A 144,179-nucleotide genomic window follows, 5' to 3' on the forward strand; every position below is an offset into this window, starting at 1 on the left:
AACTAGTATCATAAAGAGTTTCAGATTAAAGGTGCTTGAATAAATAGGTGTAATATATTACTCCTGACATTTTTGCTTTTCCCCACAAAAAATTGTTTCCTTAAGCAAAGTAATACAAAAAAGATCACTGGCAACTGACTTTGTACCATTGGGACAACTCGACAGAGCATCAAATATAGTTGTATTGTGTGTTTTAGCATTACTTACAGTACATAAGGGGTCAAGAAGAAAGCATAACATTTTACCTTCCTTCATAAGTACTTCACAGTGGCCTTTCCCCACCTTTACATTCCTCCTTTGCAATCAGGGTTTTACAATTACTCTTTCCATTGTTAAATGCTATCCAATTGCTATGGGACAAACTCTGTCATTGTTGCTCATATGGGGATGAAATTCACCCTGTGCAGTGGGTCAGCATAAAGTGTATGCATCATTCTCACTTACATCCTCAAAATAGGTGGTACACATTTTATGTTTGCTGTCTGCCTGGGGCCATGAGTAACAGTGGCAGAATCTGGCTCTTTGTATTACTACATTTAAGAACAAGAGACACCTTAACTCAACCTAATTATACTAGCACCACCTAGTTGTGTTCAGAATCAGTCATTTCTAATAATGGTATACACATGTCTACTAGAAAAAACATCTTTCATTTTAGATCTGCATTAACCCTATGTAAGGTTAAGATTCTATCAGGGACAGGTCACAGGCAATAAATAAAAATTCACAGAAGCCAGTGATCTGTCCCTGACTTTTACTAAAAATACCCCGGGACAGGGGACAAATAGTCAGAGCTCTGCCAGGTGCTTGCAGCTGCTCCAGCCCCTCTGCTGCTCCTGTGACAGGGGCTGACCTCACCCCAACCGCTGCTCCAGCCGTGGGGTCGCTGCTCTGGCCTTGCCCCAGAAGTAGTCCTGGAGGTCCTGGAAAGTCATGGAACCCAAGACCTCCATGACAGAATTATATCTTTAACCATATGTCACATTTTGGAGTACAAGTCAGACCAATGATAGGTTGTGTCACTGCCTGTCCTGTACCCCTGGGTGCCTTAAATGCTTTGCTGCTGAGGCTCACAGCCCAGATACCAACAGCCAGCAGACAAGTATGCAGTTCCCTGAGCACGTGTGCTGTGCAGTCATGGTTCAGCACTCTGATCCCAGCAACCTGCCTACAACATAACCGCACCCTGGTCTCCATCAGCCTCAGTTACTACTTGCAGAATGATCAACACACCTGCAGTCCCAATTTCCCCCAAAATGATCTGCCCTGACATGTCCATCCCTTTTCTGGAACACAAAATTAAGGTTTGTTGCTCCTTTTGAGAGACAAAAAGCACAACTTATTACTTTAACCGGAGCTAATTGCGTCAATTCAAACATAAGCGCTGGGTTGGTTTAGATTAAAAGCAAAACTTGTTGATTTAATCAGAGAGGTTAAGTTAGTATAAGGGATAAAGTCAAAAGTGGTTACAAGCAAATAAAAGTAAAATACACATTCTAGCGGCTAAGACTAACAAGCTACAGCCTTGGTTCAAGGTGATTTCTTACCAATCTCTTTTTTTTTCCTGACTTAGTTAGGATCTTCCAGAGGAGCACAAGGTGCTTGTTTCCCTCCTCAACCTAAGTGAAAAGTTTTTGCCTAAGCAGGTTTCTCATATATATTTTCAGTTCCCAGAGATTCCAAACCCCTTCGTTGAGGGGTCCATCTTTCTCAAGCTGCAAGAACTCTGCTCCCTTGTATCTATCCTGTGACGGATGCCAAGATGGCTTCTTCTTATATCTTCCCAAGCTCAATATTTTGTCCCCAGACTCATGATGTTCTTCCCTTCCTGGGGGTTTCCCATCCCCCTTATGATATGTATGTAAATAAGACTTCCATTGTTTTTGGTCACACCTTGCCTTGCTTAATTTCATTATAGATAGCTCCCTTCCCTCCTGTCTGGGGAAAAAAAACTGTTTAGCTGTGTGTGGTCAAAGACTTTAAAGCATATATCATTAAATATCCATAATTTCTCATATATATCTCACTGTAAAATGTGTACATTAATACTATTAGTCACCAGTGTGTCATTAGCTTTCATAAAATACCTAACTCAATACATTTATAATATAGTAATATTGTATACAATCAGTTGATTCAGTCGCTTATCATTTGAGATTCAGACCCCCACAAGAGGCTTCCCCTCCACACTCACTAAGTTGATGGGTTTGTTTACCTTTTATGTAAATGTACCTTCACTGTGGCTGCCCAACAACTAGTCATACAAATACATTCCTTTGTCTAAGGCAGACTGTGCATATGTATTGCGTGCCAGACACATTAAGAGGATACCGTTAGCACATATTCATAACTTTGTAAAGATGCTGTATACAAAGTCACACAAAGATATTAATGATCAGTGAATTAGTTTTCCAGTGATCTTACATAACACCTTTTATATAAAGATTATGACTGTCAGATATAGTGAATATATCAGGCCCCACAGGAGTTGCTGACAGTAGTAAACCACCAAAGTGTTTCTGTGCCACACTATAATACAATTTAAAGATATAGCTGCCATAGAACTCAATTTGGAAACCATAATTTCTGTTAAACTTACGGTCCCCCTGCAGCTTTATATCAATGGCTTCAAAGTTTATGTAGCTTCCACTAAATTTTGTTACTTTCACCTGAAGTTTGCAAAGTAATGATACAGTTACTAAAATAAGCTCTTTACAAAACAAAGATAGTTCTAGATAGATGCTCTGCAGTGAAGGATAGAGACACTTTAGGGAATATTTTCCTTATTCTAATAAAGTTTCAGAAGAATGAGACTCCTTCTATGGTTCTTTACCATTGTGAAATGACTCTTTATTAAGATAGACTAGGAAGAGACTGTCTTCAAAGGCAGACCCTCCCAGGAGGTCCCTTCAATACTTTGTTCATTTAGAGCTGGTTGGAAAATGCCAATTATTCTTTCCACATGAACACTCAGAAAATAATTTTATTTTTCATTAAGATTTTCTGCAAAAAATGTGTTTCAGTTTTTCAATTCAGAACTGAAACCCCAAACATTTTTTCTTTTTTGAAAATTTTTGGTTAACATTTTGTTTTTGAAGTCTGAAAGTTAACCAATTTTTTGGGGTATTCATTGAAAAGCCAGAAGAGATTGTTAAAAATGAGTTGTTTTTCCCCATAAACATTTTCATTTTGACAAAAAGCCTTTTTTCAGTCAATTAAAAAATTTCAACTAGCTCTAGGAAGTATGTGGTGTCTACTTTGAAGCCTACACTTGGGCTGCCCATCAGTGTGCCTACTACTCTGTGCTCTCCAGCTTCCATCATAGTCCCTTGAATAACAGGCTGGGGAGCAAAATATGACAACAGGGAATAGGTTGCAAGGGAATAGACGATAGCAGTAGCAGCCTCTTTGCCAGATGCCCATACAGTGGTAAGGTTTGTCTACACAGGAAAGTGACACAAATATAAGGTAGGGTATGAATTTAAAATCACTATTTTTACTGGTACAAGTCACCTTCTGGTTTAGTTTGTTGTAAGGTAAGTTTAAAATGTCACTTATTCCAGACTTTTTTTTAAAAAAAGTGTCCTCACACGGGAGTTATATCAATGTAACTATAGCTGTTTAACCCTGCCAGTATAACTGGAAAAATCTCCTGCATAGAAAAGCTTTAAGTGGACAGAGAACCGCTACTCAGAAAGGAGGGTGAGAAGAGAGGCAGAATCACCAATAACTTGGAGGAGGAGTTCGGAGAAACAGGAAAGATGGAGAATCCAGAAACTTGGTGAGGGTAAGAAGAGGGGACATGGATGAGGACTGATATTTGGAGAGTGAATGGTGTGATGGGACCATTCAAGTATTGTAATATCACTTTGTGCTTACAGTGCCATCTGAATATTGTTATGGTCTCTGGTATTCTACTATTTTGTCATGTTTCAGCTAATTAGTTAATTATACAGCACTTTTAGAATGTAAAGCATTATGTAAGTTTCAACTAGCAATACTAGTGTGCTAACGTTTTACTACTCTATTTTTAAATTGAGTCTTAAAGTTCTTTTCTTTGGACATAGAATTTTAAATTGAATAACCACCAATGCCGTTTTAACTATAACAGATTTATTTTTTCTTCTATGAAAGATTTCAGCTTTTACACAGTTTGTAATAAAGCAACCATATTTTTGGTTTCCTGAAACCTTTTTAGAGATTTATCTTGCCATATTGGCAAATGATTTTGCTTACATTGGAATATACTTATTTACTTTTACCATTCACATTAAGAAGGCTATTTTTGCTGTGTACACAAAGTTTGTAGTTTTGATTATGCTTTCATTGAGCCTGCCAAAAACAAAATCTAAATTAAATTAGATTGCTTACATATCTAAATAAAAAATGGAAGCCTTGCCTACAGGGACAGAAATAATTGCAGACAATTCAGACTAACCCTTAAAAAAGCCCCAAGCTATTCAGTGTGCTAACATTCAAAGGTGCACTCAAATGACTCCAAGGGAGGTAGATGGATCTTTCAGATGAAGAAGGAGAGAGAGAGAGAGTACCATTCTTAAAAAGAAAAGGAGTACTTGTGGCACCTTAGAGACTAACCAATTTATTTGAGCATGAGCTTTCGTGAGCTACAGCTCACTTCATCGGATGCATACCACGCGGTATGCATCCGATGAAGTGAGCTGTAGCTCAAGAAAGCTCATGCTCAAATAAATTGGTTAGTCTCTAAGGTGCCACAAGTACTCCTTTTCTTTTTGCGAATACAGACTAACACGGCTGTTCCTCTGAAACCTACCATTCTTAAAGCACTGTTATCAAGCAGGAGTCTGGAATAGGAAGTTTGGGACCTAAATTTCTCTCATACCAGTGAAGATCAGTGAAGTCAATGGAATTACTTCACTGTAAAACCAGTATAATGAGAACAAGATCTCAAGAAGCAGAGGGCCAGGAAAAAGGGGAGAGAGGAGAATGGTTCCCTAGATAGCTACAGGTCCATCACATAGCAAGCTAAGAAGTCAGCATGTCTTATATATTTTAATATTATTCTTTGAGCCTTGAGAGTCCACCCAGGTCATATTTTTTCTAAACAGCTAGTTCTCCTCCTCATCCCTTTTGTTTTCCTAAAAAGAAAGCTGAGATTCACATAGTCACTTGACTCAAGAAGCAGGGGCTTAAGGAGAATACCAAATACCAGAAGATTTGCAGACAGATTGCAAGAGCTGGCAACACTTAACCTACAAACGGTCAGCACTGGAATTAGCTCCTGAAATTAGAGCAAGCTCCTGAACTGAACTAAATTTCTAACCTGGGGCAATCTTCTGATTATAAAAAGCTTCCAAGATGTACGGAAGTCTCAAATTGAAGAGAGTTCTTTTAAGGCTGGAGCTGGCCTCTGCCTCAGCTGAACTCCCAAACTGAAATGAGTGCTACCAGACTAGAGTAGCAGGTGCTCTAGTCCCGTAGCCCCACACCAGCCAGCCCTCTTCACTTGACTCAAAATAGAATCCCATCTCCAGCAGCAGACATTGCAGCCTCTCCTAGCTCCAAGATAACTTCACTAGTTTGTTCCCCAAATCTCTATCATTTCAAAACAAGGTCAACTCAAAAGAGGAAAATCGAGATCAACCCTGCGCACATTGCAGTCAGCTTCTACTTTCCAGTCTCTCCTTGGGACTCAGTAGAGAACCTTGATACAAATAACAGTCATACAGTTTAAGGCCAGGACGGACCACCAGATCATGTAGTTTGACCTCCTGTGTGTCACAAGCCACCACCTAGCACCCACATACTTAAACCCAACAACTGAAGTTAGTCTGCTGTGGGCTGTAATTCTTCGCTCTAAACCAGTGGTGGGCAACCTGTGGCCCGCGGGCCGCATGCAGCCCATCAGGGTAATCCGCTGGCGGGCCACAAGATAGTTCACATTGACCATCTTCAGGTATGGCTGCCTGCAGCCTGCTGCAGGTTGCCCACCACAGCTCTAAACTGTTCATGGGTGACAGGCAGACAATAGGAAGGACCGAGATGTAACAATGCTCTAACCCCCTTGCAATGGCAGGGAATTGATGATGAGAGATATACCCAGATAATCCTGGCAAGAAGCCTGCACTCCACCCTGAGGAGGAAGGCAAACCCCGCCCCCTCAATGTCACACCCATCTGATCCAGGGAAATTCCTTCCTGACCCCACATATGGGGATCAGTTAGATCTGATCATGTGAGCAAGAACCAGCCAGCCAAGCACCTGAGAGAGGAAATGCTCAGTACCGCTCCTGAGCGCCAGCCCAACCCATCCAGTGTCCCAGCTCCAGCCATGATGTCTCCATCTCTGATGCTTCAGAGGAAGGAGGCAAACAAACAAACAAACAACAGAAGACATTGGGGGCAGGAGGCAATTCCTCCCTGACCCCTGCAGTGTGTCTGGCTGAAGCATGAAATTTGAGGAATTTTAGACATGAACCAGAAGGGACTCTCAGGGCTGCCGAGCCCTGCCCACCACGTCATAAGCAACCCCATCATGCAATTCCACTCATAAATTTATTAATCTCTCTCAAAATATGTCACCCATTTAAGCCTTTCACAAATCTATCAGTCAGAGTAGCAAAACATGTCCAGATAATATCCATCTGCATTTTAAAAAGAAAGTGTATAAGGAAAACCATGAATTCATCACTATTTAAAAGTTCACTAGATTGAGAAAAGATGTGTGAGGATTGAGAACAGGCATCTCTCTTTTAAAACAGGATCAGGAAACAAGTCATGGGTTGATTCTACTCGCACTGATATCAATAGAATCATAGAATATCAGGGTTGGAAGGGACCCCTGAAGGTCATCTAGTCCAACCCCCTGCTCGAAGCAGGACCAATTCCCAGTTAAATCATCCCAGCCAGGGCTTTGTCAAGCCTGACCTTAAAAACCTCTAAGGAAGGAGATTCTACCACCTCCCTAGGTAACGCATTCCAGTGTTTCACCACCCTCTTAGTGAAAAAGTTTTTCCTAATATCCAATCTAAACCTCCCCCTCTGCAACTTGAGACCATTACTCCTCGTTCTGTCATCTGCTACCATTGAGAACAGTCTAGAGCCATCCTCTTTGGAACCCCCTTTCAGGTAGTTGAAAGCAACTATCAAATCCCCCCTCATTCTTCTCTTCTGCAGGCTAAACAATCCCAGCTCCCTCAACCTCTCCTCATAAGTCATGTGTTCTAGACCCCTAATCATTTTTGTTGCCCTTCGCTGGACTCTCTCCAATTTATCCACATCCTTCTTGTAGTGTGGGGCCCAAAACTGGACACAGTACTCCAGATGAGGCCTCACCAATGTCGAATAGAGGGGAACGATCACGTCCCTCGATCTGCTCGCTATGCCCCTATTTATACATCCCAAAATGCCATTGGCCTTCTTGGCAACAAGGGCACACTGCTGACTCATATCCAGCTTCTCATCCACTGTCACCCCTAGGTCCTTTTCCGCAGAACTGCTGCCTAGCCATTCGGTCCCTAGTCTGTAGCGGTGCATTGGATTCTTCCATCCTAAGTGCAGGACCCTGTACCTATCCTTATTGAACCTCATCAGATTTCTTTTGGCCCAATCCTCCAATTTGTCTAGGTCCTTCTGTATCCTATCCCTCCCCTCCAGCGTATCTACCACTCCTCCCAGTTTAGTATCATCCGCAAATTTGCTGAGAGTGCAATCCACACCATCCTCCAGATCATTTATGAAGATATTGAACAAAACCGGCCCCAGGACCGACCCTTGGGGCACTCCACTTGATACCGGCTGCCAACTAGACATGGAGCCATTGATCACTAAGACATGGAAATAGCAAAGCTCTCAGTTTGATCTGTACTTTCCTGTTGTGTTCCTCATAAATATTCACGTCAGAGCACTCTCCTAGCATCTGGCATGCTATTGGGCCAAGCAGAATACAATCAGGAACTCAGACATAAGTCCCTTATGTCTGTGAAAAGATAAAAACAGTTCCAATTAGCTTGTTACATACTGCTCTAAACAACTGGCCTTCTACGTCATCCATGATTTTTATGCTTTGTAGGTTAAATCTTGGCCTACTGATCAGAGCTAAAAAACCAGGCTCTATGCCAGGGGCACTGCAGGGACGAGCAAAAGGAACTCTTTCCCATAGGCAGAGAAAAGACAGCAGAATTGCTGCACTGTGCAGCTCTGATACTGCAGTAGTGCCTACAATTCCTGTCCCATATGCTGAAAATCCAATTCTCCCCCACTTCATTCCCAAATATCTCCACAGATGGAACTTTCAGAGAGCTGTACTCCACGGCATTCAGTGTCCCCACACATTTATGCAGAAATCATTCGTTTCACCAACAACAAAATTTTAAAAGTACTCACTGTCGTGAGGCCAAGAGTGGTTTACAGCTGAGAATGCCCAAGCTTGGGACAGACTGTCAGAAAATAGAGCAGACATCCCAAACTGGTGGAATGTTCTAGCATTAGATTTCACCAAGCCAGTAATAAAAGGGTACTCTTGGATCGCTATACTAATTTACCACAGAGTGCAGACAGTCCCCTTGACATTCCAGCCCCTGCTTACCACCCAGACAAACTGGACTTCTGTGGCATAAGGTTATTAAAACCAAAAACACCACACATTAGGTTCTTCCAGTCCCAAAAAATCAGTCACTCACCCCAGGTCACTGGATACTTCAGGATCTCACCAAAAATAACACTGCTAGCCAATCCTTAGTATCTACAAAGGTAAAGATTTCTTAAGAAAATGAGAGTTAAGAGATTGAAGCAAATGACATATATTACATTAGAAGTTGTAGTCCAGGTGATCACTCATATGTAGAGTTTCTTAGAGTCTTTTCTTAAATCCTTCAAGCATTTCCCAAAGTAAACTTTTGGGGATCTTACTCCAATGGCTGGAAACTCTCCCTGTTTAGAGTTCAGCAGATTAGAGTTTAAAAAAAGAATCCTTCCCAAAGCCCCTTTTATAGTTGAAGCAGGCTTGGTGAGTGTTGCTGGCACAACATGGGTTTTCCTCTGGGGAAGAATAGGTAATCCAGACAGTGTGTGAGCTTCCATTGTTAGACCAACGACCCTTGCTTTGAAGCTAACTACCTACTTCCCATGCATACACAAATAATTCATTTATACTGATTTACATTAGGCAATTGCTAGTCCTTCATTAAAACTGGTGTGGACAATACAGGAAAGATTCTTTAGTTTCATGCAGTGTATACTCATCTTTGATCTTAATGCTAATTGAGTACAGGATAGAGACAGACATCAACATACAAACAACATTTTCCTTGATTTCTTATCAACACAAGTGAATGGGTTTGTGTGTTAATTGTCAGCCCAATTAACATCTCTTTAATATCAACACACAGTAAATTATCCTGATTGGAATTGCAGTGCCTCTCCATATGCCTATAAGAGTCATATTCAGGTGAGTGGGCCTGTTAGTTTTAACCTGAACTGGTTTGCCAGCATCACATTTACACAATCTATTTAAAGAAAATCTCATTCACTGTTTGCATCCCCACACTGGGAATGAGACAAGACAATAAGTCCTGATTATTTTGCAACCACTATGCATGACCAGTAAGTGAACCATGGATACTGGGCACAAGAAGTCACATAAAAGGTCATTTGTAGATGACAGATTATGATGCCCAATGAAAGTTCCTGTAACCGAGTCCACTCATCACTTGGTGCCCCCTCATGACCAGGGACAGAATAGGACCTCCTATTGACAGTTACCATGTTGGTTTCTCTTTCAGGTAACTTGGTCCTCCAACCTTAAGGCCACCCCTTCCGAGGTCCTAAATGTCTAAACTGAAGTCCCAAACTGCCTTTAACAGAAACAAAAAGATTGTTTCTCTGGGCTCTTCCTCAAACTAATCCTCAGTTCAGTCTGCTGGGCTCAACTACCCTTGTATGGAGCCAGTAAGGGATCCCAGTCCCATCCTCAAGTCTGGGTTCAGCCCAGGGTCTTTCACTGCACAGCTAGGTCAGATCCTTTAACCACATATCAGTTTTCCCTGGGCCACTTCCTATCTTGCCATTTTATTTCTCCTCCAGGTCTCCCTAACGCTTCTCCAGTTAGTCAGAGTCTCTACCAGGCCTCCCTGCCTAGCAAACTTTCATCACTGTCTCCCTACATGGTCAGGGTGCCTGCCTGGAGAACTTGCCTCCTAGCTTGCTTGCTTGCCTCCCTCTCCCATTCCCATTCCTTCTACTGACTCAGGGCCCTGCAACTTCTTCCCTAGCTGGACACTGCCAACACTTCAATCTGGCTTCCTTTCTACAGGAGTCACTTGATTCCTCGCAGGAACGGCTTGACTTGTAATCACATTTGGCTTAGGCCCAGTCTCTCCACCCCAAGGGCAAGCCATCCTGTTACAGTTCCTTTAAAGAGATCTTGTCGTTATTTGTTCTCTTTTGGAATGTTGTATTTTTAGAAACCAAGGGCCAGACCCTCAGCTGGTCTAAATGAGCCAATCTCCATGCCTGTTTACGCCATCTGAAAATCTTGCGTCAGTTCTTCAGAAATTAATCAGTGTTTTTAAATTTAAACTAAAGCCGGGATCCCTTATTAGCATACAGACAATATGGAAGCAAATGTGCTGCATTAGAAAGGTATTTTTAAATACTTTATAGACCAATTCCACACTGTGTTCCTAGAAAAATGTCCTGTTTTTTTTCATACGTCTTTGATCCATGCCAAGGATACAATTCCCCAATCATTCCACCACAGTGTCTGTCTAGTGTAATTTGCTCCATCAAGTGCTATCCAATAAATAAAGCAAAGTAAAGGGAATTTTGTTTCATCAGTTCATTCATCATATTCCTGCCGCTTTCATTGTACCTAAAATGGTTGTTTACAGAGCCAGTTTAGAAAGGGTTCACTCTCTGTGGATTTTCACCTCCTATCTTGGTGCTCCAAAGACTCCCCACTTTTACTCTGTCTTTTACTCCCTAAAGCCATTGAGCCAAATCTGCAAATGATGTAAATTGGCATAAATAAAGCTAAGCAGGATTTTAATTGGAGAAAATAGTAGTGGAAGTCTCTGAGGCTCTGGCCACTTAAAACATCAAAATGAGATGTCACTTACAGCAGATAGTGAAGGTTTCCACGCTACATGTGCTCTGCTGGGCTTCACTGGGTTCTCCTTCAACAGGGTTCTGATTATCCAGCTGTGAAAACCCATATAAGGCACAGGCATGATCGGCACATACTTAAATCCCTTTGTGGTACATTTCAACGCCTAAATCCCTTTGTGGATCCCACCCCTAGCCTCTCTGTGCCATCTCTAAGATGGGGATGATAATGCTTCCCTACCTCATAGGTGATAAATACATTAAAGATTGTGAAGAGCTTTGAGATCTACTGATGAAGAAATAGGCATTCTGAGTCTGCTTGCAGCCTCCAGCAGAAAAGCATCAACCACTACTTCCAGGGAGGAAACTCTCAGGCCCCACACTGACCACCATGGCAGACTAATCTAATGTAGGGGAATGACCCTAAGATGTCCAACTGGGTTGTACAGGATTAGAATATCCTTATAAGATGTGGATGCCCCTCTGGGCAATATGGGATTGGATCCTCCTTCATGGAGTTCAAAGATCCTCTTGGCTTCATTCCTCCCCTCAGGCCTTTTGAGTCCATGGGGAAAAAATAAAAGGAGTACTTGTGGCACCTTAGAGACTAACAAATTTATCTGAGCATAAGCTTTTGTGAGCTACAGCTCACTTCAGCTGTAGCTCACGAAAGCTAATGCTCAAAATAAATTTGTTAGTCTCTAAGGTCCACAAGTACTCCTTTTCTTTTTGCGGATACAGACTAACACGGATGCTACTCTGAAACCTGGGGAAAAAATGATTGTCTTCTCCCAAATGCCATCCAGTTGTGGCACCAAGATGAGATGCCACTCGTGGTAGATAGTTCACATCTGTGATCTTCCCAGTCCTTTCTTATGTGCTTTGAAAACAGTGAAATGGTTAACAATACTGACATATTTGGGCACCTATGTTAATACCTATTGAGATGAATGGGCAATTCACCCCTCTCAGAGCTAAAATATATATGTGGTTTGTTAAACTTCGTTGTGCATGAAAATTTCCATTTTCTTTAGTTTTTCTACTCTGCTGTAGGTTCCCCTTTTTATCACACTTTTTCATACCTTATCATGGAACTGAAGAGTTTTCCCCCCTCTTTTTGATGTCATATGAATGTGACTGAGCCCTGCCATCCCTCTAGCCCTGCTGAGCTGAGTAGTAACTCTCAAGATTTTCTTTCACTTTGTAACTCCCACCTCTGACTAAGAGGAAGAGAGGCATTTATGCTCTTGCTGAGACTCAAAGCAGATGGGCTAGGTGGGAGGAGGGACAGTACTGCTATTTCAGAGTCATATCTGTCAGTCCACATGAGCTCTGAGAGTGACAGTAGGATAGCAACTTCAACTGTATAGGTACTCTGAGTAGCTCCCAGGTCAAACCCACAAGATATACTGCTTTACCACCTTAGTCCTGTTGTCAGCTGAATGATGCTATGTAGCCAGTAGATTTAGAGAAATTAAATTATTTCCTCTTCCTGGGTTTGCTGGGAGCACAAACTTGATTTCCCATCAGTAGATTATCTTCCCAGTTGTGTGGTGAATGCAAAATTCACAATAACTTACATACTGTAAAATCTCTCAACTTTTGTTGCTAGCAAGTAATCTGATTTACACTACTGAAACCTTCACAGCTGGGAGTTTATACATGTGGGGCATATCACGGGTTTTTGCTAACTAATGAGCTGATAGAAAAAATAGTGATCTGTGGCTTGTAAGCACAGCTTTTTTCATGAACACGGCTTGTAAAGGACAAACAAAGGGTACAGTGCTGAGTTTAGTGGACTAGTGGGCAATTAATTCATTTTTAATTCTTGAGAATTGAATAAAATAAAAATTACCTTGGCACCTTTATAGTTATCAAACTTATGAGGAGAACTATTTATGTCCTGCAGGCCGAAACAGATCCAGGTGACGGCCCTGTATGGAAAACCTCATGAAATAATTAAAAAACTATATTTATAAAGGTCTAAACAACCCTGGTAACAACTATGGAAAAACCCATACCTTGTTCCACCTTCAGTTTACTAGGGAATTTTGCCCATTCCTCTGCGTGAGCATTTGTACACATTGATCCACACTTTCATTGCCTCCAGACTGGGGTACTGTAACACTGTCCCTGGAGCTGAAAGAAGTCCAGCTGGTTCAGAATGCAGCTGGCTACTTCCACAGTGGCTTTAATTGCATGAGCTGGTACTGGGCAGTGTAGTTTTATATCAGTGGCAGCTCCCAAACATAGGGCTGCTCCTATGAGTATGTGTGCACAGCAACTAGACACCCATGGCTGGCCTGTGCCAGCCGACTCGGGCTGGTGGGGCTCAGGCTGTGGGGCTGTTTCATTGTTGTGTAGATTTCCAGACTCGGGCTGGAGCCCAGGCTCTAGGACTCGAGGGTCCAGAGCTTGGGCTCCAGCCTGAGCCTAGAAGTCTACAGAGCAATGAAACAGCCCTGCAGCCCGAACCCCACAAGCCTGAGTTGGTTGGTATGAGCCAGCTGCAGGTTTTTCTTTGCAGTGTACACATACCCTTACAGACACAAGCCAACCATAAAGGTCCTGACTTATTATTTACAAAAGTGTATGTGTTATTGCAGACTATGATTATCCCCAATAAATTTTATGAGCCATGTTTTCAAACCAGCCTTGACCCAACCTCCTAACATTGCGCGTAGAAAGGTTACATTTGCACACAGCAATTGAATAGACATCCAGTTAGCTGATTTTCCTGCATCAAATGGTGCCACAAGTACTTCTTTTCTTTTTGCGAATACAGAATAACACGGCTGTTACTCTGAAACCTGTCATTATGCAAGGCACTGCATTTAGCTGTATGGAGTGGAAATCTATCAACTGCATGAAAAAACTTGTACAGATATAGACAGACATCATCTTCCTCTCCAAATGCAAACAGATGGCAGGAGAGTGGGGTGGGGGGAGAGAAAAGCTTTTGTAGTGGTAAACACCCATTTTTTCATGGTTTGTGTGTATAAAAAGATCTTCTGTACTTTCCACAGTATGCATCCGATGAAGTGAGCTGTAGCTCACGAAAGCTTATGCTCAAATAAATTGGTTAGTCTCTAAGGTGCCACAAGTACTCCTTTTCTTTTTGCGGATATAGACTAACACGGCTGTTACTCTGAAACCTGACAATTTTCCTGGATCAGATTTGCATATGGAGATTGGTGCCTCTGACTGAAAGTTAAAATCACCTCAGAATAACATTCCAACATAACTAAAGTCCAACAATATCTTTCAATAAACTCATATCTGTCAACCCGGAAAACCACCCTTCTACTCCAACATTCAATTCCCACTTGATTCTCCTGTTTTCAAATACCTAGAAAACCTGCATATTGTAGCATGCCCTGAAGGTCATTAGATTTGGACTAGTAGCCAGCAACTTTTAACATAGTAATATTCATCTCTTTTATTACTTATTATTTGAATTACAGTAAAACCGGACAGTCTCTACGCAAAAGAATAAATGGCCACAAATCTGACATCAGGAATCATAACATTCAAAAACCGGTAGGAGAACACTTCAACCTCTCTGGCCACTCAGTAAAAGATTTAAGGGTGGCAATTTTGCAACAGAAAAGCTTCAAAAACAGACTCCAACGAGAAACTGCTGAGCTTGAATTAATAGGCAAACTAGATACCATTAACTTGGGTTTGAATAGAGACTGGGAGTGGCTGGGTCATTACACATATTGAATCTATTTCCCTAAAGTTAAGTATCCTCAGACCTCCTTGTCAACTGTCTAAATGGACCATCTTGATTATCACCACAAAAGTTTTTTTCTCCTGCTGATAATAGCTCACCTTAACTAATTAGCCGCTCACAGTTTGTAAGGCAACTTCCAAGTTATCTGTATGTATATATATTTCTTCTTACTATATGTTCCATTCTATGCATCTGATGAAGTGGGTTGTAGCCCACGAAAGCTTGTGCTCTAATAAATTTATTAGTCTCTAAGGTGCCACAAGTACTCCTATTCTAGTAACACGTAGGGGCCTCAATCATGGATCAAGGCCCCATTGTACTAGGTTCTGTACCAACACAGAACAACTGTTTTCAAATACATCATAGCATCCTTCTCAGTAGATAAGAGGCATTTTTCATAGTCTCAGAGCCCACAGTTAAATTAGCCTTCAGCATGTGTTCTTGCCCTTCTAATTAAAGGCCTGATCCCATGACAAGCACTAGGCATTAGGGATGATTAGTACACAGCGGGAGGTGCTCAGTACTTCACTGGAACATGCCTTATGTTTCTTACATGAGTCAAATTAGCAGTCAGGGTAAAACAGACTTTCTGGGCATCATAGATCTCAGTTTACAGAACTGGTTCTCAGTTGTAGCTTCACCATAGTGTTGATGAAATCTAATGCAAATCTGCAGCTGAATGCCTTCCAAGACAATAGGGTGGAGATTATGGTTTTCCTTCATTAGATCATGACAGCATATTTTGGGGGGGGGGGGCTGATTATGATCCTCATGAAAACTACAAATTAAAATTGAAGTTTTGCTAGTGCTAAATTAAGATGAAGATTTTAATAGTCCTTATTGTTTACTAGGTGTCAAATAGCATATCCTCAGATCTTATGCTCATCATACTCTAGGTATGATTTCATCATTCCTAGCACAGGTCTTTCCACATTGCTGAAACAACTGATTTGAAACTAATGGGAAATTGCCCCTAAACCATGTTCACGTTGTCCCGGGTCTCCTACATAGCTGCATCTGAAGCTTCCAATGACCAGTGCCAATTGATCTTCCATCAGTGTTTAGCCGTAATGCCAAACCTATGAAAATCATTGGCGGATAATCCGTAAACCACAGAATATATTTTACATACGATACTTGAACCCTGATGACAGGGCAAGGCTTTATCCTAACCCCACTGTCAAGTGACTGCTTTATAAAAAATGCAGAGTGATCTAATTTAGCCCATAATTCTTACTAGATGAATGAGAGGAGATCAGAGTATTTCACTAAGCCATTTCTTTAGCTGTGGGATCAATTATAGCTGTGCCAGGGTAGGAATATCACCTCCAGTGCAGCAAGCACTAAATCAACTCATACAATACAAATCTTTGTGCACTGAATTGTGCTAAATCCAAAAATCTGAGATTAAGTCCTTCTGCATAAAATGATTGCTCTGTTTCTGTGCTTAGAGCAGCCTGCTGTTCCTCAAAAAGGTTTTGGAGCTGTTTTGACACAATAATAGAAATGTTTTTTCAGAAGATATGATCTTTCAAAAGAAAACAAAAACTCAAAAACCCAGAAACAGATGGATTTTAACAGATAAACAAGGAATGAAGACTGAGGACTAAAGGGAGATTTATTTAGTGAATGCTTTTGATTTATCTTTGAGATGCTGTACAGTAGCAGCGATTCATGAAAAATCAGAAACAACTTGCTATTTACAGTGTTGTGAGGGGGAAGTAACCCTTAAGTAAATAATTAAACAACTGAAGTACTAGCTTTTCAAACTCTAGGTTAAATTTGAAAGGCTAGAAGTCTCTGCAGCAGTTTTTGTTTCTTTGCTAATGTTTGCAAAATATAATACCAAAACTTAAAATTAAGTAAGGGTTGTCTATACAATACAGTACTGCACGTCAGTGGGGTGTGGATTCTAATACACACCAATGTGTCAAACACCAACTGGCCCATGTAGACCCTGCTGGCATGCATGAGAAGTTCCCTTGTGCATATTAACATAGTTCTGCTTGAAATGGTACTATGGTGAAGTGCACTAGGGAACTTTTTGTGCACATCAGCAGGGTCTACATGGACCAGTTAGTGTGCGACACATTAGTGAGTATTAAAATTCATACCCCACTGATATGTACTATTGCACCATGTAGACAAGCCTAATATTGCTAAAAACCTTGCAGAATCTTTCAATCCTTTGCAAATGCTATATAATATATAGATGCAAGTTAATTTAATACAATTTGCATGAGTATTTAAGATATTTTCCCTGAAATCCATCTAATTCTGGACCCTTTTTGATTACATCGTTTCATAAACAAAGCCTGTAGTACAGTATAGTATAAATTCTTATGACATCTGTGGTGAAGTAGATAAGCCACTCACCGGCACAGAAGGAGTTTAAGTGAGCCTTTGGGCCCAGCTAGCCCTGCCCTGTCATATCTGCAGCCAATGCCAGGGCTGGAGGTGAGAGAAAAGGAAGAAGCCTGGCTCAGTTCAGGGCTGACTGGCAAAGAGGCAGGAGCTAGCTGCCTCCCTACCTCAGAGGAAGGATCACCAGGTCAGCGACCAGGAACCAAGCAGCATCTTCCTGATCAAAGGAGCCTGAGAAAGATGCCTAGGAGCACCCAGCCTAGGAGGAACTCAGGTGACTGAAGCTCAGAGAACTTGTGAGGTTCCAACACTGCCAAACTTATGGCTGCCCTGCCTGGAGGAACCTGAGACTGTAGCAGGATGCAGACAAGCCACCACAGGAACTTGAACTAAACAGGCCATGCCCAAACACCAACCAATAGGCTGCCTGGCCCTCCAAACCCCCATTACAACGTCATTTGTAGTGTTTCATGAATACCAGCTTTGTTAGGTATTGTCTAGAAACCAATCCACACATAATTATTATCCAGGGTTTTCTGCACCCAAAACAGTGGTAGCATAACTGTTTCTCTCCAGGTGGTTATAGGATTAAATCAATGAGGACACAGCTCCTCCGTCTGATAAATGATTGATACAAACTAGACAGTGGGGTGGGAGGAGGTATTGTTTCATGATTTCTGTGTGTATATAAAGTCTGCTGCAGTTTCCACGGTAAACATCTGATGAAGTGAGCTGTAGCTCACGAAAGCTCATGCTCAAATAAATTGGTTAGTCTCTAAGGTGCCACAAGTCCTCCTTTTCTTTTTGCGAAACTAGAGTGCCTTACCTAAAACTACTTCTGATTAGGTCTTAAGCACACAAGCTGGAGACATGTAGGTAGGAATAGCAGTCAGTAGGTTTCCGGTATAGGGTGGTGTTTATGTGACCATCGTTTATTAGCACTGTAGTGTCCAGGAAGTGGATCTCTTGTGTGGACTGGTCCAGGCTGAGGTTGATGGTGGGATGGAAATTGTTGAAATCATGGTGGAATTCCTCAAGGGCTTCTTTTCCATGGGTCCAGATGACGAAGATGTCATCAATATAGCGCAAGTAGAGTAGGGGCGTTAGGGGACGAGAGCTGAGGAAGCGTTGTTCTAAGTCAGCCATAAAAATGTTGGCATACTGTGGGGCCATGCGGGTACCCATAGCAGTGCCGCTGATCTGAAGGTACACATTGGCCCAAATGTAAAATAGTTAAACCTGGATTTGTGCAGGAAATAGCCCAACTTGATTGTCATGCACATTGTGTAAAGAGTTGTCACTTTGGATGGGCTATCACCAGCAGGAGAGTGAATTTGTGTGTGGGGGTGGAGGGTGAGAAAACCTGGATTTGTGTTGGAAATGGCCCACCTGATGATCACTTTAGATAAGCTATTACCAGCAGGACAGTGGGGTGGGAGGAGGTATTGTTTCATATTCTCTGTGTATATATAAAGCCTGCTGCAGTTTCCACGATATGCATCTGAGGAAGTGAGCTGTAGCTCACGAAAGCTTATGCTCTAATAAATTGGTTAGTCTCTAAGGTGCCACAAGTACTCCTTTTCTTTTTGAGAAAAAAGTCAGTTACCAAGCAAAATAAAACAAAACACGCAAATCTAAGCCTAATATATTTAAGAAACAGAATACAGGTAAATCTCACCTCAGAGATGTTCCAATAAGCTTCTTTCACAGATTAGATTCCTTCTTAGTCTGGGCCCAATCCTTTCCCCAGTACAGTTCTTGTTAGTTCCAGCTCAGGTGGTAACTAGGGGTTTTCTCATGACTGCAGCCCCTTTGGTCTGTTCCACCCCCTCTTATAGCTTTGGCACAAGGCAGGAATCTTTCGTCTCTCTGGGTCCCCGCCCCTCCTTCTAAATGGAAAAGCTCCAGGTTTAAGATGGATTCCAGTACCAGGTGACATGGTCACATGTCCTGTGAGACCCCAAGCCTCCATTCTTTCCATCCTGACTCACAGGAACACAGGAAGGCTTACAAGTAAACAGAGCCATTTACAACCAATTGTTCTAGTTAATGGGAGCCATCAAGATCCTAAGCCACCATTAATGGGCCACACTTGGCATAATTACAATAGGCCCTCAGAGTTAACTTAATATTTCTAGCTTCCGATACAAGAATGATATATTCATACAAATAAGATGACTACACTCAGTAGATTATAAGTTTTGTAATGACACCTTACAAGAAACCTTTTGCATAAAGCATATTCCAGTTACATTATATTCACATTCCAAGCATATTTTCATAAAGCATATGGAGTGCAATGTCACAGACTGTCCAAATATACCTTCCATTATAATGGTGCATTATTTCTCTGACCCAGCCTCCCATTCTGATTAGCAGAACTGCAAACATATAGCTGCATGGCCTTGCCTCTCAGGGCCTAAGATTATTCCTAGCTATGTGGTATTTGGTTTCCAGCTAGCAGTGGCTATACACACAAAAATGGCTGACTGCAGTAATATCAAGACCTGGGGTTACAGGCAGTAATATTAAATTGTGGGGTTACACTCCCCTCCTTGCAGATCACACATTTTAAATATTAAGATCTGCACACACGTACACAACCAGTTTGGCAGGTTGCTAGTGAGGCCTAGCGTGGGTTCAAGGTTCTCGACCAAGAAATAATCTTCTCACTGGCACTCTCAGTTTTCATTCTGCCTTGTTAGAGACCAGACCTCATGTAAATTCCCTTGTAACTGATAAATTCCTCCCACAACTGGTTGATCTTCCTCCAGATCCAACACGTCAGTGCCAGGAACAAAACAACCACCAATATCTGAAAGGCCAAAACTACCACAATTGGATGTAAAGCCAGATTAAAAATCCATTTTGCTGTGGGGGACCATCACAACATGTCTCCCACCATTTGTGTTCCAAATCTTTTTTACTCTCTCAATTACTTGTTTAATTTTATTCGTAGAGTGATGGACAGTGATCATGATTTTACATGCTTTCTGTTTAGCAGCATGTAAACAATTCCTTAAAAGGGAATGCTGAAGCAGTAACTGTAAAACAATTACATTTATTACAATGGGTACAGGCGTGAGATTTGAATACAATGTGTATTTCACTTTTAATCGGCTATATTTCAACTCAGGCACTTGAAATTTAAACTTGCATCCTTCAGTAGCTACAATATGGCAAAAACATTTGTGTTCATGTGGATTACGAGGTACATGATATACTTAATAGTGAGCACTGGGCGTCAGCTTTTAAGACATATGCAGTTATCACCCACATACACAATCACAAATGTATTTGCAAATGGATTAATGGCATAATGACATTTTCCCTCTATTATTTCTAAACACACATCCTGTGGCTGCAAGGTATTTTTGGTGCATTCATTTCCAAACCCAGGTTCTTCTAAGCAGGTAACTCCCAATTCTACTCTCTTCCACCCCTGAACCTCTTTTGTTACCCATACCCTGTGGTCTATGGGCTCCATCACCATTTGATTAACATAAAGGCCCAATGCTACAATGGGGGAAACCCCTTTATTTCTCCTTCTGACATTAACAAGTGATTTCTCCAGACTCTGGTAAAATTTACCATTTTCCATCAGGATTGCAAATCTCTTTCTGTCTGGGTGGAATTTTTCCAAATAATGCTCCTAATTTCCAACGGGAGTATCTCACTCCTACTATCTTGAATCAGATCCTTTACCACATCAGTAATTCACACCTGAATTTGCATGCATGCCAGAGCCAAGGAAACATTACTCTTGAGGGCACCAATAGCCTTCAAGAGGTAGAGGTGGTCCTTTTCTTGGGATTGCTCCTATTCCACCCCATCCTGTATGGAGCTCAGCTGATCTAACGATACCTTTAGGTGTTGCCACACTGCATTCATTTTATTCTCAACCACCTCCTCATTGATACTATTAAAAACTCCTATGCCTGTGCCAAATGTTCCCAATATGTCCCTTTTTGATTAGTCCTTGTGGGATCTGGGGGCATCATGAAGATTAATTCAATTTTTCTAACCCTCATATAACTTTTCAAAGTGGGTTTTTATTGCCAAGCTGTTTGCTAAGGTAAAATCTACAATAACCTTTTTCAGGGTGTGGGTTCGATTAATTACCAGTTGCTTCTTTACATTAGTTTGAACTACATATGCCTCAACCAAATTAATTACAGATGGTTCCAAAATCCACACTTCTATACCTTTCACTCCATGGGGTCTCTTTCTTTGTTTGAAAATAACAGAACGCCACTAGCCGTCACCTTCAGCCCCCAACTAAAACCTCTTCAACGCATTATCAAAATTCTACAACCTATCCTAAAGGACGACCCATCACTCTCACAAATCTTGGGAGACAGGCCACTCCTTGCCTGCAGACAGCCCCCCAGCCTGAAGCAAATACTCACCAGCAACCACACACCACACAACAGAACCACTAACCCAGGAACCTATCCTTGCAATAAAGCCCGTTGCCAACTGTGCCCACATATCTATTCAGGGGACACCATCATAGGGCCTAATCACATCAGCCACACTATCAGAGGCTCGTTCACCTGCACATCTACCAATGTGATATATGCCATCATGTGCCAGCAATGCCCCTCTGCCATGTACATTGGCCAAACTGGACAGTCTCTACGTAAAAGAATAAATGGACACAAATCAGATGTCAACAATTATAACATTCATAAACCAGTCGGAGAACACTTCAATATCTCTGGTCACTCGATTTCTGACCTCAAAGTGACTATCCTTCAATAAAAAAACTTCAAATCCAGACTCCAGCGAGAAACTGTTGAATTGGAATTCATTTGCAAATTTGATACAATTAACTTAGGCTTGAATAGAGACTGGGAGTGGTTGAGTCATTATACGAAGTGAAAAGAAAAGGAGTACTTGTGGCACCTTAGAGACTAACCAATTTATTAGAGCATAAGCATCTGAGGAAGTGAGCTGTAGCTCACGAAAGCTTATGCTCTAATAAATTGGTTAGTCTCTAAGGTGCCACAAGTACTCCTTTTCTTTTTGTGAATACAGACTAACACGGCTGTTACTCTGAAACCTGTCATTATACGAAGTGAAACTATTTCCCCTTGTTTATTCCCCCCCCCCACTGTTCCTCAGACATTCTTGTTAACTCCTGGCAATGTGCTGGAAATGGCCCACCTTGATTATCACTTCAAAAGGTTTTCTCTCCCCCCACCCCACTCTCCTGCTGGTAATAGCTCATCTTAAGTGATCACTCTCCTTACAATGTATATTTTTTCATGGTCTGTGTGTATATAAAATCTCCTCACTGTACTTTCCACTTTATGCATCCGATGAAGTGAGCTGTAGCTCATGAAAGCTTATGCTCAAATAAATTGGTTAGTCTATAAGATGCCACAAGTACTCCTTTTCTTTTTGTGACTACAGACTAACACGGCTGCTACTCTGAAACCTGTCATCTTGTACAAAGTATATCATGTAAGGTGCCAATGGAAAAGTTATGATTTGCTGAATATGATTATCCTATTTGTATGCATGTATCATATTTCATATCTGTATACCTGTATTTCAAATGCGTTTGCTCCTAGGTATCACCTACAAGGTAGTTTACATACAGTCTAGCCAGCACATTATGAACGGACTATTCAAGCTGATGGCCCATCAACTAACACATTGGGCCATGGAAGAAGTTTAGCCCCACCTAATGGACTTTCCTGTGGACATTTTAGCCAGAATATGGGTAATGGCCACTGCTATGATTCATCAAAGCATGCAAGGGCATGTGACCAGCTCATGTGACACTAAACTCCATCTTGTGCCTGTACTTTTCCACTAACTGTGCTGTGGGCTTTGTTTCAGCCAATTAAGTTTCCTCCATGTGGCAGAAGCTATAAAAGGCTTTGGAAACATCTCCATTTTTTCTCTTTCCTGATCTGATCTCTGGACCATGGACTTATACTCAGAGCTGTCCCATCCATAGGACAGTCCAGGGCAACAGCCCTGGGCCCTGTGTTTGGGGGGCCCCACGCTTCAGGGTGATGTGGGGTACAGGGCATCCTGGGGATTTAGTGGTGGGCCTGGCACCGGCAGCAGCAAGAGACCTGCCCCAGCCCGTCCTGCTCTGCTCCACTCCGCCGGCTCCCAGCATCGCTCGGGCAAGGGGGTGGAAGCCAGAAAGAGGCAGGGTGGGGGAAGGGGTGGAATGGGGGTGGGGAGGAGGCGGAGCATGGGCGAGAAGAGGCAGGGCAGAGGCTTGGGGGAAGGGGTGGAGAGGGGCAGGGCCTGGGGTGGAGGGAAGGGGTTGTCCCGGGCCCCTCACCCCCCTGGGGACAGCCCTGCTTATACTAATGAGAGCATTCTAATCAAGGACTGAGGATCTTCCAACCTTTTGGAAGCAACCAGAGACTTAACAAGCCAGCAGTTTATTTCATCACTTCTTCAAGCCTGATACAAAAACTTTGCAATTATTGTATGTGTTTGATTCCTTTGACCATTTTAATTCTCCTCTCTCTTTTCTCTTACAAATAAACCTTTAGATATTAGATTCTAAAGGATTGGCAACAGTGTGATTATTGGGTAAGATCTGAGTTATATATTGACCTGGGTATGTGGCTGGTCCTTTGGGACCAGAAGAACCCTTTAGTTGATGGAACTGGTTTTAAATAATCACTCATCATTGTCTAGTGTCTTTAGCCAATGTGGTGAGACAGAAGTTTACTTTTGTTACTGGTATGGTATATTTTATGGAAGAATAACCACCAGTTTTGGAGTATGTCTGCCCTATTTCTTAGCAGTTTTTCCTGAATCTGATAGTCTCAGTTGTGATCCACTGAGGCACGATGACACCTAGCAAAAACCATATGATCTGGGTAGCTTTCAATCCACTCCACTTACAAATCTGCTCCCGCCACTAGCCCCTTGTGTATACATGAGGATGGTGCTGTTGCCACCAAAGTGCCAGGGATTCTATAGCCGCCAGCATAGACCATTTACAACCCAAATCATAATACATTGCCAGTTCTCGCACACGTTCCCACACTAATATTTATTAAGTCCAGGCCTTTCAATTTTACTGAAGTGAGATCTTATCCCTCCAAGGGGCCTAAAAGAGTGATTTGTTTTTCTGGGATGTTGAGATCAGTCATGATGTTGAGGGTATTGTTCACTTTACATTCCACTATTATCCATGGGAAGTTTCCCCATGCCTCGAACAAAACAGGTTCCGGATTCACACCACCAAGGGAGCAGATCTGAAATCAAAACACCAGCAAAAGCAGCATACAGGAGTGGATCATCTCCAAAGTCTTCCAGCCATCCACACAGTTAACAATCTAAAACGCAAAGTGAAACAAACCTTTCCCCTCCTTATATAGCAGGAGGTATCACTAGACATTTAAGCTAAACTTACTAAATTTTATTCCGAGCCATTAGGGTCTGAGTTCCTGTTGGTCAGGGGAACACCCCTCCCGTCCCAGAGTCACTCCAAGATAATTTACTTGTTGGGAGCACAACTGGGCTTTCTTTGGGCTTACTTTAAATCCAATTTCCCGAATCTTTTGTAATACCCTGTCCAACACCTCCAGATTCTCTTCCCTGGTCTAAGGATATCATGCATATAAGAAATCACACCGTCTCTTTCTGGCAACCCATCCCATATCTTGACTACATGGGAATGACCAATAATAGATGCCTTGCTCCAGCCCATGGGGACCCTGGCCAAACAAATGCTTCTTTGAAAGGTGAATGCACACTTATAGTAGCTGTGCCAATGCAAGGTGATACCAAAAAACATTGGTCAAATCTCAACTTAAAAACTACAGGGACCCTCCAATGATGGAGCCCATCAACAGGCTTACCCAATTAAGGGTGTGGAAATCAATTACCAGCCTCCAAGTCCTGTTGTCACCTTTAAGGACCGGCCACAGGGCAGCATTATTGGGAATTGACTGTTCCACAGAAAGCCCTTGGCAAAAGCGCCCACAAATTGTTTCTTTCAGGCTGGCTTCAGCCTCTTTTGAATACCTATACTGCTTCTGGGGTGCGGGATTGGGGCTTGTAACTGGGATTTCTGCATCAATTTTATTCTAACAAATTCTATTTTATTCTTGGTCCACACCCCTGGTGTTTTCTCTGTAATTGCTAAAACTTCTGGAGGTCACTTGTCACTCCAGTTCTTCAGATGCCTTAAGGGCTGCTAGCTGGTAACTTGCTGAAATCTCCACTGGCTTCCAGGGTGTGCTAGGAAGCATTTTCCCCAGGACTTTGTTAGCAAAATGAACCAGCATTCTCAATTCCCTTAAACCATCAATTCCCAGGATCCCTTCTCCTCCCAAATCCCTTAAACCAAATTGCCCTTTTATTTTCCTTTGCCCCACCCAATTCAAAATCCCTGCTTCATTAAATCCCTGTAAGGTCTTAACTCCAGCCGGAGATTCAAACTGGGTTCTTATTCTAGGTACTCATCAAGGAATAAGTGGCAACTGTATCTAAGAACAAATTCTGAGTCTGAACACCCCTCCTTCAAATTCCACATAAACCATGAACCTTCTGTGTGCATCAGTGTTCAAATGTGCAACCATGGGAGAGCTAGGGGCATCCGACCTCCCTAAGGAGAGCTGGCAGGAGGCGCACTCAAGGTCTTCCCTTTGTGCTCAGCTAGCTTTAACAAACGTTCCGCGGTGGGCAGGCTATCCATCTTTTCCTTCAGCTCATATCTTAGGAGCTGTCTCCAAATTTCCACCTACCAGGGATGAGGGGCTCTCCCCTAACTTCTGCAGAGCCTGTCTCCCTTCTCTTTCCTTTCTGCCCTTTAGCTCTCATCTTCCTTTAGAGTCTTATCTGGGAAGGCTATTGGTTTAAACGGGGTTGCTTCTTGTGGAGACACACATCCCCTTATGTCCATAAAAATAAAAGGCAATCTTTGGGCCTGATTCTTCTTTTGTTAATTTACTACTTTTCTCAAAACTGTTTTCAAGGCCTTAATTAGGATCAGTAGCAGAGTTAACATTCCTATTGCTTGGCAACCATATCTTCAAAGACAGTAAAATACTTCTAGCTGTGGCATTAACCCTTAAGTTTTAAAACAAAAAACACAAAAGAAAAAAAGAAGGGGGGGGGTTGGGAGGGGGAATAAAAGGGGGCATGTGAAGAAAGAAGAAGTGGAAGAGGAGGGGGAAGAGGGAGTGGGGTGTGAAGAATGACTTAGGAAGCAAGGGAAACCTAAGCCAAAAAAAAGTACAGACAGCAACAACAAATCTAGAAGTGGAGTTCCCTTGGCCAAAGCATCTGGGAACCCATACTCCTGGCCCCTAACCTGGCTCTGAGAGGAGAGTGGGGGATGCTGAGACATCTGCCGAAGTGAGACCGGGGGTGCCAGCTATCCTCACCAGCCACCCCAAGGCTGTGCTCCAATTTAACAGGCCAACCGATTTCCCTGCAACTCTGACCTGGTCAGGAGAGAAGGGCCTGACCTCTACTCATTCTTCCCCACTTTGGTTAGACCCTTGGGGACCAATCTTCTCTACTGTGGTGTTTACTATGGAAGCTATCGGTGGGGGCTTTTGCAACTCTTCCAGCGTTTCAAGCAAGGGACCATATGGGGACTGCCCCAAAGGGCCCAAGCTGAAAGGGAAACTCACGGGGATTATCCCTCTCATAATCAAAATAAGAAGGATAAAAGTCGGGGTCCTTCTCTGACCCATCCCCCCTTCCCAGACTACAACTCCCTTGAATCATAGCCACTATTCCCTTCCGCTCTCTCAACCTGGCTCTGAGAGCACAACTTTGTCTCTTACATTCTCCATGATCTGACTGTGTCTTACCCTGGGAATCCTTCAGTAAGGCTGTAACAGTTCCTTCACTCTCTATTGTCTGCTGTTTCAAACCAAATACCACCTGTTCCAGCCTGTCACTCTCTCTGTTTGAGTCAGGTTTGTCACCTAGAGGGTGTCTGACTCTGCCTTCAAGCTGGATATCTTTTGCTCTTTCTCAATTTTATCTTTCTTTAACTCCTTTATTTTCTTTCTTGACCCTATCCTTCTCTGAGTCCTCCACTTTTGCCTTTAACTGGTCTCTCTCTTTATCTACTACCATTTTATTACAGAGCTGCAGAAATGCTCTGGGGCCAGTGAAGGCTCCAGGCTTACAAAGACCATTACCATGCTCCTTTACAAAATCAATCAGGCTGGTTCCCAAAACCATTTCTCTCTCTCTCTCTCTCGTTTCCTCACTCAACCGGACTACCAGCCTAAGCCTTGAGTCCCAGTAACAAAATGTATCCATAAATTGACTCAGGGACTACGTCACAAGAAATTACAGGTTTCTACCCTTCCCATAATCCTCCTGTCTTGGGCAGCAAACAAATAAATCAGTTTTATACCAATCGTCCACTCCTCTCCACCACTCCTGGCTGGCTTGGAGAAAACCCAGAGTTTTCTGAATTTGGTAATTTAGCTGTTTCTCTACAATCACTCTCAGGAATAAATCAAAGGGGACACAATCCCTCTGTCTGATAAATGATTGATACAAACCAGAGTGCTTTTACCTAAAATTATTTTTATTAGGTCTTAAGCACACACACACATATGCTGTAGCAATAGGTTTAGAACATTACGAACATTTATATTTACGCCAAGTCTGAATTGGGTTCAAGTGATCAGCAACCAGCCTTTTGGGACCTTCTGGGCCCCCCCTTGGGCATTCATGTGTCAGCTCCTTGCACAAAGAAAAGCTTTCCTGGACTACTCCAAAGTGTATCCTTTTGTTTAATCTTTTATAGATAACTTAAACAAAGCACATAACTCACAATGACTCCTATGGGGTCACCAATTCTCCTAGTTTCAGCAAACTACTTGTTATCTCTTATCAACAAAGAATTTCTGGTATTTCTAGTCATAACAACAATAAAACTTGTATGTCAGGGGTACTTAAAACCCTGACCAAAGTCAGGCCATGTGCTGGCATGATTATTTTAATTTTTCAAATGTATATAATGGGTTTGAAAAGACCTCTGTAGATTTATTGAGGAAACTGAAGTCCTTTCTACATCCATTAAATGAGTACAACTGCAATGCAAATTTTCCCATGTTGCTTTTGTCAATGCACCTCAACTCTGACCCATTCACAACACTTCTAAACATCCTTCAATATTTGGCCTCTTGGCTGATAAAGAGAAAGGTCATGAACAAGAGTAATAGAGTCAGTGTTGACTAGATATGGAATCTAGTAACTAAAGTGGGAATGTGACATAAGTCAAAGAAAAATATTGGAAGTAATAAGACTCATGCCTATCATGACTCTGACTTCTTTGTTTGTGTGTTCTTTCTCCTTCCACTCCTGACCCTTCAGATTTTTTGTGTCTGATCATATTGTACACTCTTGATACTCTCTCTTCCTATATGTTTGTACACTGCCTTGCCTGACAGGGTCCCATGTCTTATTGGGGCCTTTGGGCACTGCTACAATACATACATTAAATAATATTTACTAAATGACTGGAAGCTGAAGCTGGACACCTTCAGAATGGAAATAGGGTGCACATTTTCAACACTGAACAACTTACCAATGGGTATGATGGATTCTCCATCACTGGAAACATTTAGTTCAAGATTAGATATTATTCTAAAAGATATGCAGTAGTTCAAACAGGAATTAATTCAGGGAAGTCCAGTGGTCAATGTTATGCAAGTGGCCAATGTCAGACTAGATGATCAGAGTGGTTCTTCTGACCTTCTAATCTATGAATGAATATAAAATCTTAGTGCAAACAATAATGGTGGTATTTTGTGACATAGACACCAGTCTTTTAGCACCCAGACTAACACAACCAAATCATTAAACATAGACTATTGAATAGTTGGTGACAACTTTCAGATGCTCTCACTCTCAACCTGGGCCAGATTTAAACCAATCATCTAAGGTGAAATGTTGTTGACCATCACTGTTGCCTAGCAGCAGGAATATACTAATGCTAAGGTTGAATGTATGGCTTTATATTATATTCCCATTATATTCATTTGAAAAATTAAAATAATCATGCCAACACAGGGCCTGACTTTGGTGAGGTTTTTAAGTACCTTTGTAAGCATAATACATACATTGTAATATGGTCCCGAAGCACATAATCCCATGCTATTTCCCAGTTAATAGACTATATCACAGTATTTTAGAAAAATTGTAAAAGGTGCTTCTTGCACAGTAAACAGGCAATGAGATAAAGCTCTTCAGGCTCTTCATTCTCTGTATAGTTCCCTATATTTTCCTAAGTGCTATAGAAAGCCCTAAGATAGTTAGAAAGGACAGGAATATGACAGCACAATATTTCAGTCTAAGCTATTACATAATCTTGCAAAAGCAGTATTGTACTATATGCATAATCTTTATCATTTCTAAATATTGATATTTCTAAGTCTGTTCCTTTTTATGAATAGAGAAAATGCAGGAAGTAAATATCCTCTAGTGTGTTCCCATGAATCTGGGTTCTCTTATGTCTTTGCCAAATTCAAAACATACTTCAAAAGCGATAGCCTCCCAGAAGACATTGTGTGTAAGGACATGAGTATGTCTCAGCCATCTCAAGCTACACAGCATTCAAGTTTTTATGCATATGTATCAATAAAGCCAAATAAACTAGGCTTTTTCATGCTTTAAAATCAGCTGATATTCTCCACCCAAATGTGTATGATGTTTACCTATCTTGAAATTTAGCACTTTGCCAGTTCAAGAAATGACACACTTCTAGACAGTTATTCTTACCTGAGGGTATATGGGTTGCCTCCCTGGCTCAGCTACCCCATATACTGTACATAGAATTCACAGGCCAAATTGTCTCCTCTGCAGAAAGTACCCACCTAAAGGACTGGAAACTCCACCGGGCTCCCCAGCTTGCCGTTTTCCTTGGCAGCGTTCCCTGTGGGATAGTGGCATGTGCTAGCTGGTGGAGCAAACAGAGGGGTTTCCTTTTGTATATTTTCACATTTGATACTAGCAAAGATGTCATGGTTGGGCTTTTCCTGATTACTAATGATTGTCTGCGGTAATACCCCCCACACCCCGTCATCACATTCTGGGCACAGGGCCTTAGCTAGTGTAAACTGATGTAGTGCCGTTGACTTCAACTACTGATGAACTGGTCCAAGGTTTGTAACTGCCTGCAGACACCTTCCTTGTCAGCTCTTCCGGCTTAACTTACAGTTCATTTATAGCAGAATTTCACAACATAGGGGGGCTGGCCAGACCGACTCAGAGGATGGGTGGAGAAAGCTGTAGCAGCCCAGATCCACCAGGGTATGTGCTGCAAACATGCTGCCTCATCTACTGGAAAAGTTGCAGGCAGCTATGATGAGAGTTGTGTCGTAAAGATAGGTCATCCACTCACCTCCTTCCCTGCTCTCCTTAGTGGCCTGTCACAGAGTGGCTGGACCAGTTTGAACTGAACCCAACTCCAGGAAGGAGGGCTGGGGGCTTCAGTTTCAAGGAGAGAACTGTGGAATCAGTGGCCAGCTGGGCAGAGTTGGTGTGGAGTATTAATGTGTGTTAGAACTAAATAAATTGGATCCCAGAAGGGGAGTGTTTTAACTATCATTGGATTGTGATGGTGAATTACTAAGAAGCCCCCAGGAGAGAAGGGAAAAAGAGGCAGAGTTCTGCAGAGCCATCCGAGGCTGCAAGGGGAGCTTGGGAGGCAACTTCTCTGTTATAGAGCTACTCGTAAGGCTGGTTACAGGAGCCACTCACATGTACAGGATTGCAGCTCCCCCAAACCTCCCCCCCACCCCCGCAGCCCAAGCTTCTCCTTTCTGCTTCCTTGGTATTCAGCTCAGACTTGGGTGGCATCAGTGGTGCCCTGCCTCATGCAGCCTTCTGGTGAATGGGGAGGGGGATTAGAGAAAACAGAGAGGGGAGAGAAGAGTCAGCAAAATCACACAGAAGAGCAAAAAGTTGACCAGAAGGAAAGCAACAGAAAGAACAGATAGACAAAAAGGAGGGGGGACAGCAACTGTGGGGGTTGGAAGAATTTACCTCACAATCCATCCAAAGGAGGGGCTCTAACAAAAATCCCACCAACATTATTACAAATAACAACTTTTTCTAACTGTCAGTTCTTCAAACCAGAACCTCGAGTCTGAAAGTCAAGCTGAGTTCTTTGTGGCTGACTACATGCAAGCCAGAAAATACTCCATTTCATTCTTCCATAGCTGTACGGGTTCTGTAGGGTTTATGAGAATAAAAAAGTATGAAAACCTTAAGTTTCTAAGAACTATAAGCACATATTACCAGGAAATTTCTTGTTTGGGCCTCTTTGCATTAGTGAAATTCCATTAGTAAAAGATTAACCACATATAAAGGAAGTAGATGGGCTGAGTAAGGTGATGGCATTTTATACATAGTCAGTTTCCTGATACAGAATGTACTATAAAGAAGCCTAATCCCATATATCCTGATGGCGACTTTCAAACCAACTAGAGGAATTATCCTTACAACTTCCAGCATAATTGATGGGAGCTATGCACCTAACTCGCCTAGTCAGCTTTTAAAACCTCAACCTCTTTCTATAGCCATGTCCTACAAACCACTTGCAATGTTTTGGTCAGCAACAAAAGTAAACTTTATGTAGCTGGTATTTTTCTTCTTGAGCTAGGACAAACATATATTTTCTGTGGGGGAAAAAAAATAGAGATTGCCAATTTTACAGTTACTATGTAAATTAATTTTATTCAAAACTGATTAAAAAAACTAACAAGGCTTGCCTAACTACATGAGGTAGTACATGTAGCAAAACAAAGGACAGAAAATAATACTCTGAAATATGAAGAATACCAATAAGTTTACAAGTTAGAAAGAAATAATAAATTCATCAGCAGAAACAAAAATACCAAAAATAAAGTTCAACAGCTTTTCAGTCTTAAAGCACAATACACTTTTCATAGAAAGAAACATAGTATCACCATTATATTTTCTTCATATACCATAATATGGTAAAATTAATGCACACGGCTATTCACCATAAATGAATTAAAAGGAAATGGTGAAGCAATAAATGAGTTAATCTTCATTAGGCTCCATACCGCTATACGTCCTGGCCTGCAGGAGTATCCGCCAGGTTGTGAGAAGTAAGGGGGATTGGCCTTGTTACCATTTTCTTAACAGTGTAGAGATTGTGTTGACTGTTGATCCTCAAATCTATGTGTAGCACACAGATACCATGTACAGGTTAAGGCCTGAAACTTGCAATTACTTATGCATGTGAGGTTAACTTTATTCCCATGAGGAAGCCCACTAAACTCAATGAAACTAGTCACAGGCTTAAAGTAAAGCTTGTGTGAGTTTGCAGAATCGGGAACTTAATCCTTTCAGTTTATTCCTCCTCTCAGTGTGAAAATGATTTTTTATTGTCTGGTTATTTGAACTGACTGAGTTACCCACGTCCAATAACAGTATGTTTATCATCAAATTTAATTTGGAAAATTAAAAAAATGTAAATTGACCATTCTTAACAAAAAATGTTCCTTTAAAGGAACACATTTTAATGGTCATCTCCATTTCCAATTTTTTAAAAAATCTGATATTTGTCTAATAATTAGTGTAAAGTATAAAACACTCACCTCTTCTTTTAGGTTGGTTAATGCTAGAGTAAATCATAAAAAATGTTATACTATTGACTTACAGGCATGATTTATTGTGTCAATTTTTTAATGTAAATTGGATATAAAATCTCTGGTCTATCCATGGTGTCATTTTTAAGTTATTGTTAGTGGCATACATAAAGCACCGTACAATAATGTATTCAGATAAAAAATGTAGAACATTTATGAGATTTGAATTAACTGTATAGGAATAACTGCTAAGAAAATATAGCAATATTTAACACAGGATTCAAAAAATTGTTATATATCGTAGTTTTTCAAATGCATTTTCTCCCATGTTTAATTTTACAGATTTTTCTCCATTAAGATTTTCATGCAGCTGAAAGTCTTTTGGTGGAAAATAGTTGATATCTTCTGTACAATAATGTTACAGCTTTATACAAACTTCAGGAAGTATACTAAGTGATCTTTATTATCCTCTTCCAAGTGCTCTGGTTGCAGTTTATTTTGTTTTTTTACACTTTAGTAACTGGACTCAGACAACGGCAAATATTCTGAAAGCCTTGCCTCCTGGAGGATTCTGTAAACTGCAAAATAAAACAATCCCAGAGGTTATTTATAAGACTACAACACTCCAATGCACTCTTAGGAATTGGTGCAAGCCTTCTGAGTCCAAAACTCTCATTGACTGGGCTCTTAGGCTCTGAGCCTGCAAATTATTTTGTGCAGGAGGAATGCTGGTACCTGTGCCACTGATGCCGTGGCACATTCAGGCCATATTTCTCTATATGACATATTGCTAGTAGGTTTTAGAGAATCCTGAGTAAGGGCCTACCTCTGTTCTTCTTGAAGTCAATGGCAAAGTTGCTATATAACCCTGCCATTCATTTCAATGGGAGCAGGACTGGGTTAATTTATCAGAACAATAGAACTTTCTGCCAGAAATACAGTAATCTATACTAACAGTTCTACCACTGATGCGCTTTACTTCAAAAGAAATGCTTATTACCAAAACAAATAAAGTGAATACTAATATTTAGGGGAAAGCCTTGAATGTGTATGATTTCTCGTCAATTATTACAGAGCCTGAGGGTACAACTTATGGAATGAATGCTGTTTTGTAAACATTAGTGATAGCAGAACTGCTTAGTTTTGCTGGTCTTTCAGCCACACAGCTGAACAGTGTCATGGTTCTGTAGGACAAACTGCAGGTTCTGTAGGACAAACAGTCCCGAGGCAGATGGCACACTGGAGCCATCATCTTGGCTTCTTTCCATTTGAAACTAGCAGCTGTGCAACTGCTATACATGCTTTGAAATCTTAAGTTTTTAGTTTATAAATGCCTCTCTCTGGGGATATGGATTAGCAATGCAGGTTCTTCTATGCTGTTCAATACCTGCTGCGTCATTTACATGGACCACACAACTGATATCTATTTACTTAAATAAACTGTTAAAAGGCTGCAATGGGTTAATAGTGTCCAAATAGTACTTTTTCTGCACACATAAAATCCAGGCAACTAATCAGATACAAATCACAGTTAGGCTGGGGCAAAAATTTTCAGACATATTGTTTATTTACCATAAAAAGAAGTTTTGGTTGACCCAAAAATTGTCACTAATTTGACAAATTCACACAATAGTTTTGGACAAACTTATTTTTGTGGGAGACTTAGGTGCCATTCATAAAATTGGAAGGGAGGCAGTACCCACCTTAGAACCCAATGGTTAGAGCACTTAGCTGGGCTGTCGGAGACCTGAATTCAATCCTCCCGCTGTGAAGAAGGGATTTGAACTTGGGTCTCCTGCATTCCAAGTGAGTGGAGTAGCTGAGTGTTGTAATCCCTGGGCTATGGAAGAGTATTGTGGGGGAAAGGCTGTCTCAATCTCACCTAGTGAAGCTGATCCACTATGTATAAATAATTAGTGCTTGAAGCAGGGACATGAATTTGGGCCTCCCAATTGAGTACCCTTACCACCAAACTACACAATCATTCTTGCTTTTTCCTCTTTTCCACATGCATGTAATTCTTGTGTAAGGGATGATCTGGCACACAGTTTGCATCTCCAGAGTTCACAATTAGCTTCATGATTGTGAATGGGATGTACCAAGAATATTGTAAAGTCAAAATTTTGTTCTGCTAGAAACCGGAAAAATATTTCAGAACTTCAATTTAACGGGAAATATGCAGGCACCTGTCATCACAGAAGGTACTATATAATGGTAAGTGATTTTAAAAGACTCAGATACACATCTGTATGTCTTAGGAAATCATTTTATATGTTAATCTGTTGCCCATATCATTTGTAGACTACGCTCATTGATACAAAGATATGCAAAAAGTTAATGGTCATTCATATAATCCACCCTCAGTAAGAGGGTGCCATATAAACAGCAAGTACTGGACCATTCCAAACCCCTCTCAACTGAATGAATTACTAATCTAAAAAATGCAAAAGGAGGCAAAGGTAATTTTCTTTGCAAACATTGCATTATTTGCCACAGGATCAATAAACAAGAGAGTCGTTTTGATTTATAAGTGGCTTTTTAGGGTTATGATTTATGAGCTTAGAGGAGACAGGCATTTCTGGTACCGCAGCTTCTCCAGTCATTGTGACTCTTACACAACCCTGTAAGTCACCCATGTTATCCTATTTATTTAGCTTTCAAGCACACACACACACACCCCCTTAACCTCACCACACACAGAGACTTAGTGCAAGAATGTGAAAATGATGGCATGCATTACTAGGAGAAGGGAAAACAACAGTCTTTTAAACTGAGCTTTTTACCTTTCTGAAAAGATTCCATTTTGAAAGGAGGCGATGTACACCTTCCTTTTATCTACTGGCATAACATCAACATAGCCTCCTTGGTTGGGAACTACTCCAGCATGTACTGCTGCCCGGCAGATACTAGACACCTGAGAAAAGAGCAGAAGAGTTTTTGTTTGCATTAGTTCTATGATGTTTTTCATTAACTTTTAGATTTAAAAATAATAATAAAGAAGCATATCCATGGCTCTAGATACCTTATCATAATTAGTCATATAATAAATGCAATTAAATTAATCCTCAGCAGCACTGAAATACATTCTACAGGAACTCAGCTGGCTGGCCAGCAGGACACCAGCCCCCTCCATCAACTGGAAGCAAGCCCCATTAGTTTTGTCCAGAGAACAAGGTATCTTTTGCCGCATGTCTGGAAAATCACCAAATTCAGGATATTTACGACCAAGGTGTGCAAGGAGGGGAAAACAAGTTCCGAAGTCCTGGAGCCCTCACAGGGATGTCCTGTCAGCCTCCCCCTCACTTTTGTAATGAGGGGGATCCAGCTCAAGTGCCCCTGCTGACTGCAGCTGTGGCAACTTCGTCACTCAGATAGTCCGTCTTCAATAAGAATTAACGGTTGTGCCATAAAAAACAACAAGAGGTGGTCCCTCAGGTAGGCCAGTTCCAGGGCTTTGAAGTTCATAACCAATACCATAAACTCCACCCAGAGACCAATGGACAACAAGTCTCCCAGCAAGATTCCCCATTCAATAAATGCCAGCTTCAGTCTCCAAATGTTTTTAATGGGTAGTCCTATGTAGAGCATGTTGCAATACCGTTTGGCTTGAGTCTTCAGTTTTTACTCAGTTGTTGCAATCTTGTTTGCGGTTATTCCTATCTTGAGCTCCTAATTCCCCATACTGCTTTATAAAAGAACTTGCCCATAATATTAATCTGTAACTGGACCTGAACTGCATGTCCTCTTACTGCAAAGAAAGTTCTGACAATATATTCCTAAAGAACGTTGCATCATGTGGGGACCAAACCTGCAAACCTTACACAGGCAAAGTTCTTAGTGAAGTCAATGGGAATTCTGTCTCAGTAATATCTGCAAAACAGGGTTCTTAATGTGCTCTAATGAAACTGCCCAACTCTGATGATTTACATACATATTTATTTTAAATAAAGTGCATAGAAGAGTAACCCATTACTCAGAGAACTGGTAATCTCTCTGCTTAATTACTTAAAAATTTTAATAACGTAATGCTATTTTCAGCGAACTGCAGATATAGTAAAACTCCATCTATACTGCAGAAGATAAGCCCTTGTTTGTTTCAATGCCCAGCACTGTGCAATTTTCAATTCCAGGTACAGGGAATCCCCCTTTATAACCAAGCTGTTTTGTGAAGAAGAAAAAAAAAGTCTTCACTGTAAGAGGATTCCACAGAATCAACATTAAAAACGTAACCAGTATAAATATCAATATGGAAAGACCAGTTTAAACAAGGCCTGCGTTACCTTTCAGCTGGAACTGGAAAACATACATCTGTAACTGTCGTTATTTGGTAATCGAAATGCTACATAAAATACAGGAATTCAAAATAGCAATTATTTACCAACTCCTATTCCAACCATTGAAGTTGCCAGTTTCACTGTTATATAGTCAGTCCATGAATGTCACAAAATTTCTGAGAATATAACTTTGACAAAGTTTATCCAAAGGCCCTTTTAAGCTTTCCACCTCAGAATAATTGACTGGAGCTCTTAAACAAGCCAGAGGAGATAGAGTTCATACTATTCAGTACCTTTCTTTCCTTCCTCCTTTAACAGCCTTAGGATTTTGCTGTATTCCCAACCTGGCAGCCAGTGATCAAGAGACTAATTTAAATTATTTAGGGCTACTGCTGCTCCTAAATATTAATATTATGGTAGTGCCCAAAGGGCCCAGTTAGGATTGGGGTCCTATTGTGCTGGGTGTCATACAAACACAGAAGAGAGACAATCCTTGTACTGAAGGATTTACAGTCTACAGATACAAATGAAGGGTGGGGGACGTGAATGCAATGTACCACAATGAATATGATGCAAATGAGTACGGTGAAGAATTGGCCCGGGTAGTTACATGTATTTTAGGGGAGTTATTTGCTTGTTTGTTTTTAATTGCCATTAGAGGAAGTGAGGAAGGGAGTAGGAAAAAGAAAGAAGAGGAAGAGGAAAGGCCACAGCTTGTCACCTGTCTAAACATGACAAGCAGGCTGGATTTTGTAGGCATCATGGCAGAGGTGAATGCTCCAGAAGGATCTGAAAGAAGATAATGGCTGCTTGGATTTTATTAGTGTGTTTTTCCCTAAGCAAAAGGGACAGTGTGGGAGAAAGCTTGGAGGTGTTTAAGGGAGAAGCTGATGGGTGCATGGTAAAGGTTAGGAACATTGGCAGAGCTGACATCACAACAGGTTACTAAATCAGTAAAGTGGAATGGGGATATGATATTTGGGATGTTAAAAGTATAGACAAGAAGCTTATATTTATATAGTGGGAAGAGGAAGCCAGTGGGAGACTCAAAGGAGGGGTTTATGTGGTAAGAATAATGAGCCAAGAAGATGGTGACTTTAATTTTCCTGATATCTGCTGGGAGAGCAATACAGCGGTGCATAGACAATCCAGGAAGTTTTTGGAAAGCGTAGGGGACAATTTCCTGGCGCAAGTGCTAGAGGAGCCAACTGGGGGGGGGGGGTGCTTTTCTTGACCTGCTGCTCACAAACCGGGTAGAATTAGTGGGGGAAGCAAAAGTGGATGGGAATCTGGGAGGCAGTGACCATGAGTTGGTTGAGTTCAGGATCCTGACGCAGGGAAGAAAGGTAAGCAGCAGGATACGGACCCTGGACTTCAGGAAAGCAGACTTCGACTCCCTCAGGGAACGGATGGCCAGGATCCCCTGGGGGACTAACTTGAAGGGGAAAGGAGTCCAGGAGAGCTGGCTGTATTTCAAGGAATCCCTGTTGAGGTTACAGGGACAAACCATCCCAATGAGTCGAAAGAATAGTAAATATGGCAGGCGACCAGCTTGGCTTAATGGTGAAATCCTAGCGGATCTTAAACATAAAAAAGAAGCTTACAAGAAGTGGAAGGTTGGACATATGACCAGGGAAGAGTATAAAAATATTGCTCGGGCATGTAGGAATGATATCAGGAGGGCCAAATCGCACCTGGAGCTGCAGCTAGCAAGAGATGTTAAGAGTAACAAGAAGGATTTCTTCAGGTATGTTGGCAACAAGAAGAAAGCCAAGGAAAGTGTGGGCCCCTTACTGAATGAGGGAGGCAACCTAGTGACAGAGGATGTGGAAAAAGCTAATGTACTCAATGCTTTTTTTGCCTCTGTTTTCACTAACAAGGTCAGCTCCCAGACTGCTGCGCTGGGCATCACAAAATGGGGAAGAGATGGCCAGCCCTCTGTGGAGAAAGAGGTGGTTAGGGACTATTTAGAAAAGCTGGACGTGCACAAGTCCATGGGGCCGGATGAGTTGCATCCGAGAGTGCTCAAGGAATTGGCGGCTGTGATTGCAGAGCCATTGGCCATTATCTTTGAAAACTCGTGGCGAACGGGGGAAGTCCCAGATGACTGGAAAAAGGCTAATGTAGTGCCAATCTTTAAAAAAGGGAAGAAGGAGGATCCTGGGAACTACAGGCCAGTCAGCCTCACCTCAGTCCCTGGAAAAATCATGGAGCAGGTCCTCAAAGAATCAATCCTGAAGCACTTGCATGACAGGAAAGTGATAAGGAACAGCCAGCATGGATTCACCAAGGGAAGGTCATGCCTGACTAATCTAATCGCCTTTTATGATGAGATTACTGGTTCTGTGGATGAAGGGAAAGCAGTGGATGTATTGTTTCTTTACTTTAGCAAAGCTTTTGACACGGTCTCCCACAGTATTCTTGTCAGCAAGTTAAGGAAGTATGGGCTGGATGAATGCACTATAAAGGTGGGTAGAAAGCTGGCTAGATTGTCGGGCTCAACGGGTAGTGATCAATGGCTCCATGTCTAGTTGGCAGCCGGTATCAAGTGGAGTGCCCCAAGGGTCGGTCCTGGGGCCGGTTTTATTCAATATCTTCATAAATGATCTGGAGGATGGTGTGGATTGCACTCTCAGCAAATTTGCGGATGATACTAAACTGGGAGGAGTGGTAAATACGCTGGAGGGGAGGGATAGGATATAGAAGGACCTAGACAAATTGGAGGATTGGGCCAAAAGAAATCTGATGAGGTTCAATAAGGATAAGTGCAGGGTCCTGCACTTAGGATGGAAGAATCCAATGCACCGCTACAGACTAGGGACCGAATGGCTAGGCAGCAGTTCTGCGGAAAAGGACCTAGGGGTGACAGTGGATGAGAAGCTGGATATGAGTCAGCAGTGTGCCCTTGTTGCCAAGAAGGCCAATGGCATTTTGGGATGTGTAAGTAGGGGCATAGCGAGCAGATCGAGGGACGTGATCGTTCCCCTCTATTCGACATTGGTGAGGCCTCATTTGGAGTACTGTGTCCAGTTTTGGGCCCCACACTACAAGAAGGATGTGGATAAATTGGAGAGAGTCCAGCGAAGGGCAACAAAAATGATTAGGGGTCTGGAACACATGAGTTATGAGGAGAAGCTGAGGGAGCTGGGATTGTTTAGCCTGCAGAAGAGAAGAATGAGGGGGGATTTGATAGCTGCTTTCAACTACCTGAAAGAGGGTTCCAAAGAGGATGGCTCTAGACTGTTCTCAATGGTAGCAGATGACAGAATGAGGAGTAATGGTCTCAAGTTGCAGTGGGGGAGGTTTAGATTGGATATTAGGAAAAACTTTTTCACTAAGAGGGTGGTGAAACACTGGAATGCGTTACCTAGGGAGGTGGTAGAATCTCCTTCCTTAGAGGTTTTTAAGGTCAGGCTTGACAAAGCCCTGGCTGGGATGATTTAACTGGGAATTGGTCCTGCTTCAAGCAGGGGGTTGGACTAGATGACCTTCCGGGGTCCCTTCCAACCCTGATATTCTATGATTCTATGGTTTTTGAAACCAAGATGGCATTCTGAAAAAACATGAGGGATGCAAATATGCAGTAGTTAAGGCCAGAAAATACAAGGTTGCACTATTGAAGACATGAGATGAAGGCTTGGATGAGGAGATTTGTGACCCTGATGTCCCAGCCTGCTCTGTGGGCTGATGCAAGAGGTGAGGATATGGGACAAATGTATAGAGTTTTCTAAAGGAAGTGTCATTTAATTCTGGGTGTTAACTGGACCTTCATTCTTAGCCCTTAAATAATTTTTGTATTGAAGTAATTTATTTTAAATAGGGGGATGTTTCCTATTTTGAAGGGTCAGACCATCTAGCATCCTATCCAGCCTTTCTTGGGTAAACATTTTGGGTGAATTCCTGGCCATATTGAAGTCAATGGCAATATTCCCATTGATTTCAGAGCAGCCAGGATTTCACCCCCACAGGATTATCTTCTGTTTCTACATATTACTTAGCAAGTCATTTTATTAGCAGCCTTAAAGGCATACTCTCCCTGGAAGTCTCCATCAGTAGCTTTGAGCTGTTGCTTTAATTCAGATATTATCTCAGTCCCAAACATATATAAGGCAACATAATGCACTTTTAAGGTAACAAACATTTCACACAGCATTGCATGACCTTGCTTTATCAGTGTGCAGTGAACGCTCTGATATTCGTCAGTATTTAACAGGTCATAGAATCTGAATACCAAGCTGCTTAATCATTTTCCTTCTTTTGCTACTCAGCAAATTATCCAATAGCTACTATAGCATAGCATTACTGTGCAAAGGCATTTTAACCACAAGCCTCCCTTTCACAAATAGCATTTGTTCCCAATGTTATTCATAACAGATAGGATTGCTAATAGTTCTGTCTTTCTCTCAGTACTTTACCCTGTTCCACAGCAGAATGTTATGGACAATTATTCAAAGATATTAGGAAAAGGATTTCCATGTAGTTAATTGAAGCAAAAGCATTTATAAATATGAGCCAGATCCTGAGCTAGTGTAAATCGGCATAGCTCCGTTAACTTCTGTAGTCAATGGAGCTGGGCTGATTTACATCAGCTGAGGATCTGGCCCACTTTTTTACATTTGTGATTGACTCAAAAATATTACCACAGGATTCTCTATCATAAAAGATTGTTCTCAGGGCAGTGATGCCTGGTATGAAAATAGATGATGAAACAGGAATTTGCTAAGAGTTTATTTTGGAGAGAAGATACGTGGGATATAGCTAAGAACACACTGATTCATCACTGTCAATGGAATCATACCAGGAATGAACTGGGCCCATCAAATCTTTTATCAAAACAAATTCTAAGTGTGAAACAAGTGATAACTTGGCAACTTCAAAAGCCTCTCTTTATTCTGTAGGTGTATTTGGTGCTCGGAATCAGGGACTAATAGCAGTGGCAAAAGCCAGTCACTGTACAAGTAGGTGCTTCAAAAGCATCCCCAGAAAGCTTTGACAATTCACCTCAGTCATCATCTGATTCAGTTTCCTGCAAATCTTATACCTTTTGCAAACACCAAAGTAAACTTTGAAAACTGTTTTTTGAGGTGTAAATACTGTTAAAAAGTTCTGTGGCATAAGGCATAATATCGAAATGCCAGAAATAAGCATTAGATAATTGGAATAGGGGAAGCTGAAAGCGTGGACTTCCTGCTTTCATGAGTGGAAGACAGGAAGCTGTAGGGTGGTCTACCAATAGGACAAAAAATTGCCAGGTGGACAGTCTGCATCGCTGGGCCAACAGGGATCTGGTTGTGTGTGCAGGCCTCTAGTAGAGTGAGTAATTTGTACAGTCTGTTGTGAGAGTGGCATATACTATAGTTATTTATTATCTACATTATGAGAGTGCCTAGAGGTCCTATTTCAGAGTAACAGCCGTGTTAGTCTGTATTCGCAAAAAGAAAAGGAGTACTTGTGGCACCTTAGAGACTAACCAATTTATTTGAGCATGAGCTTTCGTGAGCTACAGCTCACTTCATCGGATGCATACCGTGGAAACTGCAGCAGACTTTATATACACACAGAGAATATGAAACAATACCTCCTCCCACCCCACTGTCCTGCTGGTAATAGCTGATCTAAAGTGATCATCAAGTTGGGCCATTTCCAGCACAAATCCAGGTTTTCTCACCCTCCACCCCCCCCACACACAAATTCACTCTCCTGCTGGTAATAGCCCATCCAAAGTGACAACTCTCTACACAATGTGCATGATAATCAAGTTGGGCCATTTCCTGCACAAATCCAGGTTCTCTCACCCCCTCACCCCCCTCCCAAAAACCACACACACAAACTCACTATCCTGCTGGTAATAGCTCAGCCAAAGTGACCACTCTCCCTACAATGTGCATGGTAATCAAGGTGGGCCATGTCCAGCACAAATCCAGGCTCTCTCACCCCCCCCCTTTTTTTTTCCAGGGACACACACACACACACACACACATTTAACTTCATTGTCCTAGCACTGTACGTACACAGAGTAAGAGTAACTACCTGCCTCAAAGCACTCACAATCTACTTTAAGATAAGACAAAACAAGAGGGTGCAAAAAACAAATGGAGGGTACAGGGGAAGGGAGGATGAGTAACAGTGACAGAAACACGCATGTGGTTACTTACACACTGTGCACAAGTACATGGTTCTGGGTTAATCTGTGGGAAAAGTTGACAAATAGACTGGTAGTGCTGACAGAGCAGAGGGTAATGTGATATCTAGCAATCTCATCAAGATTAGGGGCAGTCACTGTAACCTCAGAGCTTGGGACAAATGGTATGAGAAGAAAATAGCAAAAATGTTGTGGGGCGCCATGGAGGATTCAGCGTCGTCCCTGCTTAGATGCAGGGAGAACGGAAGCAGAACCAAAATTTTCTAAATCAATTTACGAATAAAACACTTTGGTCAGCCTGCTATGTAGCAGTATTTTCAACCTTCTAGCCTAGCTAGTGTAAAAAAAAAAAAAGTCTTAACTAGAGCTTCACAAATGCTACAAAAATATATTTCCTTTGCACAATGGATGCATTTTTTCCAAGCAACATGGCTTCAAATATTTCTGTATAACATGGATGAATGTTGAAAAAGTAAATTGTTTAAAAGCAAAACTCTTAGGAGACTAATTAGAGGCTATTTGGGACTATTTCTCAGCAAAGCGCACAGGATTTGGCCTTTTGAGATCAATGGGACTTCTTGCTTGAAGAAGGTAAGTAGAAATTAGTGTTTATCCTCTAACAAGATAGTCTGCTGTAACTCATCTTGACTCCAGGGCGCTGACTTCAGACTGCTACTGGGGAGCTGAAAGTAATTCCTTCCTCAAAAGGCACACATTTTTCCATTTCCCCTGTTGACATACAAACTAACAAACATGCACATGAGTAACTCAGTGAGATGTACTGAACTACATAAGGGACTACTCCCATATGTAAAGTTACTCATGTACATGAGGTTTCAGAGTAGCAGCCGTGTTAGTCTGTATCCGCAAAAAGAAAAGGAGGACTTGTGGCACCTTAGAGACTAACAAATTTATTTGAGCATAAGCTTTCGTGAGCTACAGCTCACTTCATCGGATGCATTCAGTGTACATCAGTGTTTGCAAGGTGGGAGCCCAAGTTATTTATTATTACTTCTTTCTCATAACAATGATTAGTACATATATAGTGCTTTTCATCCATAGATTTCAAAGTACTTTAAAGTGTTTGAGTATCATCACCTTGGCCAGCTATTTGTCATCACACTACTGAGGACTGATTAAATACGCAGGCTAATGCGGCTTACTGGGAAAACGGTGAACTGCTTCCTCTGCAGCTAACCCACTGCTGCTCCCTGGAGAGATGACAGAGGAACACAGCGCAAAGGACTGCATCCTTCCTACTTCCCGCTGCTGCCTGCTCCAAGACTAAGCATATCTCCTCCTATGTAAAAATCCTATGCAGGTTAGAAACAGCGTGCGGTCTGTATCTAAAGTCCCCCGCATATTGTAGCAAGACAACGCACCTCCTAGTAGCATCACTGCTCAGCTGCAACAACTTTCTCCTTACCACAAAACAGATAAATAAATACAGGAAAATCCATTGGTTTTCTGACTGAAAAATGGATGTTTTGAAAATGGATTTGGTTTGTTAGAAAGTCAAAAAGCAATTCAGTTTAAAGGATCATAGACTAAGGTGAAGAAGAGTTCCCACCTACTTTTAAACAATTAACAATTAAACTGAAGGTAAAACTAGCAAAGAGTGTTGCCAGGTATCATAATGGCAAAAATGTACACTATTTTAATGCTTAATGAGTGTAATCTAAGTGATTAACTGCACAAGATTGGACTCGATAAAGAGGAACTTTGTCAAAGTCAATTGGTCTAAAACTTGATCTACCTTGTTGTTTCTGTTGGAATAAAGAGAAAATAAACTAGTATATTTTCCAACTAGTTAAGCACCCACCTTATAGTGGCTCCACCTAGGCTATTTTTCCCTGGTTTATTTATGAGAAGATAATGTGAGACAGTATCAAAAGCCTTACTAAAGTCAAGATATATCATATCTACTGCTTCCCCCCATCCATGAAGCTGTTACCCTGTCAAAGAAAGCTATTAGATTGTTTTGACATGATTTGTTCTTGACAAATCCACGTTGACTGTTACTTATTACCTTATTATCTCCAAGGTGTTTGCAAATTGATTGTTTGATTATTTGCTCCATTATCTTTCTGGGTACTGAAGTTAAGCTGACTGCTCTGTAATTCCCGGAGTTGTCCTTATTTCCCTTTTTACAGATTGGCATTATATTTGCCCTCCTCCAGTCTACTGGAATCTCTCCAGCCTTCCATGAATTTTGCATGGCTCAGATAACTCTTCAGCCAGCTCTGTGAGTATTCTAGGCCCTGTCAACTTGAAGATATCTAAGTTGCCTAAGTAATTTTTAACTTGTTCTTTCCCTATTTTAGCCTCAGATCCTCTCTCATGTTCACTGGCGTTCACTATGTTAGACGTCTGATCGCTAGTAACTTTTTTGGTGAAAAATGAAAGAAAAAAGTCATTTAGCACCTTTTCCATTTCCACATTTTCTGTTACTGTCTTTCCTTCTCAGTTGAGTAATGGGCCTACCCATCCTCGGTCTTCCTCTTGCTTCTAATGTATTTGCAGATTGTTTTCTTGTTACCTTTAGGTCTCTAGCTAGTTTAATATCATTTTGTGCCCTGGCCTTTCTAATTTTGTCCCTACATGCTTGTGTAGTTTTTTTTTATATTCATCCTTTGTAATTTGACCTAGTTTCCACTTTTTGTAGAAGATTCATGCAATTCTTTTTAACTGACATTCATGCCACAAAACCTCTCTATCCAGTATCCTGGGCCCAGATTTTCCCTTATATTCAAAGCCATGGAAGGGGACTTTTCATTAGGATCTCCCCATGAAGATTTTCTTGAGGAGATCCCCCTGCATTGTCCAATCAGCAAGGTGGTGTTTTCCCCCACAGCAATGCCACTCCAAAACACAGCTGATCTTGTGGAAGGGCCTGCACTCATACTGGCTCCTTGAAGCTCTGCTGACTGCTTGCCATCATGGCTCTTTCCTTCCCCACACCATTTTTCAGTACCTCTAATCTCAATTAAAAAAAAATACTATACATGTGTATAATAAAGCTAGGCCAATCTTCACCAGGTCCATTTGTTTGTATGTTGTATGTTCTGGCCCTATCCATTGTCTGTATCTTGGACTATAAGTACTTCAGGGCAAGGACTGTCTCTTTTTCATGTTTCTACAGCACCTAGCACAATGTGGTCCTGCCTGGGGACCTTGGGCTCTCCCTGGGGACCTTAGACTCTCCCATAAAATAAAGATTGAATAATCATGGCTCAAACAGAGTTGCATTACCAGGGACCCTTCTGTGCCAAGGTGGCACCAAGTGACCCTGAAAAGAATCAGGAGAAAGTTCAGACATGAGACTGTGTTAACTTTTTTGACTATTTTCTGCAGGACCAGAGGGAGTATCATGTGTGTCCCATCCTCCGATTCAACCCCTAGCCCATTCACTGTGTGGGCCCTAACCCATTCAGACATCCCATCACCAAGTCCAGGAGGAAAAGTATCATACAGAAATCCAATCCCCCCTTTCTACATAAAGTAGGAGAGATCCTCACCCTAACCCTCTCGTGAGCCCAGTGAGACATGATCTGAACCCCCAAGGGGAATACATATGAGTGCGGGGGTACAGCCATATAAGCATGTTGTGAACAGAGAGGAGTAGGATCTTTGCCAGTTCCAGATATGTTGCCATCAGGAAAGCTTTTTGGGGGATTGGAAGAGCAGTCACCATATACAGATTTTGTGAGCAGGAACCCTACAGTGGCAAGGGCTGAAATAGTATTCAAAAAGGGGAAATGGAGCTGTGCTCTGCTTCTGGTGGGTGAACTCCACCCAAGACAAGCATGTGTGTGTGTGTGTGTGTGTGTGTGTGTGTACTAGAGTGAGTGTATGAGTGATTGGGGGGAGCTGGGGCATGACTTTCATGCTGTATGTTTGAAAACATGCTTCAAAGATTCTTTAAAAGGAATTAAACATGAATAACTGTCAGCATCTCAGTGCTCAGGAGCACTTCTCTAATAACAATGAATGGGTACTGTACTCCCACTGGAGAAAGAGAGATGATAGAGAAATAGATTTCATTTTTCAGATTTCCAAAAATAGCTTTATGGTATTCTTTTGCTTTCCATCAGAAAGTCTTATTTATAATTTTGAAGACTGCTACAAATATGTGACTGTCCATAACTGAGATATGTCCAAAATAATAGGATTACGTATATTTATTTTTAGAATAACATGTTATTTCATTTCACTGGATTCTAGAAAATACATTTGTATCTGGAGAGGGTCATTAAGGGTCTAACCCTTCATTCGTTGCTCATGTCATACAAGTCAGTGGCAATTTTGACCAAAATTTTCAAGTTTGGGTGCCTATAGTAAGGCATGTAAATCTATACTTAGGCACCAAATAACTGTCCTGATTTTTAGAGGAACTGAGTACCACTGAATTCTGTGGAAGCTGTGTGTGCTCAAATCAGGCATCCAAGTTTGAAAACTTTGGTCTTTGAGTGCATGAGGTACATAGGATTAGGCCTCAATTGTCACACTATGCAATATCCTCTCATTGTATACAGTTTCATCATCCACATTCATGAATATGCTTGAATAAATTATGTTACTTACATCAGAATAAATTCGAGTTCCAATTACACGCGCATAGTGTGGGTTTGCCTGCATACAGTTGCGAGGACAATACACTCTGAAAATTGAACACAAACATACATTTTAATAATGTAACTACAATATTACAATACCATGATATTTCATGAAACTGGGCTTCAGGATTTGACAATCAATAAATTCAGTGATAGATAATGATAAGGTGTCCATAATGATGATATTAGATCGATCAGCTAGCATTGATGCTATGGACTAAGAGGTGTTATTGATGCACTTCTGGTTCCTGGCAAGAGTGCGTGGTGGAAGACTTCAGTAGCTCTCGGCTTTTCTGGCAAAGAAGACGCAAGGGCAGTGCTGGGCAATTGCTGCCTCTGCCCTGAGGAACAGTTACAGGTTTCTTTCCTCAAAATATTGAGGCATAAGCTTCTTTTGATGAGTGAGAATGTTGGCTTCAAAAAAAACAGCTTACACATTTTGCTGAAAGCTATAAATTGACTTATAAACAAGATACTCACCATGCCCTACTTTACCAATCTATTAATATTTCTTTGCAAACAAATATTTCCCTGACCTTCTATCCTCCAACCCCCTAATGAAACAACACAGAGCAGTTTCAGACCCTTTTATTATATCTATTTGGAGTACCACAAGGATTTTCTTGGAACCCTCTTATTATTCAATGTGTGTGCAAGACCGTTAGGAAAGTGGGTAAAAAAATCACGGGCTAAATTATTTTCACTGTGCTGATGACAGCCATCTCTACTGCATCCGATCCAGACAGAACCATCAAATGCCTTTCCTGGTGCCAAGGCACCTCTGGGGCATGGGTAAGAGTAAGTTGGATGAAACTTTGTCCTGAGAATACTGAGGTGATATGGGGGTTGGAGGAAGGAAGCACAAAAACTGGAAGTTATATTAGTTCCTCCAACATCTGTGACCAAAGGTTGTAATTTGGGGGTGTGGTTAGACTCCCAGCTGCTTCTGGATGATCAAATAGCAACAGTGATCAAGACGACCTCTCTCCAGCCTGTGCCTGGCTATTCCTCTGCAGCCTTTCCTCTTAAAGACAGACCTTGTCATTGTGATAAATGCCTCTGTTACCTGTGATTAGTATTTGAGGTGTGGTTGGGAGACTGTGGAGAAGTGCTGTTGCCATAATTTATTGCTGCTTGTAACTTGCTGGGTTGTGTTTTTTAGATGTATGTCCAGGGCACCCAGACAGTGTTGGATAGGACTTTGCTTTGGAGTTTTTAAAACTGATCTCTTTGTCATTCTTTGACTTCAGGTTTTTATTTTTAAATGTTTTCCTAAAAACGGCTTCTATTTTTTCACTTTAGAATGTATTATATTGTGTAGTAACAAGAGAGAAGAAAGATGGGTATAAGGATGGGATTTGCTCCATCCATTCCTGCATTTCACTCATTTACTTATTTCTGCACCTTATCCAGAAAGACTATGCAGCTATATCCAAACACCACATGAGTCCAAGGAACCAAATGCTACATTATGGGATGTTTTCTTAGCAGTTCTGGCTTTGTGTTTGCTGACTCTATTGGCTGTAGGACAGCTACAAAACTACTCTTGTGCATATCTCCACCCTCGCGGTCAATCATGCTACACTGTATTTACCTCTGACCCATCTATGGTTTTAAGAATGGTTACAGGTTTCCTTCCTCAAACTATTGAGGCACAGTCTTCTTTCGAAGAGTGAAAATGTTGGTTTCAAATACACACATCACACATTTTGCTGAAAGCTATAAATTGGCTTATACACAAGATTCTCACTATGGCCTACTTTACCGATCTATTAATATTTCTTTGCAAACATAAACAGTTTCCTGACCTACTATTCTCCAAAAAAACCCAACCAACCAAACAACACCTAAGACACAGGGATGTGTCAGACCCTTTCATGATATCTATTTACAGAGGAGGAAACTGAGGCTCAGAAGTCCATTGCCCAAGGCACACAGCAAGTCAGGAATATAGAATGGAATATATATATTGCAGTCTCTTGGTCTAACCACTAGGCCACACTTCTGAAAAGTGCAAAAAAACTCATGCTCTATAGAAAGTGTAAAAGACCCTTTATTAAGAATAAATAAAAGTATACAGATCCTCCTCTCCTCAGAATGTATTTACTAGCTGACAATGTTCTTAAACCAGAGCCTGAAAGACAAGCAAAACATTTGTGATGAGATTTTCAAAGATGCTGAGTACCTACAGATCTCACTAACATCAATTGTGGGTGCTCAACACCTCTGATAAAAAAGACTATTTCTTTGTGCTTTGATCTGACAGAAAGATTCAAGACCCTTACCTTGGGCAATGCGAGGCTGGTTTTTGAAATGGGCATAGCTGTTCCACTGTTGTTTCACAGGTGATAGCTTGAACTGAAGAAATAAAACAGAAACTAATAGATATATGCAGTCAAAATACAGTCCAGTGTATGATGAAGATAATATATAAATAAATGCTAACCTGTTACTTTGGAGACTGTGAAGGAATTAGCAGACTGATATTTGCTAACAGAAAGAAGAAATAAAAGAAAAAGTCAACAATCAAACAATTTATTTAATTGATTTCCAGGCATAGGCCCTACACTGATTATGCTTAATTGGAATCCACTAGTTCAGACCCCAAGTATGGAATTCCTGCATGTTCACTGCAATTACTGCATTTAGTTTACATTCACAGTGAAATTCAGCATGAAATCAAGGATTAGCACAAACATGTGTTAAGCATTGGATTTCCCACATTGTCAATGACTTCATTTAACAGTACAATAACAGCTAATGTAATCGGGTTCCATGATTCTGTTTTAGTCAGGAGTGCCAATCAGCAGGAGCATTCATTGTCCGTTTCCTCACTAAGGACCTAACCACAATATTAACATCATGCAGGACCAGGATGCCGTTCAGTCAAAACCATCTGGAACGTGCATTTTCAGATTCATTTCTGCTTTTAGATTCAGTTTCTACATTCACATTGTTACTGGTATCATAATCAGGGCAGCAAAAAGGATACAAATTTTCTTTTTATTAATAATTACATGGTCACCAGCAATGTCAATTCCTTTTCCTGTCTCTGAACCTTTATCTAATAACTGGTCAGTACTTTTCTTCATTACTTCTTCATCTCAAGAGGTGTGCTACTAAGTCCTAAAATCTTTGGGTTTTTTACAACACCCTTAACCAAGAAGTAAATTACCTTGTTTGACTTTGGTAAGTTTAATTACTAAAGGAGGAGATGAATTCTTAGTCACCTCCAGAATGGATTACTGTGATGCGTTCTAGTTGGGCTACATGCTGTACTTGGAATGGCTTTCCTGCTTATTTATTTATTCCTATTGGATGCTAATTGCACATCTTATACACAAGATTCTCACTATGGCCTACTTTACCAATCTATTAATATTTCTTTGCAAACAAATATTTTTCTGACCTACTATTCTCCAAAAAACCCCAACCAAACCTAAGACACAGGGATGTGTTAGACCCTTTCATGATATCTATTTACAGAGGAGGAAACTGAGGCTCGGAAGTCACCACTGTCTTCCAATTTGCTTCCAGTTGCAATACAAGATGTTGGTTTTAACCTATTATATAAAGTTTTAAATGGTGTGGGTCCTTGTTCCCTTAGGGTACACCTAGACTAGGATAAAGGTGGTGGCATAGACAGGGCAAGTTGTATTTTAACATGTGTTAGCTGGTCAAGGTGAACGCTAATAGAGGGAAAAAATGGAAAAATATAGTCCTGATTTCAAGTCTAGCTTCATCTTGACCATCTAACACACTCAGGATGTGTCTACATTCAAGCAGGACGGTATAATTTTCAGCTCAAGTAGACACACTGGTGCTTTGATTGAGCTAGAGAACTAAAAATAGAAGTGTAGCTGTAGTGGTGGAAGTGGCAGAAGGGGCTGCCTGCCCTAAGTATGGTCCTGTCCAAGACCCTAGATACAGACATGGGGCAGCGAACTCCTCTTGCTGCCTCAGCAACACTTCTTTTTTTGACATGCTAGCTTGATCACCACTGGGCATGGCAGAGAGAGAGCAACAAGGGGGCTGTTCATTGCTCCTATGGCTATGGCCCAAGCCCCAATGGCCCCAGCCCCAACATAGATTGACAGACCTGGAGTCTGCTCTAATTTATACCATGTGGCTACGGCATGCAAGGGGACTTCGGCCAGCCGGAGACTGCCTGGGCAAAGTGAATTGCAACCATGCCACCTCCCTGCACACCCAAGGCTGAAGGAAATTGTGGTAACAGTCAGCTGTGTTGGCTCTATGCTTGCTGCAGGTTCCTCCATACTGGGATAATCTCCACCTGGGAAGATGAAGCCAGTTTCCGTCCTCTTTATGCTGTGTGGCTGATGCAAAGTACAGAGTGAGCCACACAAACGGGAGTTACCTCAGGAAACCTTTCCTCACATGACATTCTGTCCAATCCCTAATTTAGATTTGTAACCCTCCTCTGGACTTTTCTAATTCCTGGATGTACTTTTTAACAAGTGTGGTGATCAATACTGCACATTATTCTATACACACAGAAGCATGTGAATTATAGCTGGACATTATTGCATTTTCCCTTACCAAGGTAGTAAAAGTAGTATTAAATTACATTCCCACATGCTACATAAAGTCAGTCATGGTTTGCAGGTTTTTCTTTTCAATATCTTTTATGGTTAAAAATACCAGTATAGGGAGCGAGGTCAGTATTACAAATATCCACACTGCAAGTAATGTCCTCTGGCTAATCACATGCTGTTTTATCTTCATTCAGGTTTGCATCATTGAGAAACAAATGATTAGATTTGCATGTGGCAATCCAGCCTGAGTAAGGAGCAGCACACAAGAGCAGGATGAGAACTCAGACCCAGTCTCACCCCTGCTTCTCCTTGCACTAAGTGGAAAGTAAACTGCGATTTCGCCTGGGTGCTGGTTCAGCTGCACCAGCCTGTATGCACCGCACTGGCCTGTTTTGGGGTCAGAGCCCAGGCTCCATCCACTCCACATCCCGGTTTATACAAGATAGGCATGAACAAAAACAGCAACCGACAATTATCGTATGTTAGGATGAACCTTACTTTGTTAATACTAACACTGGAGTAACACTAACCTCTTGGTAGTCTAAAGAGTTAGTACTGATGCTGCGCCCTAGCTGAGCCCTGTCAGACTATACCCTCCATTCCCACCGACCACATTTTTGTTTGTTTTCTTATACGAGTTGAGAAGTATTTGCACCTGCTTTCCTATACAATAACTCCAGCAAGATTTCAGATAAGGATCCAAACTTTGCCACACATTTCTGACTCAAACCTCCAGAGTGTTTTAAGTTATCCCATCATTAGCAAATGTAAAAAGTTGTGCCAAGTACAGAATTGTAAATTTGCATGAAGTTTCACATGCAGATACTTAGCTTCGTAAGGAAACGGTTAAACATTTACTTAAATAGATGTACTTTCATGTTTTATGTGAGCACGTACTAGGTGTGAGTCACTTCTAAATACAATTTCTTATGGTTATTAAAGATCCCATAGCACTATTCAGAAGAGCAGAGAGGGATGTGCTCCAGTATCCCGGGAAAATTCCAGTTTAGCTAATTATTATACAATATTCTGCCTACTGTCGCCCTATAGGGCTAGCCTGTTTGCTTGCTTATATAGGTTTTCTTATGGGTTTGATTATTTGTTTTATTATACAGATTTGTACTAGAGTATTTTTGGCCGTAGCTCAAAGAAACTACAGGCCACATCCTGTATGTTGAGTTAAGGCAAGTTAGCATACATATGTTTGAGACCTTTAGTCTAGTTAGGTGATGATGAGCTAAAGCAGAAAGGATTTATATGTTTGTGACCTTTTATATAGATAAGTGAGGTTGCTCAAGCAAGCTGGTATAGCTAGGGGCTACCTAAGTTCATACCCTCTTCAAACTTTGCAGGTACAACCCAAAGAACATTGAAATAATTGGTTCGGCCAGAAATAACAGATGTGAGAATGAGCTAATGGTGATTAATAGGTATGCTTATGTCAATAATATGTACAAACATGCCAGCCTACAGCGTACATGTACCCTGATACTTTGTGGGTGAGGAAATTCAGTTTGGACATGGAAGGAGGACACATAGTGCTCAGGCTCTATAAGAAGGGTAACCCACCATGTTAAAGGGCTGTTCATCATTGTTCAGTTAGTTCATTAGTTCGTAGTTGTTCCTTAATTCCTAATTGTTAGTTCTTAATTCTTGTTCTTAAGTTATTTAGTGGAGTCAAACTCTAAGTTAGCTTTTATAGTCTTTCTATAGCTTTTTAGTTCTAGGTTCTCCTAAGTTATTCACCACACACTTGAGAATTGAGGAACCTGAACCATCGGACTCTCTTAGCATGCAAGAGGCAAGGCTGGTCCTTTGTTTCTTACCACCAGGTTATCAAGGAAGGGTGTGAGTATATTAATCTAGAAACCTTTCAGGTATATAATACCACATGTACTTCTAAAACAATATTATTGCCTTTGCAATTCTGATGATTTTCCATTTGATTACTGTTTGATTACTTTTATCTCAATAAAAGTCTTTAAGGATGTATTTTGTTCTCAGTGTGAGTGTCCTTGTTATACATCTCGAGGGTCCTTGAAAACTCTGTGTAGCCTGATTCAGGGAAAAGAACCTTATTATCTTTTGATCAGATTATTTGGTGAGCCTATAACCCACATTGTATAAACAATATTATTAATCTCCTAAAATTAGGCAACACTGCCATGGTTAGTCCTTAGAAACATTACCAGTGTTACACAGGATGAGCAGATCATTTTAACTCAGGCTATGCCTACACTACCACGGTAAGCTGACCTACGCTATGCAACTCCAGCTATGTGAATAACTTAGCTGGAGTGGACATACATCAGGTCGAGTTACCGCGGGGTCTACACTGCGGGTGGTCAACAGGAGAAAATCTCCCATCGACTTACTGTATTCTTCCCATCAGAGGTAGAGTACAGGGGTCGACTGGAGAGCTATCTGCAGTCAATCTGGTGGGTCTTTACTAGACCCGCTAAATCGACCAACGGTTGATCAATCTCAGATCCCGGCTGTAGTGTAGACCTGCCTTAACTCAGTTTCAGTATGCACTGTTCCTTTGTAGGTACATCTTTACATTTGTATCGGAAATAGATAAATGCTGCAAATATTGAGGTAATTTAATCATAAATACTAATTTAGCTATCTGAGAGACAAGGGAGGGTGAGGTAATATATTTTATTGGGCCAGCTTCTGTTGGTAAGAGAGACAAGCTTTGCATTTACACAGAGCTCTTCTTCAGGTCTGACTATCTGACATAATTGCGAAGGACAATCATTATACATTTTCCCTGCCTCTTCTATTTGATATAGCATTTTTGTCACTTCCTATCCCATATCTGTTCTGTCATTTTGCAGTATGCTCTTAAGAATGGCTACACTTTCAGGGTAGGTGAAATGATACCTGTATTCCAGTATGTGTCGTTTTTACAGTGCTTTCAGATCCTTCAGGTTTAAAACAATTATATGGGAAAACTATTATTGTGACTTATTTCAGGTTAAAAAAAATGCAATATATTGGAAACATCACACATTTTAGTTGTAAGCACACAAAGTATCAGTAATCTTGCACTTACCCAATTGACTGAATGCCATTTCTATAAGATTTGATGAAATAGTTTTTCCTTCCTTGCCTAGTGATATCAACCCAACCACCATCATTGTCTAGGATACCATAATGTATGGCAGCTCTACAAATGCTGGATTGCTAAAAAATGGAGCAAGAAAATCATTTCCGTGTCAGGTGAAACAATTATTTTCCATTGTACTTTAAATGTGAAAAGGCAGTTCTTCATTACAATTGTGTCCAATATGCAATATTTGCATTTGTTAAAGCTACTCAGCCTTATGCCTTGCAGTTCTCATTCCCATCAAACTATTCCAAAAGCCAGGGATCAGCCACTCCACCATTTTTTCCTGCCCACACTCCCTATTCTGGGGATTAGGAGGTTGAGTGGTGAGTCACTACATGAGGCCTTCACCACTTGGGGATTCCCCTACACAGAGGTAGCCAGTGAAACCACTTTTTGGCTGCTTGTGCCCTCAAAGTGAGGCAAAGCAGTGGGAGCATGATCCTGAATCCAGCCCTTACCAAACTTGGCATAGGTAGTATTATCGGCGGGGGCTGGAGCCTCCACAGGCATGCCTATTATGCTTAATGTAGTTGGGACAGCCACCACCCCACATGAAGAAAATGTCATTTTCCCATTACTGAGAATGAAAGCAGACATTTTCATAGTGTCTCTTGTTTCCTCCCTTTTGTTTTAGTGCCCAACAATGATATGCAACAGGATAAAGCTGGAGGACCAGATATTTAAAACTAAGGGTTAAATTTATACATCTAGACCCATATTCCAAAAAGCAGCCTATAAATATGCACCCTCAAAATCCTAAACAGCATTTGTACAGATTTACAGCTGTCTAAATGATCTGTACACACAAATCCTGCTTGTGTGGAAAAATGTGAGGTATTATATACCCAAAAATTACATGTTCAGAAGTGCAGGAACAAATCTAGACCAGGTTGAGGCTACCTTAACAATTTGCAGTAGGCTTTTTACTTTTCTGAGCATAGACTTCTTCAGAATGCATTCTTGCTGATAACACATTTTAGCTAATATTCCAAATTAAAAAGACAGAATTTCATTAATTATATCTATACTAAACTCAATTTAAAATATATATATATATGTATATATGTTTACCATTTCATAATGAACACTTCCAATCACTTTGCCCTTACTATCCAAGCAGCCAGCAGGACATTCATACCTGGAGATTTAAAATACAAATTAGTTTGAGATCCTATGATTGCAACAGAGGAAATATTTTAGTTATTTCAACTGTTATAACAACAGTTTAGAATAATCTGAGATAGGCAAACTGTAGAATGTATCATACCTATTGCAAGTTGTCCCTTTGCACTGGTCTCTTAGCCTTACTTCACAAGAAACAATCTGAGCTAAATAACAAAAAGCCAGTTTCATTAAAATGTCTTAGAATGCTTTTTGTACTACTTGGTTCAAATTAGATGGCACATAAAAAAATGCAAACTCCTTACACATTTGTTGTGTGCTTATTACTTCATTTCTCTCACTATCATCGCTCCTTGTAGAGCCTGCAGGTGAATGGGTCCTTGACCGACTTTGTGATGTCGTATCCTGTGCTTTGGATTGCTGCCGTTCAATCTCGTTGGTTTCCTCCTCTGGCTCATGAGGGGAGTAATGCCTGTCTGAACCCTCTGTTTTAGTGAATGAATGAGACAAATAACTTCTCAGAACAGATTTTAGTCCATTTTTGTAAACGGCACTGACATGAATGTGGAAACTTTTGTGAATATTCATACTTTTAATATTTTGTTTTCATGGAACACTTTAAAAAGATGAACAAAATGAAAAACTTGATCCTTCCATTGACTCATGGGATTCATCAGCTAGATGAATAGCTGATGTTTGGTAACATATACCACATACTTTATTGGTGTCTCACTTAGATGTTTGGCTCATTTTGTAGCACTGACAGCATAGTTTTACGTGTGAATGTGCTGGCAATATTTCTACTGCGGTAACTTCCCTCTGTCATAAGGGAATCCATAGACCAATAGTGGTATTTCTTCACATACTGCTACCTAACAAACCTTTTAAGTGCAGTTTGCTATGATTAAAGAAAGTGGGCTTCTAAATCTATATCCACCTGAAATTAGGCCCTTTTCTAGGTAAGTTAATCAGGATCCTAAATTTCAGAGGTGTTTACATCTGAGCGTAAGTCCCTTATTTAGGTACTCAACTGTGACCCAGATGAACAGCTGAAGAACTGTATTCAGTAATCTTACTTTTCAAAAGTATTAATATAAGTGACTTTCTGTATGCCCCACAGAACTGGGGCTGGTAGGAACCAGGACCCTGCAGCCCCAGCTGCACTGCTTCCTCTGGGGGGCTGCAGCCAGGGCCAGGGGCTGCAGCCAGAGCCATGCACCCCAGCCCTGTGCCATCCCGGGCTTGGCGGAACTGCAGCCAAGGCCGTGCACCCCAGCCCCATGGCTTCCCAGGGCCTGTAGCTAGGGCCACACACCCTCTTGCAGCTTCCCAGGGCCCTGTGCCCCCCCAACCCCACCGGACGGCGCTTGGCAGGGACTGCAGTGGGGGCTGCGCACCCCTGTCCCGCAGCTGGGCCAGCTCTGGAGCGGGGGCTGTGTGCCCCCCATGGCTGCACCACCGCTGCGGCCATTGGAGTCAGGGCTTGGCCTGTTAGTCGTCCCCCGTCGCCCCCTCATGGGACTCCATTCCTCCCCCCCGACCTAGCCCTGACCCCGGTTATTTGTAGTAAAGTATAGGCTCTGTGAATGTTTGTATATTGCCTGTGACCTATTTGTGACTTTTACTAAAAATAACCGTGAAAAAAATCTTAGCCTTACTCATCAGTAAGTGATGTAAACAATATGCAGTTGCATCCTGCACCTTCAACCATCACTGAAGTCAATGGAAACTCAGCACACTTAACTCTTCATAAAAAGGGCTCAGATTGTCACAACATCAGGCCTTTAATAGTTGCCTGAGCAAAATTATACAACAAGTATACAAAATTATATCTCCGCTGTCTAGAAGCATAATAAAGAGAGGAAAGAAAAATGTTACATTTATGATGTCCAACCACACAATCCAATTGCAGCTGCATTTGTTGAAATGGTACATACCCCTGTAGCAAAGATTTTCTCTGCAGCCCCCTCCAAAACTAGGTGGACAAGCAGAACAAGGGCGGCCATGTTTGTAAGGAGCATGACCCCACCAGTTGCCCCTTAAAAAGAAAAATGCTAATTAGTTAAAACATGCATAAATGTATTCATTGATAATATTAACATCATTTCAACATGTGGTCAAAGAAAATGAGGAAAAACTTGTTTCTATTTACATTGACACTTGAACTGTGATGTTGTTATAATAAATCAAGCCCCCTAAAGGGGTGTTTGACTTACAAGAGTCTGGGTTCAGTCACTGAGAAACTCATGAAGAGGAAATTGAGGCAGTAGCATGGTGCAGTGTTGGATCAGGTGAGACCCTGTTACTAATATACTACCTAAGCTAAATTCCTCCACCATAACTGAACAGGATTCCCACTGTCCTGGACTTCGGTCACCTGAAGGTACAATTTGACCCTAAGCATGGTAGGCTCTCTAAATGAGAAATCTATTGCTTATTTGGTAATGTTATACATCTGCTAAAATAATAATGGGGAGATACCTTTATTTTCCAGACAAAATGATACAACAAACCACAGTAAAGCTCTCTAACCCCAGAGCACTAAAAGAAAGGCCAGAAAACAAACAGCCTGTTTTTGCTTCATTCAGTTATGGCTTCATTAGAAACAAAGTATCTTTTTGTGGCTGTTCAGAAATAGAAAATTTAGCTTGATTTTCTCTGGGATTATTTTCTGGATTATGCAGTATTTTGCCCTTTCAGGATAAATTTTACATTAAGTGTTAGCCTACTGCATATACTTACTTGGGAGAATAATTGCACACCAAGTAGACTGCTTTTGGCCAGATCTGTCCCCAGATGTTCATATTATGACACAAGTTAATAGCACAACCTATCCTGCTACTTGTGGCCCATACCACCTAGATGACAGGAAACAAGAATACATGTGAAAATTAAATGAGTGATTAATACAAAACAAACATATCTATGAAACACTGAGCTAAAAAAATCAAATTACAAAAAAGCAGTAATGTTTCTCTCTCATACACATCTACTTTTGGACAGGGAAACACTCATGCATGGAGTTCAACTATTATTTAAAATTTGAACATTCAGTACCAAGGGTGATGTATATTGGTTGCTGTTGGTCAGATCTCTGGCTAGTATGAATCTGTGTTGTTCCAATGACATCAATAGAGTAATGCTGATTTTCACCAGCTGATGATATGGCCATTCAGTTATATCCCTTGTTACAAAGAACAATTTTATGTTGATGCATAAAGGCTTTACCAAAAAAAAAGCTAAACTGGGAGAAGTTGGGCTCTTACATATCACAGTTATGAACACAATGTAAGAACACAGAAGAAACTCAGAATTAGGTAGGTAGATAGATGATAGCCAATAATTGCTAGCAATTAACAAGCAAGCAATTAACACGAGTAATTAAACTATTAACAAAAGGCTTCATTCACTGAAAATACTCATGTCTACTACAGACCACAGATTTTAAACAATTAGGGAATTCGTGTCATTGCAGTTGAAAGGAAAGTTGTATTTCCTTCATTCAGCTGCTAAAACAACGCTCATTACAGAATTTTTAAAAGATTCTAAAAAACAAAGGCTGGAATTTTCAAAAGTGCTGAAGGGAGTTAGGTGCCCGACTCCCATTTAATTAAATAGGAGTTGCAAATCTCATTCCCGTAGGCCCTTTCACCATCCCAGCCTAAAGGCTCAGATCGATTCTGTGCAGAACCACCAGCACGTTAAAGGTATGTCTATGCCACACACTCCTTTCACTGGAGTATAGAGTACATACACTACATGCTCCCTTGGCCCTCCAGACAATAAACAGCATTGTAGACAGTGAGGCTTTGCTAAAGTGACTAAAGACATGCTTGAACGCTGTGGGTGTATAACTTACATGGCTCTCTACATGCCCAAGCAGTGCCTCTCCCATCTACATTGCTATTTTTAGCAGGATGGCATCCCACTGCCACCCTGCTGCAGGAGTTTTTCTCCACCACAGGGAATGATCCTGGCAATGGGGAAAGACCCCAACAGCTCCCTGGAGCCTTTCTCTACTGCAAGAAAGTGCCAGAGCCTTTTCCCGCTGTAGAGAAAGACTCCAGCAGCAGGGACAGGCTCTGGAGGCTCCCCACTGCCAGGACAAGCTCTTATCATCACTGCAATAAAGGGCTTTGGCAGCAGGGAGCTGCTAAAATCTTTCCTCTCTGCCTCTCCTGCTAGAGCCTCTCTCTGACATGTGTAGCTACACACTACGGTGGACACAGCCTGCTTTTCACTGTGGTGGGTAGCTACATACATACTCTACACCAGTGGTGGGCAACCTGCGGCCTCCAGGCCGCACAGGGCCCATCAGAGTAATCCACTGGCGGGCCACAAGACAGTGTTTACATTGACCATCTGCTGGCACGGCCGCCCGCAGTTCCCAGTCACCGCGGTTCGGTGTTCCCAGCCAATGAGAGCTGCAGGAAGCAGGTGGTTTATTTCCTATAGGATGTTTGTTCCTGATTATTCATAGGACAAATCTCTTCTTTCTTTTCTGCACTATAAATTTCTACTGCACATGAAACTCCCCTTGATGTCAACCGGCTAACTCCAGAATATGCAATCTGCAAAGTGGACTTGAAAAGAGGATTTTGCAAGTAGTGGATGAAATTCACACAACTGCGCCCCCATTATCCCAGAGAACTTGGGCTTTGTGGGGAATCCTCGCATAGGTTGAGAGGGTGGAATTCTCACTCTCTCACCCGTACATCCCCAAGCTGCAGGATGTCCAGAGATATGCAGCATAACCCCACTCCATACCACCTATTGTGTTGATTTACAGCCAGTGATGAATTCTGTAGACCCAAACCTCCTTCAGTGGAACATATTTGGCTAACCTTAAACTTAACAATAAGTTAAATTCTAAGTCCTTACCCAAAGTGAATGGATAAGAGTAGAGACTGAGTGAAAAGTTAGTAAGGACCATAGACTTTGGCTCCCAAGAATGATAGGAACATAGTGCTTCCACATTTTCCTTCAGGTATTTCTCTAATGCTGTCCTCCTGAGGCACCATGGGATTACAACTGTGAAAAACAGGAATAACTTTGTGGTAAACCAAACACACATACCTGTGTATAATGAGTGCAAACAGGACCAGAACATCTGTAAGGACAATAGGGATTGCATTCCTGAGGATAAGGGTAGGTGAAGTCTCTCACTTCATCATACCATGCTTGGACATGAAATGTTGGAGGCCTGTATCTATAAAAAACCAACAATGTTTAATAAAATTATAGCCTCTATAGAACAACCCTGAAAAAAAAAGTATCTTTCATCACTCTGATTTTAAATAAGAAATAGATTTCCTTATGATTCAAAATTGTTTGAGATAAAATGGTATTTTAAACTACCTTCCCCAATGTGCCCCCAAATTCTGCCCAATTGATGGAAGAAGGCTTGCAGGTCCATGTTCCCATAGACAAGTTTCAGCCCAGGATTCTGCAGATCTCTCCAGCTCTACATCCCACACCTATGATTCAAGAGAAAAAAAGATAGGCACGACCTGAGATATATTTTGTGGCTATTTCATGTATCTGAAAAGAATCTCACCAAAACTATTTTTGTTTTAAGTTTCTTGTTTTTCAATTAAAAAGGCAGCTTTAAATAGCTTGTCCCCTATTTGGGTTATGTAAGAAAAAACTTCCTTATAAAACCATGAAGTAATAGAAATATTTTCACAGTATTAAAAAATGTCTTTTCCCCCCATTTAAACAATTGCAGCAGCATTGTGCGGTGCAGGAAAGAGAAACTACGAAATTGACAAGCTCACTTCAACTTTCTGGGCTGAATTATATTTTCTGTTTTGTGAAATTTCTTGCATAGTGGAAGGCAGAATTCTTAGCCAAAAGGATATTATCCAACACACTTTCAGCATAAGGGGTTTCCCCCCCGAGTCCCACAGTTTATCTGAAATGAAGGGTTTTTCTCCTCCTTTTTCATAATCAGCTTTTGTAGAAATAACATACAATTCAAACATCTACTTGAGGAATAGTGCAGGCTTCCAGAATCTAAACAAAATGACTGACTTGGCTGTATGATGAGGCTGGTAAAATAGGTTATGTTCAGCATGTGAAGCAATTCACTATGCCACTAAGTGGAAAATATTTCTGTCCATTCCAAAGTGTTTTAGAAAGTAAAATAAACTGATATATGAATTATGGTCTGTTTATCACAGTGTCCTTTAGAAGCAATTGTCGGAGTAAGCTTATTGCTGAGAGGCAAACAGAAGCTTGGAAGTTTCCCTCTCCTTCCAACCATATATGAAAACTCACCTTTTCTCTGATACACATCACCAGTAGAGACCACATCTTACTATGTTTGTACTGTCTGTACTGCACTAACCAGGCAATATTAATTTTAGAAGAGGCTTTTTTCAAAGTTGAGCAGGTATCTCCTCTTTTAGTTCAAGCACCATAGTAATGCTGCCTGACTTCTATCTCTGACCGGGTAGTTTCAGAAACATCCTCTTTTTCAGACAACCAAAAGCTCAGCACATTTGAGGCAGTACTGGATTTCTTAATCAATACCAGCTGTCTGTGAGAGGTTGCTTCCAAGATACGGGAAGTGCGCAACATTCTCTAGAGGGTTATCCGTAGGTCTGTATTGCTGGTGCTGGCAATTGTGCAGCAGGAGCTTGCTGATGGAGGCCTTTTGTCTTTTGAATGTTTTGTGTCAGTCCCATTTTCTGGGATACTTCAGCAAAGACATCGATGAAAATCTATTTCTGAGTGAGCACTCAGTACAGCATTATCCGCATGCTGAAGCTCAACGGCTGAAGTCGATGATGTTTTGAGTCTGGATTGGAAGTGGCCAATGTTGAACAGCCTGCCATCCATTCAGTAGATTCGCTGCACTCCTACCAGGATCTTATCAGTAAGGCTAAGTTCACACATATTTTTAGCAAAAATCACAGACAGGTCATGGGCAATAAAGAAAAAATCATGGAAGCCCATGATCTATCCATGACTCTTACTAAAAATGTGCATGACAAAATGGGGAGCTGTGGGTTCCCCGGGGGCCTGGCTGGGAGCTGCAAGGCATCCCCGCCACCTGTGGTTCCCAGCTGTGGGGCACCCCCAATGCCCCTCCAGGGCATCCTGGCTGCCCGCAGCAGCTCCAAGCTCCAGGGGCACCCTGACTGCCCGTGGTGGCTCCAAGCTCCCCTACCCATGGTGGCTGGGAGCTTGGGGCCCTGCAGTTCCCAGCCACCACAGGAATGGGGGGACACTGCGGGCTCAAGTCACAGAGATCTCTGGAAGACACAGAATCTGTGACTTCCATGACAAAATCGTAGCCCTACTTATCAGTGATCAAACAAAGCACTGCAGCAAGGAAGATGGAAAAAAGAGTGTTTAGGCAGTGACACAGCCCTGCTTGATGCCTGTATTAACCCTAAAAGGAGATGTAATAGATACATTACAGTGGATCACCACTTGCATGTCAACATGAAGGAGATGAAGAATGGTGCAAATTTTGGTGGACATCCATACTTAAGAAAGATTTTCCACAATGCTTCCCTGTTAAGGGCATCAAAGGCTTTTGTCAGGAAAATGAACACCAGGTATAGTGGTCTGTGCTGTTCTCTAAATTTTTCCTGCAGCTGGTGAGCAGTGAAGATCATGTCAATAGTGCCTCTAGATGGTCTAAACCCACACTGAGATTCAGGTAGAATGTCTGCAGCAAGAGGAAGACGATGCTCCAGGAAAAGTCTTGAAAGAACCTTTCATGAAGTTGCTAACAGATAGATAGCTGTATAATTTCCACAGTCAGATTAATCTCCTTTCTTGAAAATCATCACAATCATAGCATCTCTAAATTCATCTGAGATTTTCTCATGGTTCCAGATTTTCAGAACAAGAGTGGGTAGCCGTGAGGTGAGTTCCTCTCCCCTGCGCTTATAAATTTCTGCAGGGATTCCATTGACTCCAGATGCTTTGTTGTTCTTCATCTTCTTAATAGCTCCATACATTTATTCCAATAGCTCCACACTTATTCTGAGTTCATGATTGGGTGTTGTGTGATGCAGATGAAGACACTGACATCAATAGCAGAGTCCTGATTGAGAAGATCTTCAAAGTGTTCCTTCCTGCACGCACTGACAGCTTCCATTTCTTTGATCAACTTCCCTTCATCCTTAGATCTCAGAAGGGTTGACTCCCAGACACATGGGCCACATATAGTTTTAACGGCATTAAAGAAGCCAGGCATATCATGAGTTTCAGTGAGAAGTTGAAGCTCATGCGATTTATCCAGCCACCAACTGTTCTTCATGTTGCAAATTCTTTTTTGGACCTCTGCCTTTGCTTGTTGGTGAACTGACTTCTTTTGCACAGACTTGATGTTGTTCTGCCAGACACAAAAGGCCTTGTTTTTCCGATTGATAAAGATTTGTTATCTCCCGATCATTTTCAACGTTCACAAGAGGTTTCATAGTAGAGAACCCTAGCACATCTTTAGAAGCACCGAGGATGCTAGATTTGAGGGCATCCCAGGTGCTGCTGAAACATTCTAGTTGTCTTTTTTTGAGATTTGTCAGTTTTTCACTGAGGCATTGGCGGAAAAGGTCACACTTTGTTGGATCCTTGAGTGCCTCTATGTTGATTTTTCTGTCTGCATCATTTCCATTGCAGCCATCATTTAGGGGCCAGTCTGATGGTCATGATCGAGCAATGAGGCAATCATCAGTCATTGCCTCCAGTCATAGCTTGAGTAATACGGACATCTTTGCAATCCCGGGCCCAGACAATGACACTGTCAACCAAATGCCAGTGCTTAGATTGTGGATGTTGCCATGATGTCGTGCATTTGTTTTGCTGGTGGAACACAGAGTTAGTGACAACAAGTTCATATTCTGTACGTTTGGTCAGAAGAAGGATACCATTTGAATTGACCTTCCTTGCTAATCATTCTGTTCCATAGTTTCGACTCCCATCTGACTCTAGCATTAAAGTTTCCAAGAAGGATGACCCGATCTGTCACTGGTAAACCAGAGAGGACTTGATCAAGGCTGGTGCAGAATTCTTCTTTGGCATCATCATCAAGTGCCAGGGTATACGCATTTATAACAGTAGCATATTGGTTCACTGTGAGTTTCTATCAAAGAATCATAAGATGTTCATTGATTCCAACAGGGAGCTCATTAAGTTGGTTGACAAGTTCAGTTTTGATGCCAAATGCAACTCTGTGTGAGTTTGATATTCTGCTTCAGGTTTTCCTTTCCCAAAGAAGGTATATCCACTTTCTTGTTCCTTGAGCTGTCCCACTCCTGCTCGTTGGCTTTCACACAGGGTAGCGATATTGATGTCATATCACTTTAGTTCTTGGGCCACAATTGTGGTACGACACTCTGGATGATCAGTATTACTTTGGTTCGTGAGAGTTGTGACATTCCAAGTCAGATTAAATTACTTTGCTGATTTTGACCGCTACAAGATGATTCCTCTGGACGTGGTAATCCAAATGGGAGGTGTGAGCCAGGCTATGTTTGGAGCACATTTTCTAGCCCCGTCCCCATGTGGGGTGAGCAGAGCGGATCCTAAAAAGGACTGCTCATTCAGTTACAGCTGCCAAAAATGCACTCCTGCCTCATCCGAGTGTTTAAAGGCCATCTTGTAACTGCCGCCTCCATGTCAGTTTATGACTTGGAGCTCCCAGACATCACAATCCTGCTCCCGTCGCCATTAGCTGGTTACTAAAGGACCTGAGGTATGTCCTGGTAGATAGTGGTTCCATGAAAGACACCTGTGCATGGATTCTTTTAATATGAAGAACTGTTGCACACCAGTTTCCCCACAGATTTTTGATGAGACAAGATCCTAATCAAATGGCAAGGAGACCAAGACAATTGGAGATCTTGCTTCACAGCAGCCTTCACAGCCATTGAGGATATTAGTGTCGACCTCCACCTCATTTGCTGTCTTTAACCATTACTCTTATCAATATGCCCATAAGATATAAGACATACCCATATGCCCATTTTAAGGGTAAATTTGGGCCCCCAAACTGTAGCGTTTATTGTAACAGAATCAGGATACTAATGATGGAACAGACCTTTCAAGTAATCTAGGGGAAGATCCCAAAACCCACTGAAATCACTAGGATACTTTTTCCTATTGAACTCAGTGGGATTTGCGTCAGAAGTCCTTAGTCTACCACTTTGTCAAGGCAGGGTTATCATACATGCATTTGGTCCTGTCTAAACTTAAATGTCATAAGTGCTAGGATTCCTTCCCTGTCCTTGAGAAAATATCTACTAGACCTTGCAGTCAGGAAGTTTTACCTGACTTTAAGCCTAAATCTTCTCTCTTCTTTTTGACCTATAGATCCTAGTTACAGCTGTGTATGCCACTATAAATATCTTCTATTCCTTCTTATTGTATCTGCCCATCAAAAATGGGTAGACTGTCATGTTTCCACTACACAGAGTTAGCTCTTTTAATCGTGCCTTTTAAATCATAAGAACATAAGAATGGCCATAATGGATCAGACCAAAGGTCCATCCAGCCCAGTATCCTGTCTACTGACAGTGGCCAATGCCAGGTGCCCCAGAGGGAATGAATCTAACAGGTAATGATCAAGTGATCTCTCTCCTGCCATCCATCTCCACCCTCTGACAAACAGAGGCTAGGGACACCATTCCTTACGCATCCTGGCTAATAGCCATTAATGGACTTAACCTCCATGAATTTTTCCAGCTCTCTTTTAAACCCTGTTATAGTCCTAGCCTTCACAACCTCCTAGGGCAAGGAGTTCCACAGGTAGACTGTGAGCTGAGTGAAGAAGAACTCAACGGCAGTACAGTTTATGTAGCATTCTGAGATGGCAGCATGACTTGGTAATGGTGCAGCTTGAAAGTCACCACACTGTGCTTTTGCTAGTGCATTGTGACAATGCTACTACATTCAAGTCTGCTCAGAATTTTGCTATATTTAGATTTAGTTCAGTGAACGTGAACATGGCTGGTTCAAGCTGTTTTGTATATTTTCTGAACTGTGTGCCCAGTCCAAATTTAAATCCAAACTGCATCAAAACAATTACCCATATGGATGGTCTTATTAAATGGATCTAAGGGATGCGCTTTACACTAATACAAACATAAAGTGTAATCTTCTTTTCTGAAAATCTCCAGAATAGTCTGTCTCCAAGGCAAACTAAGTTTCATTTTATTCTTTAAAGAACCACTCAAACTATATTAACGTTCTATTCTGAAGACCTCATAATGTCTTCTTCTTTAAAAGCAGTTAGTCACACAGAAAAGGATTTTACCATCTTCCTTTTCAGAAGTTTCAAGTACTTTATGCAGTTAATCCAAAATCAAATTCTGATTCACTGCTAGATCTAATCTAGTTAGTCTGTCTGTTGGCGAGCAAGACCTAAAGCTGAGGCTTAAGTGACTTTTAAGTGAATTTTCTGCAGAGAATGATAAAATGTATCCATCCAGAGAGCTGCAAGAACAGTCTCTGATGAAAACATTTTATTAATTGTCACCGCTGATGACAGATGAACAACTGTACTCCAGGGCACTGTTGAGATTGGATAGTCTTCAAAAAGTTTCTGAAATGTTTCCATTTTTCAAAAGGCTTTCTGGCCAGAAGGTATAGTGCAGTCTTCTCATCTCTTCTTTGTCCACATTAAAAAATATCCTCTCTATTCCACCAAAAATAGGAATGTACAATTCTTCCTGCTCTTAGACTACATCTTCAGCTGCAGTTGAGAAACACTCTGCACGGCTGAATAGAGCGGGCACAAAGAAGGCCTGTGCAGACTCCCAATCTTAGGACAGCTCTCTCCTGTTCCAGGCTCCTGGATTAGGTTGCTCTAACTTGCACTAGCTGCCAACAGACTCTAGGAAACATTCAAGTACCAGTGGAATACTGAGGCTCAGGGATGCCTTAGGCATGCCCCCCAGCCAAAGCTCATACTGCAGCAGCAGGACAGTAGTGGTTTAAGAGCCATTGCAGGAGCTCTATTCCAACTGAGGATCCATCTATGCATGTGAGATCCTCTAAGGCCTGAGTCTACAGGGTTAGGGCTGGTCTGTTGTGGCAGAGCAGCTGAGAACAGCCAGAGTGTGTCATAGGATTGGGGCCTCAAAGTTTCATAATGGGCCACATTCTGAGGCCTATTGATACATAACAACTCTCGGTTTTTATGTTGCAGGGGTTAAAGCTGTGGCCTTGGGGTAAAAGATCCCTGGATCATGGTTTTTATATTAGCAGATGGTGCCTCCAACTGGAAATCTCCAGAAAAACAAACAAACTGCACAATAAAGGGGGAACATCACAATTCTGTAGTCAGATTGGGATTTTGAAGTTATCAAATGGTATATGCCACAAAGTGGCACATTTATTAGATATAGGTGGAGAGGATGAGGAATTCATTTTATGTCTGGGTACACCTAGAACTTGAAAGGCAGTACAAAACCCTTACCTATGGTAGACAAAATGTACAGTTTTACAATCTTACTTAACAGTAACTTGTTCAGTTTTAGAGCTAGTTTACAACCATCTTAATTAGAACCTGTTCCAATATCTCTGTAACTATCTTTAGAGCACATACAAAAGCATGTTTACTTCCTTACTAATTAGGTACTCCATTTCAGGAAGTGGTCAACTCACTGATTTGGGTCATCACCCAAGAGAAAGTCTGTATGTTATTTATCATCAGACCTTTACTCAGCTGCCAACCTTAAGCTCAGTTATTGTTCATAGCAGGCGTCGACAATGCAAACAGGTGCAGAGAAGGATGGATACGACTATCGTAATCTTTTGGCGATGTGGTGGGGTCAAAATGAATTGCTGGAAAATAGAAAGAGACAGTTGAAGGTGCTTATCCAAGAAAGGTACTTGATTTCATTAAGAGGATTCCACGAGTGACTAGCCCATGACCTCAGTCTTCTGTCCTAACATGTGTCTTCTCTTTTGGGAAGCAATGTGCTAAAAGGAGACAAGCCACTTTATCCTATTTCTTGGTTCTTACCTAACTTGGTTTCTCTTCTTGGAAGTGCTGGTGTGGACCAATCAAATGGTGTCCCATACTTCTTGCTAAGATTTGAAATGTCCAATGAAAAAGAAGGTCATCCTCTCGCGCAATCCAATTAGGGAACAGGACATCAGCTTTTGAGTTCTTGCAACGGCGACTGCAATTTTCCAGTCTCTCTGAGTAACATCTTGTTACACCAGCTTGTGTAAGATAACCAGTTAGGCTATAACTGTTGGTACAAGCATCTTGGGACATACCTTGAACAGCGGCTGGCTTGCTCGGGTCAGCAATTTACCTCCACAAGTTGCTTTGCGTGGGCCTGTTTGTGGAGCATACCATGGCCAATTTTTCAGTTATGCTTGCTCAACTTGCAGTTGCTCCATCGACACTATGCTAGCTGATGAACTGTCCAATTTAACATTCATATAATGTATATAAATTTCTCCATATTCTTTGATGCTCTTTAAACTTGTTTTAACAGTCCATTATGCAATGCAAAGTCACTTCAAGAACTGTTGTTCTCCAGTGAGCCAGAACAGCTGGATAAATCTTCCATCTTTGTTTTCCTTGTTTTAACATCAATGTAGAATCTTAGTATGTATGGCTGAGCTGAGTCCATATACTATTAATAAAACAGTTCAATTTCTGATTATTACACTCTGTGATCAAGTGTTTTTATACACACACTATTTGGTTTCAGTTCTTTTATTTACTGCCTCTTTCAGCACAAATGTATTTCACTAACTCAATAGCAAAAACATGCTTGATTGCGAACATCACTTAAACTAAAAAAGCGAAACAAAAAACACAATATAAATGCAATCTCTTTCTTTCTTCGCCAGTTTGCCTGTGAGGTCATTAAAGTTTACAATATTTTGTCCAAAGCTGTATCACTTACAGTTGATTTCCCTTTTATATCATAACATTAAATTCTATCAAGTTGCCCATTTTACTGCTGTATCTGGCACATCACATGATATCAATGTTTGATATTAATTTAATATGATTTTAATTCATTCATTGACACAATAAAAGATTAAATGAGCTGTCCTGAGGAAAAATCATGACTAAAATTTATATTAAAAATAGGCAATTTTTTGGCAGATAATCATTTTTTAAATGAAACCTGGTCATAAAGAAAATGTATGTGGCACTGAGCTGAGGAAACATCTGGAGCCAACCAGAAAACAGAGAGCCTATGGTTATAAACTTTGCTTCTGCAGCAAATAAAGCCAAATTCCTTTTCTTTTTCCCTTCCAAATACACACACCACTCATGAAGTTACTCCAGAGAATTCAGGAGTTCAAGTACAGGAACTCCTCACTTAATGTTGTAGTTATGTTCCTGAAAAATGCGACTTTAAGCGTAACCATGTTAAGTGAATCTGATTTCCCCATAAGACTTAATGTAAATGAGGGGATTAGGTTCCAGGGAAATTTTTTTCACCAGACAAAAGACTATATTATATATATATATATATACACACAAAGTATAAGTTTTAAACAAACAATTTAATACTGGTACACAGTGATGATGATTGTGAAGCTTGGTTGAGGTGGGGGAGTCAGAGGGTGGGATATTTCCCAGGGAATGCCTTACTGCTAAATGATGAACTAGCAATTGGCTGAGCTCTCAAGGGTTAACTCTCATACTCTACAAGGCAGCAGAAAAGGACGGAGGCAGACAGAGACACACACCCTGTGTGTGTTTAAGAGATAGAGATGTGCATTTCCCCTTTAAGTATGAAGAGTGGGGTCAGAAGTACACTGCATTGTTAATTAGATCAGCAAGCTGAGACTGGACCACAGCTGCTGCCTAAGGCAGCAGCTCCCTCTGTCTGTCCCCCCGCTCTATGAAAGATGGGGTAAGCGGGGTGCAGGAGCAGGGGGGAGGGGGACACCCTGACATTAGCCCCTCTCTTCTTCCCCCCCTCCCCCAGCAAGCAGAAGTCTCGGGGAGCAGCTCCAAGTCAGAGGGCAGGAGCAGCACATGGCAGTGGGGGGAGGGACAGCTGAACTGCAGCAATTGGTAGCCTGCTGAGCAGCTGCTGCACAGGGAACTTAGGGGAGTGGGGAGCTGATAGGAGGGAGCCAGGGGGGCTGTCGGTCCACCCTGGCTCCAACCAACCACCAGCTAGCTGCAACAGGCTGCTCTTCCTGCAAGCAGTGGACAAAGCAGGCGGCTGCCAAACAACACTAGAATGACACTGCACAACTTTAAACGAGCATGTTCACTAATTGATCAGCAACGTAACAACGAAACAACGTTAACTGGGATGACTTTAAGTGAGGAGTTCCTGTAATTCTCCTCTGTGTTCTTTATGGGAGAAGGCTTCAGCCATCTGCTTCCATAGTGCTCCCATTTAAAATAAATACTATAATATAACCCCCACACGATAAGTGGTCTGTGAGGATTGAATCTAAGTACCAAAAGCACCATCTACCATCTGAGTTAAAAACTGACACACTCTTATTCTCTGTGTGGATCAACCAGTAGAAGAGGACAGTGCACGTAGCTACCATAACACATTGACAGAAAAGTATGGTGATTTTCTTGTCTATCAGATGGTTTCATTCAGTTAATGGATTCTTTTGGAAAGGAGAGAGGGAGGAATTGTGGAGAAATGGTGGCCAATACATTAAGACCATGGCCCCTTCCTAGCTGAAACTGTGTTCTTGACATCAGGCAGAGCTACCCATTTACAGTTCACTGAAAAAGTACCTCTACTTCTCCATCAAAACAAAAAGAATTAATAGGAAGGTGTTTTTTATTTAATTTATTCTTGCTCTGGGCACTTTACAACAATTTCACATAAAATTATATCTTACATGGACATATTATTACACATTCAGTGAAGTTAACAAAATTATCCAGAAAACACAAAAGAACTAAGCTTCTTAATAACAGTATCTATTGTCAGTCTCTCTCTCATTATTCCACCACATCCCTATTTGCCAGAAATAAGAGTTACAACCAGGAAAATTAATCCAAACTAACTAAAGGTGTGAATGTGAAGTAGATTCGGTCCCTGTGAAGATGATGTTATTGAAAATTAAATTGATCTAAATTTGGTTTAGCTTAATTCATCCTGAAATTGAATTAAACTAAACTAAATTAAGGCTGCTTTAATTTTGAATGAGGGTTTTCACACAGGGCTTTAATGCAGTTTAACTAATCCACTTCAAATTCACACCTTTAGTTAATTCCAATTAATTTTCTTAGGTGTCCCCCTGTAGACAAGCCTTCAGATTTTTTCTTTTTCTGGTTCACGTCAGAACTCATATGGCATTCAGGAAGAAGACAAACATTATACTGACTCAGGCCAGGTCTACACGAGGAATTACATCAGTACAGCTATGTCTCTCAGGGGTGTGAAAAATCCACACGCTGAAGAGACCACACAGGATCTTGTTCTTACACCTGTCTGGACAAGACTCTTTTTAAGCGGATACATATATATATTGGTTTGGGGGTTAAGCAGAAAAACATAGCCTGCAAAGTTGCTGGTGGCTATTGATGCAAAATCTACTTTAGTAATAGGTCTGCAAAGAGAATACAAAGGTCAAAAACTTATATGACTGCAATGCATGGGAATTCATCCTCAGAGTGGCGTGTTTCCATGGAAACCAATCGTGTGAAGCAACTTCTCTATTCAAAATTAAGGTATTAGGAATATCAATTTAATCAGACTCTTGAACTGGACCTTCAAAGCTTGTTAATAGTGAATGGATAGCTTGCCAAATTTTGCTTTTGTCTATGACTAACATGAAGCCAATCCAGGTTGTGTTGAAGTCTATGGGAATTTTGCCATTGATTTCAGTAGCACCAGGTGGATAAGAGGAACACCTTTTCATTACTACTATTCAGAACCCAAGATGTGAATTTTAAAACCGACTGATATAACTGAGAGGACAGGTGCTAAAAGAGGATTGGACTTTAAAAATTAATTTCCAGAAGTTGGGACAGAGTCATTCAGCAATCCCAGTCAATCAGTTACCTGTTGGTCTAAAGCCTAGGAGACCAAACATTCGAGTTCTAACACCCCTAACATAGCCCTGGCTCAATATTCAACAATGACCTGTAATAATGATTCTCTTCACAGCAACTATTCTAAGGTCTGGCAGCTGTGTGTGCAGCCACTTGTTTTCATTTCTTCCTGTTGCTACCATGTGGTCGTATAGCTGTATAGGGCAGCCAGTGCTTAATTTGTGTCAGGGCTTGTCAGGTCTGACCCTGGCACCTCCAGGCTCAGCAGTTCAGAGCCCCAGCACAACTGAGCTCGCTGCATCAGTTATGAAAGTAAAAAATTGCTTGAGCCCCAGCATCCAATTGCTTGAGCTCCAGCACCTCTTTCATTACAAATTTAGCACTGAGGGCATCCTTTTTGTAAGTCAATGGGCAGAATCCCCAGCCAAAGAAGATTAATAACACTGACCAGTGGCAGAGTTTCAATCCCTTTCCTTAGGGCTTGCTTTTATTGATTTATAAAAAAGAAGTTACATACAAACAAAGACACTCAGAACAATGGGTCCTAATTGATAGAGACCCTTCCAGCTTTTTAGTCAGCTGAGAGAAGAAGGAAAAAAAACCATACCCTTCTTCCCAAGGAACCATTTACACAGCCACTTTCCCTCTGCAGTCATGCCCTCATCATTGATCACCCATGTGACAAGCAGGGATCTGAGTTAACCTTTCATGCATGAGAACTGTGCAGCATCTCTTTACCTTGTAACACCTTCAAACAGAATCCCAAAGCACTTTCTAGTGGGATGCAGAATACCAAAATAACATTTTACACAGCTAGATAGAAATTCACATATTCAGGGAAAGGAAAAAAGGCATAAAGCAGTATGTTGAAGCTCTGTTTAATGCCTGTTTTGTTTCAGTCTTCACTAAAAAGAAAGATGGTGATCAGATACTCAATTCAATTAATATTAACAACCAGGGTGATGGAACACAAGCCAAAATAAGGAAAAAATAGGTTAAAGAATATTTAGATAAGTTAGATGCATTAAACTCTGCAAGACCTGATTAAATTCACCCTAGGGTAATGAGGAGCTAGCAGAAGCAACCTAGTAACCATTAGCAAATGTCTTTGAGAACTCATGGAGGACAGGTGAAGTCCCAGGGGACTGCAGAAAGGCAAACATAATACCTATCTTTAAATAGGGGAAAAAAGGGAATTCAGGGAATTACAGATGGAATTCAATAAAGACAAGTACTACTCTTAGGGATCAACAATCAAATGTACAACTACAAAATAGGGAATAACGGGGTAGGCAGTACTACTGCTGACAAGGATCTGGGGGCTAAAGCATAACACAAATTGAATCTGAGTCAACAACATGAGAGTTGCAAAAAAAGGCTAATGTCATTCTGGGGTGCATTAACAGGAGCATCATATGTCAGAGACAGGAGATACTTCTTCTACTGTACTCAGCACTGGTGAGGCCTCCGCTGGAATACTGTGTCTAATTCTGGGCACCACACTTTAGAAAAGATGTGGACAAACTAGGGAGTGGCCAGAGGAAAGCAACAAAAATGATCAAAGATTTAGAAAACCTGATCTATGAGGAAAGGTAAAAAAAAAAAAGGGGGGTGGGGGGGGGATTTAGTCTTGAGAAAAGAAGACTGAGGGAGGATGCGATAAGTACTCAACTGTATTAAGGGCTGTTAAAAGAGGATTGTTATCAATTGTTCTTCATGTCCACTGAAGGTAGAACAAGTAGTAATGGGCTTAAATCTGCAGCAAGGGAGATTTAAGTTAGATATTAGGAAAAACTTTCTAACTGTAAGAATTGTTAAGCACTGGAGCAAGCTTCCAAAGGAGGTTGTGGAATCCCTGTCACTGGAGGTTTTTAAGAAGACGGTTGGACAAACATCTGTCAGGGATAGTCTAGATCAGTGCTACTCAAAGTGGTGGTCCGCGGACTGGTGCCGGTCCGCAAGCCATCAGCTGCTGGTCTGCGCACACATTGGAAAAAAAAATTGCCGGACCCCCATATCAGATAGCTTGAGAAGCACTGGTCTAGACAATACTTAGTCCTGCCTCAGGGCAGGGGGCTGGACATGATGACCTCAAAGTCCTTCCAGCCTTACATGTCTATGATTCTATGGAAGTAAAAGAGCTGAAATTTAAACTTGCTAAAGATGGAAATAAGTACAGTGAGTACCACTGAAAGTAAACATTTATCATGGCATGGTATAAATACCTCGCAGCGGTATACATTCTAAATATTGGTAGTAGAGTTGTAACATAAATACCATGGTACAGTATGGTATTTAAGTTTTAATAGCTTCCACTGTGTTCTTTAAGACTAATTACATTGAGAAGGGAAAAAAGGAAGGATGAAATATTGGATGAAAAATACCATGGTTGAATAAGCCAAAAATAAGTACAAATCAGCAGCCTGGCACCAACATATTATGCTAGTAAGAAAGACAAGGTGTCCAGAGCCTCACTTTATGATACCTATATGTTCCATGTAATAATAATAAGTTGAATTTCATTGCACATCCCATCCAAAGATCTCAAAGCACTTTACAGACACTTAATGCTCTCAATATCATTTCAATATAGGTAAAAATTATTGTATTGTTTAATATAGAGGAGTACACTGACACAGTGAGTGGTTAAGGTCAAATTCTCCAATGCAGATGACTGAAGTTAGACATCTAAATTCATATTTAGGCACCTGAAAGAAATCAGTAGAAACTGGTGATGCTCAGTAACTCTGAAAATTAGATCACTTATTTAAATAGTTAAATATGGATCTAGGTCTTGAATTTAGCCATCCAAGTCTGACAACTTTGGACTTCGTGTCTTATTTAAGGCCACACAGATAGTCAGTGACAGAAGTTGGGATCAAATGCTCCATTTCTGCTCCAACCATTACATAACCCTCCTTCCAAATATGAAAATAACTATACTACCCTAAAGACTAGCAGTTCCATTACTAATCATATTTAGGATAGTAAAAAAGAGGGAATAGTTGACATTATTATATTTTTCCCCTTTGCCATTTTCTGCTATAGCACTGGAAGGAAAACTAACTGGAAGGAAAGTGGCAAGAACTTTTTTATATTTCAGTTTTGAAAGTCTGATGTTTATAAAACTTCTTAAAGAGATCCCTACACAGACCCAGAGGCTTCAACTACTCTTCTGGAAAAGAAAAGAAAGCAGGAAAAAATGTGGCTTTTCCCTAGAAGCAGCAGAGTAGTCTGAAGCCAAAAATATTGTTCCTGAACACTGAGTAAACTGCACCAATTTCTGAAGCAACCCTGTATTACAGTTTCATGTGTTTGCAGTTTTGGTGTTAGAAGAGTCAAAAACAAAAATAGCAATGGCACAAATGACAAATCACATTTCATTTTCAGTGTAATCTAAACATATTAAGATCTTGCTGAAATATTAAGATGTCTAAGGTGACTTGCCTGCAATGTCAATGTTGCAGTTTTAAAACTGCAAAATAGATAACAAAATCCACAATATTTTAAAATCATCTTACTGACTGTATATTCTAAGAGCAATAGTGTTCTGGAGTAGCAAAAGAACTGTGATAACTGACCTTAATTTTCCAACATCTTCTGTTGACAAAGAGTCATTTAACTCCACTTCTATTACAACTTATTCATATCTATATATATGTATATCCTATTGTGAGAAGACCAGAGCCTTAAATATTTCTTTAATCACCTCCCACCACCATTACAAGCCAATTTTTAACAACTGTTACCATATAATATATCAAAAGGTGCTTCAGGAAGTAATTGCAGTGTCTCAGATACTATGGTCTGATGAATATTGGCTTTTTAATGGTGACTCCTGTGAATCTGATTTTAATACAGTAGAAATGGAATATTGGAAAGGACGACACAGTAATTAGACATGATTTAGCACCCCTATAAGAGATCTGCTTAAAAATGTTCCACAAAAACCAGAGTTGAGCAACTGTCTTCAAATAAGAGTTGCTTGCCATTTGATTTTGAGGGCCAGCATGGGACCCAGGGCAAATGTGGTGAGCTATTTAACGAACACTTGTCTTTCTTGTAAATGCAGCCCAAAACATTGGATTTAATGACTGAAGTAAACTCATTTTATGTTACAAAAAGGTATTGTTTTCACAAAATATGAAAAAAAGGTTCTCATTAGGGACGAAAATGGCTTTCTTTTAAGAGTCACTTTTCCTGGTCTCACAAGCCACTTTGCTTCAAGTAAAATCAAGGGTGGATGGCACCTCTTTCTGTAGAGGACAGGCCAAATTCACCCATAGTATTCAGGGGAGTTTCAGTCAGTGTTTCTCAAAAAACAAATCTTAAATTAAATCAGATTCCTGGTTGAGTAACATGAAGAAGACATGTTAGATTTACTCTGTGTAAATCAACAATTCTTTCTGTCTTCACTATAGATTTTACTGCTTGAGCTCTATGTTCTGCTGCTGCAAATTAATAATTTTGCTAACAGTGGTGAAGAAATTCTCTGACAGCAAAATAAAAACGATAGATGAATTGCATCCCTCCTACTTTTGTAATTTTTATTTTTATTTTGGTAAAGCTCTCTTAAACTTTGAAACAGTAAACCAATCTTTCCCACTTCCAGCTTCTGTGCTTAGAGCCACTTAGTTGCTACTATAGAGACTAACCAATTTATTTGAGCATAAGCTTTCGTGAGCTACAGCTCACTTCATCGGATGCATTTGTCCACTGAATGCATCCTATGAAGTGAGCTGTAGCTCACAAAAGCTTATGCTCAAAGAAACTTGTTAGTCTCTAAGATGCCACTAGTACTCCTTTGCTTTTTGCGAATACAGACTAACACGGCTGCTACTCTGAAACCTGTTAATTGCTACTGGCATTACATCAAAGTCATAACATGGACTTACCCACTTGTTCACTGAGCCACTTTCAAGCTGCAGAATCCTTTGCTGAAAAATGCCAGACAGAATAAGAGGATAAGTCAACGTCACAGTATTCTTTGATGCAGCGTCAGTAGCCTCTCAGCACTGGGCAAAGAAGCTGAAGCACTTCCACCAGCCTTTGAAGTGAAGCAGAAAAGTGGAAAGCCAGGAAGGAAGCAGACAAGTTTGCTCTGAAAAGGGAGCTAAGTTGTTTTTTTAAGTGCCCTCCAGCCACTTAAAGGATTCCACAGACCACAGTTCTCAGCTCTAAAGGAATGGGAATTGTGTTTTTTCAAGTGTCCCTGTGAAGCTTTGGAAAAACTGACGACAAACAAAACAGACATGACAGAGATGTTTCAGAAAGGCCTAAGAACTTAAATATGGGCATTCATACACAGAATGGAGAAATTCACCAAAGTGTGGAAGGCCAGTGAAAGTCCCTGTAAACTTTCTAAGCCCCTTTTCAGTTCTTCACACTACACCGGGGTACAGAGACTGGCTCCACAACACATACTGACTCTGTAACCTAAGTGTGCTGTAAAATGGGACTGATAAATAGTGTCTCTCACCACAGAGAGGCTGACAGGAATGGGTGGAGAGGATGGGGCTACTGGATCCTGACTTATATAGATCCTGTGGCCCAAAAGAACCTTGCAGTGTCTGAATAAGTTCTTTAGCCATGATCCCAGCCTGCCAACAGGTTGGTGGGCTGAATAACACCTTATCGTCACATTCACAGAATGGCTTTATGTAGCAATGAGTCAGTGTCACCCAAAGTTTTGTATTATGCTGTATTCTTAACTTCAAGGAGAATTTGCCTGAGCAAGGATTAAGTAAAAACAGAAAAAAACTTGAGCAAGCATTTGCCCCAAATTTGGGACTTTCAAGAACCACAAAATATCATCAAATGGCCATCTTTCAATTTTCTTCTTCTAAAAGGTCCAATCCTTATGTGGTAAACTATGAGATGGTGTGATAAGGCTTCATGGCTCTGAAACGTGAGGCTCCATGAAAGCCATGGGTCAGCCACAGTCTTGAAAGGGACAGCATTGTGTCAGCATTGTCAGCGTAATAACTTACCATTATGAAAAGACACCAGAATGACGTGACCCACAGAGGAACAAATAGGCACTACTACGATACAAATTAAAAATAAATGTGCATACTTCTTTTATACCCTGTGTGGGCAGAAAAGAGTATAATTCTGTGGATGTTAGTTATTTCTCTTTTCATTTTCTGTGACAAATAAACAAAATCAGGATCAAATGCTGCCTTCACATACATAGTTGTCATATGGTTACATCTGAAAATAGAACTGGGTCTGAGGTAAAAAAGTGTCATCGGCTTTTATCTCCTTCCACCAGGTTTGTGAAATAAAACATATTTTAAAAATTCGTAAGTTATAGACTTATGGTAACTTATAAAGAGAATCAGGCCACAGGAAGACAAAATAAATAAATAAGACCTACCTTCAACAGTTACAGTAAATACAAAACATAGTACTCTCACTAAATGGCAAAGTGCCAAAAAATTCAAAATTGCATTAAAGGGGCTACTTACAATAGAATTAAATAGTGTTGCAAACTTAATTATGCAGCAGTACAATATTGGAATGAGGGAACTATACTTATGGGAACTATACTTAATTCACTTGTTCTATTTGTTCCAGAAAAGACACCTACTTCTGGCAAATGCAGGAATACATGGGAGGAGGTAAGTTTAAAAACAGAATTCATGGCTAACTCATGTTAAAGATGCCTTTGGAGGTTTTATTTGTGGAAACCATTTTTGTGGCCTTACACAGTGTTTAGGAATTAGGGTTGGCAACTTTTTAGTAGCACAAAACCAAATGCCTTTGCCCCACCCCCTGCCCTGCCCCTCTCTGAGGCTCTGCCCTACCTCACTCCACCACCACCACCCCGCTCGCTCTCCCCCACCCTCACTCACTCATTTTCACTGGGCTGGGGCCCAGAGGTTGGGAGGCAGAAGGGGTGAGGGCTCCAGCTGGGGATGCAGGACGGGTCTCTGGGCTGGGGCTGAGGGGTTCTGAGTGCGGGAGGGGGCTCAGAGTTGCGGCAGGGGGTGGGTGTGCGGAAGAGGGGGTGGAGTGCAGGTTCAAGAAGGGAGTTTGGGTGCAGGAGGGGGCTCAGGGCTGGGGCAGGGGGTTCGGGTGCAGGAGGGGGTGCAGGCTCTGGTAGGGAGTTTGGGTGCAGGAGGGGGCTCACGGGTGGGACAGGGAGCTGGGGTGTGAGAGCGGGGTGCGGGCTCCGGGCCAATGGGAGCCACAGAACCAGCGCTCGAGGGTGGGGGCAGCACGCAGAGCCCCCCTGACCACCTCTACGCCTAGGAGCTGGAGGGACATGCTGGCCACTGCCTGGGAACCGTGCAAAAACTGGACACCTGGCAACCCTATTAGGAATACGGGAGTAAATAGTTTGTAGAAAGAGTTCCTTGTATTTTCCAAACAGTACAGATGTAAATATGGCTACCCAGCCTTTCTGATTTATAATATTTCCATGGTTCATTTGATGAAGTGTCTTTTTGATGCAACTTACTGAATTATTTAAAGGATAACATTCATGGCAGCCGAGTTTATAAGGCCATGAATGGTTTTCAAAAACGGTGAAATGGCAAATGAAGAATATAGCCACGTACATATTGCCTCATGTACTCCTGCACTATGAACTTCAACAAGATATTTAAAAACATCAAACAATTATACACAACCACACTCACTGCAGAGTATATCATTTATCCACTGAAGCAATGCAGAGACTGGAGTGCAAACGCCACCACAATCAAGGGCACAAGATCGGAAATGGCACAGTTTTAAAAATCTGCATGTTTTTAAAACAGATTAGCAAAACCTTAGATTAGTATATGCTGCACACCAGAGTAACTGCTAAAGGCTGAATGGAGCACATTAGACAACGCACACTGCTCCTCAGAGGCTGTGGACAGTCAGAAAGCAGAGTTGTTGCCTCTTTGTGCTCTCTTGAGTGCTAGTTAGACCTGATTTCAGAGTAGCAACCGTGTTAGTCTGTATCTGCAAAAAGAAAAGGAAGACTTGTGGCACCTTAGAGACTAACAAATTTATTTGAGCATAAGCTTTCGTGAGCTACAGCTCACTTCATTGGATGCATTCATGAAGTGAGCTGTAGCTCACGAAAGCTTATGCGCAAATAAATTTGTTAGTCTTTAAGGTGCCACAAGTACTCCTTTTCTTTTTAGTTAGACCTGAGTTGCTCCTCTGCACAGGTGCACAAGGGGGCAGTGAGGAACAAGGAAAGGATAAGCTCCTTATTCATTCTTTTCTCCGTAGCATACTTATACAATGCAAGACAGAATGTGGGCCTACATTTACATAACATATGCACATTTCCATTGTATGTAGCATTTTCATAATGCATGTTATGACTCATCACTCATAACCCAAAGAGATGTGCTGATTCTACTCATGTCACATTGTGGGAGGGGTTCATGTGAATACCTATTTGAGGGTGGGTTTGAAAACTGTCTTACCGTTCAAGAGAGTGGCCTGTGAAAAAAGATGCAATGTGACTATACACAGCTAGCACTAATGTAGATCTTATTATAGCTTGTGATTTGATACATTTCTAGACTAAAATAGGCCAAAATATTTCCTGTCATGTACAGAAAAGTAAGGTTCATGATGAAAAAGAAAGCTAGGATTTAAAGTGAAAGCTTATTTTATAAAATCAGGGTCTAAATAATTAGCTGTCAGCCATAAACCCCAGTGGATTCCCCAGTGGAATCTCCCCAGTGGAATCTCCAAGAGCCACACCATACTTACAGGTTTCAGAGTAGCAGCCGTGTTAGTCTGTATCCGCAAAAAGAAAAGGAGGACTTGTGGCACCTTAGAGACTAACAAATCTCTAAGGTGCCACAAGTCCTCCTTTTCTTTTCACCATACTTACAGTTACTCCTGGGGGGAATTCTGTGCGAAAAAATTAAAAATTCTGTGCCTAATATTTTAAAATTCTATAAAATTCTGCAAATTTTATTTGTCAATATAACATTATATAATCACACCAGTTTCAATTATTTTGGAAATGTATTTCAAAATACCTGTCAGCAAGTATGTCTGTAACAATAAGACACAAAAATTCCCCCAGGAGTAGAAAATTAAAGAAACCCCTACTTCTTCCTGCTTCTCTGCCCGTTCCCCCACAGAGCCCAGCCAGGGGGTCAGATACTCACACCCTCTAGCCCCCCAGAGACCAGCTGCAGGGCCCCCCTGGCCCAGACACTCACAGACACTACCCTACTAGAGCACAAGGATCCAGAGGGAGAAACAGCTTGATGCTGGGTCCCAGGTTTCCAGCACACTGCTGCCTCCTTCCTTCAGGGAGCCCTGGGAATCCTCCAGATCCCTCCCTCTCCCACCTCCCTGGCCTCGTCTTTCCCTGGCCTCGTCCAGGGCTCTGCTGGGTCCAGCGACTCCTAGTGGCAGCCAACATCTCTGCAGCCTATTGGCGGGAAGAATATTCTGCACACCAAATATTTCTGCATAATTCCGCATTGCGCTGTGGCACAGAATTCCCCCAGGAGCATTACACTGTAACATCATCATATACAGTTGACATTGCATCATTGCAAATCAACATCACAGGATGAGGCAAAATCAAAATCCAGTCATTCTAATGTCATCAGAAAATCATGCATGATTGTATGTTTATCTTATTAATATTATTCTTTACCGCTGTCTGCCTGATGAATCTTTACATTGGCTACTGCTAAAGAACAGAGAGTGTAAGAAATCTTTCTCCCATGCACATCCCAAGTAAGGGTCAGCTATACCTTGTAGTCCCAGCACCCTGGGTACACTCCCTTTGGGTATATCAAAGGGGGTAGGGCAGCGCAAGATTATTCTCCCTACCCCACTTCACTCAGGGAACACACAAGAGAATAGGAGAACCTTTTAAACTTTGATTTTTTTTCCTTTTGTTTTTGTTAAATCCTGCTCAACTCAAACTCTGACAAACTTTTAGGATAAAAGCTTTCTCTCTTAAAGACTGAACTTTTCCTCCTCCACAGCTGAGAGCTGCTAAGGAATGGTGCAGCTCAACTTTCAATAAGACCTGATGTTCCTAATGTAAAATACAAGCAGACAAAAAAAAATGTACGGGAATAAAATCTCCATGGGGTCTCCATAATTCATTTTTTATTGTTGCTTGTGCTTCAAATCAGAGTATAAAATTTGGTCCCCCACCTTTATTTTTCAATTAGCAGCCAAGGCTCAATTCTATTATCATCATTTATTATTTGTATTATAGGTACATCTAGGAGCCGAGTCATGAACTAGGACCCAACTGTAGGGCTATCAATAGCTAAAGGCACCTAACAAATCTTGCCTACTTTAATCTTAGTTTCAAAACCCAGATCCAGAAAACATAGGACCCTATAATTACTAAAACCAGACATTCTGCAAGTGGCTATAATTTATTTTGGAGGGCAATATTTCTTTAAGAAAAATTGCTCTTTTCTATTACTAAAGTGTCTCTTGGAACATGAAAATGTGCACTGACTGTCTCAGCATTTAGTTCTCTATATACCATATTACCTACCAAAAAAAAAAAAAAGTTAAAATTGCAAAGTCGAGCACTCAAAAGTTACGAAATACCAGAATTAAGGTTGTCTGTGCAACACTACATGTGTATGCCTTATCATACAGTCTTTAATTACATGATCACATACTATTTTTTCTACAGAGCCCTGGCCTCATTCAGTGCACAGAATGGATGGAATTCAAATAATGAGCAGCTGTCCAAGTCCTTGTATTCCTATTTTTCTTCAGTATGTGGCCCCATGCTTTACTTAACACACTCAATTCAACTCTGCTCTGGAGATGGCATTATTAATTTCCTCATAAGCTTTTCTATGGTGCTATCACTGTGCTTTGGGGGGCCCTGCGCTTCAGGACATGGGGTCCAGGGCGGCCTGGAGGGCTAGTGGGGGGCAGGGTGGACAAAAATCAATTATTTAAAAAAAAATCCGATTTAAATAAAAAATCTAAAGATAGTTTTAATTAAGATATCTTTGAGCTATAATGTATCTCATCATGGAATACGGATTATAAATTCTAATTCTATAGTATGAGACAATATATTTATGTAATGTTTAAGAAAAGTTTTGTAAAGGAATTCCAATAGTTCATGGATCAGGGACCCAATCTAATGGGGTTCCAGGGGCTTCTGTATAGATTATTTAGGTTAATCTTCCTATCTACCCAATAGGACTCAGTGCTCACTCTAGAAGATACCATCAGAGATGCTTAGTTTTGCAGTTCTCAAACTGAGGATTTGTGTCTCCAGAGATAACATGCTTGTTAACAGCAAAAATGTTTTAAAATAAATAAATATCTAGAGGTGAGAAATAACAGACCTCAATCCTATTGTCCCTCTGCAAATTTGTGTACACAGAGTCAATCCCTTACCTCTCTCTAAAAGTGCAAAATTTCAAAAAGTTCAATGAATAGAAGATTACTGGGGGCAGAATAGATCTGGACAAGGACAAGAAGTCTAGAGATAAATGTGAGAAGGGAGGGACAGGCAGTAGAAACAAAAGTGAAACTATTTGAGCAGCATATTCCGGAAGTCTTGAGGTCCTTCTGAGTGTAGCCTTCATTGATTTGAGATGTACCATACCATTCTCTCACTAGAAGGGAAAACATATAATGGCAGCAGGCCATAAAAGAGACCCAGTTTGGGAATATTTTAATGAAGTTCCTCTACCTGTGGGTAAGACAGGCATGCGTGCAAAATGCAAACAGTGTAACAAAGAAATGCAAGGCCTGGTTGTCCTAATGAAACAACATCATGAGAAGTGTTCCTTCTCAGGAGGAAGCTGCGTTGAAGATGATGAAGGGAACATGTCTAAACATGCAGGATCTTCAGGTTGGTAAACTTTTTTATTTCATACTTCTTTCTTAAGGACTGCCTGTCTTCCTTCTGGACTATTCTTGAATTCTCATGTTTGAGCAAAAAAAATATATAGTTGTTACTCTATGGTACTATCATTTTAGATGCAGTTGTGATAAACAATGAATAGCTGAAATAGGCAGATCTTCCTTTTACCATTTCACCTTTGAAGTAGTACTGAGTGTCAGTGAATGCAATGAGTAATACTAGATGAGTAGTATGGTAATAATAATTAAATAACTGTGTTACAAAAAGAGGTAATTGATGAAAAACATTGCCCAGTTTGTTTATGCAACAAACTTTCCTTTCTATATGATTGAGAACCCACACTTTATTTATATGGTTCAGCCATTAAGACCAGGATACAGTCCACCCAACAGAGCAGATGTTGCAGGCAAATTCTGGATAAAGTGTATGAAAGAGAAATTGAGTGTTGTGCAAAAGGTCTAGAGGGTGAAATTGTTAACCTGAGTCTTGATGGGTGGAGAAATGTCCCCAATGATCATGTTGTATGTGCTTGTGTGACAACAGAAGAAGGGAATGTCTTCCTTACAGAAACAATTGATACATCAGGAAATGCACACACAGCAGAATACTTACAAGAAGTAGCAGTAAAAGCTATAACTGTGAAAAAAAATTCAAATGCCTAGTATGCAGCTTGGTCACAGACAATGCTGCAAATGTATGCAAGACGAGAAGAAATTTAGAAGAGAGTGAAGAGAGTCCCAGGCTAATAATATATGGTTGCAGTACTCATTTGATGCATCTCCTAGCCAAAGACTTCAGTGTTCCAGACAAAAAGGTTAATGTTAAAATTGCAAAATACTTCCGTAACAATCACTTTGCAGCAGCTGCTCTGAAAAAAGTGGGAGGAACCAACTAACGCTCCCCCAAGACATACAATGGAACTCAGTAGTGGACTATTTTGAGCACTATATCAAGAACTGGCCTAATCTGATGACAGTTTGTGAACAAAATTGTGAAAAAATAGATGGCACTGTGACAGCCAAAGTTCTCAACATTGGGCTTAAGAGAAAATCTGAACATATGCTGAGTACCCTGAAGCCTATTTCAGTAGCCTTGAACAAAACACAGGGAAATAGCTGTTTTATTGCTGACGCTGTTGAAATTTGGAAGGAACCAAGTGAGATCTTAAAAAGAGAAATATGCAATGACAGAGTTAAATTACAAGCACTAAAAAAAAAATGAATGGGACAAGCACTATCTCCAGCTCATTTTCTTGCAAATATTCTCAATACTCGGTACCAGGGTCAAACCTTAACTGCTGAAGAAGAAGAGTTGGCTATGACATGGACGTCCAGCAATCATCCCTCCATAATACCAACTATAATAAACTTCAGAGCTAAAGTGAACCATTCAAGAAATATATGTTTGCTAATGATGTTTTAAAGAAAGTCACACCAGTGAACTGGTGGAAGTCACTTAAGCACTTGGATTCAGAGACTGTTGAAGTGATAATCTCACTTTTAACAGCAGTAGCTTCTTCTGCCGGTGCAGAAAGAATATTTTCTTCCTTTGGATTAATTAATTCCAAATTGAGAAATTGTTTGGGACCTGAAAAAGCAGGAAAGCTCGTTTTTCTTTCCCAGATTATGAAAAAACAGGAAAATGAAGGTGAAGACAACTGAGTTAGCTGCAGAAGCCAATATTTTAAGTTTCTCATGTTGACCTGGCTGACAGTCAATTTAATTTTGGGTTTTTTTTTAATATTTCATTTAACTATTTTAGATAAAAAACAATTTTAACAAAAACAAACCTGATTTTAAAAAACTTGAATGTTTAACTAGATTCAAAAATTCAAATGCTTGTATGTTTGCTGTTGAAGAAAAAAATCCAGAATACTGAACGTTGTTTTAGTTAAATAAAACAATTTAAATGTCTGTCTGGTGATGTTCTCCTCCTAATACAGCATGGCAAGAAAACCCTCCAAATATTAATGATTAACCTGTTGAATTGGAGATAGTTCACGTTCCAATGACTTCATAAATATCTGCTTCAATTACCGTTGGTAAATGAAATAACCAATCATTCATTTTCTGATATAGCTGTAAAACTAATCTGGAAAGTTTTCAAAATAAATCACTGTTTAAAAATGTATAGTGTGTACCTTCTAAAAATGAAACCTACATCTATCTCTGAGTTGTGAAGAATATGTATTAAGGTTATAACAACCAACAAGAATGCACTTTTATGTAGAAATCCATGATTAAATTGAGCCTTCCTGACTAGTGATTTAAATCATGATTTAAATCAATTTGATTTAAATCAAATCCACCCTGGTGGGGGGCCTGGCACCAGCAGCTGCGAGCGACCTGGCCCCAGACTGCCCCGCTCCGCTCTGCTGGCTCCAAGCAACACCTGGCGGAAGGGGTGGAAGCTGGAAAGAGGTGGGGCGGGGGTGAGGGTTTGGGGGAAGGGGTGGATTGGGGGCAGGGCCTCGGCTGGAGTGGGGAGGTTGTCCCAGGCCCTGAATAGCCCTAGGGACAGCCACTTTGCTCATCACTGTACTATCTAAGGGCTGAATGCTCTGACATCTATTTCGGCTCCTTACTTTTACTGAAATCAGTGGAAGTGAGAAGCCAGAGTAGAATTTAGGAGCCTAACTCATTTTGAGCATTTATTGTCACAACACCCCTGAGAGTTGAGGGGTGGCATTTTCTAGGGATGTCAATTAATCACAGTTAACTCCTCTGATTAACTCAAAAAAGTTAATCGCCATTAAAAAAACTAATCGTGATTAATCACACTTATAACAATAGAATACCAATTGAAAATTGAATATTTTTGGATGTTTTTCTACATTTTCAATATTGATTTCAATTACAACACAGAATACAAAGTGCACAGTGCTCACTTTATATTATGTGACAAAGCTCTGTCCTTGCCTCCGTGGGTCCCGCGTTTCCTGGCGGATTTTGCTAGCCTCAGAGGCTCACTGTGACCCTCCACGTAACTTCTCTCTCTAGAGACAAGGGTCACAGTCTACTGAACCATTTTCATCATAAGCCAGCGAGGGAGGTGAGGAGAAGTTATCCTTCCTTGCACCGACTCTGTTGTCTCCCAGTCACAGTGATTAATCAGGGAGCAAAGGTGGGCTCCCTCCCACACCCTCTACTCCGGGCTCCAGCCCAGGGACCCTAATAGTATCAGCTATAGTAGCTGACCTTTTAAAAACATGACATGTACAATTCCCTGGGCTACTTCCCCAACAGTAGCCCTCACTTCCTCAAGCTCCACTTCACCCTTTCCTCAGGGCCTCCTTCCTTGTGCCTGATATGGTGTGTACTACTCAGCCTCTCCAACAGCGCAACTTCCTCCCACAGCTCCTGACATGCACACCCACCTGACTAACTGGGAGGCTTTTAACTAGTTTCAGCCAGCCCCTGATTGGCTTCAGGTGTCCCAATCGACCTAGCATTCTCCCTGCCTTCTGGAAAGTTCTTAATTGGCTCCAGGTGTCTTAATTCACCTGGAGCAGCTGCCATTTCACTTATCCTGGTACCAGGGATTTGTTTAGCCTGGAGCTAATATATCTATCTCCCATTACTTTTCTATAGCCATCTGGCCTTGCCCCATCACAATTATTATATTTTATTATAAATATATGCACTGTAAAAATGATAAACAAAAGAAATAGTATTTTTCAGTTCACCTCATACAAGTACTGAAGTGCAATCTCTTTATCGCAAAAGTGTAACTTACAAGTGCAGATTTTTTTTTGGTTACATAACTGCACTCAAAAACAAAACAGTGTAAAACTTTAGAGCCTACAAGTCCACTCAGTCCTACTTCTTATTTTGCCAATCTTTCTGCAAAGTTTTTTACACTGACGAGAGATATTGCTGCCTGCTTCTTTTTTACACTGTCACCTGAAAGTGAAAAGAGGTGTTCGCATGTCACTTATGTGGCCAGCGTTGCAAGGTAATTACATGCCAGAGACGCTAAACATTCATATGCCCCTTCATGCTTCGGCCACCATTCCAGAGGACATGCTTCCATGCTCATGATGCTCATTAAAAATACAATGCGTCAATTAAATTTGTAACTGTACTCCTTGGGGGGAGAACTGTATGTCTCCTGCTCTGTTTTACCTGCAATCTGCATTTATGCAATCTGCAATTCATGTTATAGCAGTCTCGGATGATGACCCAGCAAATGTTCATTTTAAGAACACTTTCACAGCAGATTTGACAAAATGCAAAGTAGGTACCAATGTGAAATTTCTAAAAATAGTTACACTACTCAATGATTAAGAATCTGAAGTGCCATTCAAAATCTGAGAGGGATGAGGTGTGGAGCATGCTTTTATAAATCTTAAAAGAGTAACACTCTGATGCAGAAACTAGAGAACCCAAACCACCAAAAAAGAAAATCAACCTTCTACTGGTTTCAGAGTAACAGCCGTGTTAGTCTGTATTCGCAAAAAGAAAAGGAGTACTTGTGGCACCTTAGAGACTAACCAATTTATTTGAGCATGAGCTTTCGTGAGCTACAGCTCACTTCATCAGATGCATGCCGTGGAAACTGCAGCAGACTTTATATATACACAGAGAATATGAAAAAATACCTCCTCCCACCCCATTGTCCAGCTGGTAATAGCTTATTTAAAGTGATCATCAGGTGGGCCATTTCCAGCACAAATCCAGGAGGGTGAGAAAACCTGGATTTGTGCTGGAAATGGCCCACCTGATGATCACTTTAGATAAGCTATTACCAGCTGGACAATGGGGTGGGAGGAGGTATTTTTTCATATTCTCTGTGTATATATAAAGTCTGCTGCAGTTTCCACGGCATGCATCACACGGCATAGCTCACGAAAGCTCATGCTCAAATAAATTGGTTAGTCTCTAAGGTGCCACAAGTACTCCTTTTCTTTTTGCGAACCTTCTACTGGTGGCATCTGACTCAGATGAGGAAAATGAACATGCGTCCGTCTGCACTGCTTTGGATCATTATCAAGCAGAACCCATCATCAGCATACCTCTGGTATGGTGGTTGAAGCTTGAAGGGACATATGAATCTTTAGCGCATCCGGCACATAAATATCTTGCAATGCCAGCTACAACAGTGCCATGTGAATGCCTGTTCTCACTTTCAGGTGACATTGTAAACAAGAAGCAGGCGGTATTATCTCTTGCAAATTGTAACCAATCTTGTTTGTCTGAGTGATTGGCTGACCAAGGAGTAGGACTGAGTGGACTTGTAGGCTCTAAAGTTTTACATTGTTCTGTTTTTGAATGCAATTATTTTTTGCACATAATTCTACATTTGTAAGTTCAACTTTCATGATAAAGAGATTGCACTACAGTATTTGTATGAGGTGAACTGAAAAATACATTTTTTTACTGTGCAAATATTTGTCATAAAAATAAATATAAAGTGAGTACTGTACACATTGTATTCTTGTTGTAATTAAAATTAATATATTTGAAAATGTAGTAAACACCCCAAAATATCTAAAATAAATGGTATTCTATTGTTGTTTAACAGCACAATTAATCGTGATTAATTTTTTTTAATCGCTTGACAGCCCTAGTATTTTCTCCATTGTACAGATGGGAATTGGAGGCACATAAAGACTAAGCTCAGAAGCATTCACTAATTTCAGGTGCCCAATCTGAGATACCCAGGCTCTGATTTTTCAGACTACTTAACATTATATAGCATTATGTTTGTTCAAAGCACAGATCCCATGGACTTCCGTTGCAGCTGTGAGTACTCAACCCTTCCACAAATCAGACGCCATGGTCTCAAGTCAGGCACCCAGAAAATGAGGAAAGCACAATTAGGGACCACTGTAAGAGTTTGGTCTAAATGTCTTCATCAGACTCATACAGGAAACCTGTCTCAAGGGCAGGGACAGAATTCAGTTTGCCTGGATAGTACTGTATTCAACTCCCCTAACCCTGAGACCATCCTTTCTCTTCCTGCAATCCCCTGCCTCTTTCATTACACATTTTCCAACTTGGACAACACATAAAGCAGGGATGCCTATAAACAACAGTGTCTCACACTAAACAACCCTGATTAAGATGTTTTTCTTAAAAAAGATGCTCTAGTTCAAATAGGAATTAATTCGGGGAAGACCTATGGCCTTGGCACTACACAGGAGGTCAAACTAGATGATCACAGTGGTCCCTTGTGGCCTTGTAATCTATAAATCCCCAGAGCAAATCCATCCTGGGCAGTGAATGAGGTAGTGGTCCTGTAAAAAAATTAGTATTTGATCATATAACAAAAGACTGTATCATAACACAAACACACAAGGGGGTGGCAATAAGGTTGCACAGGCAACCTTAATTATAGCATTTCCTAACTTTTGAGTGCTTACTTCACTTTCCAACCTTAATTATTTTCTTTTAACATAGATTTTTGTTTGTAATTTCCTAGGTTATGAAAAAAACAAACTGAAAAATAAGAAACCCCACTATGTAGCATCATATTGACACCCATGTGGGTCATCAGCAGGGTTGGAACCTTTAGATCCACTACACACACCTCTGGCACTTGAGCTAACAGAGTGATAGCAGTAGTAAGTTGTTACCCTCTATGTGGGCCAACACTAGAGGAGGATGAGGCGCTTTGCCAGTGGGTTTCACAGATATTTGCTATAGCACAGAAAGGATAGATGAGATTCAGGAAACTTGGGTTCCATTCCAGGCTCTGGGGAAAAGTGTGTTCTAGTGGGCACAGACTCTTCTGTCCATTTCACTCCAGCATAACCTCGTCCACCACTTCCTTCCCAACCTGTCCCTGACCCATTCCTACATCTTCCCCATCCCTGGCGACACATCCCAGTCCCGTTCTCCTTGATCCAGTCTCCACATCTCAAAATTTCTCATCCCAGTCCTAGCCTCCTGACCCACCCAGTCCTAGTCTCAGCACTCCTGACTCTCTATCCCAGTTCCAGTGTCCCCATCCCCCCAATTCCTAATCTGTCTTCTTGACTAGCCATTCCTAGTTCCCTCCCACCCCCAGCACCATGTCCCAAGTCTCCTTATTGAGTAAGTTTCAGGTCCCCATTTCCTGGCTCCTCATCCAATTTGTTTCTCTCCCCCACTCTGGCCTCCGGTTGCCTCCCATCCACATTCCCTATCCTCAATGCCTCCCTGTCCCAAACACCTTCCTTGGGCTCTTCAACCAACCACAGTGTCCCCCTACATCTATCCCACCACTTCACTGTCCCAGTCTATTTGTCCAACCAGTTCCAGTCTCCCGCCCAGGTTCCTCATCCAGTATCTTCCCTCACCTGTTTCCCTTCCTACCTTCCAATCTCTTTGTCCAGTAAGTCAGTCCCCACTCTGAGTCCCAGTCAGAGTCCCAGTCTTCTTGTCAAGTCCCAGTCCCTCCTGCCCCATCACCAACCAGTCTCTAGTCCGAGTCTCAACCCCTCTCCTGGCTCCTTGTTCCATCTACCTCACCCCACCCTGCACAGGTCCACCTATTGTTTCCACGGCATTCAAATAAGGCAGCCTCCTCCTCCATGCCTGAACCCAGCACGGGGGTCATTAACAGCAGAGAAGAAATTGTCTTCCTGCTTTCAATTCAGATGCCCAAACCTGGCCCACAGCAGCCCTACAGCTGCAATTGCAAAGAAAGTCCTGCTCAGCCCCGCGCTGGAGAATGTTCGGCACAAACAGAATTGTCAGGAACTTTAGCTGCTAAAATCTAATAAGTCTCTACTGAGCATGTGCAAACTGAGATTTTTAAAAGGCTTCTAACTTGTCTTAAACTTGAGTGGATTTCACGTGGATAACAAAAGCACTGCTCTAACACAAAGACTGCCTGCTTGACAAATTTAAATTTCCTGTTCCAAAGCATAGTTTTCAATGGTCATCAGAATTTTTTAGCAAGAATAAAACATATTTTTTCCTAGCCTCATCTTTGCATATGGCTGAACTGCTGTAGCTGAAATTTAAAAGCAAAACGAAACAAAACAAAGAACAACCAGCCTGTGGCACATACCTTGCATGGAAATTTTCAGCCTGAACAGTTCACATTTGGCTAAATTATAAGCCACTGAAACAGGATCTTATGATGGGAACTGCTGGGCAACCTTAGTAAAAGGGGTGCGATCAGCCCTGCCTATAATAATGCAATCTCCTTGTTATTTGTATAGTAAAAAATATAAAATATATGAACATTGTGACAAAGTTTGAATTTTTCTGCAGATGTAAGAGTAATAAAACAATCGTCCCATTCTTGTCAGGCCACTGGCCTTTTGAGGAGTTCCAAGGATAGAATTTTAGTATTCCCAATATGCTCTAATAAGTAAGTAGGATCATAAATAGGGCCCTACCAAATTCCTGGCTGTGAAAAACCTTTCATGGACCATGAAATCTGGCTATTGAGGGCAGAGGCAGGACTGGGAGTGCCCCAGCCGCGGGCTCCTACTGTGTATCAGATTCCAGCTGCTAATCCCAGCCCAGGCTGACTAGTGATGGGACTTCCTCTTCCCATGCAGGGGCCACTCATGAAGCCCCGTCAGACCCACCTCTGGGAACCTCCCCCAGCTGCAGGAATCTCAGTGGCTGCTGGCTGGGAGCCCAGCTCTGAAGGCAGCACAGAAGTGAGGGTGGCTGTCAGCCCCGGACCCGGGCAGGAGGCTGTCAGGAAAACAGGAACATATGGTAACCAGCTCCCCATACCCTGTGACCCTCACTTCTGCAATGCTGCTGGCGGTGATGCTAGCTTTAGAGCTGCACATCCAGCCAGCAGCCACTGCTGCTCTCCAGCTGCCCAGCTCTGATGGCAGCATACCTACCAGCAGCATCGCAAAAACAAGGGTGGCAATCCCACAACCCACCCCCCTACAATAGCCTTGCAACTGCCCCCCCACCTCTCCATGGCCTTCCTTTGGGTCAGGACCCACACGATTACAACATCCTGAAATTTCAGATATAAACATCTGAAACTGTGAAATTGACTACTTTTTAAATCCTACGACCTTGAAATTGACCAAAATTGACCCTGAATTTGGTAGGGCCCCAGTCATAATGAAACCTAAACTATAAAAAAAACCAGAAGTTGAGAAAAGTGAAAGCTTTAGGTTCAACAAACACTAAATACACACTGAGGGGGAAAAAAAGGCCAAAAACAAAGGGAAATTATCACATACTAATATATTAAACAGAGAAATATACCAGTTTAGGAACTAGGAAGAACCTGTGCTATTTTGCAATGCAATGTTTCCAGTTTAGCACCCTGCTTATCTTTTTAGCTCCCAAATATATTCCGTTGCATTTCATCATTTTATAACACTGTTTTAAAAAGACAAACATCAAGAAACAATGACTGCAAGTATGCTATTTTACACAATGACAGCAACTACTGCATTAAGATTTCTTTCTGGACACCGCTATCAATTTGTCCTTACCATATATTCCATATTGGATGCTGGTGGATACACCTGACTCCGTAATTTATTATGAAGATCCAAGATACTTTGCATATCACTGTCTGTGATAGCCCTTTTCCCTCTTTGTTTGGCAATCCACCACTCACCATCTTCGTCCATGTACTTTTCCAAAAGTTCCTCTAATAATGTACCATTGGTAAGAACCATTGCAGAAACTGCTTGAGCTATGAATAGCAAGGCAGTTACTGGGACCCATTCCTGTGCTACACACTTCATGATGAACGATTTCAAAACTCCCCAGGGTTAATTCCAGGACAAGGTCTTTCTTCCAGGTCTGTTGGCTGCAAAGGCATAAGAGAGAGTAAAGTGATTCTGAGGTTAAAGTGCTGGCCTGAATTAATCTGTTAAATAACAAAAGTCAAACTGTAGTTGGGAGGAGAGTGTGCCAGTGTGGTTTCTAGGGATGCCAGAGAACACAGACACCCATCCTTTACACTGTGGCTTTGACCTCATGAATTGAAGATCATTCAGGTCGTTATGTAAAGCACACTTAAGCGTCTGCATAAATAAAAGCAATTTTTTCATAAACTGCCTTCACCTGATAAAGGGAGGTACTAAGCAATCTAAATTAGATGAATAAATTAATTAGGTCCTCATAATATCCCAGGGTATAAATATAGCTGTTTTCAAGCTAAAGGGGCTTGCAGCCAATCCCAAAATGAAAACAACCCCCCAAAAGAATATGAAGTAAGCTTTAAAAAAATCAGAACTCTCAAATCTGATCTTGATCAGAAGCTTTTGTTTTAAGATTTAAAAACATTTTGAGTCTCCAAACTTAACAACAGAACTTAGATTATTAAAACCTGTTAGTCAAGCAGGGTTTATTTATTATGCTTGCAGAACCAAAAATGATGAATTCTTTTAAAAGAAGTTTTTAAGATGGAGTTCTACCCTCAAGAATGTTCTTCTGATGCCCGCTACTGCACTTTGGAAGGTTTACAGTTTGGAAAGCAGCAGTGCGCTATCTACAGTAGCTCCCTCATCCCAGTCCTAAACATATTAACACTGTAACACCGATGCCCTAGCGCTCCAGTTATGGACCTAGCAGTGGCGGGGAAAGGAACATCTGGCATCTTGAAGAAAATGCACAGAGAGGCGGAACTGGTGCCCAGTATACTCAGTGTTCCAAAAGGGAAGATATCTTATACTACTGGGCCAATTTGCACTCTCCACACCCGTTAGGCATTAAATAAAGATGCTGAAATGAGAACGTCTGGCTTTTTGGCTCCTGTTCCTATGGGGGGGGGGAAACCCCAATCTGCCTCCACTGCATTGCAATCACACAGCCGCCCGGCTTCTAAGGACAAATCAACTGCTGCTGCTGCCCCAAGGCTGCTCCTCATCTCAGCAGCACGCATCCAGAGAGCGCGCGATGGAGCAACAACCCCGCGGAGAGTTAAGTCTTCCAGCAAGTCAGACCTGGGAGCTCTCCCCCCTTCCCTCCCTCCTCAGGCCCTTTGTTACACGGCCCCGCCTGGGAAGGCGAGGAGAACTGGACAGAAAACCAGGCGAGGAGCCGGGTCTCCCCGGGAAGTCCTCGACTGGTGCGTGGGAAGAAGCGCAGCTCCGGGCGCTGCTGCTCGTTGCGGGAGTTAGGGCTGCAAGGCGCGGAGCCGTTCCCAAGCGATGCCGAGCCAAGCCCTTACCTCTCCCGGCCTTTCGGACCCCACGGTCCAGGCTGCAGCCACCCAGCCGCGGCCGAGTTCGGTCCGCCGCCCGCCCGCGTCTCCTCCCCGCCTCGCAGAGCCGGGAGACGCGCCGGGTTTGCCCGGGCAGCAGAGCAGGAGCCGGAGCGCGCTGGAGGCTGCGCCTGCAAACTCGGCGAGAAGTTTGTGCACCAGTCCCAGCCCCTCCGCGCAGACACTTTCCCTGGCCCCCCGCTCTGGACGTGGGAGTCCCCTTCCCCCGCTCGTTCCGGCCTCTCGGGGGCCCCCTCCTGCTCCCTGCAGCTGCCGGTACCAGAAGCTCAGCGCTTTGCTCCCAGCCATTTATCCCGGGCCTAGAGCGCGCCCCCAGTGACGTGCCCTGGCCACCCCGCCCCACCAGCATCCCGCCCGCCCGGCCGGCACCGCCAGTAGACTCGGGAAGGGGCTCTGTTTAGCGCCACTCAGCCCCTGCCTGGAGAGGGAAAAGCTGGCTCCCTCTGAGCTTCAGCTACCTGCCTCCGTCCTGCAGATTTTTCAGCCCCAAATTCTACCAAGAGAACAAGGGTCCTCACTGAACCAAGCAAATCCAGAGCCGGAGCCAGGGCGCGTTAAAAGCCTGCATCCTGCAGCTGCATCCAGCCAAGTTTTGGCCCCGAAGCTCCAAATCTTAAAAACCCAAAATCAGGGCAAGACAAACGCGGCTCCAACTGCAGCAAAACATTCTGGATCCTAGCACATGCGTACTGGGAAAACCCAGGCCAGACCCCTGCATCCAGCCAGAGTTTGCCCCATCTGTCCCTACAGTCTAACCTAACAGCTAAACGGGTGACGGGTCCAACTGCAACAACAACAGCAAAACTGGCCCAGGGCCCAGCAGCACTGCAAAAACTCAGGCCCAACACATGCAACCCGCTGGATCCATCCAATTACCGGGGCCCCAGCTGGAGTAGGAGCAGCTGCACTTGATCTCCCTGCAGTAGAATTTAGAAGTTTATCCCAAAAAAGGTGTTGAATGCAGCAAGATTTAGCTGTTAAATAGATGGTTTTGAATTGTTCTTACACGGATCTTTGTCAGAGCCTGGATTTTTCTAGCCAAATCAGGAAAGGTAACATATGTTGACTATTTTGATGAATTAGGTGCTTGGGTCTAAAAAATGGTAGGATCAGGCTGACTCTGTATGCTGGATACATTCATCCAGGGGTACTGCTGCCCCAGTTTGCAGCAGTCTGGGGTTTTTGGACACTCACACACACCATAGACAACACAAATTAAAGGACTGAGGTTAAAAATTGGCAGAATCCAGAAGGATCCACCAGCTATGTGAGTTTTTTCAGTGCTGTTGATCTGGAATCCATCAGAGTACATACAGATTTCTCTACTGAAATAGGAGCAGCTAAACTTGTTATCTGTTTAGACTGTACAGTTTGGGGTTTGAGGCAAAAAATTGCCAAGATCCATCTGGATCCAGGTGCTAGAGTCAGGTCATTGCAAGGGTTATGCACCAGGCTGCATCACAGTCTGGAATTTTGGGGTGTAGTAGGAGTGGCTATACTTATTCTCTGTTGATGCTATGGAATTTGAGTGGAGGCCAAAAATTAGTTGGATCTGGCCTGATCCATATGCCAGATCTGGGGTTTTGTGATGCTCGCATCTCAGTTTGCATGCTGTGTGTGCTTCTGTTTGTCTCTCTGTACATAGGTGTTTTTCTTGTGTACACGCCTAAATATGTGTTTCCATCATATAATAGCATCAGGAATGTGTACACCTAGGAACAGAGAATGTATGCCATACTTAAAGGATGGGGGACTGTATCCTGGGAAGCAGTGACTCTAAAAAAGATTTGGTTGCGGGGCAGATCAGTTGAACATGAGCTCCCAGTGCAATGTTGTGGCAAAAGGGCTAATGCAATCTTTTTGCATAAACAGGCGAATCCCAAGTAGGAATAGAGAGTCACTGGTGCAACTGCTGCTGGAATACTGGTCTCCAGCTCTGGTGTCCACAGATCAGGAAGGATGTTGGTAAATTGGAGAGGGGTCAAAGGTATTTAGGTGTCCACTCATAGATTTCAAGTCCAGAAGGGACCAAGGTGATCATTTCATCTGAACTCCTGTATAACACAGGCCATAGAACTTCTCCAAAATAATTCCTAGAGCAGATCTTTTAGAAAAAAACATCCAGTAAACCCCGGTAAATTGTTCTAAGGGTTAATCACTTTAAAAATATATGCTTTATTTCCAGTCTAAATTTGACTAGCTTCAGATTCCAGCCATTTGATCTTGTTATACTTTCTCTGCTACACTGAAGAGCCCCTTATCACATATTTGTTTCCCATGTAGGTACTTTCAAGTCATCCCTTAGCCTTCTCTTTGTTAAGCTAAATAGATGGAGCTCCTTGCGACTCTCACTATAAGACAGTGGCTGATGATGGGGGTGGGTGTGCAAAGCTGGTGGCGGGGCAAAGCTGCAGCATGTGGGGCCGGCTGCTTCCCCTGTTGGTCCGTCAGTGCAGTCCCCACTGCATGCCGGCTCGCGGTCAGCAGGGCCTTGCCCCCTGTCCTGTTTCCGGCTGGTGCTGGCTGTATTCCACAGCCGCTGGTAAGTGCATGCAAGCGCTAGGCAGCGGCCAGTTACATGTCATCTCTTCTACCCGCCCAGTGGCCCTTTACGTGCTCCCCTTCTCTCTGTTCTCTCCCTGCTTTGTCCCTTCATCCCCGCTGCTCCTCCACATCCCGCCCCCAGTGGGGCAGAGAACCAGTTCCTGGTCGGAGCACTCAGCTGGCCAGCAGCCTGGCCAGCAGGCTCCTTCTTTCTCCCACTGCCTCAGGCTGGGCTGGTGCCCTGGGAAAGCCCAACACCCTGTGGCCTGGGGTGCTGGCCTGGAGAAGCCAATCCCCGTGTGTGCCAAAGCCCTACACAGCCCTGGCACAGGGAAGCCTCTCTGCCCCTCAGCTAAGCTCTGGAGTGGGGAGAGGAGGGGCAGGGCGGGGAAAGGGGAACAATTTCCAATCTGTTCACACCCCAAGCCCGCAGGCTCCACAGCAGCCCCCCAGGCAGGGGCTTAGCACCCTCTTCACCCTCCGCCCCCATCCTGGGTCCTGCCCCCACGAAGCATGGGGCTGCTCCGTCCCCTAGACACCCTCCGCTGCTGAGCCACCTCTCTGGCCAGGTTCGCTGAAGCCCCTGCAGTCAGGTTCCCTGGGTCCTGGTGCACAATGCATCCTTAGGGCTTAACCCCTTCCTGCCTGCGCTTTAGTCAGAGGACAGGAGTCGGCTGGGTTATGTCCGTGGCCAGCAGCAGTCTGGAGGTGTTAGTTGCCTTTCGACACTGTGCAGGCAGGAAGGGACAAGCTGCTTCCAGCCACACAGGAGTGGGGAGCGAGGGGGGGAGAGATGAGCTCTGCATAGACCCAGGTCACCCCTTCCCCACTCCTCTCCTGCGGCTGGAAGCAATTCCCATCCCTTCCCTCCCGCACCATGACGAAAGGCTACTGCTGGCCACATTCTGGTGTGAACCCGGGCAGAAATCTGCGGGGGGCAGGGAGGCATGTGACCCTGCGTGCTCCCCCATGTGTTGCCTCACGAAGATGCAGCACCAGGTACAAGAACAGACGGGTCCATCCCAGGGGCCCAGCCAGGCATGGAGGGTGGAGAGCACTGGCAGGGAGGATCAAGTCAATCAGTCACCCCTCTCTGTGTGAGAGAGGTGTATGGGAGTGTGTGTGTGTGTGTCACCTCTCCTCGTGTGAACCCTAAAGCCTTAACGATAACAAGGTAAATAAAAATAATCCAACTACGCAGTATTTCTTTTTAACAGCAGCTCAGTCAACTTGATGTTCATTTGAATGTGTGGAAGATTGATTGCCGTTGAACTCACTTGACTACGAGTAATTTTACCAGGTGTCCTGTATTCAGCATAGGAAAATATGGCCATCCTACCAACAAGTATCACTTAGACCTTACCCAGGTGGAGTTTATGCTAGCTGCTCCTGGAACTGATTTTCTCTGGGCATTGTGATAATGAGATATACAGCTGGGTGTTTCTCAGCCTGCTGCTCCCAGTGGAGCACATGACATCTCACTATCTCTCAAAATAGCCTCTTAGAGTATGTCTACATTGCAGTTAAAACCCTGTGGCTGGTCCACGCTGTCGACTGTTTCTCTGGCTTTCTGCTCACTTTCTCCTGGCATTCTTGTTGGCATGCTGGTTGTTTTCTGCATCTGACACATACAAGGTGGGTGAAGTAATACCTTTTATTGGACCAACTTCTGTTGGTGAAAGAGAGAAGCTTTCAAGTCACACAGAGCTCTTCACGCTCAGTTCCGGCCAATCAATGCCCCAGCTCCTGCATCTGCATTCAGTCCCCAAGGAAACCCCTCAGCCCACATGGCTTCACAGCTGCTGGGCTTTGCATGTGGCCTAGTGTCTTTGCCTAAGGCTTCCACTGTCTCCAGCTATTTTATTCCATATGTTACAAAATAGCTGGCATGGCCATCAGCTTTCTCAAGGTCTGTGATTGCCTGTAGATCAAAGACACACTTGGTATCAGCCATAGAGCACAAAATATGTTAAAAAGTAGAAACTTTGTGAAATGCCGTGTTCCGGCCTGGAGACAGTTTTTAGCTAGACTCCTGGAAACTCTCCAAGCACACACATATTAACAATTAATGTACACCGCTTTATACGTCGCCTATGAATTTTTCTCAATATTGCATCCTGGGTGGCAAAAAACAACAAAGCATGTAAAACAAAGATGGCCTAAGATTTGTTACTACATTTGCTAGATAAATTTAATTAAATGTCTGATTCAGACTCATGAAAGGAAAAACCTGTTTAAAAAACTGATTGATAAAGAAAACTTAATTAGAATTACAAAGCACAACTAAACTAGACCAGTGAACTTTGTCAGTTGGAATGTGGCTCTTTCATACATACCTCTTTGAAAAAGGTGGTCATTAGCATATTTCTGTTTTTGCCTATCAGCACTTTGGCCAGATTTATTCAAGTTTTATTAATATTTTAAAATTTACAGCAAAATGTAACTTTAATTATAGAGTTAGATTATTTGAAAATTAAAATACTGCCTCTAGCTATATTACAGGAGCACTCCAACAAGACCTTTTGAGAATCCTATTTCTCCTTAAATCCCATAAGATGGATTCAATTTCTATTTTAATTAATAGCTTATTTGCTAGTCATTTACAATTCAGCGTATAGTCTGGACTGTTAACACTACTTAACTGCTTCCTTGTACTGGGCAAATTGTCTTAGCAGTGTCAGGTGAGGACCCATTCTTGATGTGTTACAGGCTCTGTGTATCTTGCCTTGTGACTTTTCTTGTTGAATCAAGTGGACAAGAATATGGTTATAGAAAGATGAGACTGAAAATAGTTTGTAGCATTAATACACACTGTAACCTCACACAGATGTTTTTGCTGTTGTTGTTGTTAATAGGGTTTTTTTTTTAAAAAAAAAAATTCCATTTGTTAAGTCTTATTTGTCCGAGGCTGTGTCTGAAGATACAGGCCAGTAAGAGGTCTTCTCTCACTTTTTGGATAGCTAAGAGATTGTGCCTTTTCAGTTGTTGGGGTTAGTGTTCAGGTCCGGGTTGTGTTGGTGGCCTGTGAGATACAGGAAGTCAGACAAGATGATCTGGTGGTCCTTTCTGGCACTGAACTCCATGACTCTTTCATCTTAAATGCTGACCTAGTCACAGTACAGTAAGGCTTGATTACCTCCAGGCTAGGAAGACCATACCAAAACTTCAGCTGGTGATTCAACATGAAGTGATCTTATAACTTGCCCCAAGCTGTCCAGCTTGTTCATTAACTCATTGTGACATCAATCACTATTCAAACTCCACCAACAATCTCAGCTTCCACTGATGTTTTTCAGCTTTTCCACAAATGCTTCCATTCTTTCAGCAATGTCCCTTCATAACTATAGGAAAAACTCTCCAACAAAATCCACTTAGGCATTACCTTATCCATCATACATTTTCGAGACATTGAGAGACAACAATGGCAAGGCAGGTGCTGAACTAATGCTCATTGTGCTCACATACACTTGTTTAACTGTTATCTCATTCTCCACTTCTATCCCTCCTCCATCCTACCCACTCATTGCTTTGTTCACTTGTTGTGTCCTGGTATAATTTAGATTGCAAACTCTTTGGGGCAGAAACTGTCTTTTAAAGAAGTGTGTGTACAGTGTGTACCACAATGGAACCCCAATCCCCACTTTCTGTGAAAAAAAAAAGAATAATTACAATAGCACAAGAATTCAGCTATCTTCAGAGCACAATTCCATTATAAAGCTTTATACAGCTCAAGGCATGAAACAGTTCAGCCACATTCCTCCTGAAGATATTTTAGGACATCATTAGTTCTATATAAATAAAAAATATTGTGATGGGGTGGACTAGGCCCATAGGCAGGAGGCCTCAGGGTTCTGCCACACCCATCCCAGGAAAGGAGCAGTGGAGAGGTCCCCCAAGTGGCCTAGAGTGGTTGCGAGGAACGACCAATTAGGGGCCAGGAAGGCCATATAAAAGGAACTGCAGAACAGAGCAGCAATTAGTTGCTGCTTGGAGCTGGAGAAGAAAGGACTGCGTGCTTAGCTGGAAGAGCAGCAGGATCAAAGACAGTCTGCTGGCAGGGACTGGGGGAGTAAGAGGCTGCTGCTAGGACTGTGCCTAAGACAGTTTGCTAGCAGGGACTGGGAGAGCATTGAGGAAGCTCATGGCTGGCTGTGGGGACTGAGCCTGGGGAGAGCCGCAGGAAGATAGTGTCTCCAGGGAGGAAGCCCTGGGGATATGGCCCAATACCAGGGCCGGGACTACTTACTGAAAGAATGCTGACACACCCAACCAGAGGGGGCGCTCACAAGAGGACGGTGATGACCCTGTTACAAATATATAAAATTATAAAGGTAATAACAATAAATTACTGAGTCTGCTGCAACTCAGAAAGCAGCCTAAAATGAGGGTAAGGAATAGTTTTGATCCTTTAATAACAGAATAGATGTATACTAATTTCTGTACAGGACAATTAGATTAAAATACTGTTCTCTGAACACCATCTTATGAAAACTAAAAGTGAGAATTAATAAATTGGTAGATTGTTGAGGCCCCAGAAGAAGTGGAATCAAGCAAGTTATATATTAAATATTTTGCAAAATAGTTGTAAGAGTTACAAAGCCTATACAGATTTTCTGAAAATGTGTCACCAATATCAGCTAGGAGGGTAAAAAAACCTTATGGGTAAATATTCAAAGTCAGTTTCCCTTTTGGGGGAATCTTTGGTACACGCTCTTGAACACTCATACTTTAAACAGACTAACACCTGTATTTGCAGAACTGTTAGACTATATACATTCACAAACCCATTGGGCCCAATGTCTCTCTTTCCTGAAGAAACAGTATTCTAAAGGTTTTCAAATCTGCAGACACCATACAGACAAAGACGCCTTTGATGATGTCAAAAAGAGCTTTGGTACCTTGGCATCGCTACAGCAGTATGGTACCTGGCCAAGTTGAAAGTAAATTTTGTGGGACATACATAGTTTTGTGATCAGTTCTCCTGAGGATGTTATGAAACTTACTGAAGCCAAGAAAGTGGAGGCTACGAAGTTTACTTAAGCCGCCTTTGAGAAAGAGATTGAAGCAGATTTATTTTAATCATTATGAACCATGGGAGAAATCCGCCTTGCTAGAGAGGAGGTGTGAAAGGTCCGAATGCAGCAGAACTACGGTAGCTGCACTGGAGCCCAGACTTTGGAGAGTCCAGTTAAGGACTGCTCAGCTTCTTGTGCGTCTTGAATCCAGGCTCCATGGCAGCACACTCTGCAGGAGGATGGAGGGGAACTTGTGGACCCCAGAGGAGAATGGTGGGGACATGGCCAGTGGAGTCAGCAGCCTGGACAGATTTACCAGCCATTAATTCTACATAGGGATGGAGAGGCGCAGCTGCCTGTTTCTTCTACAGCAGCTTATAGTGGTACTTGTGGACTAGCTGCACTGTTACCCTATATCCTGGCTCCTGGTTGGAAGGGGGAGAATTTTATTCCCGTACAATCATCTTTGTTCCTGAGCTCAAAATCTATTTAGAATACTCGGGCTTTCAAAAACTGCTTTCTGCAGGATCCAAGAATCTCTCCCACAAGTGTTACTCATGTTTTCTAAACACTGAGAATTGAAAGTAATGCTGTTTATTTCTCTGCTGCTGTAAATGAAGCTGCATGTAGTTTTTGGTTGGTTAAAATATTACCTAGTCTGATCGTTTGAGACGTTCATGTTTTAATGCTGGGTTGTTCATTTTCTTCATACAATGTGATGTTTTTTCATGTTTAATAATGTATTTCAAAGGTGTTATTTTGATTCGATTCAGGTTCTTATACCACATCTCTCACCATAGCATGGAGTCCTTACTGCATTATTTCCAGATGAGGAACATTTCAGGTTTCAGCTATGCTAGTCAGGCCCTCAGTGTGGTTTAGGCAACTGGCAACAGTGGCTCCTGGAGCAGAGGGAGAGTGTGTGTGCTGTTTGCCCACATCATGTATTGCAGGCTGAGCCTTTAATAGAAATCAGAGGCATGTGGCTGTCTACATGTCCTACACTAGAACCTCACGCACTCACTAATAAACCAGAGCTCCACTGTGAATTACTGAATTTTGTGACTCACTTAAAGGAACAACAAAAAAGCAAGGATGCTACATCAGAAAAGTTACTTTATTCATTTTATTCTGTAATGAGCCCTGATCCTCTAAAGATTTAAGCCTGTGCATACTTTGCTCAGATGAGGCTTGATCCTGCACCCATGGAAGTCAATGGAAAGAATATGATTGCCTTCAGTAGGCACCGAACCAGGTCCTTGATTAGCACCACTGAAGTCATTGGAACTACACATGTGCATATAGCTACACACATGCTTACGTCTGCAGAATCAGAGCCTATAGCTTGGTTTTAATGATTTATGAGAACATTTAATGATGTATTAGTAAACGGGATGTAATATAACGTGAAAAAATAATCGAGTCTTAAATAAAACTCACTGCAGCACTCTGGGGAATAGGTAGTGAGAAGTGGGAGAGATTCAAATTTTCACAAAAAATGGCAAAGTATGCATATTAGTGAGGTTTTGCTGTATTGTGTGTGTATATACTTGGTGGAAATGGTAGCCCAAGAGGGTATTTCACTGAGGTTAAAAGTTGTTGAACATATACAGTGTAAAGTGACCCTCATAGTTTTTGTGAAAATTATTGGATGTTATTCATGTGGGGTGGGGGGGAGGGTTTCTGCTAAATATTTCCTATCGAATGAATTGTAACTGAATTATTACTTTCTCTCTCTCTCACAAACACACACACAATGACAACAACACAATAAAAAGCCCCATAGGATTTGTGTAGTAACCTACCTGATATTGGACAAATCTATCAACTCTATGTACTTCTTCCCCTCAACCCCAGGCCTCTCCAAATTCTCTTTCTGACTGGGGGACCACCCACCCAGTGACATAGGATAAGGTTTTGAAAAATGACTTGTCAGCAAGACTTGCATATATACCTAACTAATCATGATAAAAGTTTTTGAAATGTGTTAGGTTCCCAAAATAGACATTAGAAAACAAATGCTGCAAGAAAGCTATATAATGCATTATTTCCAGATGGACAATAAATGGTATGTTTCTTTTAAAAATACTAGAAAAGCCATTTCTTCCAACATGTAAGCCAGTTTACATAACAATGGTACATGAAGGAAACACCATTAAAGAAGAGAGGATAGTTTGGCAGAGAGCTGCAGTGGTTACGTTAAATGGGAGCAAAGGTCAGAATCTCTGTTTTTTTAAAGTTACTTTTTTAAAATAAGAATTTCAAGCTATAACTAATATTTCTATGTACTGTACTGTAGGACATCTGAATGAAATTCTTTCTGCTATACTTAACCCCATATTTAGCCCCATTACAAGACAGCCCGATCCTCCCACACTCTTTTGTGTGTTGATTGAAAACATTTCCCACTACAACTCACGTAGGAATTTTAGTTTCCCCAACATTTCCTGTAACATTACCACTTGTTGTTTTTCCCGTTGTTTGTCTTATGAATGACTTGACTTTATATCCTCTAAGCTATACTTTTCAATGTACAACTCACTTAATGCAGTATTTACAAAATCACAATAAATTATCTGACTTGAGGAATAGACTATCCGTTACCCCAGAGTTATCTGGAGATTATTCTGCCCAATTAGCCCCTGTAATGCTCAGGTTGCATAATTACTCAACCTGTGGGAATTTTGAACACTGGGCTTGAAAAAGAATCAGTCATTGTTGACTCTTTCTGATGATCTAGACAATTTGGCAAAATTGTTGCTTTATTGTTTCTGAATGTTTTCTGAGTAGCAGACCATTTCTCCATTTCTGCTGGCAACTTTGAGTCTGGAACTGTTAATTGTTGAGGCCCATTTTTATGTTCTGGGAAGAACTGCACATGTCGCCAGTCCCTTATGAATATTATTCTGTTCTTGTCTATGTACCACCTTCAGATCTGGCATTTTTCCTCCTAGTCTTTTTTTTTTTTCCTATTTCCCCCTTCCCTCTCTACTTTGCCTACTTCCATTCTGCCTCTTGTAGCTAGAATGGCCTTCCAGAATCTATTTGCCAAGTCTCCACCTTTCCATGCACCAAAAAAATTCTTCAAACTGGGCCTTAAGCACTGGTGATTCAGCATTTCCATAATCTACTAGTACATTTTGTCGTGCAGGTATTATGGTGTTGCAGAAGTTTATTTTTAGTTTTTTGCCTAAATAGAAAGGGTTGTTTTCCAGTAGAATTCTCTAGAGAGCAAGCTGATATTGCAGATCTGGTGAACATCCAAACGCTCTTTGTAGGCCCTCAGAAATGTCTGACCAAGGTTGATGTAGTTTAAAGCACTTTCAGAATGCTTGTTCAAATGTCCCATGAACCATTACATATCATCTATTGAATATAATGAATCTACTGTTTCACTGGTGTGTAGTGCACTTTGTGTGTAAGAATAAAATGTTCAACCCTATACTTTGTGCTATTAGACACATACTGTACCAAATTCAGGGATTTTTCTCCAGTTAGTAAAAAATAGTTCACACAATGTGTCCACCCCAAAATTGTTCCCATGATTCTTTGTCTGCCAGAATTAATTTTCTCATTCTCTCTTTAAATCTCTAGTTCTCCCTTCCTCTTTTCCTCCTGAATTCCTCTCCTCTATTTTCCTTCTCATCTATGTTGTTCCTTTCCTTGGGTCTTTTTTTCAGGGTGCGCTGCATAACTTAACCCTAGTTATTTGCTGTTCTCTTTCCTCATCTCCATTCACTGTATGTCTCTCCTTTTTCTGCCTTTATATCCTCACAATTCTCCTTCTTGCTCCATCTGCCTGACATGCTAGTGAGCTGTACTTAGCTAAGAGGAGTTCCTCTTCGGAGAAGGAAGCACTGCATTTGAACTTAGCAGAGCACAGCTTTTCCGATTGTACGTAGCAAGTGTAATAAGGGTGTGACACACAAAAGTGCTGGTAATTTCTGTGCCCAGTTACATGACCTGGATCAGGGTTTACAAAAAAGTTAAGACCCTTGTCAAAGGACTGGGGTCAGTATCCGCTGAGTTTGGTGATTAATGTTGTGTCTTCCCCTTTCAAAAAAGTCAAATACAAAAACAGTAATATCAATCAAAATAAACTAATTAATAAAACAAATAAAGTTGTCTAAGATGGGAAGCAGAGTATTGAGTATCTGACAATAATTACCATTTTGCTGAACCTCAGTGGCTTTCTGATCACATGCCAGTTTTTGTTCTCTTCTTGCTCTTGTTCCTTCTTCAGTGGCCTGTTTGGCAGCTGAGGTGGGTCCATCCTAGATCCTCTGTTTGCTGCTCTGAGTTTTTATTTTCAGTGGCTGGATGTGCTTGTGTTACTTCTGTGAGTGCAGGAAGACTGTCAGTAGCATTATACCTAATGATTTTGGTTGAAATTTTATAGATGTTACCTTGGCAGGTGGCCACCCACTTTTTGGGTGAATACTAACATCTCTCCCACTTGCAATGGGGGGTAACTGTGTGGCATTCTTGTTACATTTAATCTGTTCTAGTTTCCTGGTGCGTGGTTCTTTTATAACTGCTTCAGAGCTAATTGTCTTTGGTTTCAAAGGCTCTTAGATTTTTCACTAAGGAACATAGGTTCTTTTGTCCCGCTTCCAAATCTCTGGTGATCTTTTAAACCCATCTGACTGTGCCTATGAAGGGCTTGATGTGATATGCATAAAATGCTGTATCAAAAAGAATTGTTTAAAAAAGCCACTAGTGAATTAGTGGAACACTAGTTGTTAACTCTTCTGGAATCCCATGTGAGCAAACTGAGTTAAACTGTGTTAGTGCATTATTACTTCCTTTTTTGCAACGTCTCAATGTTAAAAAAAAAAATCTGATTAGTATTCCACTAATAAGAGGAAATCCTCCCCATTTCATAGCTATGTAAAAACCTTAGACCAACAGTGAACAGGAATCCCATGAGGTTCCAGCAGTTCATTTACATCTTGCTTTGTGTATTTATTACAGATTTCACACTTGATCCTTTTTCTTGGATGGCAGCATTCATGCCTCAGAGCACACCTCAAACTCTGTTCTTGTACTTCTCCATACCCAGATGAGCACTGTGGGTTATGATATAATGTCCTTTGTACAGAGTTACATTATGTACAGAACTATCATTGCCGTATTTCCAATGATTTTTCCTGTGGTTTGAGGTGCCTGGGCTTTTTCTGTAAATCATCCATCTAGAAATGCTCTCAAGCTATTGTGATGTTGGATCATTTTGTGTTTCTTATTATAGCTTGTCAGATTTTGAAACAGAAGTAAATATGACTCAACCAGTTCCTTGTCTTGTGTCTCCTTATTTTCACTATTTATAGGCACTATTGAAAGAATCTCTATAATAATTCCTTGTTTTGAAGCCTGACCATTTGTACAAAATTCCATCTTCCTGGGACCTAGCTGAATCCCTTGTTACTGTGTATGTGCTCTATGTGACTAATTTCCTTCAAGACTTCATTCAGTGAGTTGAGGGTGCAGAATTTTGTACTTGCAATATCAGGTAGGACCTGACAAAACCCTTCTCTGGCATCCAAGGATGAAAAGCATCTTTTCATTTTGAATTGTATACATGTGTGACGGGGTGTATTTTCCCACACATGAGCGGAAGGGGTTAAAGCAGCACTCTTAGTAGTGGAAGCCACACCCCCTTGACCCTGCTGGGCATGCTCCCACTGTGGCTGCAGTATAAAAGGAAGGATGCACCTCACTGATTCTAGTGGAGGAACAGACAGGATCCTGGACCGCAGGAGACTGAGGCCCAGGTACTTGTGGACACCCCAGGAAGATTGCAGCAGCTGCCCAAGGAGCCCTGAAGATACCCTGACTTCAACTGCAGAAGTCATGGTAGAAAGTAGCCAGGGAGTGATTAACCAGTGTCCTGCAGCAGTTGATGTGTTGTGGGTGGATTCACTGCTGATTTAGTGGCAAACCCATTTGTCACTACCAAAGCCCTAGGCTGGGACCCAGTGGAGCAAGGAAGGCCTGGGTCCCCCTACCCCAGCTGCCCCTTTTGGGTGCTGGCCCTCCAAACCTCCACCTATTGACTCTGACCATTAGGCTGTGTTTCCCTGCAGCCAAGAGGTGTCCTACTGACTCTGGCTATTAGACCATGCAGCCCTGAGGCTGAGGGCAGCCATACTGACTTAACTACAGGGATATCATGCCCTTGCCCCACCCCCAGGGTGATAGGGTGTACTTGCCCTGGGACAACATGACTGTCCTCAACAGCTGTCTTCATGTGGTAGTATTTGCATTGGATGGCCTTATTCAAATCTCTTGGATCTTTACAAAATGTATTTGGTGTTACTTTAGCAAACATACTGTTAACACTATCATTTAGTGTTTGTATTTGTTCAATAGCATCGAATTTTATAATCTGATCAAATTAGTCTCTTTCTTTATTTCTTGGTTCTAATATGGGGGATGTATTTTTGGTGGTGCACTGGTTCTACATCATTGCAAAATATTGTAAGTATCATCTCTTCCACACTTTAGTTATTCTCCTGATTATTGCTTTCATTTGGGAAGCACAGTTTTCACGAGCCCTGAAAATCTACTGTTCTTTGGAAAGTTAAGCCCTTTGCTTACAATAACTGTACTTGGATCTAGCTGTCAGTTCTATAAAAAATAATCCATGTATTAACAGTTCAAATGAATGATTTAGGTTTAGGACACATGTATGTAACATCATGGTAAATGGTCTCACCTGGCAACTGGTTTCTTGTAAAGAAAAAGTGCCTTTCCCAAGTTGCAGTCTTGAGTGGATAACCTGCATTCTGAGCAATGTTATAAAGTTGACCTAACCCCCAGTGTAGACAGTGCTAGGTTAACGGAAGAATTCTTCCAAGAGTTTACCAACTCTTGGGAAAATGGATTAACTACAGCAACAGAAGAACCCTTCCTGTTGCTGTAGTGAATGTCTATGCTGCTATAGCGATTTTAAGTATTGACATAGCCATATTGTCATGCAAATATAAGCAACATCCTCTTGGTTATGAACATGCAGGTTTCTTTCCAGACAGGGATTTGAATGGCTTCATTTGGTCAGTTTTTGACAAACTCAGTACTTTACTTCTGACACCATGTAATAAGGATGTAACACACAGGAGTGCTGGTATCTTTTCATGGCCTCAGTCACATGACAAAAGATTATACCACTATCACATGGCTAATACTAATTGATTCCGGTGGCTATTGTTAAACTAATCTCAGTCTGGCTCACCAGCACATTAGTCAGAAGGGGAAAAAAATTGCACAGGACAGTCTGCAAGTAAGAGAACCCTGCTTCCAGGCAGGCCATATTATAAGTCTCTGCAGGCTGTATGCAGACCATGAAGTGTATGGGTGGCCAAGTTGTGCACTGAATGCAAGTAATATCAGCGGGCTTGAAATTCTAAAGCAGGACAAAACAGGCAATGTAGTGAAATATATAGATTTGCATCTCAGCTGTTAAAAGTTGCTGCGTATGATTGAAATATATGAATAGATGGGCACAAAAGGAACAAATTGATTTATAAAATATTTCAATCCCTGTTAAGTGTAACGTGAACTATTTAGAGTAACAGCCGGGTTAGTCTGTATTTGCAAAAAGAAAAGGGGTACTTGTGGCACCTTAGACTAATCAATTTGAGCATAAGCTTTTGTGAGCTGTAGCTCACAAAAGCTTATGCTCAAATTGGTTAGTCTCTAAGGTGCCACAAGTACCCCTTTTCTTTCTGTGAACTATTTAGAGAGGTTACTGAAGTTGCATACTGTCCTTTTCATTTCACTCACAACTCTGTTTCAAGCGTCTCTTCATCTCTAGCTTACTGACTCTTGCCTAATAATAGCTTAATATGGTAAATAGCAGTTGCACAGAATTGCTTTCTGTATCTTGGATTTAGCTTACTCCCTTTTGGCTGCTAGCCCCACCACAGCATCAGGCTGCTTGTCTAAGTGGTAAAAGAGGCACACTGGGCAGTGAAGAGAGACAGTAATTGCCACTGCAACCACAATGGCACAACCACAACTCCTATTCATAAAACATTCACTGTTCAACAAGAAACTTCCACATGGAAAAAGCATAACCTTTAAAATGCATTAAATATAAGCAGAAGCGAGCATGCTTTGCCAGAAACCTAAATAAACTTAAAGTGCCATGAAGCAACTGATCTTACACTGTAAGAGAACACTTGGCTTTCATTAGTTTTAGTTGATCTCAAGAACTGACGAAGAAAAGTGCATACTAAAAAATGCTTTTCAGTAACTTGAAGCATGAGAGAGCAGAAACTGCATTGTCCTCCATAGAATCTCACTACTGGTGAGACCCTTCTCCTCTGCATCAGCTTCTATCTAGTACAGCCACCTTGTTTCGTTTCTTTATCCATTACTCCATCTAATTTCAAAAGGGTACAATGCCCAGCACAATGGGGCCCAGTTGTGAGAAGGCCTTTAGGTACTACTAGAATAATTGAAAACATGTCATCTTTTGTCTTTTTCTCACCTGCAGTTATTCCTACTTAATGCTGCACTATCTAACTCTCCAAATTGTCTTGGGATACACTTTACAGGAAAGACACCACAGGGGGCCTATTTTCCAGAGCCGCCACTAATTTTCAAAGTAATTGTTTTAGTAAACACTGGTTCATAGATTCTAAAGGCAGAAGGGACCATTGTGATTATCTAGTCTGACCTCCTGTATAACACAGGCCATAGAAGTTCCCCAATATAATTCCTAGAGCAGCTTTTTTAGAATAACATGCAATCTCTATTTAAAAATGATCTGTGATGGAGAATCCACCACCCCCTCTTTGAAAATTGTTCCAATGGTTAATTACTATCACTGTTAAAAACACATGCCTTACTTCCAGTCTGAATTTGTTTAGTGTCAACTTCCAGTAATTAAATCATGTTATACCTTTCTCTGCTAGATTGAAGAGCCCACTATTAAATATTTATTCTATTTATAGAAAATAATCAAGTCATCCCTTCACCTTCACTTTAAGCTAAGAAGATTGAGTTTGTCAAGTCTGTTACTACAAGACATGTTTTCTAATCCTTTAAATCATTCTTGTGCCTCTTTTCTGAACCCTTTCCAATTTATCAACATCCTTCTTGAATTGTAGGCACCACAAACTGGACACAGTATTCCACTAGTGGTCACACCATTGCCAAATACAGAGGAAAAATGACCTTTATACTCTACTCAAGATTCCCCTGTTTGTGCGTCCCAGGATCACATTAGCTCTTTTGGCCACAGTGCTAGAAATTCATGTTTAGCTGATTATCTGCTTCCATCCCCAATTTTTTTTTCAGTCTTTGCTTCCCAGGATAGAGTCCTCCATCCTATAAGTATGGCCTACATTCTTGGTTTCTAGATGTGTAAGTTTACATTTAGCAATACTAAAACATATTGTTTGCTTGCACCCAATTTAGCAAGTGATCCAGATCACTCTAAATCAGTGACCTGTCCTCTTTATTGTTTACTACTCCCCCAACAAACTTTATTTTTTTCTACCAGGTCATTAATAAAAATGTTACATAGTGTAGGGCCAAAAACTGATCTCTGTGGAACCCCATTGGAAACCAACCCACTTGATGATGATCTCCCGTTTAGTTATATTTTGAGACCTATCATTTAACCAGTTTTTCATCCATTTTATGTGTCCATGTTTACTTAAAATTCTAGTTTTTAATCAAAACGTTGGATGGTACCAAGTCAAATGCCTTACAGAAGTCTAAGTATATTACATCAACATTATTACAATTTTGATTGATAAATGTAATAAAAACAAATTTAGTTTGATAGGATCTGTTTTCCACAAACCCATGTTATTTGCATTAATTACATTACCCTCCTGTAGTTCTTTATCAAAAAATCCATCTTTCCTGGGATTGATGTTAGGCTTGACAGGCCTATAATTTTCAGGGTCATCCCATTTATCCTTTTTAAAAGTCGCACAACATTAGCTTTCTTCTGGAACTTCTCCAGGGCTCCAAGACATATTGAAAATTAGCATTAATGGTCAAGTGAGCTCCATCAATTCTCTTAAATTCTTTTATGCAAGTTATTTGGATCTGCTGATTTAAAAATGTCTAACTTTAGTAGCTTATGTTTAACATCATCCAGAGATAATAGTGGAATGCAAAGTGTTATCAGCATTTGATAAAACTTTATCATCTGTTTCCCCCAATACAGGACAGATATTTATTGAACACTTCTGACTTTTCTGTGTTTCTTCCATTTCCATCTAGTAATGGACCAATACAATTGTCAGGATTTTTTTCCTAATATATTAAAAATCTTTATTGTCCTGAACTCTGCTGGCTATAGAGTTCACCTTGTGTCCCTTGGCTTCCCTTATCAATTTTCTACAATTCCTAACTTCTGGTTTATATTAATTACTAACAACTTCCCTTTTCCTCATTTGTTATATTTTTGTTCTTTACAGCTTCTTTCACTTCCCCTCCAAACCAGATTAGTTTTAACTAGCACAACCTTCTTCCTCAATTGTGGGATTGTGACTTGTGACTTTTGGGGTATCTGGTAAGGTGTTCTTCAGTGATTCCCAATTATCATTCACATTTGTCTGATTAAATTTTTCCTCTCAGCTGATTTGGCTCATAATTGTTTTCCAACTTGTGAAATTGGCCCTGTTAAAGCACCAAGTATTTATATTAATTGATTGAACTTTACTTGGCTGGCACATTATAAATGTCACTGGGTTTTGTAAAGCCACCTTTCTACTTCTCTTGCACAGGTGTTCAAGAGAAGGACTTCTGGACAGAGCAAAACACAGAAAATGACTATAAAAGTATTCTGACAGCCTGCAAAAGGTTTTGTTCATTACTACTTTTCATTTTGATTTGTGTTTATAAAGAGTCTCTTGTACCAAGTAGGCCTTACTGCTTGCTGCAGTGTTTTGATTTTGCTCAGTCAGCCGACCAGCTTACAGTGCTCAACTTTGGAGACGTTGGGCCTGATTTTGCAGAGATGCTGAACACCTGTAATGAATTGGGGAGAGTGCTGAGCTAATAACTATTATACTCTTTTTCCTGCACCGCAACTTACCACTCTGAAGTGCAGGTCAGAGTTCTATCCTCTCAGTACTTTTTAGAGAAACTAATTTAGAGTTAAATATGAGCTATGATATACAAAACCCTGAATGTAAGAAGTCATGACAGTTGCCAGTCAGCCTCAGAAAAAACACCCCACAATTTCATAAAATATTGGCTGCAAACAACATTTGCAAGCAGTATTAGGCATACTTTTGAATAACTTTCCAAATCAAAACTTTTTTTAGGCACTATACCTACAGGTGTTCTTTATACAGATTTTTCCCACTTTGCTGCTTGTCAACAAGTGGCCTCCTCCCAAGCACCCCTTCATGTCCTTCAAGGCAGCAGCCCCTTATCTCAGTTTCCCCTTAATGTTCCTCAAATCAACTCTACCCAGGCTCTTTTGTCCATTAATATCCTTTCTCCCAGGATCTAACTTGACACACAGCTCAGTGTCAGGGTTTCTTTTGTCTCTCCCCCTCTGCCTATCTGCTCTGTCACTCTTCCCTGCCTTGGCAGACCAGTCTCAGGCAGACCTGGCCAGAGTCTTATTCCTGTGGAGTATGCTTTCTTTTCATCCAAAATCACCCCTCTTTGTGGTCTGATTTTATCCACGACAGTTTTTAAGTCTCCTTAAATCATGCATTTATCCTCTTATCATGGCTCCTCCCAGGCTCTTCTGCTTATAGTCTCACCCCCAAGTCCCCAGGCTCTCTGCTGGATCCTAGTCCTAGCAGCCTTGATCTGCCTGTGCAAGTTCTGCATTCCCCTTCCTGCTGCACTTTACAGGGGAATCAGGTGATCCCTGTTCAGGTGTGCCTCCTTAATAATCATAGAATATCAGAGTTGGAAGGGACCTCTAGAGGTCATCTAGTCCAACCCCCTACCCAGAGCAGGACCAATCCCCAACTAAATCATCCCAGCTAGGGCTTTGTCAAGCCTGTCCTTAAACTTCTAAGGAAGGGGATTCCACCACCTCCCTAGGTAACGCATTCCAGTGTTTCACCACTCTCCTAGTGAAAGTTTTTCCTAATATCCAACCTAAATCTCCCCCACTGCAACTTGAGACTATTACTCCTTGTCCTATCATCTGCTATCACTGAGAATAGTCTAGATCCATCCTTTGGATCCACCTTTCAGGTAGTTAAAAGCAGCTATCAAATCCCCCCCCCCTCATTCTTCTCTTCCGTAGACTAAACAATCCCAGTTCCCTCAGCCTCTCCTAAGTCATGTGTTCCAGACTCCTAATCATTTTTGTTACCCTTCGCTGGACTCTCTCCAATTTTTCCACATCCTTCTTGTTCAATCAAGGTTGGCTGCTCCCAGGACTCTAGCCCTTAAAGGACAAGCCACCTGTCACACTGCTGTTATATATATTTCAGTGTGAGGTTGGAGAAAACATTTAAACTGTTGTATTATGGTACAAACAGACATACCACCCTCTGTTCTCAGAGATGACTTCTCAGTATCTATAGAATGGCCTCAGAATGCATATGAGTATGTCACCTGGATTCTCCTGAGTCTCCTACATTCTCCTCTCCAAACACCCCAGAACCTCCTCAGCAAACAGACAAGATCCTTACAGCCAGCAGCAACTACAGTCCTCAAACAGCTAATGGTCTCCTTGGCTTCTAGCAACATTGGGAATCTACATTCTGTATCCAAAGTGGTATATCATTAGATAGAAAACATTTTAAACAAATGGTGAACAATGAATGTCAAATAAGCAATAATGCCCTTCTGGTAGGAATAATCAGTCATGGAGAAGTTCATGAAACTCTTGTAATTTGTGAACAATTTTCTAATTAAATAATAGAAATGTAGGACTGGAAGGTCATCTAGTCCAGCCCACCACCCTGGTATACTTATACCATCCCTGATTGAATATTTTAAAGAACAAACACCTATGACAGGGATTCAACAACCTACCTTGGAAGCCTATTCCAGAGCTTAAATATCCCTATAGTGAGAACTTTTCCCTAATATCTTGCCTAAATCTCCCCTGCTGCAAATTAAGCCCATTACATCTTGTCCTATCTTCAGTGGACATGGAGAACAGTTGATCATTGTCCTCTTTAAATCAGCCCTTAACATTTGAAGACTGTTATCAGGTCCCCTCTGTCTTTCTTTTCTCACAACTAAACATGTGGTGTTTATTTAACCTTTCCTCAAGTCAGGTTTTCCAAAAATTTTATTGTTGCTCTTATTTGGACTCTCTCCGATTTGGCCACATCTTTCTTAGTGTGGCACCCAAAACTGCATACACTACTCCTGGTGAGGCCTCATCAATGCTGAGTGATAGGAACAATTACTTTGAATGTCTTACATACAAAACTCCTGTAAAAACACCCCAGAGTGACATTAGCCTTTTGTAACTGCATCACATTGTTTTATATTAAATTTGTGAACCACTAACCCCCAGATCCTTTTCAGAAGTACTACCTAGCCAGTTATTCCCCATTTTGAAGCTGTGCATTCAATTTATTTTTTTCCTTCCTAAATGAAGTACTTTACACTTATTGATTTTCCTCTTGTTGACTTCAGACCAATTTGTCAAGGTTGTTTTTAAATTTTAATCCTGTCCTCCAAAGTGCTACCCCTCCTGGCTTGGTGTCATCCACATGCTTTTTTAAGCATACCCGTCACTAATGAAAATATTGTTGTGACAGGTTCAGTCAGACCCCTTGGGACTGTCATCTGATGTGAAACTACCTCTGAGCCTGTTTTCTCTGATGGCTTGGGACTCTAGAACCCTGTCTTATCGAGCCAGACAAGACCCAGGGTCTGCAACACAGACCCAGGGTCTGAACCATGCCCCCAAAGCTGCAGACTTAACTGAAAACAGCTCAGCAAGTACTCCTGTCTCGACCCACAGTTCCCAATGGGATCCAAACCTCAAATTCATTTTACTCTCTATAAAGCATATACAGGGTAAACTCCTGAATGGTCTGCCCTCTAACACTGATAGAGATATGCACAGCTGTTTGCTCCCCCAGGTATTAATCACTTACTCAGGGTTTCTTAATAAACAAGTGATTTTATTAAGTATAAAGTAGGATTCAAGTGGTTTCAAGTAATAGACAGAACAAAGTTACCAAGCAAAATAAAACAAAATACAAGTCTGAGCCTAATACATTTAAGAAACTAGATACAGATAAATCTCACCCTCAGATGTTTCAATAAGCTGCTTTCCCAGACTAGACTCCTTTGTAGTCTGGGTCCAGTCCTTTCCCCTAGTACAGTTCTTGTTCGTTCCAGTTCAGATGGTAACTGAGTTGTCTCATGACTGGCAGCCCACTTTGTTCTGTTCCACCCTTTTATAGCTTTGGCCCAGGTGAGAATCTTGTCTTCCTAGGTCCCACTCCTCCTTCTAAATGGAAAAGCATGGAATGCAATGTGACAAATGTAGCATATATATATATGCAGTGAGAAGTATTGACTGATGCAGTGATGGAAGTGACAAATAGCAGGGCCAGAGCCTGTATGATAGGTTGTTTAATATAACTAAAGTCTAGCTTGATATAAGGAATGAACAGGAGATTGAGCACACTGGGAAGTGAGACTGGCAATATGAAGGTTATTGATAGTTTAGGATACATTTAAGAAAGAAGTATAAATGAAACTTAACACATGTTGCCATGGTATTTGTGGTCAACTAATTGACCTAAATGATGAGATAAATGGGTAAGTAACCAATTAATAGAGTATGCCCCCAAAGATGTGGAGTGCAGAAGTTTAAAAGGGAAAAGGACAAACTATCAAATATGCAGAATACACAGCACTTCAGCCTAACACATTATAAAAGATTATTACCCAGTCTGTGTGCTGTGGGAGATACTAGGATGACAACCACTGGTGACTATGAAGTGGAAATGAGGAGGTTTAGGATAATGACTCACATTCTGGGTTTCCCTGCAAGAGATAATGTGAGTGATGCAAGGGCTGGGCATTTTGTATTTGTCTCTCATTTGGTATATTGCAGGGTCTGTGATCCTGTTTGCCTTGTTAAATAAAATTGGTAGAAGTAGTAAAGGTTTTGGATTGTTTCTCATGTGCTTCTTGGGTCTTCACTTTAATGCCAACCTCATTGCTGTAGTTGATCTGGGGGACAAACCCTCTGAGGCCACTGAATCTTAAAGTGAACTTCCAAATTATAGATTAGGCTGCATTATTATAGTGCCATATAAAAGACTGACCACTGCAAGACCCCACTCGATATCCTCCCATTTTGACAGTGAACCATTGATAACTACTCTTTGAGGGACTTTTTTTTAAAATCAGTTATGTATCCACTTTATAGTAGTTTCCTCTAGCCCACATTTCTGTAGCTTGCTTATGAAAACAGCTTGTGGGACTGTCATGGGGTCCACTCACCGCTGGTGGCACCTCTTTGTGGCCATCCTGGGAATTAGCTCTACCAGGCATTGCACCCTCCTTTTGTGGTTGTCTTCACCCATCCTGCCTTATCCTGTGGCCCCTCTCACTCAGCCCTCTGGCTGGGTCACCATACATGTTCCCCCTCTTTGGGGTATCAAAGTCACTCTTGGCTCAGACAATTTTCCTGCTCACTGCCCTGCCGGTGCCACTTCATCAGTGGCTGGTAGAAGGACCTGAGCCCACCCTCTACTCTGGGTCCAGCTCAGGAGCCCCCTCAACAGCAGCCAAGGTTTGACCTATCCCATACCTCACTGCCTTTCCCCCGAGCCAAGCCAAGCCTTGCCTTGCCTACCTCTCTGGCTCTCCCCCTTCTCCCAGCTTGTCCCAGGGAGTGACTGAAGACACCTTCCCTCAACTCTGTTGCCAGCTTCCTGGCTTATCTAGGCCCCACCTGCTCCTGCCCAGCTGAACCTCTTCTACTTAAATGCCTGGTCCCTGTCTCCTTCTCCATGTGCAGTCTGGGCAATTAATAGGCCCACTTAACCATTTTAACCCTCCCAAGCCTTGTGTGGGTTGAACACCCCATCACAGGGACAGTGTTAAAAGCTTTATTAAAATCAAGATAGATCACATCAACTGCTTCCTCCCTTAACCACTAGGCCAGTGGTCTATAATTACTGCTCTATAATTCTTTCCGCCCCCCCACCCCCTGTAAAGATAGGCACTATGTTCACCCTTCTCCAGTCCTCTGGGACCTCACCTGTCCTCCATGAGTTCTCAAAGCTATTTGCTAATGACTCCAAGATTGTTTTCAGCTAGTTCCTTAAATGTCCTCGGGTGCATTTCATCGGGCCTTGCTGACTTGAATACATTTAACTTACTTAACTATTCTTTAACCTTACTAGCTAGCCTTCCAAACATGCACAAACAAGGGATAATATTGTAATTAAGACTACTCAGTACATCCAGCTAAGGTGCCAGTAGCATGCTGGGTATACCATGACTCAAAGATAAGCACTGTAAGGGCTTCAGCAGCTAGGCCTGGTAGATCCCAATACCTATTTGGACATGTGATTAAGTAAATGTGATTCAAGTTGCAGTGGGGGAGGTTTAGATTGGATATTAGGAAAAACTTTTTCACTAAGAGGGTGGTGAAACACTGGAATGCGTTACCTAGGGAGGTGGTAGAATCTCCTTCCTTAGAGGTTTTTAAGGTCAGGCTTGACAAAGCCCTGGCTGGGATGATTTAACTGGGAATTGGTCCTGCTTTGAGTAGGGGGTTGGACTAGATGACCTTCTGGGGTCCCTTCCAACCCTGATATTCTATGAAAAGGGTATTTTATTAGGGCCAGCAGGACAGGGAAAGGTGGCAGATATCTACTTAAAGTGGCATAAACAATTAGTTTAAAGTGAGCAACAGTGGTTCTTGTCTGGGCCCCTGGGGCAGTCTAATCAAAAGTGAGGCTCTTCAGGCTTCGTGCCTGGGGTACCCTCTCTAGTTCTCACTCTATTCTGAGCAAGTTAGCACTTGCAGGTTTCCAACACAACCTCAATTAGTGTCTCTCATTCAGACCCCTCTTCACTTGCTCAGTGCCCAGCCACTGCTGCTCCCCCATATGTCTCACCCAGACCAGCACCCATTTGTAATGTCCATCACTCACATCCTGTTCCATACGTGGCCCTGTGTTTAGTTCCTGGTGGTTCATCTCTGAATTAAGCTTCTCTCTAGCACCCTGCTTGCCATGTGGCAAACAGAGCCCAGCCACTTCCTGTTTCAGGACTTCCCCCTTAACTGGCAAGGAAGAAGGGGATGTGCAATGGGGAGGAGGCTGATGGGAATTGTAGTCCCCTGCTTAACAGATCCATCACACTGTGATCTCAAATAAGAATGAAACAGACACTCCACTTTTTTAATTTCAAAAATATTCACACCTCTTTCCATATTATTCAGAGTACTAGCTAAATGCCATGCCAGCCTATTAGCACTCTGGAATGGCTTGCAGTGGAATTTTGATGTTCAGTCACGTGACCTACAGATTCAGCACTTGTGCTGTTTTCAGTCTTTCCTAGAAGAGAGGTTTCAGTTTTGTAAATGTTTCAGATTCTTCATTTGAAGAAGGCCATTTGGTATGAAGTGATTTGAAGAGTGCTTATACAGATCCTGCCTGGCACAGAGAAGATCAAAATGGCCGTTTCACTGCCAAACTTTGAAGACATGCCTTTGCATTGACGTAATGCCCCTGAGTTGCGGTTCCTACAGAGCTTCCAGACTAGAGAAGCTATGAGGCGTTTTTGCTTTATTTGTAGTGGAACTCACAAGAAGCATGCTTTCCTGCTGAACTAATGGGATCTGCCCCCAGAATGTCTAAAATTCAGTGAAGAGAGAATATTAAGTGAGGTGGCAAAATTTGTACAGATTCTGTAGGGAAGTGTGAGGAACTCCAGAGTACCTAACAAATCTAAGTAGCAAGGTGACACAATACAGGTAGGTTTCAGAGTAACAGCCGTGTTAGTCTGTATTCGCAAAAAGAAAAGGACTACTTGTGGCACCTTAGAGACTAACCAATTTATTTGAGCATGAGCTTTCGTGAGCTACAGCTCACTTCATCGGATGCAGGTGAGGTAATACAGGTAAAATACAATATAGACAAGTATGGGGTCATATGCATTGGGACAGATGACTGAAGTACTTACACACTGATGGATTCTAAATTAAATTTAACAACTCGGATAAAATTCTGAGTCATTCTGAGCAACTCAATAAGAGTACCTGCTCATTTTGCAGTGGTGGTCTCCAAGTATACAAGATGTCACAGCTCACTAACAAAAGGTTTCAAGAATAGTTATGCAACCATAATGCCATTATATAAATTACAGCTATATACTTGCCTTGAATATTGTGTTTCTGATATGCATATTTTAGTGTGCTGGTTGCCATGGTTATCTATGCAACAATAAATCTGCAACATCCTAGTGGGATTATATCTTCAGAGGGATTGTACTCCATAAAGTTGCATGATGACAGATGCATTTGAAGATCTTGGTTTTTTTTTTGGCAGAAAGGGCCTCTTCTGTTTTTGAGGTTGGAAAGATATATGGTAGCCAATCCAGCTTCCTTGCTAACTCTGGACTCACAGCATGCTGTGTATCCTGCTGACATGAGCTGTGACAGAAGGGGACAATGGGAGTCATCAAGTCAGGTTGTGGTGATGCATGCCAGATCAGGTGCTCCATCCAAAGTCTTATACACCTGGGGTTTATTTTTAATTCATCTTGCACTCAGGAGCTTGAGGCTACTGTAACTGATCTAATTACCCCAGCCAGTGTGGGAACATCTGGGTTTGTATGAATATGCAGTAAGGTTCTGATTAAGTTAAGCATGTGTTTAAGTGTAACCCACACACCTCCTGGGTGTGGTGTTCTGTCCCATCTAGTGGCACAGAGAACAGAGATTAATGAGTCTGCTCTAGAGCCTTAACTAAAGGCCATAGGACTTTTAGCTCATGCAGTAGAGGTTCATGCACTAAACTCCAGAGGTCCCACATTTAACCCCACCCACCAATGACCAGGGTCTCTCAGTGTTACATAAACACCTTGAATCAGCTAAAGGTTCCATTCTTGAGGTCATGCCCCCCAAAAAGGGCCTTTTGCCCCCACCCATGCATGCCCAAACTTGTCAGAAACAAGAACAAAGAGCATAGGGCACTATGCTGGGTTCTTTTTCCTCATTTTTTGGCTTTGGTGTCTTTGGGTCACCATATTCCCAGTTCTGACAGATTCTTTTTTTAAGGTCTGCTGTTGGCATGGTCATACTCTCTGAAAGGGGGCATCTGCCATAGCTGAGTACATTCCTGCAAGAATAACTTATTTTTAGTTCAACTCTCCTTGTTCATTTACTTCTTAGTATCTCTGAGACTGCAAACAAAGGTGTCTTCCTAGCCCTCATGCTTCCTCCACCCAAAGAGTAGCTTCTTTTGATCAATTTTCCAACCACATGTTGACTATATATAGTACTACATAAGCAGACCTAGTTAATCCAAATCTTCTCAGGCTCAAAAGGTGACTCCTTTCTGAAACATTTCAGATAGCACAGAGGTTCATAAGAATAGAAAGCTCTTTTCAGGAATATGTTGTATTTTATGGCTACCTTTTTTGAATTGGACAGATAAAATATTTACCTTTGCCAATTATAATTTTAAGTACTTTGAAGTTTTACTGATGCAAGTTTCTGCAATAATAGACAATCAGTAGCAGCTGGTGCCCAAAATAAATGATAAGGCTACATGTAGCAGTCTGCAATCCTGGCATCCTACCCCACGTGTTGATCATATTTTCAGTGGGAAAAACTGGGACACTGTAGTCTGGGGTGTCATAGGGAAGCATTTTCCAAAGGGAATAAGAGTGATTTGTGGGAAACTGGGAAGAAAGTGTGCCCTCTTCCCTCCTCCAATGCTCTTCCCCTTTCTGTAAAGTGCATTATGTGGGGGAAAGGCACTTATCCCTCTGACTCTTTACTGTTGTCATAAACATACAGCTAAGGGTAGCATAAAATCCCTCCTTTGCCTGTAAAGGGTTAAGAAGCTTAGCAAACCTGGTTGGCACCTGACCAAAAGGACCAATAAGGGGAGAAGATACTTTCAAATCTGTGGAGGAAGGTTTTTGTTTTGTGTTTCTTTTTTTCCTCTTTGGGACAGCAAGGAACCAGGGCAGGGAAAATAAATCTCCTAAAGCCATACCTGAACTAAGCATCTAAGATTACAAATTGTAAGTAATAGGAAGGAAATGCATTAGATTATCTTTTAGTTTAGTTTGTGAATTTTCCCTAGGCTAAGAGGGAGGCTTATTCTGGGGGTTATTGGTTTTGTTTTGTAACTTTAAAGTTTTGCCTAGAGGGGAATCCTGTATTTTGAATACCCTGTAAAATTACCTTCCATCCTGATTTTATAGAGGTGCTTTTACTTAAAGTTCTGCTTTTAAGAACCTGATGGGTTTTTAGGACACTAAAAACAAAAGGGGGCTGGTCTGTGCTCACCTTGTTTACTCTCAAGGCTCACCAGGAAAGGGGGTGAAGGGGTTTGGGGGGATACTTTGGGGAAACAGGAACTCCAAGTGGTCCTTTTCCTAAATCTTTGTCTAACTCACTTGGTGGTAAAAAGAAAAGGAGTACTTGTGGCACCTTAGACTAACCAATTTATTTGAGCATGAGCTTTCGTGAGTTACAGCTCACTTCATTGGATGCATACTGTGGAAACTACAGAAGACATTATATACACAGACCATGAAACAATACCTCCTCCCACCCCACTCTCCTGCTGGTAATAGCTTATCTAAAGTGATCATCAAGTTGGGCCATTTCCAGCACAAATCCAGGTTTTCTCACCCTCTGCTCCCCCCCCCCCCCCCAAACTCACTCTCCTGCTGGTGATAGCCCATCCAAAGTGACCACTCTCTTCACAATGTGTATGATAATCAAGGTGGGCCATTTCCAGCATAAATCCAAGTTTAACCAGAATGTCGGGGGGGGGGGGGGGGTAGAAAAAAACAAGGGGAAATAGGCTACCTTGCATAATGACTTAGCCACTCCCAGTCTCTATTTAAGCCTAAATTAATAGTATCCAATTTGCAAATGAACTCCAATTCAGCAGTTTCTCGCTGGAGTCTGGATTTGAAGTTTTTTTGTTGTAAGATAGCGACCTTCATGTTTGTGATTGTGTGACCAGAGAGATTGAAGTGTTCTCCAACTGGTTTATGAATGTTATAATTCTTGACATCTGATTTGTGTCCATTTAGTCTTTTATGTAGAGACTGTCCAGTTTGACAAATGTACATGGCAGAGGGGCATTGCTGGCACATGATGGCATATATCACATTGGTGGATGTGCAGGTGAACGAGCCTCTGATAGTGTGGCTGATGTTATTAGGCCCTTTGATGGTGTCCCCTGAATAGATATGTGGGCACAGTTGGCAACGGGCTTTGTTGCAAGGATAGGTTCTTGGGTTAGTGGTTCTGTTGTGTGGTATGTGGTTGTCGGTGAGTATTTGCTTCAGGTTGGGGGCTGCCTGTAGGCAAGGACTGGCCTGTCTCCCAAGATTTGTGAGAGTGTTGGGTCATCCTTCAGGATAGGTTGTAGATCCTTAATAATGTATTGGAGGCGGAGGGTGAGAACCTGGATTTGTGCTGGAAATGGCCCAACTTGATGATCACTTTAGATAAGCTATTACCAGCAGGAGAGTGGGGTGGGAGGAGGTATTGTTTCATGGTCTGTGTATATAATGTCTTCTGTAGTTTCCACAGTATGCATCCAATGAAGTGAGCTGTAGCTCACGAAAGCTCATGCTCAAATAAATTGGTTAGTCTCTAAGGTGCTACAAGTCCTCCTTTTCTTTTTGCAAATACAGACTAACACGGCTGTTACTCTGAAACCTGTCACTTGGTGGTGGCAGCAATACCGTTCCAAGGACAAGGAAGAATTTGTGCCTTGGGGAAGTTTTTAACCTAAGCTGGTAGAAATAAGCTTAGGGGGTCTTTCATGCAGGTCCCTACATCTGTACCCTAGAGTTCATAATGGGGAGGGAACCCTGACACTGTTCTTTCCCATCTCAACCTTTCCCCTTCCAACACAGAGGTGGATTATGGTTTTGTGAGGCCCTGGGCCAGGGCAAGTGGGGGCCCCTCCCCACCCCTTCTGCCTTCAGCTCCCCCCATTCCTGCTGGGGAGCAGGGTCAGGGCACAGGGGTTGCCCTGCTCCACCCACCTGTCCAGCACTTTGACCCCACTCCCTAAAGAGTGCCAGGTAGAGTGGGGCAAGCCCCTGTGCCTCAACCCCACTCCCCAACAGGAGCGCCAGGTGGACAGAGAAAGTCAGGGTGCAGAGACACATTGTTCCAGGGCCCCCCATTGGCTCGGGCCACTGGGCATGGGCCCAGTTAGCCCAGTGGCTAATCTCCCACTGACAACGCAATCCCAATATCATTCACCAAGTGACCCTTTCTCTCTCTGGCTTCCGGAGTTCCCCTCCTTGGGCTCAGGACAGTCCGGGGGAAGAGGGGTTGGTGGCCATGCCTGGCAGTGCTGCCCAGCAGTGAGGGTCAATGGCCACATCACCCAGCGGCAAGGGTTGGTAGCCAGGGGTAGGAGAAACCAGGGCTCAGGTTCCAACCCAGGGCTCAATGGGACAATAATTTAAAATATGCAGCCTAGGAGGCAAGCACCCCAACACCTGCTCCCTGACCCGCCTCCTATCCCTGCTTTGGCTCCTCTGCAGGTGCCACTGGTTCACTTCTCAGTTCCCCCGGAGTCCATTCTGGTCATGGTCTGGAGGGTCTTCCTCCCTCAGGCAGTCAGGACTTGTCATTGTTGTCTGATCCCTCTGAGGCTGAAGTCCCAGTGACTTGGGAGTGGGACCTGGTCCTGGCCACCTGGGTTCCTGGCTGCTTCTTGGCAGCAGCCTGCATCACACAGCTGCTCTCCTACTCAGTCCGCCTAAACCAGTCATTCCCAAACTTTAACAGTCCACAAACCCCTTTCACTAAATTGTGAAATCTCGCGAACCCCCTCCTAAAAAAAGAATATTTCCAGGGATTTAAGTTTAAATTTCCTCTGCACTCCGTAGGGCTCCTGCTGCTGGACCCCATTGACCACCCTGGTCAACTGAGCTGCACTGAGCTTGGGCTACAGGTCCCGCTGACCACTGGGGCTCAGGCTGCCAGCCCCAAGCGGAGCACTGGAGTTCAGGGGGCCAGCTCCCCTGCTGATGGAGGGAGGGCTCAGGCTGCCAGCCCCAACTGCCCTGCCCACTCTCCCTGGGGCTCACGCTGTCTGCCCTGCAACCGGGTCCCACCTTCTGCTTCCAATACCCAAGGTCCTCTGGCCACCATTAGTGAAATTTTTCTGGTGAACCCCCTGTAACATTTGGTGAACCCCAGTTTGGGAACCACTGAGCTGAACTGCTCCCGTTTGAGCTCAGCCTCCATTGTGAGCATACCTGGCAGGGTTGGCTGGGTATGGCTTTCTGGGCCTACAGCTGCTCCTTAACCTTTTGCTCAGCAGTGTGCCACCTGAACACTATCACAAGGACCCTTTCTCCTTTTACCTGACATGCACCACTACCAAGCTGAAGGGGAGCCACACCCCTTCTTCCATTTCAGACCCCTTTTCATGCCCTTCAAATCCCCTCCTGACACACACTTATTGCTAGGTCTGAGGCTTCAGGGACCATGTGCTCACATCTCTACACATGGTGAGGCTGACCAAAAATCCCACACAGAAATTAGTATTCCTGGCTGCTTGCAGTCTATGTGCTTCAGGGCTGGAAGTCCCCCAGTGGAAGTAGATGGCACTGCACCCTGCAGTACTCCAGTTTTGACATTTTGGCTGAGGCTTAGACCTGTTGGCCCTTAATGACTGACTACCTCCGTTAATGCTGCGGAACTAACTTCTGAGCTTTTGAAGTCTCTTGAGGGAGTAGAAGTGTTCCTGGTTCAGACTTGGACCAGAGCTCATGAACTAGTTCTTAGGATGCCCTCCACGTTTGATGATAGTCCTTTATGGCTGCGAGGTAACGGATATTAGCTCTTCTTTTAGAAGGGGCAGCATTTGATCACTTTCAATAAATTTAAGGTTAAAAGCCCAATCCTGCAAGGTGCTGAGAGCCCTCTCTTCCCACAGAAGTTGGAGTTCTCAGTACCTCCTCATAATAGCACCAGCTATTTAACTTGCTTTAAAAAAATCAAAGGAGGGCCACATCCTGCCAACACTTACCTACCATTGCATTCAGTGAATACCTGATTCAGGTGGAGATTACTCACATGAGTAAGGGTTGGTAAAATTGTGCCGTTAATATTTAAATGCAACATTTACTCAAGTGAATAATTCTTTCTTATGTGAACATATTTACTGAGCACTACTGCCATGAGTAAGGATGACAGGCCATTAGCTAGGAAAAAACATCAATAAGTAAATAAAGGTGGGTGAGGCACAATTTTGTATTGGACCGACTTCTGTTGGTGAGAGACAAGCTTTCAAATTTATACAGAGCTCTTCTAGCTTGAAAGTTTGTCTCTCACCAACAGAAATCGGCCTAACATATATTACAGGGGTGGCCAAACTTACAGACCCTCTGAACCACCTATAAAAATCTTCAGAAGTTCGAGAGCTGGGGCATACCTGTCAGAGCTTCAGCACCATGGGGCACACCTGCCAGGGCTTGGGGCTTCAGCCCTGTGCACAGGGGAGTTTTGGGGCTGAAGTCCCACTCCTGCAGAAGCCCTGGCAGGTGCGCCCTATGGAGCTGAGCCCTGAGGACCCCCCCCCCCCCCACAGTAGTCAGAAGCCAAGGGCAACGTGTGGGGAGTCGCATAAGGTCACGTTCTTTCCCCCCATACCACCCCAATTTGTTCTAGGGTTTGCTGGCCCCACTTGGTCACACAGTGCCACAAGGCCCCCTCCCTGCACAGCAGCTGCTGGAGCCAGCAAGCTGGAAGCTGCAGCCCTGGGGAGATGCTGTGGCAAACAGCTGGTAGCCACCAGGCGAGCCACTGCTTTTGCTGTTGCCTCTCCCTGTGGAGCTAAAGTGGCAGCTCCCAGTTGTTTACCGCTGCCTCTCCATGCTAACACTTGGGAGCTGCAGGGAGGGACTACTGAGGGTAAGAGGGTTGTGTGTGTGCTGGGGGGCTTGCCTCAAGCTGTTGGGAGGGGTGAACCTTTAAATTGTGCTCTCCCACTGTCAGCAGGCACCAGTCATCTCTGGCAGATGCCTCTAGCTCCACCACCCTGCCATAGGGCAGAAGCCTCAAGCTCCGCTCCCCCCACCCCCCGCCCCCAGTCTGTTAGGCAGAGAATGGGAGGGGGATAGTGTGGGGGCTCTACAAACAGCACTTTAACTACAAAAGAGCTGCATGTGGCTCATGAGCCACAGTTTGGCCACACCTGAGCGATTACATCACCCACCTTGTGTCGCTAATATCCTGGGATGAACACAGCTACAACAACACTGCACAGAAGTACACAGGCATATACTTAATGCTGTGAAGTAGTTATATTTTTAAAAGCTTACTAATATTTGAGCCCTGCCAGCAAATGTGTTTCATGAAACCCTTCAGACTAGTGCTGGAAGAATTTTTGCCTGAAACAAGTGGAAAAATTGTGAATATTACCTCAATACAGGGGTCACTCAAGGCAATGTACTTTGTCCTTTTAAAGTCTTTTTATATACAGTAGGATTTTCACAGAAGAGAGAAAAAATAGTTTATCATAATACAAAATTGTTGAAAGCATTTCACCAAGGCATTTTAATACTTCACTTTTTTTACACGTTCTTCCATCTGAATGAGTGATATGCAGTCAGACTGTCTGTTGCAGTGAATATATTTAAGAATCTTTCCCTTTTAAATAGCCTTTTTTACAGTTAGTGTGATTAAAATGCTAAATAAAAATCCTGCATAAATATTTTCATGCCCTACCCACATGAAGCCAATTGGACTACTCTTGTCAGTAAGAACTACCAATATGACTAGGGATTACTCACATGAATGAGGATTACAGGGATCAGGTTTTAACATTCTCTTCCCTTCTGTCACTTTTAGAACATTCTCATAGCCTGGATCTTGCAAGGTCCCGACTTTTCTATAAAGTGCCATGTACCCTCAGCTCCCACTAACTTCAGCTCACAAAATTAGGCCCTGTATCCTTTAAGGACATCAAAAATGTTTACTTTCTCCAAAAATGCAGTTAAAACTCACAGGTTATCTCATAAAGTGCTTTCTTCACCTGCATAAATGCTCCTTTCCTTTCTCTTCCCTGCTAGTGTTACACTTAAATGCGCTGGAACATACTGCAAAAGATATTGTCATAACTGTCAGACACTTAAAAGCATCACTGTGAAAGAGCAGAACTCTCTTTTTCCCCTCATTTCTTTAAAAATATAATTTTAAAAATTGAAGCAATGAACTCTTGCTGAAGTAATGGCAGGTGAGTCTGTAGGTAAATTGCTCCCTCTTCTGGTAAATCAATGTATCGCAAGACTGTTTAATATCTACCAACAAATTGTCACCTATAGAATCATAAGGTTAGAAGGGACTTGCCAGGGTCATCTAGTCTAACCCCCTGCTGAGATTTCTTGGAGTATTAATGGCAACTTTCTTTTTAACCACAGATGAGATTTAAGATCTGTATGACACAATTGTGGAGCTTTGACCAGATAATTCTCTATGCACAAATTCTCAAATTACTAAAGGAGGCTCAATTTAATACATTTTGTGGAATTATCCAATTTCCATAATCAGGATGGTGGGATGTTGACATGATCTGGATCTCTTTTAAGAAAGCTCAGTGGAAAGGATATAAATTCAAAGAACAAATATCAATGGTTAAACTATGTTTTCCTCTATGCCTGGTTCCTTTATGTGCATGCTGAACTTGTAATCCCAAATCTCATTATACTGGGTGTGTTTACTAAAGAGCCCAATCCTGGAGTGTTGTGATAACATGAAAATCTCAGCTTTCATAAGAGAGGGGAAAAAAGAGAAGTATGTTTCTAGTCCTTATGTTTCAGAGTGGGGAAATTAAAATGTGAACTCTAAAGGCTCAACAACCAGAAGGCAAAAAAACAGACCCCAAAACGTAGTATTTTAAAGAATCCTGTTTGCAACCCAATTCCATACATTTGGGGTGTGACTCCTGATTTTTGAACATTTTGGGTTTTGGCAATATTACATTGTAACAACTAGCAAAAATATACTTAAACCTATCTTGCCATTCTTAAGACTTTTGCAATATCTAAAACAGTGTTCTAAAATAAATCAGGAAGAAGGGTCAGATTCCTAAGGATAGGAAAACAAAATGTTTTCTGTTAATTTAAATGGAAAATGGCATCTGAATTCTGCACCCCTATGTTCTCCCCTTTTACAGGACTATGATTTTTGTACAAAGTATGCTTTGTCAGTTATCATTTGATAACTCATAATTTGCTGATCATTATTGTCCTGGTAAAATATGTGAGACAATATTGTATGTAAAGTTGTAAGTTTCCTCTGCATGGTATTACCAAGTTATGTTTCAAGTCTGGGGGAGCAGCCACAAACCAGTTTCCCCAGAGACAAAAGGCTAGCCAATGCCTCAGCCAGGTGTCAACAAAATCAAATGGACCATCATCTGGGTAAGTGGCCATTCTTCAGCAGGAAAAAAGAGGATGTGGGCAAAAATCTACTTCCTGCCAAAGAAACAGCTGCAGGTTCCTGTCTATATGTCTCTTTGAAGTTTGTGATAGACTGCCTAATGGATAAATTGCCCTATGTTAATTTGTGTAACTAATTACTGGTGGTGTTTAGAAAACAGAAGGTTACATCAAAAGCCTATTGTTTACCCAGGACTGTATGGTCAAGTGGATGCTAGAACACTGTATGAAAAGACGCTGGGGTCCTGATCCTATTTATCTCAGATCTGCTTGCGGTTTCATGCAGGGGAAGCCTAAGCCACAAGGACTGAGATCCCACTGCTGACTGGACCACCCTGAAATAATATTGGACATTGGACTATAACCTATGAACTAAATTCTAAAGGAACTCTTTGCAACTACAAAGCTCACCATCTCTGCTATGAATCTGAACCTCAAGAATTGAACTCATGTCTGTATGTATATTGATCTTTTAACCTATATTCTTTCTTTAAAGAATTTTAGTTTAGTTAATAAGACTTGGCAGTATGTGTGTATTTGGGTAATATCTGGAATATTCAATAACCTGGGAGGTAATGTGTCTGATCCTTTGGGATTGGTAGAACCTTTTCTTTATATGATGAAATAGGATTTTTCAGAAATCATCATATTTGACTTGGTCACCTGGATGGAGACCTGTGGCTGGGTTACTTCAAGGGAATTGTGTTTGGACTTCTGAGTAACCAGTAAGGTATAACAGAAGCTGTTTAATGCTGGCTTGTTAAGTCTCTTGAGTATTGAATTATCCACCAGCTTTGGGGTTTGTCTGCTCCATTCTTTGCAGTTCACCGTAACTGGGTAACCTCAGCTGGCCCCCACTGGGACCCCAGTCACAACTGCCTACCAAAATGAACTCCTAGAAATATGAGGTCCATAGGGCTGAGTTACAAGGGGGAACTGTTTCTTCAGGGTTCTATTTACCTGTTAAGACAAACAATTTTATAAACATTGTTTTGCTCCACCAGACACTGACATTACCCCGGCAGGGCTTAATTTGTGCCAGGACTTGCTAGGGCTGTGCCCCAGTATCGCTAGGCTTGGCAGTTCATAGTCCCCATGCCTCTGGGCTTGCCATGTCTGAAAGTTTTAAAATTGCTTAAGCCCCAGTACCTCTTTCATAACAAATTAAGTACTGTACCCAGGGTACAATCTGGATAGATGAATAGCAGTGTCCCCTCATTTCTCCAAACTGGAGTGCCTTTTACACTGCTTCACTGTGAGAGCAGCCACTCCTAGTCTGCTCTCACACAGCCTCAAAACATGCAAGTTACTCCCAGTTACGCTGTATGAGTGCTATAGCCAGCCATCCTTGAATTACACTGCAGGATAACACCAACAAATTCCCAGTCCAAACTTTCCCCCAGAAATGTGTCTTGTACTGCCCAGCGCTCTCCTGGACAATTCAAGCTCATATAAAGTCCATCATTTCTTAATAGAAAATCATATGCACAAATCCTGTTATCCCAAATGGGGAGTTTCCCCAAACAAATACACTGGTTTAGATAAAAACAGTACAAGAAGTTTATTAACTACAGAAAAATAGATTAAGTGACTATCAATAGTGGGGCATAAGACTCAGAATTAGTTACAAGAAAATAAAAGTAAAATGCAACTAATGCCTAACTTAGCAAGCTAAGTGAATTCAAAGCAAAGTCTGTCTCGCCACATGTTCCAGCAGTCTTACTGGCTGAATAGAGAAAGGGAGAGACACTTTGGGGCATCTACTCTTCCTTCTTATAGTTCAGTTGAGGTTCAGGAGACAAAGTCTGTGTGGACAATGACCTCATTTCACCCAAGATTCATCTAAATGTTAATATTCCCTTTTGATCTCTGAATTAGCTATAGTGACACCTAACTTCTAACAATACAGGTTTGCATTTTAAAGTTCTAGCCTACCTACCATGAATGGCCCTAATCACTATTCGCATACCTTTCTAACATGACTTTAAAGGTTGGCTTTGGGTCATTCAGGCTTTTCTGGCCATGAGTTATACTTTCGTATAAGATTTGTTGCAATTACATAACAGTGGTAGAAATAATTTGCATGAGTATTTTAATTAGATAATGTCACAGCAGTAAAAGGTCATCTCCCTTCTCCTGGCTAGAGCCTAGGCCCATCTTAGTGAAGCTAAGTCATGCCACTTTAATCCTACTCCATCCCACAGTGTTTTGGCCTTTCTCCAAGAGGAGGCAGGCAGTTAGCAGGGTATCAGCTGGCATCAAGGAGGAAAGCGGTAGTGGAGGGGAGGGAACACTTCCAACTGTCACTGTGATACTAGCTCTGTTTACTAGTTTACAAGTGCTGCTGCCACAGTAGAGCAATACTATTTGACACAGCTTCTTCCTTTGTTTCAAAAATAACATGAAAAATGTTTCAAAGTTAGAGATTATGCCTGCAAAATAACGGAGTACTTTCTGCAAAAGGCTACGAATCCTCATCTCCCATTGGCTTCTATTAGGGGGTTTTCCCTTCACCCCCTCTCCTGGTTCTTGTCACACAGACAGAAAGCAGAAGACCAGACGTCCAAGTGCAAGCAATGCAATGTTTGTTGGGGTCAGTTTCAAGCAAGCATGTCCATAACCCTGACGCTGCACAGTCTTGTTTCTCCCCCTCCACCCTTAGCAGGCATAATTATATCTGAAATGCACATCCTCTGCCGCACCCCATACAATTTATGGTCATGTTCTGTTCTGGGGGGTCGTGAGTCTGGGGTCTTCGTCCTACCTCTTTTTTGTATCTCATAGGAGGGGTAAGGAGTGAGGTTGTGCGACGGTCAGGGACAGGCATTTCTTTGTCCTTTAGTGTTTTATACCCCCTCCCCACAGTCCTCCCTTCCCCTTCCCAACTGAAGAGATTCAGTAGTGTGCAGCATCAGGCCCATATACTTTCTATTGTGCAGGGAAAGAAATCCCCAAAGGGAGAAGTTTTCATGTGATGCACATTGGCTAAAGAGCATATCAAAGTATTATCTTTTAAGACTAAATGAAATGTTAAAAGCACCAGTAGTTCAGATAACCAATCTTTTTTTCCTCTGCCTGAGTCCAAGTTGCCATGAGACGGCTGGGTCCAAGTTTATTTTGGTTTTGTGGTTTTTGTTTTTTTTCCTCTTACTTGTTCTCCAGGGGGTCTTCTGAATCAAAACGAAACACAGACCTTGTCCTCTTTTATATTTAAAGTTAAATAACTTTAGCTGGGTGTTTATGCTGTACAGGTTGTTTAAAATTAGTTAGCATCAAAATGGACTTTGAAGTTAACACCAATTAAGATGAAAGGATGGAATTTCACACCTCTGTGGGTGGTGTTGTTTCTTTCCAGACTGGCAATAGCTGAATCCTTTGTCCCCTGAACACAAGAAGAGGAGCAACAAATATTAAAATCAAAACAGCTAGTAATGTATTGTATTCTGGAGGACACAGTGAAATCAATGCCACCAGCATTTTTGATGTGCCTGTGAGTTTAGATTGCTTTTTCTTATGGAGTTCAAAAGAGAAGCCCTGGAGACTTCATTTTTCTTCACTCCAGAGTGTAGCCAATGATTTTAGTTTATTATCCATTTATTGTGTGATGTTATGTTTAATCAATATGTTATATAACATATATTCATTATATGTTAATTAGAGTTAATTGTAGGATTATAAAAGCATACCATTGATCAGTATTTAGAGGAACCACATATTAGACATGAGTAAGACAAGTTGAAATGCAGGAACCTGTAGGTTTGAGGTCTGCAACACTTTTTAGCTTAGCTATTTTAGGCCTTGGAGACAAGAAATGAAGACATAAGTGACCAGAAAATAACCTGATTATAGGAAAAGCGGTATCAGCTGGTAAGATTGCAAAAAATTACTCAGATTAATATTAGATCATAAAAATACTGTAAAGTGCATCTGTCTGACTTGCCTGAACCACAGGGTACAGGTTGTGAGTCAATGCTAATGAAAATAAAGGGAACTTACATAGCCTAGAGAAAACTGGGGTCCCTTAAGTTTCCCGGGGACACAGACCAATAAGAGAAAAGAGGGTTGACACTTTTATGGACATGTGCAGAATGTAGCTATAGACAGAATCCACATTGTAAGAGGGGGATGCTCCCTATGGGATACTCCAGCAGGAACCATCCCTCTACTGATGATCAAGCCATGAGACACCCATCAGACCCTAACCCTATTCTTAAGGAAGTAAGTATAACTATATATGTAACTTGTGCATAGGTCTGTATAGAATTTCTATATGCTTGAGTTATAACTTTAATTGTAACTTTAATAAAACATGTAAAATAAACTAGACTTGTGAATGTATGCGTGGTCACTACTTTTCATTCCTAGAGACTCTAACTCTGAAGGAAGTAGCAGAGGTGACTTTCACTCTGTTAAGCTTGAAACTGTAGCCACCAGAGCCAAAGCCATGGTGTAATACCACGTTACAAAATTCACTTTAAATAAAATAAAAGGATACAAGAGAATGCCCTTCAGTTGCAGCTAGCATCAAGGAAGGAGGTATTTAGGGGAGAAACAGGTAGCTGAGGCCCTGAACAACTCCCAGATGACCTTCATTTCCCAAATGATCTGCATTTTGCAGCACATGTCAGATGACCTACAAGAGGCACTCCAACCCATGACTGGATCAAATAGTGGCAGTCTCTTAAAAGGCATGTTTAGGAGAAGACCCTTTAGATGACCTGAGCAGGAGTTAATTGTGGTGTCCCACTCAGCTGTTCAGTTTTCTTAGCTATATATTTGATCCATTGAGCAGCAGACTAATGGGTGTTGCAAGAACAGAGGAGTACCCTGAGAGCTTGCACTCCCATCACCTACAAGGAGGCTTCACTGCTTCAGAAGAAGGTTCATTCATCTGATCCTGATCCTGCAAGGTGCTGAGTGCCACCTGACATGTGCTTCACACCTTCAACTTCCATTGACTACAACTGAAAGTTAAGGTCACTCAACACCCCCAAAGGATTGTGCTCTGTTGGAGACAGTTCAGTTGCAAAGCAGCATTGTAGGGAGACCATGTTAGGGCTCCATCTTTTGCATCAAAGGTGAACCCACCACTCCCAGATTCCAAAATAAGATACTTTTAATCTCAATTGCCAGAGGGAAACCTGGGTGAAGAGGAGAGTTTTGGGTTTCTTCATATCTTGGCCTCCTTCAAAAGGGAACACAGATAAGGGGAGGCAGAGAAACAGAGACAAAGCTGAGGAGGAAGCACAACATACATGGGAGTATCACAGTACTTTGAACATTGTAGCCCACATTGATGCTATATTTGGAAGGCTCTTCTTAAAGGTTAGTGAAATATATGTAGTTGCTTGATGAACATGACAATGCACCTCCCTAGCTTTCCCAATATTTACTTGGTTCCTGCAGCACTCACCGGGACCAGTTGTGGATGCTCTGAGTTAGACCTACATCCCCATGAGCCATGCTTAACCAGGCAACAAAATCTGAACGAAGCACAAGTTGTTCTCCAGCTAGCTTTGTTGCTTCCTCAAGTGTTTTCCTCCTTAACTAGTCCACTTTACTAGTACTTGTGAAGTGTATCTTACACAATACAGCCTATGTGCTAGAATTTTAATATATGTTTATCATGAAGTCTCGGACCCATTGAAGTCAATGGCAAGACTGCCTTTAATTTCAATAGGGTCAAGGCTTCATCCTCCCCATCCTAGACACTACCACCATGCACTTTGCTGAAATAGTTCTGTTACATGACACTTGCCTTTCAAGAAGGTGATCATCAGCTACTGAAAATGGACAATAGACATTTCCTGTACTAAACACATTATTTTACATTGCTGGAGGGGCCCTAGTATACCCACTGTATGGAAAACTTTGTGGTACTTGAAGGTCAGATATATGAACTGGCTTGGTTACAAGAATCTCCATGGATAAAGATTCTAGATCTTTGGAAGAAGTGATTATCTTTTAACATGGAGGTGATCCTAATCATTAAAAGGGGTCAGTGGTAGCAGCCTCTGCTATTAACTTTGCGTAATACTTCCCTGTATAACCCCATAGTTTCAATTGTTTATAACAATGTCCAACTGTAATTGTTTGAGATCCCTTTTTGCTGCCTCAGGGTAAATGTTTTTGGGAAAGTTTCCCAAAAACCCAACAATTCAGCTGTTTTTGAAAATGAGGCTAGAAGTATAATTCTAGCAATCTTCCTTAATTTTTTTTTTTTAATCTAGCACTTAGAAACTTGAAACTTGGCAGAGAATAGTCTGGGCATCAGACTGAAAAGACTCTCAGATTTGGTCAAATTGAGGCAGAGAAAACTGCCATTTCTACAAGCACAGGAGAACTTGCAAGAATCTCGCTCTAATTTTCTGAATATTTTATTTTCACTTTTCATGCTCCCATGCCCTTTGAGGCCCCCTGCATCATGCTGAAGCCACCCGACAGATAAAAACATCTGGAAAGAACACAGACAAAATGGATTCTCTTCCTCCTCCGGGCAAAAATTGACTCACACTGAACTTTGGGGATCAAGTGACATTCAATGTTTACCTTTTTTCTAGGGTATGTGAATATTTTTTTATGTCTTATGACCCTGATATTTAGGTCACTTGAAAACCTCATTTGACCTCATGAGAATATGAGACAAATTTTTCCACTCATGTTGATATTACTGTGGTCTATTTTTTTTTCCCCAGCAACAATAATGTTACTAACATAGGGCTGAGTTCTGGAAAAGAAATGAAGTACTTTTCCAGTGGCTCTCAATTTTTCAATATACCATCTGATTTTGCAACTATCCATTAAACTCCAATAGCTCTTCACTGTTAAGAGCTGGATCTCAGAGGGTCCTGAGGTTCCATTTTTTTCAGATGAACAAAAGTTTGGATATTTATCTGAGCCTTATAAAAATTGTCTGAATCTCTTAAGTCTGAAAAGCTGTGCTGAAATTCTTGCAAGAAGAAGTATTTTTTACTTTTGATCAGATCAGGCTGAAAAATACGCTGAGAACAGAACTTTTTGTGGCATTTCAGCACTTTGGCTTTTGTTAGCAGAGGGTAGAATCATAGGACTTGAAGGGACCTCACAAGGTCGTCTAGTCTAGTCCCCTGCACTCAAGGGAGAACTAAGTATTATTCTAGACCATCCCTAACAGATGTTTGTCTAATCTGCTCTTACAAAATCTCCAGTGACAGAGATTCCACTATCTCCCTGGGCAATTTAAACCTTAACCACTCTTAAGCAGTTTTTCCTAATGGCCAACCTAAACGTCACTTGCTGCAATTTAAGCACATTGCTTCTTGTCCTATCCTCAGAGGTTAAAGAGAACAATTTTTCTTCTTCCTCCTTATAACAACCTTTTATGACCTTGAAAACTGCTATCCTATCCCCCCTTCCATCTTCTCTTCAGATTAAACAAACCCAATTTTATCAATCTTCCCTCGTAGATCATGTTTTCTAGATCTTTAATCATTTTTGTTGCTCTTCTCTGAACTTTCTCCAACTTGTTCACATCTTTCCTGAAATGTGGCACCCAGAACTGGACACAGTATTCCAGCTGAGGCCTAATCATCATGGTGTAGAACAGAAGAATTACTTCTCATGTCTTGCTTACAACACTTCTGCTAATAGATTTCAGAATAATGTTTGCTTTTTTTTTCAACAGTGTTACACTGACTCATATTTAGCTTGTGATCCACTATGACTCCCAGATCCATTTCTGCAGTACTCCTTCCTAAGCAGTCATTTCCCATTTTGTATGTGTGCAACTGATTGTTCCTTCCTAGGTGGATTACTTTGCATTTGTCCTTATTGAATTTCTTCCTATTTACTTCAGTCCATTTCTCTAGTTTGTTCAGATCACTTTGAATTTTAATCCTATCCTCCAAAGCACTTGCAATCTTCCCAACTTGGTATCCTCCACAAACTTTATAAGTGTACTCTGTATGCCATATCTAAATCACTGATGAAGATATTTAACAGAAATGGACCCACAACAGATCACTATGGGACATCCCTTGGTATGTCCTTCCAGCTTGACTGTGAACCACTGATAATTACTCTCTGGGAACTGTTTTCCAAACAGTTTTGCACCAACCTTATAGTACATCTACCTAGATTGTATTTCCCTAGTTTGTTTATGAGAAGGTCAGTACCAAAATCTTTACTATAAGTCGTGAGATACCCTGTCTAGCACTTCCCCCTATCCACAAGGCTTGATACCCTGTCAAAGAAAGCTACTGGTTGGTTTGACATGATTTGTTCTTGTCAAATCCATGCTGACTATTACTTATTACCTTATTGTCTTCTAGGTGTCTGCAAATTGCTTAATTATTTGCTCCATTATCTTTCCAGGTACTGAAGTTAAGCTGACTGGTAGAGCCCTGCACGGATACAAATTAATATCCACAGATGCAGATATCTGCAAATATAAATCGGTATCCGTGGAACCACAGGCTCTCCTGGGAACCGCCGTGGCAAAAGGAGCAGAATGGGGGGCCATGGCTCCCAGGAGCCAGCACTCCATGCTGGCAGCTCCTCCTGTGCTGCTGTATCACTCCCAGCCTTGGCAGCTGGCACTGGCAGCTCACTGCCAGCTCACTCACTGGCAGCTGCCCCTGGTCTGGCTCCTGTGTTCAAGCAGCGTGCATGCCCCCAGACAGGAGATGCAGACAGCTGCATGGAAGGGACAGGGAGCAGGGACAGTGTTCGCTTCTTGGACTGGGGGAGCAACAGCAGCACCTAGCTTCCTTATTCGGTGAAGTTTTCTGGACTAATATCAGAATATAAAGCAGTGGCTGCTTCAGTGAAAGGAGTAGCTCCCTGCCCAGCAGCTCAGCCACTCCTAAAGGCACAGTGCAGCAGCACTTTTCCTGCCCCCTACCCCTCCTTCCTCTTGGAGGCTGTATGGGGCATGTTGCAGTGCCTTAGTAGCCTGCTCCATGCCACCTAAGAATTCTCCCAAGTCAGAAGTATCCTCATCTGTCCAGTAAATACAGCTTTATAACCCCTACACCTCACCTCAACAGTGCAAAGAGGACCTCATGGACAAAGAGAATCTGGTCTGTACAATATATCTAGAGAGAGGGTGTCAGGGTTCCTTCCCCACTCTGAACTCTAGCATACAGATGTGGGGACCTGTATGAAAGACCCCCAAGCTTATTTTCACCAGCTTAGGTTAAAAACTTTCCCAAGGCACAAACTTTGCCTTGTCTTTGAACAGTATGCTGCCGCCACCATCTAGTGATTTAGATAAAGAACAGGGAAGGGACCACTTGGAGTTCCTATTTCCCCAAAATATCCCACTAAGCCCTTACCCCTCCTTTCCTGGGGAGGCTTGAGAATAAACAAGATGAGCACAGACCAGCCTTGGGTTTTTTGGGTGTTAAAAATCCAATCAGATTCTTAAAAAACAGAACTTTATTAGAAGAACAAAAAAAAAAAAAAGATAAGAGAATAACTCTGTAAAATTAGGATGGAAGATAATCTTACAGGCAGTCAGATTCAAAACCTAGAGAATCTCTCTAGGCAAAACCTTAAGTTACAAAAAGACACAAAAACAGGAATACACATTTCCTCCAGCACAGCAAATTTCACAAGTCAAAACAAAGAAAACCTAATGCATTTTCTAGCTTTACAGGAGTTGGAGGGCTTGCATCCTTGATCTGTTCCCAGCAAAGGTATCACACAGACAGACAAAAGCCTTTTTCCCCCACTCCAGATTTGAAAGTATCTTGTCCCCTCATCAGTCATTTTGGGTCAGGTGCCAGCCAGGTTACCTGAGTTTCTTAACCCTTACAGGCAAAAGGACTTTGCCTCTGACCAGGAGGGATTTTATAGCACTGTACACAGAAAGGTAGTTACCCTTCCCTTTATATTTATGACAGAGGGATATGTCAGATTTCATTATTTGCTCAGAAATAATGGTTAAACTCACTATTTGTAAAATGTAGATTTTTTTTCTCAAACTTGCATACATGCATGAAATCAAGAATGTGTTTTTACAATCTTGACATCATTAGAAAAAAGCACCATTTCAAAGCTCATAGACAGCACAATGCATATATAACTGAGGAAAAGGCCACTGCTGGATTTATTGAAACAAATATTTATGCACATATTTCTACGCATTGCTTCTCCTGAGCACTAGCTATTACTCCTTAAGGGACAGATTCTGCTATCCTGACTCGCAGTGAGCAGTCTCTTACTCAGTGAGTGCAAGACTTATTGCAAGCATGACAGAATCTGGATAGAAAGGTATTAAGTCATACAGTGACTTTGACAATGGTGAGAACTAGGCACACATGTGGGTCGTGAATGATCTCTGAGGATGCTGAGAGCATGGACTACAGGAATGCTGGTCTGACCAATGAACAGACTCCAGCAGAAAATTATAGGAATCAAATGGATTACATTTGAAAAACCTGTGCTGGATGTATTCCAGGCTCCCGGAGATGTAAACAGACATAGTGTTGCTGCTAGGGAGGACATAAGTAATACAGGCTGTAATGTTTAATCTTTTTTGAATAAACCATTTAGAGAGGGCCAAAGTATAGTTTAAAAAAAATTAAAAGCTGTTTGTTCCTTCAGTAGAAGAACCAGTAATATGGGGAAGGCCAGGGGAAACCTTTCATCTCTCTATTATCACATACTGCTTGTTTTTGTTCTGGATCTAAAGGCTAAAATGTTTAAAGAACTTTCTTTTCCAGATCTGAATGTTGTCTGTGCAAAACATTATTTTTCAGTGTTCTTTGGGTATGTTCAAAATATATTATCCAAAGTAAATATTTATTCTTAAATTAAGTTCTATTTAGCAGTGTAGATACATCTATGTATGTGATACATTTGAAGGCTTGTATTTCTGTTGGAATGAGTCTGTTGACTTCAGTGGAGCATGTAGGGATGGGGCATCAGGTTCGAATAAGTACACCATGAGAAAACATTTGTTTGCTTCTTGGTGCATGAAGTTTTTGTATGAGTCTCTTGCTCGATGCATGGGACTTAACACATATGTTGTTTCCCCTCGGGCTTTAAGGGCATGTAATTCTGTCATTTTGAATCCTGTGTCCCAGCAATGGGCTGAAATCTTTCTGCAACTATAGCATGATTACCACTATACAATCCATCTTATATAATACTACAAATATTATTTATATTATGCTATATTATATAAACTTGTGATAGTTTGTTAGCATTAGTTGTGTTTTAGTTTTATTTTCTTGTAACCAATTCTGAGTTTTATGCCTCATTAGTAGTAGTCACTTAAAATCTATCTTTCTGTAGTTAATAAACTTGTATTGTTTTATCTAAACCAGTGTGTTTGGATTGAAGTGTTTGGGAAACTCCATTTGGAGTTTTGTTCATATCATGTGAAAAGCTAAAGTTTTCATTAAAGTCATTTAGGTACACAAGTTTCTCTTCAAGCACTTTCTTTACTACTTACAGTTCAAGGGTGACATCAAAAACAATCCAAGTGCCATTGCTGCCAAACTTTTCTAGGCTTCCCTTTAAACACTAATTTCTTGGAAAGTAAAGGAAAGCCTGTGTTAGTCATTCTCTCCCAAACGGATATCCCATTTTTCAACTGTCCTAGGGCCCCACAAGCATAGCATTCTCAATTCTATCAGCAGCTGACATCTTTCCTTGACATCCTAACATGTTTATTTCACATCAGGGGATATGAAAAGTTGTGTTTCCTACAAGATAGGTGTATGGCTTCTGCCCTTACTTCGGAGAGGTCAATTACTTTCATGGATAGCGTTAAAGTATTTCTTCCTAGTGCAAGCATGTCCTTTACTTTATTTTGTTGAATAAGTACTTTCATTGTTTTTTGGACTTAAAGATGATAATACATTACATTCGCTTTAAATCCAATAGATGGCAGTGAAACACTGACAATTCACTGACTCTTTTTGTTTTTATTTTATTGCATTTTGCAGCAAAAATGGCCCATTACTTCATATATTTAGTGATAGGCAAACTTCAAACTCTCCAGAGTTTGGGCTAGCATTCCATACACATCCAGATGTTTTGATACATATTAGAAGCCTATCTAAATTTTGTGAAATTTTGAGGCTGCTTTCCCTCTCCTACCCCTCCCCTTCTTCACTTTGTGCAGTTTTCCTTCACACAAAAGACTATGGCATCTTCTTGTTTGGAGGCTGGTATTTTGGGAATAAAGCCCTCTGGCCAGCTGCCCTTTCCAGTTCACACATTAGATGAGTGTGCCCTCTGCAGGGTCTTTGAGGTGATGGCCAGTAAAGCTGCTGCTTCCAATATATCTTCAATGGATTGGTATGCCGCTCTCTCCTCCTGTTTTTAAAAGAGAGAAATCCATTAAGCTCACTCCTGCACAAATCAAGTCTTCTATGCCACACTTTTCTGTTATTAAAATCCTTGTTTCCTTATAACTAGTTAATGTTTGTATAGTATCTTTTACAGATATTAAAAATGATAAAACTGCTCAAATGA

At 41.7% G+C, this 144,179-nt stretch overlaps 1 protein-coding gene across 2 annotated transcripts; it reads right to left on the reverse strand.

The window, feature by feature from the left end:
* Window positions 1–31,996: 31,996 nt before the first annotated feature.
* Window positions 31,997–96,772, reverse strand: CRISPLD1 (cysteine rich secretory protein LCCL domain containing 1). 2 transcript variants are annotated; one of them, XM_073330771.1, is made up of 15 exons: window positions 96,502–96,771; window positions 94,814–95,136; window positions 61,949–62,067; window positions 61,667–61,799; window positions 59,333–59,448; window positions 58,528–58,628; window positions 56,896–57,075; window positions 56,736–56,796; window positions 56,540–56,606; window positions 55,412–55,542; window positions 50,244–50,287; window positions 50,083–50,155; window positions 47,766–47,841; window positions 35,549–35,679; window positions 31,997–33,343 (listed from the first exon to the last, which is right to left on the reverse strand). In XM_073330771.1, exons 2-15 carry the CDS (start codon window positions 95,069–95,071, stop codon window positions 33,292–33,294), a joined length of 1,542 nt encoding a protein of 513 aa, XP_073186872.1. In that variant the 5' UTR covers window positions 95,072–95,136; window positions 96,502–96,771; the 3' UTR covers window positions 31,997–33,291. The 2 variants fall into 2 exon arrangements, with proteins under 2 accessions (XP_073186872.1, XP_073186873.1); XM_073330772.1 differs by lacking the exons at window positions 31,997–33,343; window positions 35,549–35,679; window positions 47,766–47,841 and adding an exon at window positions 49,704–49,931 and having other exon boundaries at window positions 96,502–96,772.
* Between the last annotated feature and the right edge of the window lie 47,407 nt (window positions 96,773–144,179).

Source organism: Lepidochelys kempii, chromosome 2 (genome assembly GCF_965140265.1).
Source record: "Lepidochelys kempii isolate rLepKem1 chromosome 2, rLepKem1.hap2, whole genome shotgun sequence".
In the NCBI taxonomy this organism is placed as follows: domain Eukaryota; kingdom Metazoa; phylum Chordata; order Testudines; family Cheloniidae; genus Lepidochelys; species Lepidochelys kempii.

Coding starts and splice junctions, on each gene's coding strand:
- CRISPLD1 (XM_073330771.1), bottom strand. CDS start 95,071: ATGAAGTGTGTAGCACAGGAATGGGTCCCAGTAACTGCCTTGCTATTC. Junction 61,800..61,948: donor TTGGGGGCACATTGGGGAAG/GTAGTTTAAAAT, acceptor GGTTTTTTATAG/ATACAGGCCTCCAACATTTC. Junction 57,076..58,527: donor AGAAAATCTTTGCTACAGGG/GTATGTACCATT, acceptor TCACTAAAACAG/AGGGTTCAGACAGGCATTAC.